This window comes from Macaca mulatta, chromosome 14 (assembly GCF_049350105.2).
Source record: "Macaca mulatta isolate MMU2019108-1 chromosome 14, T2T-MMU8v2.0, whole genome shotgun sequence".
In the NCBI taxonomy this organism is placed as follows: Eukaryota; Metazoa; Chordata; class Mammalia; order Primates; family Cercopithecidae; genus Macaca; species Macaca mulatta.
The window spans coordinates 109,214,839-109,336,734 of NC_133419.1; the positions used below are offsets into that span (position 1 = coordinate 109,214,839).

Below are 121,896 nucleotides of genomic sequence, written 5' to 3' on the forward strand. Positions count from 1 at the left end.
AAGTCCTTGCCCATGCCTATGTCCTGAATGGTACTGCCTAGGTTTTCTCCTAGGGTTTTTATGGTTTGGGGTTTTATATTTAAGTCTTTTTCTCCCCCCAACCAAGATGGAGTTTCGCTCTTACGCGCAGGCTGGAGTAAAGTGGCGAGATCTCGGCTCACTGCAACCTCCACCCCACAGGTTCAAGCGACTGTCCTGCCTCAGCCTCGTGAGTAGCTGGGATTACAGGCCCCCACCACCATGCCTGGCTAATTTTTGTATTTTTAGTAGAGACAGGGTTTCGCCATGTTGGCCAGGCTGGTCTTGAACTCCTGACCTCAGGTGATCCACCCACCTCAGCCTCCCAAAGTGCTAGGATTACAGGTATGAGCTACCGGGCCCAGCCACATTTAAGTCTTTAATCCATCTTGAGTTAATTTTTGTGTAAGGCGTGAGGAAAGGGTCCAGTTTCATTTTTCTGCATATGGCTAGCCAGTTTTCCCAGCACCATTTATTTAATAGGGAATCTTTTCCCCATTGCTTTTGTCAGGTTTGTCGAAGATCAGATGGTTGTACATGTGTGGTGTTATTTCTGAGGTCTCTGTTCTGATCCATGGGTCTATATGTCTGTTTTGGTACCAGTACCATGCTGTTTTGGCTACTCTAGCATTGTAGCACAGTTTGAAGTCAGGTAGCGTGATGCCTCCAGCTTCTAATATCCAGAATCTACAAGGAACTTAAATTTACAAGACAAAAACAACCCCATCAAAAAGTGGGCAAAGGATATGAACAGACACTTCTCAAAACAAGACATTTATGCAGCCAACAAATGTATGAAGAAAAGCTCAACATCACTGATGATTAGAGAAATGTAAATCAAAACCACAATGATACCATCTCAGAATGGCGATTATTAAAAAGTCAAGAAACAATAGATGCTGCTGAGGCTGTGGAGAAATAGGAATGCTTTTACACTATTGGTGGGAATGTAAATTAGTTCAACCATGGTGGAAGACAGTGTGGCAATTCCTCAAGAAGCTAGAACCAGAAATACCATTTGACCCAGCAATCCTACTACTGGGTATATACCCAAAGGGATATAAATTGTTCTACTATAAAGACACACACACATATGTTTATTGCAGCACTATTTACAATAGCTAAGACTTGGAACCAACCCAAATGCCCATCGACGATAAACTGGATAAAGAAAATGTGGCACATATACACCATGGAATACTATGCAGCCAGAAAAAAGAACAAGATCATGTCCTTTACAAGGGACATGGATGAAGCTTGAAGCCATCATCCTCAGCAAACTAACACAGGAACAGAAAACTAAACACCACATCTCACTCATAAGTGGGAGGTGAACAGTGAGAACACGTGGACACAGGGAGGCAAACAACACACACTGGGGCCGTGGGCAGGTGGATGGCAAGGGGAGGGAGAGCAGTAGGACAAATACCTAATGCCGCAGGGTTTAAAACCTAGATGATGGGTTGATAGGTACAGCAAACCACTATGGCACATGTATACCTATATAACAAAACTGCACGTTCTGCACATGTATCCTGGAACCCAAAGTAAAACAAAACAAACAGTTAAACATATACTTATTGTTCATCAGAGCAATCCCACTCTCAGGTATTTCCCAAGAGAAATTAAAACATGTCCCCATAAAGACTTGTGCATGAGGCCGGGAGTTATGGCTCACACCTGTAATCCCAGCACTTTGGGAGGCCGAGGTGGGTAGATCACCTGAGGTCAGGAGTTCGAGACCAACCTGACCAACATGAAGAAACCCTGTCTTTACTAAAAATACCAAAAAAAAAAAAAAAAAAAAAATAGCCGGGCATGGTGGCAGGTGCCTGTAATCTCAGCTACTTGGGAGGCTGAAGCAGGAGAATTGCTTGAACCCAGGAGGCGGAGGTTGTGGTGAGCCACGATTGCGCCATTGCAGTCCAGCCTGGCAAGAAGAGAAAAACTCCGTCTCAAAAAAAAAATTAGCTGAGCGTGTTGGCAGGTGCCTGTAATGCCAACTCCTTGGGAGACTGAGGCATGAGAATCGCTTGAACCCCACAGTTGCAGTGAGCCGAGACTGTGCCACTGCACTCCAGCCAGGGCAACAAAGTGAAACTGTGTCTCAAAAACAAACAAACAAAAACTTGTGTATGAATGTCGATAGCGGCTTTTTTTAATGGCCCCAACCTGGAAACAACCAAATGTCTATCAGCTGGTGAATGAATAAACATATTGTGATATGGAACACTAGTCATTAAACAAGGAATGAATTACTGATACAACATGGATGAATCTCAAAAGCATTATGCTAAATGAAAGAAGTGGGACAAAAAAATACCACATACTATATGATTTCATCTATATAACATTCTAGAAAAGGCAGAATTTTAGTGATGGAGAGATTAGTGGTTGACAGGGGCTTAAGTTGAAGTGAGTCAGTTAACTACAAAGATGCACAATTTGGGGGTCATGGAAATGTTTTACATATTGTGGAAATTACCGTAATGCATATATTTGTCAAAACTCATCAAGCTGAACACTCAAAATGGGTAAACTGTATGTAAATTTTATCTCAATAAATCAGATTTTTAAATTAAATCTATTATTAAATAATAGATTTTCTGGCTGATTTGTTTTTATACTTGAGGTATAAACATTGGTCTATTAGGATTATGGACAGTTTTTTAAAGATACAATGTGCTAAGTGTCATGATGGGTAAAAGTACAAGGTGCTTTGGGGAACATATAGTAATTCAGACTGGAGAGTGTGGTGAACTCTGTTCCTTTGACCCAGCAGTCATCTCCAGTCCTTTATTCCTTCCACTGTGCAGGCTGAAAGACAGATTTTTGCTTTTCTAGCTTCTTTTAGCCAAGGGTGCCCCTGTGACCCGGTTTTGTTCAGCGACGCCTAAGGTGACTTAGGCAGGGGCTTCTAGTAAGGCTTTTGCTTTTCTGATAAAAGGAGAACTTGCTATGGTGCCCCTTTTCTGTCTATCATGGACATGATGTCTGGAGTTTTCACAGCCATCTTACAACCATAAGAGAACATGCTCAAACACAACAAGCCACATATTAAAGATGGTAGAGCAAAAAGGTAGAAAGAGCCTTGCTATGTGATGGCATCGTTAAATAGCTGAACAAACGTGACTTGTGGAATAGCCTATTTGAGGAAAACAGTCCTCTTTGTTTAAATCACTATTAATCAGATTTTTTCTTTGTTAATTCCAGCCAAATAAACATGGTTGGCCCTCATATCTGAGGGTTCTGCATTCACAGACTCAACCAACTGCATATAAAAAATATCTGAAACATAAAAAATACCAATATAACAATTAAAATAACACAGATTTTAAAGCAATATAGTATAACAACTATTTATATAGCATTTACATTGTATCAGGTATTACAAGTCATCTGGAGATGCCTTAAACTAATATAGGAGGATGTGTATAGGTTATATGTAAACATGACACTGTTTTATGTAAGGGACTTGAGCATCCGCAGATTTTGGTGTCTGTGCGAGCCCGGAACAAATCCCCTGGGGATGCCAAGGGACAACCACACTCACCAATATTCCATAGAATATCAGAAAAATGGTATTGGAGGAACTGATGAGGGAGCATTTCATACAGGGCAATCAGCTGGTGGGAAGACAGAATCGTGCATTTACAAAACTGAAAACTTCAATATGGCTGGGTTATAGAGTGCAAATGAAGATGATGGAATATTAATAGTATGGGGATGGAAAGTAGAGAAAGGTGAGTCTGGAGAGGTAAAGAGGGGCAAGATCATTGTATTAGTCTGTTCTCTCATTGCTTATAAAGAACTACCTGAGACTGGGTAATCTATAAAGAAAAGAGATTAAGTTGGGTCTGGTTCCACAGGCTGCACAGGAAGCATGGCTGAGTGGCCTCAGGAAACTTACAATCATGACAGAAGGTGAAGGGGAAACAGGCAAGTCCTACATGGCTGGAGCAGGAGGAAGAGGGCAAAGGGGACACGCTACACACTTTTAAACAACCAGATCTCGTGAGAACTCACTATCATGAAAACAGGAAGGGGGAAACCCACCCCCATGATCCAATCACCTCCCACCAGACCCCTCCTCCAACACTGGGGATTACAATTACATGAGATTTGGGCGGGGACACAAATCCAAACCATATCACTCATCAAGGACATTGTAACTATATTTAAAAGTTTGGATTTAACCTGGCTGCCATGAGGTGGCACTGAAGTGTTTTAAGTGAAGAAAATTAAATACATTTGTATTTAGAAAGATCACTTTGGCTGTGGTGTGGAAAACAAGACCTGAGTCAAAGAAACCAGTTAGCAAAAGATGATGGTAGCATGGTCTATGTTTGTGACAGCACAGATGAAATACATGAATTCAGCAGGTATTTACTTGATGATATTAGTATGTGAACTAACAAAAGATTGGATTGTCATGTCAGATTCACATAAAGATTTCATTCAGTATGAAGTTTTACAAATAATTTCAATGATACAGGGAATCGAGGCTCAGAAAAGGCAGAGAAAGGTCTGGGACAGCTGGACTGTGGAGCTTCAGCCACACTGAACATGGGTTATCTGGCCTAGAATAACAGATTAGGTCTCCAGTAAAGGTTTTGTGGGTTTGCATTACACAGAGCAGGGATATTTAAATCACAAAACGTCTCAATTTGATACCCCATGGAATCGTATAGGTTAAATAACATTCTTCAGGAAGCCATGCCTCAGAAATCCATAGCTCCTGGGTTTATTTAAGTAACCCTTATTCAGGGTCAGCCTGCTAAGGAACTTCTATACAAGGACAAATAACATTAGATATACCTAGAAGTTCCCTTGACAAGGTGAAGGGAGCACAGGCCAGCTGCTTTACTTTCTTACTCCTTAAGCAGGGCTTGGTGATAAATGTTACATGGAATGTCTTGGAGAGTAAATAGTCATGGATATAGTTTCTCAAAAAGGGATAATATCTGACAGATTTCATGGGGGAAGCTTATTTGCTGTGAATGGTCAGATCTAGCAGACACAGTAGATACCCATTACATGAGACATGTGGGAATTATCTCCAGCAGATTTGAAAAGCACAAGTAAGTTACACAGCAAGAGCCCTCATCTCAACGTCACCTAATTCAGTTGCCCAAATGCTTCTCTCTCAGCCCACACTGATGATACTGACTATGGTATACTATGGTACGTCACTCAAGGTAGAGAAGTTCCCTATGAACTTGGGCCTTGTTCATGAATGAGTTGGCTCAAGCTAAAACTGGATTGATGCCTTACTACAGCCCCACTTAGGTATAGCCCTAAAGAACAGTGGTGGCCGGGCGCGGTGGCTCAAGCCTGTAATCCCAGCACTTTGGGAGGCCGAGATGGGTGGATCACGAGGTCAGAAAATCGAGACCATCCTGGCTAACACGGTGAAACCCCGTCTCTACTAAAAATACAAAAAACTAGCTGGGCGAGGTGGCGGGCGCCTGTAGTCCCAGCTACTCAGGAGGCTGAGGCAGGAGAATGGCGTGAACCCGTGAGGCAGAGCTTGCAGAGAGCTGAGATCCGGCCACTGCACTCCAGCCTGGGTGACAGAGCGAGACTCCGTCTCAAAAAAAAAAAAAAAAAAAAAAAAATAGTGGTAAGGGAAAATCCTAGTGGGCAAAGCTTTGAGCACTATACTTGGTCATTCACTTCTTATTGAGCAAGAAGTAGCCTTAAGGAGAGATATACATGGATTCTTGGGCAGTGGCCAATAGTTTGACTCATTGGTCAGGTACTTAACTCGGAAAGGGCAAAATCAGATCAGAGACAAGGAAATCTGGGAAATGTCATAACGATTGACTTATAAAGTGTGGATCTTCAGTTATCACTTTTATGCTTACCAGAGAGCATCCACTACAGAAGACACACTGAACCACCAGATGGATAAGGTGACTTTGGCACTGAGGGCCAGCCAACATGCTCTTGGCCACCCTAGTCCTTATGCAATTAGCTCATGTACAGAGGAGTCATGATGGCATGGATGGAAGCCAAGGGCCCAAAATCATGGGCCTTTTCTCAGAAAAACTAATCTAGCTGCTTCCACTGCTGAATGACACTTGGCCTTGATATGGCACCATCATTTGAAAAGACCAATCAGTTATTTGGTGGCAACATGATTATAACAGACCCATTCTTATTTGGACATTGCAGCAATTCATTCCTAACAGGGATTGCTACTTGGTCCAGGTATGGATTTGCCTTTCTTGACCATGGTGGCTCTATCAGAACCACTATCTAAGGACCTATAAAATGCATGATTTACTATTATGGGCTTTCTGACCAAGGGACCAATTTTACAGTAAAGAAATTTTTAAAATGAGTATATGACCATGGAAAACACTAGTCCTATCATATGCCACACAATCCAGAAACTATTAGAGTGTTAAATTGGCCTGTTAAAGAGTAACCTAAGGTTCTAGCTTGAGTAGGACATGCAGCTAGGTTGAAGCATTTTCCTCCAGGATGTGATATATACATTGAACCAAGGGCCATTATATGGTGCTCTGTCTAAATAACTTAAATAGGGTTATGACATACGGGTCCAAGAACCAAGGGATGGAAATAAGGTTGGCCCCTCTCACCACTACTCTCAGTGATCCTTTGGGAATTTGTGCTTCTTGTTCCTACAAGTTGAGACTCAGCAGAACTGAGTCCATGTAGCCACTGGTTACATGTTATCCTCCCTGTATCCAGTGAGGGAATGGCTCCCCTGGAGGTCACAATAAGGATTCCACTGAACCTAAAGCTATGATTGCTGCCTGGTCATGTTTGGCTCCTCATGCTGGTAGATAAATACCTGGTTTCTCCATCCACTAGCAGGACAATTCTGAAGTGCATTCTGTATGGTTCCTCAGAGCATTCCTAGCAAACTGAGGCCTGGATACCCACAGCAATAACCCGTTCTTAACACAAATGTTTTTTGGCTTTTCTCCCTTCCGTTTCTCTAATTTCTAATTTCTCTAATTTCTAATTTGTGTTTTCTGGGATCATCTCCTAAATAAACTATCTGTACCAATGTCTTATGGTTTCCTTTGAAAGGAACCACTAAGATTGTTCCTTTTCTCTTTGTGTTGATTTTAAATGTATTCACAAATTTTGTGATAGTTTTCCTTTTAAGAGATAGAGCTTAATTCCCCTCTCCATAAGTATAGGCTGGACTTGATGCATTTCTAATCAATAGAATAGGGCAGAAGGGATGGTGTGTGGCCTCTGAGTCTAGGTCTTAAAAGGCATTGTGGCTTCCTCCTTGCTCTCTCTCTCTCTCTCTCAGGTTGCTTGCTCAGCCATGTTATGAGGGCACTCAAGCTATCCTATGGGGAGGTCTATGTATCAAGGAATTGAGGCCTCCTGCCAACAACTGTTCACGTGTGCCATCTTGTAGGCAGACTCTCCAACCCAGTCAAGCTTTCAGCTGACTGCAGCCCTGGCCAAAATCTTTATTGCAACCTCCTGAGAGACTTCAAGCCAGAGCCACCCAACTAAACCACTCCCAGTTTCCTAACCCTCAGAAACTGAACGAGATAAAAACTTTTAGTGCTTTAAGCTGCTGTCTTGGGGTAATTTATTATGCAGTGATAAAAAACTAATTCATTGCTCTAACCTGGAAGAAAGGGAACGGGAATCCAAAGAATTGTATTGCATGCAGAGTAGTGAAGGCAAATCGTAGGCCCCAAAAAACTGAGATTAGGGGAATGATCTAGAAAGGAAAATGAAAAAAGGAAAGCGCAACATTGATGAAAGCAAGTAAAGAGAAAAATGTAAACAAGGAAAGATAAACAACATTACAAAAGAAACGAAAGAAATAACTATGACATAAAACAGGCAGTAACTAAGTATGAGAGAAACAGAATTGCAAAGACAACTATAATGAGTAAGCAGACAGAGAATCAAGAGGAAGAAAGAAAAAAGTTCAGTGAAGAAAAAAAACGGAGTAATGAGAGGATAAAAGTGGGAGATGGGGGAAGAAGCAAGGCACACTTGGATATGGGATAAAGGGACCGAAAGCTCTGCCTTCCGTGATTGCACTAAATGCCTCAAGTAAACATGCAAAATAATCAGTCTGAAGCTTCTTGCATCTAAATGTAGTCTCTTTACTTAAGTGTAACTGTTAGAATACTACAGTTTCTCAGAATACTAGGAACAATTTCTATATTTGCCATGATCATTGTAGTCAGTCCAGTGTTCTATTTCTGCTCAATTTTCCTTACTTAACTGAGCTAGATTCTGTGCCCAGAATATATACACAAGTTATTCCAGTCAGAATACACTATCCCTTGACTATAACTGATGGATGGAGGGCTCAAAGGTCTATAACTCAGAATAGAAATAAAGTACTTTATAGTCCATAAGTAGAATCAGGTGTTAATCTAGTTACATTTGGTTCTTGATAAACATTTTCACAATAAGTATGATCTGGTGTTCCCATTTGCATTTTTGATATATCTCCTCCATAGTCATATATGTTTTTCTGTGCTTCATCAAACCTGAATCCTAAAGAGAAGTGACAAATGATTAGAAAGATACCAGATATAATAAGATGTTCATTCAAAATGCTACTGTGTGTCAGTCTGTTTCACATTCCTTTTCATCACTCTTAAAGCAAATATCTTCACCTGAAACCAGAAATGCTCCAAATTTGAGTTCATCCCACTTTCACTCCCACATATCACTGTCCATCCCTACAAAAGGCTCTGCAGGACCTGGGTTTTAGGTCTGATCTACTAGTAACTAACTGTGTAATTTGGGACAAATTATTTAACCTAAGTCTTAGTGTTCTCATCTGTAAAATGGGGATAATAACTGCACCTGCTTCATCATATTCCTGCAAGAATTAAATGTGACAGTGCATGTAAAGAACTTAGAGCATCTGGCATTTAGTTGGTGCTCTGTAATTAACTATTAGCTAACTTCTTTATTCACAAAGGGAGAGATGCCCTTTTCCTCTCAAGAGCTCATGTTTCTAAATCTTCTCTTGCTTCTTGAAGAAGTGACACACATTCTCCTCTTCTCTAATGCCAACATCTTCAATGTATCACCTTCACTGACTGCAGTTATGTAAATCTCCACTACTTAAAATAATTTTCACTTGCTCTTGTGCTCCTTTCAACTACCATCCTGTATCTTTCCTTCTTTTCACAGTAATTTCTTTTAACTCAGTAATTTATATTGTTTCCTGGTTTTTTTTTTTTTTTTTTTTTTGAGACAGGGTCTCACTCTGTTGTCTAGGCTGGAGTGCAGTGGCACAATCACACAGCCTCCACCTCCTGGGCTCAAACAATTCTCCCGCCTCAGCTTCCCAAGTAGCAAGGACTACAGATGCATGCCACCATGCCCTGCTGACATTCTAGTTTTTGTAGCGTGAGAGTCTCTCTCTGTTGCCCAGGCTGGTCTTGAACTCTTTGCCTCAAGCAATCCTCCAAACCTGGCCTCCCAAAGTGCTGGGATTATAGGCATGAGCCACTGTGCTGGGTCTCTGTGCTGATTTAAATATGTAAAGGATCACTATCTACTGTGCAGGAAGGGAATGGAGAGGCACTGGTTTGGAGGCTATTGCAGAAGCCTGTAGAGGGATGAAGGCAACTTGGGCTGAGTGGGTGGCAATGAGCTGGAAATAGGTGGACTGGTAAATACTAAGGATAGCTCATAGTTATGGAGTATGCATTATGAGATAGGGACTATTCTAAGCTCTGAGCATGATTATCTCATTTTCTCACAACCTATGTGCCAGGTACTACTGTTATTATTTTACTGATGAGGAAACTGAGCTAGTAACTTGCCCAAGATCATATAGCCAGTAAAGAGTGGAGCCAAAAATCAAACCCAGGCACTCTGAATCAAGACTCCACAATCCTTTGGGAAGCCAAGATGAGCAGATCACATGAGTCCAAGAGTTCAAGACCAGCCTGGGCAACATGGCAAAATCCCATCTTGACAAAAATACAAAAATTAGCTGGGCATGGTGGTGTGTGCCTATGGTCCCAGCTACCCAGCAGGCTGCAGTGGGAGAATCGTTTGAGCCTGGGAGGCAGAGGCTGCAGTGAACTGGGATCTGGGCCACTGCACTCCAGCCTGGGCAACAGAGTGAGACCCTGTCTCAAAACAAAAACAAAAACAAACAAACAAACAAACAAAAAACTCCACAATCCTAACCTCTTTGCTTTACTGCTTCTCCTATCTGCTACTGGGACAGAACTCATACACCATCATTAGGCTTTGGCTATGTTAAAATTATTGGCGTTTCTGGGGTCTGATGACACTCTTCTTCAACATGCTGGCTTTCACTTTCAGCATTTCAGTACTACTAACTACTGGCAGAACAATAGTGGCCTAGAATCTAAAAACTATTTTCAACATTTTGAGGCATTTATTTTACCAAATGAAGTCTGCTCATGAAAAATCATTACTAAAACTATAAGTAACTGTTTTTTTTTTTTTCACTCTGTTACCCAGGCTGGAGTTTAGTGGTGCAATCTTGGCTCACCGCAACCTCCACCTCCCTGTTCAAACAATTCTCTTACCACAGCCTCCAGAGTATCTGAGATTACAGGCATCTGCCACCATGCCCAGCTAATTTTTGTATTTTTAGTAGAGTCAGGGTTTCACCATGTTGGCCAGGCTGGTCTCGAACTCCTGACCTCAAGTGAGTCGTCTGCCTCAGCCTCCCAAAGTGCTGGGATTACAGGTGTGAGCCACCGTGCCTGACTAGTAACTTTTAAAATAGTATTCATATTTTGGCCAGGTGCAGTGGCTCTCGCCTGTAATCCCAGCACTTTGGGAGGCCAAGGCAGTCAGATCACAAGGTCAGGAGATCAAGACTGTTCTAGCTAACATGGTGAAACCCCATCTCTACTAAAAATACAAAAAATTAGCTGGGCGTGATGGTGGGCACCTGCAGTCAGGCTGAGGCAGGAGAATGGCATGAACCCGGGAGGCGGAGCTTGCAGTGAGCCGAGATTGCACCACTGCACTCCAGCCTCGGCGACAGAGTGAGACTCCATCTCAAAAAAAAAAAAGGATTCATAGTTTTAAAATCATTTTATTCAACCTTAAATAATATAGGACATTTCCCTCTATTCCCAAATAGCAATCTTACATACAAAGGTAAAAATGACTTGACAAATGCATCTAAATTTATATACTATGCAGATTACTGAAAGGTTAAATGCCTAGAAATACGTGTGTGGAATGCATTTTTTGTTCACGAGAATTTCCTATAAGGTACTGCTAAAAATCACCTACCTTTGAAATTAGCCGAAGAGTTGCTTGTAGCAATTTCCTTCCAGCTGGCAATGTACCTAAGCACATTATGTGAGCATTCATTAAATTAAACCGATTCATTAGTACATACTTAGACTACGTCTAAAATTCCACTTTCTTTTGAGAAATCTTAGATTAATGATGGCATGTTCACTAGCCTCCATGTGTAATTCTCATGACTTTCCCACCTCCTAGTAGCTCACATCCAGCTAAGAACCTTCAGGACAAGGAGTTGAAGGAGGTATAAAAATGGTGCCCACCATCTGCCATACTTAGTGTTCTTTCACCTCCCTCTAGCATGCCTCCTCATTTTATCCTATGAATTCCTGCAAAATCATGTCCTCAGCTGAGTGTTTACTAAGATGTTAGTTAATAACATCTAAATTTAAAGCATGGGCAGAAGACTCTCCTGGAGACAACAACAAAAACTTTCTCCTTGGTTCTGGATTGCCAGATCCACTGTCTCTGATATATGAAGGGAAATTTAAAGTGTTTAGTTTCTGAGCTCATTAGAACAGCAGTGCTGTCTTTTCAGTGTCCAGAACACGTAAGAGATACATTCAGGTAGGGTAAATGCAGCTGTCACCTTAGCTCCTGAACAGAGACTGAAAATAGAGAGAACAGGGTTGCCTGAGAAGAGGTGGAATAGGGAAGAACAAGGTACGACCTTCTGTGAGGATGATGGAAAGCACCAAGAGGCAGGTTTCCTTACTTCACCTTAGGCTCCATATTCCACTTTCCTAAGCTGCCTTTACAACTGCACCCACTTTAATCAAAAAATCAGGTCAGGATTTGGTTACAGGAGGTGCTGAAAAGGAGCTAGCACAGAGAGGTGGAGAATTAGAATCGTCATGTAATTGGCCCAGTGCGGTGACTCACGCCTGTAATCCCAGCACTCTGGGAGGCCGAGGCAGGTGGATCACGAAGTCAGGATATTGAGACCACCCTGGCTAACATGGTAAAACCCCATCTCTACTAAAAATACAAAAAATTAGCCAGGCATGGTAGTGCACGCCTGTAGTTTCAGCTACTCGGGAGGCTGAGGCAGGAGAACGGCCTAAAACCTGGAAGGTGGAACTTGCAGTGAGCTGAGATGGCGCCACTGCACTCCAGCCTGGGTGACAGAGCGAGATCTCAAAAAAAGAAGCAAAAAAAGTTGTCATGTAATTCAGAAAACACTGTGATTTTCTTTTCTTTTTCTTTGTTTTTTTTTTTTTTTTTTGAGATGAAATCTCGCTCTTGTCCCCTAGGCTGGAGTGCGATGGCGTGATCTCGGCTCACTGCAACCTCCGCCTCCCGGGTTCAAGCAATTCTCCTGCCTCAGCCTCCCAATAGCTGGGATTACAGGCGCCTGCCACCACGCCCGGCTAATTTTTGTATTTTTAGTAGAGACCGGTTTTCAACATGTTGGCCAGGGTGGTCTCGAACTCCTGACCTCCGGTGATCTACCTGCCTTGGCCTCCCAAAGTGACACTGTGATTTTCTAATTATTTATTCCATTTGAATTCTTTTTACTTCTGTCAACCCTGGGCTCCTGAAGTTTTTTGCAGTAGGAAGGTATATACTTCCAACAGTATTTAATACTTCTTTTTATAGACACAAGGTCTCACTCTGTCTCCCAGGCTGCAGTGCACTGGTGCCATCATGGGTCACTGCAGTCTTAAACTCTTGGGCTCAAGTGATCCTCCTGCTTCAGCCTCCTGAATAGATGGGACCACAGGTGCATGCCACCACACCTGGCTAACTTTTTAATTTTTTGTAGAGATGGGGTCTCAGTATTTTGACCAGGCTGGTCTTGAACTCTTGGGCTCAAGTGATCCACCTACCTTGGCCTCTCAATGTGCTGGGATTATAGACGTGAGCCACTGCACCTGGCCTGTCCAACAGTATTTAATTACAATCAGATGTGTCTGAATTTGGCTCCTTCTCACTACTGCTACCCCTTGGTGCTCTGCGAACTTCCTTCAATGGCCTTAAATAGGATACTGCCGGGTGACTTAAATGAAAGGATGCAGGACAAGAGCAGGTGGTATAAACTCCTTCCACAATCTCTCAGTAGGCAATTCAGTTTGGTTTGACCTTAAATTTTAGCAGACTTTGAGCTTTCAGTGGTTGCTCAGGAGCACTATAAAGACTCACCCTGCTTGCTTGGATTTATACACAGAAAAGACTTTCATGCCACCACCTTCAAGAAACCAAGATAAAAGACCTTGATCGATAGTATGCTGAGCCCTGACAATCTGGGGCACAAACCATACCATAGCTAGGCCCATCACTGTCCCTGCTTTATTCAAGATTAGCACATGACTTTTATTCCATTATTTTAAAAAGAACTTCACATAAAGAACATACCAGCAGTAATTGATAAGAAATCTAAGTTTTACAAAAATCTAAGTTTTACAGACAGAGAAGCAAGTCTGATGATAGCATTACCACGCTGTTTATATCACACAGCTGATCTTTCTCACTAAGAAATTTGTAGAAATTTTTAGAAAATAGTTACAGAATCAAGTGTGTGTGAACTCTACAATGAATCCCTTTGTTAAATTACAAATTTAACACTTTAAGAGCTCAGAAAAAGTCCCTAGCCAGAGAGGTCACAAAACTACATATCTTAGAAATCAAAGGAGCAGCTTCAGATATAGATACTATCCATAACAGACATAGGCACAGAGCTCTCACCAACAGACTATCAGGAAATTACTTAGTATTTTCTAGCTGGTGATTGCTTAATAGGTATGTCACAATTCACTTGCTGTTTGAAAAACATGATGATCCTGGAAGAGGAACATCTGAATATCCATTAGGATGAATGCATGAATGCCAGCAAGAGCCACGGTAGCTGTCCTGTGGCATTGTGCATAACTCCGTGATGGTGATGTGAGGACTGTTCTAGTTTCTAAACATCTGCAGTAACATAGCTCTGGATACAGGAATTTGCAACAGTACTCATTAGTGTGTTTGAGTCCACAAGTGAAACTGGCTCTATCCATTCTTCCAAATGATAATAATAATGTTCGGTTAATAGTTGCAGTACACATCTGAAGATGGACATGGCTTCATCTCAGGAGAGCATCAGTCTGTCGTAACACACTAGCACAAAAGCCTTTGGGGAGAAACTGGCTGTTATCACTAAATATCAGTGTTCAAGGCATCTATGCCATTCTAATTGTCCAACTATAGAAAAATGTCCATAGACTTTAAAGGATACTTTCCAAGGAATTAGGGGTTACCAATTCTCTAGAAGGGACAAATGTCAGACTTTTAAATTTTCATCAAACAAGATGTCACCCCAAGCCAGTTACAACTATCTAGAGGTCTACAAAGGTCAAACGGGGAAGTAGACTGTGGAGACCATAAATGTGCTGGAAAGAAGGGGCTAATGCCTAATGTCTGCAGTTAGCTAGGGGAAGGCCTTTGCAAAGTTTAGTCTTACTGAGATAATCAGTGTTTGTGGCCAAGTAGTGCTACTGAAATATACCCAGATAATCACACTTGAAATTTCATCTGAAATGTTTGTTGTTCAAGGCTCAATGTAAAACTTTGCTAAGGTTCACATTGATGGTACAAAATTAGAAGTATCCTCAGCTTAGAAAATAAACTGATAGAAGTTATACATAACTTGGAAACAAGGTATTTGCATTTTTTTAAATGGAAATTTTCAGTTGCTCTTATCATCTGAAAGCTAGGTATATCCATCCCACTCCTACATGCTATGAAGAAATCGCTTCAAGTCTTACTGGTTTATTCTGTTTTTTGTTTGTTTTGTTTTTTGTTTTTGTTTTTGAGACGGAGTCTCGCTCTGAGATCCCCAGGCTTTAGTGCAGTGGCGCGAACTTGGCTCACTGCAAGCTCCGCCTCCTGGGTTCATGCCATTCTCCTGCCTCAGCCTCCCGAGTAGCTGGGACTACAGGCGACCACCACCTCGCCCGGCTAATTTTTTGTATTTTTAGTAGAAACGGGGTTTCACTGTGTTAGCCAGGATGGTCTCGATCTCCTGACCTCATGATCCACCCGCTTCGGCTTCCCAAAGTGCTGGGATTACAGGTGTGTGCCACCATGCCCAGCTGTTTTTCATTTTTTAAAGGGAAGCCATTAAGACTTCACCTATTATCACTTAGCAATGATGACGGGGAAAGTCTTACGTGGACCCAGATGCCTATTTTTTCTTTCCTTTGAACTCAGTGGTTTTATTCTTTTTATATTACAGTAATGACAGAATATAGAATATCTGGTATGAATTTTTTGTACTTGTTTGCCGGCCCTTAGCTTGAATCAGCCAAGGGAAAGGCAGAGCAGGATTTCAAAAGCTCACCTGAGAAAATTCTCTATCCAGTCCTGGGAAACTCATTCAAAATGGACCTCCCCTACCTCTCTTTCCCTTTCTTCCCTCTCTTCTCCATCCAGCAATTTTTACTCTTAGGAAGAAAAGTAAAAGCAAGGCATTCCAGGTCCTTTATTTGGCTGTCATTTCTTCCATCATTATTACCATCTGCAATTTGTTCAGTGTCCCAGAAACTACAGACGTGCTGTCTGTAGGGAATCTCAAGACTCAGGTCTGCACAAAATATTGGGGTTATTGAATCATAGCAATTTCTTCTTATTTAAAAATATTTTAAAGCATCTACTATGGATACTTAGTCCTTTATTTTTTATCTTGTCCTTATTATTTTCTGATCTATCCTTCTCATCAGTATCTTCTTTTTTCTTTTATTCTTGTTTTGATTTTCCTTTGTCCTTTATCATTCTTCCCCCTTTTTCTTTATTTATCTTTCCTTGCATCATTATTCTCTCCTCTGCTTCCTCTGGCTTCTTTTTTTCATGTTCTATTGTTCAATGACCATTACCTTGATTTTCCCTACCCCATTTTCCTATCTCATTTTTACTGATTTCTTCTGTTTTCTGACATTTCTTTATTTACACCATCTCCATTTAAATTTTTCTGCCTCTTCATTCATGCAGTATCCACATTCTTTATTGTAGTTGAGTAAATATTGAACATTTTAAGCAGCTTTATTGAGGTATAATTCATATACCATGCAATTCCCCCATTTGAAGTATACTATCCAGTGGCTTTTAGTATAATATTTGCAGAGTTGTGCATCCACCACCACAATGAATTTTCTTAATTTTCTTTTCTTGTCTTTTCTTTCTTTTCTTTTCTTTTTTTTTTTTGAGATGGAGTTTCACTCTTGTTGCCTAGGCTGGAGGGCAATGGAGCGATCTCAGCTCACTGCCACCTCCGCCTCCCAGGTTCAAGCGATTCTCCTGCCTCAGCCTCCCGAGTAGCTGGGATTACAGGCGCCCACCACCACGCCTGACCAATTTTTGTATTTTTAGTAGAGACAGCAGTTCACCATGTTGGTCAGGCTGGTCTTGAACTCCTGACCTCAAATTATCCACCCGCCTCGGCCTCCCAAAGTGCTGGGATTACAGGCATGAGCTACCACGCCTGGCCCACAATGAATTTTCAATCATTTTCATTGCCTCAAAAAGAAACCCTGCACCCCATAGCCACCACCTCCCCTTCCCCCTAGTTAATTCTCCAGCCCCAGGAAACCACTAATCTACTTTCTGTCTCTACAGATTTGCCTGTTCTGGACATTTCATATAAATAAAATAACGTGTGACCCTTTGTGATTGGCTTCTTTTACTTAGCAGACTCATCAATGTTATGGCAGATATCAGAACTTAATTTCTTTTTTCTGTTATTAATAGAGGCGCGGTTTCACTGTGTTTCCCAGGCTGGTCTCAAACTCCTGGGTTCAATCAATCCTCCCATCTCGGCCTCCAAAAGTGCTGGGATTACAGGCGTGAGCCATTACACTTGGCCTTTTTTTTTTTTTTTGACAGGGTCTCACTCTGTCACCCAGACTGGAGTGCAGTATTGTGATCATGACTCACTGCAGCATCTATCTCCTGGCTCAAGAGATCCTCCCACCTCAGCCTCCTGAGTAGTTGGGACTACAGTTGTGCACCACCAGGCCTGGATAATTATTTATTTTTTGTAGAGATGGAGTCTTGCTATGTTACCCAGGCTAGTCTCAAATGCTGGGCTCAAGCAATCTGCCCACCATGGTCTCCCAAAGTGCTGGGATTACAGGCATGAGCCACCACGCCCAGGCCACTTATTTTTTTTGTGGAATAATATTCTACTGTGTAGATCTACCATATTTCATTTAGCCATTCATCAGGTGATGGACATTTGGAGTATTTCTGCTTTTTTGCTATTTATGACTAATGCTGCTATGAACATTCATGCACAGGTTTTTGTGTGGACGTGTATTTCCCCTTCTCTTGGGTATATATCTAGGAGTGGAGCTGCTGGATCACATGGCAGCTCTGTGTTTAACCATTTGAGGAACTGCCAGATTGTTTTCCAAAGTGGCTGCACCATTGCACATTCCCATTAACAGTGTATAAGAGTTCCAATTTCTCCACATTCTTGCAAACACGTTTTATTATCTGTCTTTTTAATTATAGCTCTCCTAGTAGGTATGAAGTGGTATCTCATTATGGTTTTGATTGCATTTCCTTAATGGGGCTACATTAAATATTTCCACTACAAAAGTAATCTTTAAAATGTTTTCCAAGGGCCACAGTACATCGCTGAAAAATTATAACGTTTTAGTGTCTCATACAGAAAGGTTAGGGAATACAGATGAAAGAAAACCTTTGTATTATTAATTTCATGCTCTTAGCCTTTTTTCTAAATCCCAAAGTAAGAAGCAAAGCAGACTAAGGCATAAGAATAAAGTCTAGGAATAAAGAGCCCTAAGTCTAATTTTTTGTTTACTATTTTTGTATCAGTCATTTTTTACCCCTCATTTTTTCTTCTGTTCTTTCTAGACAAATTATACTCCGGATTTTTTTCTTTGAAGATTGTTTGTGGCCCCAAGATTCAACACGGAAATAGGAAATGTTAGAAAAATATATGATGACTGCCCTTGTTCCCCAAGAATAGCAACATGTACTTACTCATCAAAGTTCAGTGTGTTTGTCCAGTTCAGCACTTCATCCACTTCCCATTCCATCACAGAATCTATCCCACCATCTTCAAAAGCTCTTATCAGCCCCTTTGTTGCAGTGTGAATTAGTCCTAGAGTTTCCCGATGTGTTGACTTAGCCTCCAGACTTCCTGAGTAGTACCTACACAGAGGAAAGGGAAAGAGACATAAATCTTCTGAAATAGGAGATAACAAGTAGATACAGGCGATATATATTGTTGTTATTTACATATTAAAACTATTTGCATACTGAATAAAGTTTTCATCCTATATAATTCAGATGCATCTAAACCAAGATCTATGTGATGGGATCTTTTGGGGGAAAAAACACAACTTAATCAACCACACTAACTTCAAATCACCCCTCAATAAGTTGCATTTTTATGATACAAGGAAAAACTAAATTATTAAATTGTTGAATATTAGAATTATAGAGTGGAAAGGGTCTTAGAAACTAAATAACTAACCTACTCAGTTTATAGGTGAGGAAATAAATCTTAGAGGAGTTAAGGAAATTTTACAAAATCAAGGGGCTAATAGCAGATAAAGAAGGAAGGAAAGTGAAAAAAGGAAAGAGAGGAAGAGGTAAAGGGAAAACATATACTATTTTATTTGTGCCAGGTACTTTTCGTACATTCTTATTTAATTCTCTTTAAAAAGACACAGCCAGGCCCGGCGCAGTGGCTCACACCTATAATCCCAGAACTTTGGGAGGCCGAGGCAGGTGGATCACAAAGTCAGGAGTTGGAGACCAGCCTGGCCAACATGGCAAAACCCCGTCTCTACCAAAAATACAAAAATTAGCCGGGTGTGGTGACTGGCCCCTGTAATGCCAGCTACTTGGGAGGCTGAAGCAGGAGAATCGCTTGAACCTCAAAGGCAGAGGTTGCAGTGAGCTGAGATCGTGCCATTGCACTCCACCCTGGGCGACAAGAGCAAGACTCAGTCTCAAAAAAAAAAAAAAAAAAAAGAAAGAAGAAAAGACACAGCCATTTGTGGCAGCTATTTTTAGTCCCCTTTTAGAGATAAAGAAACTGAGACCTGAAGAAGTTAAAATATTGTTCAAGGCCGGGTACAGTGGCTCAAGCCTGTAATTCCAACATTTTGGGAGACTGAGGCAGGAGGATCATTTGAGGCCAGGAGTTTGAGACCAGCCTGGGCTACAGAGAGACCCTCATCTTGATTAATAATTTAAAAAATGTGTAAAGAAATTTTCAAGATCATGTAGCAGTAAATACTTGTGAGAGCCAGTATTCAGACCCTTAGTCTTAAGTTCAGCCTCCTTCTGCAGCACTGCCTGTCTTAAAAGAGCTGAACACATAAAATAACATATTCACTGATAATGAGCTGAGTAACTAGACAGAAGTTAGTAGTCCTTACCGAGAGCATCAAAACATTTTTTTGGTGTTTAAGATCTACATTGGTAGCCATTTTAAAGGGTCACCTATTATGAAGTTGTATTTGTGTATTAATTAAACACTCATTGATTAGGAAACAGCATAGTGGTGATATGGAGTAAGACTCTGGTATCAAATTATCTGGATGTGAATCTTGGTTCTGTGTTATATAATCTTTGCTAAATAACCTAGCCTTTCTGGGCCTCACTGACCTCTTCCTTAAAATGGTAATCAGAACCAGGTGTGGTGGCTCATGCCTATAATCCCAGCACTTTGGGAGGGTAAGGCGGAAGGATCACTTGAAGCCAGAAGTTTAAGAATATCCTGGACAACATAGTGAGACCCCATCTCTACAAACAATAAAAAAATTAGCCAGGCACAGTGGCACATGCCTGTAGTCCCAGCTACTGGGGAGGCTTAGGTGGGAGAATTGTTTGAGCCCCGAAGTTCAAGGCTGCAGTCAGCTATGATTGCACTACTGCACTCCAGCTGGGTAACAGAGCGAGGCCTTATCTCTTAAAAAAAAAAAAAAAAAGTAATCATAACACTACTTCCTCCTAGCATTCTTGAGAGGTTTAGGAGTATAAATCCATATGGGATGGGCACGGATGGTGGCTTATGGCCGCAATCCCAGCACTTCAGGAGACCAAAGCAGGACACTCCCTTGAGCCCAGGAGTTCAAGACCAACCTGGGCAAAATAGGGACAACCTGTCTCTACAATTTTTTTTTTTTTTTTTTTTTTTTTTTTTTTTTTTTTGAGATGGAGTCTCACTCTGTTACCCAGGCTGGAGTGCAGTGATGTGATCTCAGCTCACTGCAACCTCCGCCTCCTGGGTTCAAGCAATTCTCCTGCGTCAGGCTCCCAAGTAGCTGGGACTACAGGTGTGTGCCACCACGCCCAGCTAATTTTTGTATTTTTAGTAGAGACAGGGTTTTACCATATTGGCCAGGCTGGTCTCGAACTCCTGACCTTGTGATCTGCCCACCTCAGCCTCCCAAAGTGCTGTGATTACAGGTGTGAGTCACTGAGCCCAACCCCCCAAATTTTTTAAAATAATAAAAAAAAAGAAGTGTAAATCTATGTAAAGCATTTAGAACAATGACTGGTACACAGTAAGCTGTGTACCATAGGTTGACATTGTATTGGGTGGTAGGGCTATTAACAGTGAGAAGATACATCCTTGCCCTCATGAAATTTCGACTTCATCAGATTTTAAATGGATAATGATCCATAACAGCAAATGCTCTGTTGCTCAGGCTGGAGTGCAGTGGCAAGATCTTGGCTCACTGTTTCTGCCTCCTGGGTTCAAGCAGTTCTCCTGCCTCAGCCTTCCAAGTAGCTGGGATCACAGGAGCGCACCACCATGCCTGGCTAATTTTTGTATTTTTCATAGAGAGGGGTTTCACCATGTTAGCCAGGCTGGTCTCAAACTCCTGACTTCCAGTGATCTGCCCGCCTCTGCCTCCCAAAAGTGCTAGGATTACAGGCATGAGCCACTGTGCCTGGCCTCTTATTTTTCTTTTTTCAACAGTGATATATAACAATTCAGATATCTTTTTTCTCTTATTAGGGAAGAATAAAATGCACTCTGTTTTCAAGAGATTCATAATAATTGTTCAAATAATTTAATTCTCAGATTTTGAACTCTTCTAAAATTAGTTACTATTATAATTAAATGGTATATTGATAAAATAACAGGTTTGCAAGCAGCAACAGTGTTTCAAATAGAGTGATCAGAAATAAAAGATCACTTTATAAACATAATTTGTTTTATAAACAAACTAGTGATTTTTTTAAAAGACACAAAATTGGCTGGTGTGGTGGCTCATGCCTGTAATCCCAGAACTTTGAGAGCCCAAGGTGGCAGATCACTTGAGGTCAGGAGTTTGAGGCTGGCCTGGCCAACATGGTGAAACCCAGGCTCTACTAAAACTACAAAAGTTAGCTGGGTGTGGTGGCATGTAGCTGTAGCCCCAGGTCCTCAGGAGGCTGAGGCAGGAGAATGCTTGAACCCGGAGGTGGAGGTTGCAGTGAGATGGCATGGTGCCAGTGTACTCCAGCCTAGGCAACAGAGCAAGACTCTTTCTGGAAAAAAAAAAAAAAAAAGACATAAACTTTGTCTTCATGGGTAATTTTGCAATATATTTTTAGTTGTATTTACTTTAACACGATCTTATATTCTTTCCAAACTAGGAAATTTAGAGGGAAAAAACATTATAAGAAATGTTTGTCTAAATGTCACGACAGAGAGAGAAGTTAAAACAACAAAGACCTAGGAAGAATCAAAGCTTAAGTTGCAAAGGAGGTTGAGGAAAGCTAAGATCTATAGGACACAGGAAGGGACAAGATTTAAAAGCCAGAATTCTTTTAGTAAGATAGGGGGAAAAAAATCAAAATTTTGTTGATTTTGTTCATTACTGATTCTCAGCAACAGTCAGAATGAAGAGTGCTTAAATGCCATAAATGAACAAAGCACACAAAGCAAATTTCTTATTCACTCCCTGCAACTCTATGAAAAGGAAATGGAACATCCTGTCAAAAAAATCATTCATTCATTTATTTATTCTATAAGCAACATATATTCATTAAACATGAACTATGTCTGAGATCCTGTGCTAATAAATGGAACAGAGTCTCTGCTCTGTAGGGACTCAAAGTCTAGTGAAGGTGGCAGACAAATACACAGTTAATTGCAAAAATGTGACCAATGAGTATATAAAACATCCATGGGGCACATCAAAAGGAAGTACCTAATTGTGTCTAGGTGGGTAAGGGAAGGTTTCAGAAGGAGATACTTGGGCCAAGTATCAAAAGATGAAGATGTCGTTGTCATGCAGCTGAGCACTCTAGGGAGAGGAAATATCATGGGGGGTGTAGGTAATGGGGAGCCCTTAACATGTTTTAAGTAAGGAAATTATTTCTTAGAAACAGTGTTTCGGCCGGGCGCCGTGGCTCAAGCCTGTAATCCCAGCACTTTGGGAGGCCGAGATGGGGCGGATCACGAGGTCAGGAGATCGAGGTCATCCTGGCTAACACGGTGAAATCCCGTCTCTACTAAAAAAAAAAAATACAAAAAACTAGCTGAGCGTGGTGGCGGCGCCTGTAGTCCCAGCTACTCTGGAGGCTGAGGCAGGAGAATGGCGTGAACCCGGGAGGCGGAGCTTACAGTGAGCTGAGATCCGGCCACTGCCCTCCAGCCTGGGCAGCAGAGGGAGACTCCGTCTCAAAAAAAAAAAAAAAAAAAGAAACAGTGTTTCTACAGAGTTCAGTGTGTATACAGAGAAGACGAAGAGACTAGAGACTAGGAAACTAATCAGAAGTTAGATGAAAAATGAGATGTTACAGTGGAGAATGAAAGAAAAGATCAGATTTGGGAGATACTTTGGAAGTGGAATTAATAGGACTTGATGACAGATTACATGTAGGCACTAATAAGAGTGAGAAATCTAGGGTAAGCCCTCTGTTTCTGGGTTGGATGACTGGCTAAATGGTGGTGTCATAAGCTGAGACCAGAAGGAATACTGAGAATAAGCAACTTTTATGATGGGGAAGATCAGAAATTCAGTTTTGGAACTGTTGAGTTTGATACAGAAATGCCCATATAATTAGAAATACAGAGCTCAGCTACAGATGTGGATTGTGTTAAGGTAAACAAACACAGGAAAGAAGTAAAATGCATATTATTTTTCATGCGCACTGAAGAACAATATGCATTTTACTTCTTCTTTCCTGTGTTTATTTACCCAGATGCTGTCTCGCAGCTGGTACTGTAATGGCACTTCAGCAAGTCATACCACCACTCTGTCAAAGCCAGCTGTTTCTAGGTGATGGCACATATGGTAGGGGAATTTTGTTGCTCTCAGCCCATAACCACACTTCCTTTGCTGTTAATGGGTCCCCATTAGAGGCAATGTTGTATGAAATAAAATAATGACGGATAATGCATTATGTTATGAGAGGTATTATTGCCAGAAGTAATGCAGGCAGAGAAATAAAATTAATATCCAGAATATTTGTCTATCATTGTGAGGACAAATGGATGCCTCCTCTATTATGGGAATGGTCTAATATAATCATCCTGTCACCAACTAGCCAGCATATCTCATTACTGGGAGCAAAACAATAGCCTTTGATATATAGTCAGTGGTGACTGTAGCCAGAACAACTTTGGTGAGGGAAAGACCATGTTGTTGAGTCTATATAAAGCCTCCATCCCTGTAATCCTGGTCACTTTGGACAAGACTCCACAGTGCAACCACTGAGGTGCCAGGGGGAAAAGCTGACATTCACAAGATGGTTCATCTTGTCCATCTGATACTGAGAGCTGTCTGCCTCATATAAGCCCTTTGGAGAGCATTCACATGGACAGAAATATACTTTGTATCCATTCTGAGTATACCTCTACCCTGACCTACACTCACCAATTTTCCAATTTTATTCTTTGCAAATGTTGATCAGCTGGGAAACTACAAATGTTGGTCAGCACAGTCAATGAGATGCCTACCTCAGGCTGTTTCCTCTTCAAATGAAGTGGAAAACCAAACATACCACCTGAAGTTGTACTCACTGGAAGGATATATTTTGATCATTTTCTGGGCCAACTGAGGAATTGAAATTAGTAACTGTCCATTTTTAGATGGTACAGCATCCTGTACAGATCCAACTTATTTTCTCCAACATATTCCTCCCTGTTAACTTGTCATGGGGACTCTCTGTGAAGCCAAAGGTATGGAGACGATGTAGAGGTAATGCAGCTTAAGTAGTAGTTGCAGGAGTCTGAGCCACCTGCACATGCAGCTTACTTGGGCCTTCTGGACCTTCTCAGACTCATTCCCATATAGACCACATTATTTTATACTGAAACAGTGCTACATACTCTCAATTTTATGGTTTAATTGATTAGATAAATCCCAGGTCAGTTCATGATCATAGCACTTGGTACCCTATTATCAAGCATCCAGTCTCTACCAGGACCCAGCTGCAAATCTGGAACAGATTTTCAAATGGAATATAGCTTCTGGCAGAGGAAGGAATTCATTACCTTCTTCCTAAACCCTAGAGGTCTGTGCTGTGATTCTCCCATTAGGTCTCTTTAGAGACTCTACAGTTTTTCACTACCAAGGACATTTTTAATGCTGTTGGGACTGCTGGGCCATAAAGCCCAAGTTGTAGGGCAGCTTGACCACATTGTGGATCTGCTACACACCTCTTTCTTGCTCCATGTCCCACTGGAGCCAGTCTGCTTTATTAGATCACCTAGTAAAGAGGTTGGAGCAGCATCCCCAAAATATGTCATACGTTAGCTCTCAAATCGAGAGAGGGCCTCTAAGCGTTGTGTTTCTTCAAGATGGACAGTATAAGGTACAGTAACTTGTCTCTCATTTTTGAAAGAATAGCTCAAATGTCTTTAAGCTTCAATTATATGCCAGATCCTTAACTTTTTGCAAAGTTTATCTGCCTCCTTTTAGTGTGCATTTGTCCTACTAAGCCACCAAGGAGCTGTTATTTTCTGCTCACCACATCCAATCAAGGTAAGGTCATCAATGTAATGGACAGCCATAATGTTCTATGGAAACAGATGTACAAGCCCCTGGGGACAAGAGCAGGAAAGCTGATATATTTTCGGGAGCAAGATGTAAAAACACTCTGTTCTTTCCGTGAAAATGCAGACTGCATCTCCTATTGCTTAGTGATCAGGATGGGAAAGAACACATTTGCCAGGTCAGCTGCAGCATACCAGGTACCTGGCGCTGTGTTGATTTGCTCTGTTGAAGAAGCCATATCTGGAAGCCTCACTGCAATTGTGTCATCACCTGACCTCTACCACTTCAAAGTTCCATTAGTCCCAGTGAACTAAAGGGACCAGTTCCATCATAGCTTTCCCCACTGTCATCTCCAGCCTTGTAAAGGACAGCCACCACAGAGTTCATCAAGAAATATGCTGCTCCTGGGCCAGACATGGTGGCTCACGCCTGTAATCCCAGCACTTTGGGAGGCCCAGGCAGGCAGATCACAAGGTCAGGAGTTCGAGACCAGCCTGGCCAATATGGTGAAACCCTGTCTCTACTAAAAATACAAAAAAATTAGCCAGGCATGGTGGTGCATGCCTGTTATCCCAGCTTCTCGGGAGGCTGAGGCAGGAGAATTGCTTGAATCCAGGAGGCAGAGGTTGCAGTGAGCCGAGATTGCGCCACTGCACTCCAGTCTGGGTGACAGTTAGACTCCGTCTCAAAGAAAAAAAAAGAGAGAGAGAGAAAGAAATATGCTGCTCCCTTCACCAAGCTATTACTTCATAGCTTGATGAAAAAGGTATCTCCTGGGACTTCCTGAGGTGATGGCTAGATGGTGGGTTAGTAGATTGCACATAACAGAAACAAACACACAATTCCCTGAACTTTTAGAAATCTTTTTTCTAATGGAACAAGAATTTAAAAAAATTAAGAATGTATAAACAGAAACTCAGCTGTACATAAGAAAACCCAATTCCCTCTGAGAAGGAGTAAGAGCTGAAGTGCTTTAAAAATTAACTGCCTGTTTTTCTGTGGCTAGTGAGCCTTATCTCTCCTCCTTTCCTAGGCATTGTAAAGACCCTGTTTCTCTAGCTGTGCAGCTGCAAGGTCACTAGACAAATAAACTCAAGTCATAAAACATGTTTTCCTTTAAAAGTAAGAAATGATGTAATGCATGTCTCAATTAATTGAATTAACTGTGGTTTCTCGCTTCTGTAACATGCTTCCCCCTGCACAGATCTCCCCCAACTCCATGAAGTGCTTAAAAAGTAACTTAACTCTGTTCAGGGCTCAGTCCTTTGGATGTTAATCTGACTGGGCTGGTACACCTAAAATAATAAATATCCTCCTCAATCCCATCGGTCTCTCTGATTCCTTATCAATCCTGCTACACTATAGTATACCAGAGAAGTTCCAGCATTTTGCAAAGGTTGAGCTTTGGTTGGCTCTACCTAAATCAGGCTTTGATTAGCTAACTTAACAGACCATTAACATAATTTCTGGCCAAAATATTAAATCCACAATCCCAGGTGAGTATGGCCATATCAGTAAATTTGGCTCAGCCAACTCTTGATCTAACAGCCTTAGAATCCACCCTCACACAATGCTTCTGAGACTCCTGGCAATATAGATTAGTAATTTCTTGTAACTCTTCTGGTTTATAAACGATCTCCTCTTGGAGTGGACCCTGTACCTTTGTCTGGGCTGTCCTGAAATACAAATCTCCTTGTGAGCTAAAGGCAATGAGAAATAGTGGAGGAGGAATCCTGAGGAGAATCAGCATACGTGTGTGTGGCAACTGTGCCACTGCAGTCACTGAAAGGCTTTTATGCAGAAAAGGGCTGCGCTGCTTCCCTCAAAAGGGAGAGCAAGGGTTCCCTACACCAACAAGGCACTTTGGAAGTTCAAGATTCTTAGCCTTGTGTATGTTTGCCCAAATGTCCTAATCCCAGGGCTCAGGGTTCTACTTCTTCTCCCCTTATCTTAGTGCAAAAGACCTGGCAGGGTTAAGCATTTGGTAGTACTGTAGGCATTGTAATCCTGTGACCCTTGCAATGGAACCCAGGGTTGCCCTCAACCCATGCTGCGGCTATGAGATAAAGGACCACTCCAGAGCTGCCAGGGAAGTCTTCTGATTTTCTGCACAGATTTTTAAATTTTTTTACTATTTTATTGAGGTATGGTTGATGTACAATAAACTACACATATTTAAATTGTACAATGTACAGTTTTGATATGTCCATTATACCTGTAAATCCATCACTACCATAAAAAATGAATCTATCCATCACCCTCCAAAGTTTCCTCGTACTCCTTTGGAATCCCTCTCTCTTTCCTCTTTTCTATCTCCAGACAACTACTGATCTGCTTTATGTCACTTCAGATTTATGTCTTCTAGAACTGTATGTATATGAAATCATAGAGTATGTACTCTTTTTTGACAGATTTGTTTCATTCAGCATTATTTTGAGGTTTGCCCATGTCATTCTGTGTATCAGTAGTTCATTCTGTTGCACTGCTGAGTAGTATTCCTTTGTGCAGATATCCTACCACTTATTTATCCATTCACCTGCTGATGCACATTTGTGCTGTTTCTGGTTTTTCGCTATTACAATGACAAATAAACCAGCTATGAATATTCACATACAATCTTTCTGTGGACATGTTTTTATTTCAATTGGGTAAATATGTAGGGGTGGAATGACTAGGTAGAATAGTTGGTGTGTTTACTTGTTTAAAAAAACCTGCAAAACTGTTTTCTGAAGTACACACACTAATTGGCATTTGCTCCATATCCTTGCCAACAATTGGCATGACAGACTATTTCAGTCATTCTAGTGGGTGTGTAGTGGTATCTCATTATCGTTTTAGTTAGCACTTCTCTAATGATTAATGACAGTCACTGGTTGAGTTATGCTAATTTGCTATGTATATATCTTCACTGATGGAGTGTTTATTCAAATTTTTTGCCCACTTTAAAATGTGACTGAGAGGTGTTTTTTTTTTTTTTTTTTTAACATATTCTTGATTCAAGACCTTTGTCAGATATATATTTTGCAAATGTTTTATCCCTGTCTATGGCTTGTATTTTTATTTTTGTAACACGTCAAAGAACAAAAGCTTTTAATTTTGATGAAGTAAAATTTAAAATTGTTTCTTTTATAGTTCCTAGCTTCTGTTTCCTCTTTAAAAAATCTTGGCCAGAACAAAAGACACTAAGATTTTCTCCATCAATTACTTTTAGATGCTTTATGGTTTTTGTTCTTATATTTAGATCTATGATCTCCTTTCAGTTAATTTTACACATACTGTAAGATAACACTCAAGTTTCATTTTTCTGCATTTGAATATTCAATTTGTTGAAAAGACCATTTTTTCCCAATTAAGTTCCCTTGGCACCTCTGTTGAAAATTAATTAACACTATACATGGGGTTTATTTATTTATTTATTTTGAGACAGAGTCTCACTCTGTCATCCAGGCTGGATAGTGAAAGGATAGCAGTGGCTGCGGGGAAAGACTGATTCCAAGGAATGAGTCATCTTGCTCACCTGACTATTAAGATTCTCCTCTGCTGAGATTGTTCTTTGGTGAGCATTCACATAGGACACAAGCATCTTCTCACTTGGTGCCCATTTGGAGAAGTCTGCACATACCTCTTCCCCAGACCACTTGTCACCAATTTTCTAACCCATGTTCTTTCCAAATCCCTGACCATCCAGGCAAACCATCAGTCACCATCCATCTATAGATCTGTACTTCTGGCCATCTTTTCTTCCAGGCACAATATACAACCAGGTATGCTACTTGAGGTTCTATCCCGGCGGAAGGACTTCCCTTCCCCTCTGTACTGCAAGTGAAGCTGTAATGTATATGGAACTTCCTGTGAGTCCCACCTTTTACTTGACCCCCTTAGGACTGTTAGGACTTGAGTTTGACCAACGGAATGCAGAATAAATGTTGCTGTGACTTCCAAGATAAGGCCTTAAAAAGCCTTGTAACTTCCACTTTCTGTCTTTGATACTTTTGATTGTTTGTTCTGAGAGGGAGTCTCGCTCTGTCGCCCAGGCTGGAGTGCAGTGGCGTGATCTCGGCTCACTGAAAGCTCCGCCTCCCAGGTTCACGCCATTCTCCTGCCTCAGCCTCCCGAGTAGCTGGGACTACAGGCGCCCGCCACTACTCCCGGCTAATTTTTTTTTTTTCCTTTTAACTAGAGACGGGGTTTCACCGTGTTAGCCAGGATGGTCTCGATCTCCCGACCTCGCGATCCGCCCACCTCGGCCTCCTAAAGTGCTGGGGTTACAGACGTGAGCCACCATGCCCAGCCACATGGGGGTTTATTTCACAATTCCATATTCTGCTCCATTGACCTATATGTCTGTCTATATGCCAATACTACAATATCATGATTACAGTAGCTTTCTAAGTCTTGAAATCAGGCGGTATAGTTCTCCAATGTTGGGATTCAATCAGGCTGCTGGGAAAAATATTAGTTATGATGGCCACAAAACCTTTTTGGAAGGCCTAAGGGTTTTCACATGACTTCGGTAATAGACCGGGCCGAAGGCGGCCTGGTCCCATTACCTTTAGTTAAAAAGTTTAAAGTAGTAAACAACGGGATGTGGGGAAGTTTTATCTAGTTAGCTTGTTTACTCATGTGGTCTTAAGACAAGCCTTTGATGTGTGCTTTTTACTGGGGAAGTCCACAATGTCAGTTACCCTCTAATGGCGTTGACTCAAGCTTTTGTTAACTAATCTTAATGAATAAATATGAGTCTCCCTAGCTGACGGGGGCCAGCCGCAGTGACAAGCCTCTCTTGGTGTGTAGGTGGTCGGACACTCAGCAGGATGGGCAAAACAGAGTATCTGTGTGTCAGTGTGCATTTTATTCATTCGTTGTTTGGGTCAGGGTCTGCGGGCAGACCCCCTGCAGCTAATGCCCTCTTGTGAGGAGCAATACCTCATTTCAAATTTGTTTTTTTCCCCAAATACTACATATTTCCTTAGTAAGTGTTTCATCAACTTACATTTGCCTCATCCACTCTATTTTTCTAAGTTTTCTTTTCTTTTCCAAGTCTTGCCTTCTCTTCAGTTTAGAGAAATGGAATTCACTTTCCTTTTTGTCTTCTACCACTATACTGTCAGTAGATAGCCAAAACTATTGAGAAACAAAAATGAATATACAAACTGTTGAAATATTGATTGTGAGGTTATCTGGCAATAGAAAAGAACTTCTGTGTGTTCAGTAGGAATATGCCAAGATAGAAACAGAGGAAAGGATAGATACTTTCAAGGTATTTCTAATTAAGTGACGGGTGAGGAGTACACTCAGCCTTCAGAAGCACATGCTACAGATAGACCAACAAAGTACTAGTGTACTGAGGTACTTAATAAGTATTTGTTGAATGGATAAACAGATATATTCTAAGAGTGTCTCATCTTCTCTTATGAATAGACCTGACCTACTCTTAGTGCTGATGGCTTTTGATGACTCTAATTCTCAAGGAGTACAGCCACCCTTCAGGAATGCAGAAGTCCCTGTACCATGTCCTAAGACTTTGTGGTTTCCCCGTTATGACACTTTCTCCTAACTGGTTGTCTATATTCACCCTCCAGCTCATTCCCCCTGCTCTATCACACATACCCTAGATAATAAGGAGAGTTTGTTAATCCTTCCAAACACTATATATTTGCCCTTATTAAACCACTTAACATATTTACTACACTGTACTGAAATATCCTGTTTACTTGACTGTCTCCCTAATTGAAAGGCAAACTACTTAAGTCTATCCCCTGCATCCAAAACAATGTCTGGTATATGGTTGATATGCAATAGTTTATTAAACAAATGAATGAATTCATACCTTGATCATTTTTACTTTTCATACTTGGTATATTCTTTTGTTTGTTTTCGTTGTTGTTGTTTGTTTTTTTTTGAGACAGAGTCTCACTCTGTTGCCCAGGCTGGAGTGCAGTGGTGCCATCTCAGCTCAAAGTGCTGGGATTACAGGCATGAGCCACAGTGCCTGGTCATACTTAGTGTTAATATATTCAACAACCACATTCTACAATCCGCATACTGAGTATATAATCTGCTGAGTACCAGAGAGTATCTAAAGATGGCCTAGATTCAAAGTGGATAATTAAAAGTAAAATTAAATGTAATAAAAAGATAAATTGCTGTGCCTTGAAGTATTATTAGCAACCCCCGAGTAGCTAACTTAAGCAAAATGTATCAATTAAATTACTAGGATTTATTATTTTAAAAAATAATTTTAAAATTAATTTTAAAATTAAATACAAAAATACAAATGGGTTTCTAAATACATAAGATTAAAAATTAACATTTTTCTTACTGTATCAGAAACTGGCCTCCAGCCATTGTTTTCTATACGATGATACCAGCCACTATGATCCTCTTCCTGAAGATGATCATTTTTATTATGAGATGTATGCTTTGCTGGAAGTTTTGCATAATTTCTAGGGCTGTTAGCACACAGATCTTCAATAGGTCTGTGAGTAAAAATCTTATAGTATATATCAGGTGGAAATTTAACCTGTAGATGGAAAAGTTCAAAGAACCATTGTAATGTTAACTACAAAAATGTTTTACATTTAAAAAATTACATTGTTTTAATTTCATAAAAATGTGCCTTAAAACTACCAAATAAGCATTCATCCATACTTACTCCACCTAATCTGAATCGCACATGAATGCCAGCAGCAGCATCTAGAAGCTCTGCCTATAAGAAAATATATCATTCTTATATATTATTCTTCAGGATTCTGTATGTATCAATTCACTACTTCTCATTCTATTATTTTAAATAATTGCTAAATATTGACTATTTAGGAAATAGGTCAAGTGAACCAACCTCAGACAATCAATTTTAAATTAGAAAAATTGTTTAAAAAATTTTTTTGAGATGGAATTTCACTTTGTTGCCCAGGCTGGAGTGTGGTGGCACAATCTCAGCTCACTGCAGCCTTAACCTCTTGGGCTCAAGCAATGCTCCCATCTCGGCCTCCCAAATAGCTGAGACTACAGGTATGCACCACCATGCCTGGTTAATTCTGTATTTATTTATTTTTTTTCATGTAGAGACAAGAGTCTATGTTGCCAGGTTGGTCTCGAATTCTTGGCCTCAACTGATACTCCTGTCTTGGCCTCCCAAAGTGCTGAGATTACAGGCATGAGCCAAGGTGCTCAGCCATTTAAAAAAATTTTTTGTAATTAGTAAATATTTTATAAGCTAAGTACTTAATTTCTTATGGACATCAATAACTAATACAGCTTCTATGTTAAATGAAAAAATGATACCAAACTGTTTCCTCTTTATACAATATATAAACATAAAAGCCAAGTAATTTTTTACTCATAAAATTTAACTTTTAAATAAGTCGTCAAATATTACATATAAAATATTATCTTACAGGTAAATTCAAAGAAAAAATTATGACTGAGCAACCTAAATTCAACAGTAGATGACCTTTTCTAATTAGCTATTGTTAAATTTAAAAAGCCATGTTTAAAATTCTCGGCTAGGCGTGGTGGTTCATACCTGTAATCCCAACACTTTGGGAGGCTGAGGAGGGTGGATTGTTTAAGGTAAGGAGTTCTGAAGCCAGCCTGGCCAACATGGTAAAACCTCGTCTCTACTAAAAATACAAAATTTAGCTGGGTGTGGTATTGGGTGCCTGTTAATTCCAGCTACTCTCGAGGCTGAGGCAGGAGAATCGCTTGAACCGGGGAGGTGGAGGCTGCAGTGAGCAGAGATTGCACCACTGCACTCTAGCCTGGGTGACAGAGACTCCGTCTCAATAAATAAATATATAAAATAAAATAAAATAATGTAAGAATTATATATAATAGGTTTTCTAGATTTTAGTTTGGTATGCTGCACCAAATGGAAAGTAGAGAAAAAATTCTTTTTTTTTTTCTTTTTTTTTTTTTTTTTTGAGACGGAGTCTCGCTCTGTCACCCAGGCTGGAGTGCAGTGACCGGATCTCAGCTCACTGCAAGCTCCACCTCCCGGGTTCACGCCATTCTCCTGCCTCAGCCTCCCGAGTAGCTGGGACTACAGGCACCCGCCACCTCGCCCGGCTAGTTTTTTGTAGTTTTTAGTAGAGACGGGGTTTCTACCGTGTTAGCCAGGATGGTCTCGATCTCCTGACTTCGTGATCCACCAGTCTCGGCCTCCCAAAGCGCTGGGATTACAGGCTTGAGCCACCGGAGAAAAAAATTCTTGGTCCTTTATCGGAAGGCAGTTCAATCTGGTCTCCTGATCATATTAGGTTAGATCAGAAAATAGATGCTATTCAAACTGTAGAATCTTAAAGACAACATTAATTTTGCCAAATAATCTTCTCTTGACTAAAAATTTTATGAATTCAAATAAGAAGTGTGAGATCCTGTTATAAAACCTATTTTCTGTATTTGAACTGTAATAATATACATATATACATTTTTTCACTAAGGTGGACAGATCTTAAGTGTACAGCTCCATGAATTTTTACATATGTATTGTACTCTCTTGTGCTTGGCTTCTTTTGCTCAACATGCATCTGTGATAAATCTCTAAGATTCATGTATGTAGTTGTAGATAGCAGCAGTTAGTTCTTTTTCACTGCTATCTACCATTCCATCATATAATAGAATATATGACAATTTATATTATTGTTGGACATTTGATATGTCTCTAGTTTTGGGTTAAAATGAATAAAACTACTGTGAACATTCATTTTTATGTCTTCTGTGGGTTATAGCAATCATTTCTCTTTGTTACATACCCAGAAATGAAATATGAGAGGTCATGAGGTATATATGGTACGTAAGTATATAGATGGCCCTGACTTACAGTGGTTCAACTTACAATTTTGACTACAATGGTGTGAAAGTGATATGCATTCAGTAGAAATCACACTTCAAATTTTGAATTTTGATCTTTTCCCAGGCCAACAATATGTGGTATGATGCTCTTGTTGTGATGCTGGGCAGTGGCAGTAAGCCACAGCTTCCAGTCAGTCACATGATCATGAGGGTAAACAACTGATACTCTACAACAGGGGTCCCCAACCCCCAGGCCATGGACTGGTACCAGTCCGTGGCCTGTTAGGACTGAGCCGCACAGCAGGAGGTGAGCGTCAGGAGCATTACTGCCTGAGCTCCCCATCCTGTCAGATCAGCAGCAGCATCAGATTCTCACAGGCACACAAACCCGCTTGTGAACTGCACATGCACAGGATCTAGGTTGCACACGCCTTATGAGAATCTAATGCCTGGTGATCTGCAGTAGAACAATTTCATCCCAAAACCATCCTCCATATCCCAAGTCTGTGGTAAAATTATCTTCCACTAAACCAGTCCCTGGCACCAAAAAGTTAGGACTGCTGCTCTACAGTATAGACTAAGTTAAACTGGTAAGTTATGTTTGGCAGGTTAGGTGTATTTAATGCAGTTTTTACTTATGATATTTTCACTTTACGATGAGTTTATCTTAACATAACACTGCCATAAGCCAAGGAGCATCTGTAATTTGCTGTACTAGTGACTACCAAAGAGTTTTCCAAATTTTTGTAACAACCCCGTACCAGCAATATATGAGAGTTCTGGTTGCTCCGTCTCCTTATCAACATTTGGTACTGTCAATCCTTCTAATTTTAGCCATTCTGGTAGGGTTATAATGGTAGCTCACTGTAGTTTTTATTTGTATTTTCGTATGACTAACCATGCTGAGCACCTTGCATATGCTTATTGGCCATATGGATCTATCAGTCATGCTAGCGGTTTATCAATTTTATTAACCTATTCAGTGAACCAACTGGCTTTTACTTGCATAGTGGCACCATCATGGTTAAATGCAGCCTCAACCTCCCCAGTTCAACTGATCCTTCTACCTAACCATTCCAAGTAGCTGGGACTACAGGCATGCACCACCGTGACAGGCTAATTTTTTTTTTATTTTTTGTAGGTAAGGGGTTTCTCCATGTTGCCCAGGCTGGTCTCAAACTCCTGGGCTCAAGCGATCTGTGCACCTTGGCTTCCCAAAGTGCTGGGATTACAGGTGTAAACCACCCTGCCAGCCACTTCTACTTTCTATTCATTGATACCTGATTTTATCTTCACTATTTTCTTCCTTTCACTGTTTTTTTTTTTTTTTTTTTGAGACAGAGTCTTGCTCTGTCGCCCAGTCTGGGGTGCAGTGGCCCGATCTTGGCTCACTACAACCTCTGCCTCCTGAGTTCAAGCGATTCTCCTACCTCAGCCTCCTGAGTAGGTGGGATCAGAAGCGCGCACGACCACGACTAATTTTTTTGTAGTTTTAGTAGAGACGGGGTTTCACCATGTTGGTCAGGCTGGTCTCGAACTCCTAACCTCGTGGTCCCCCTGCTTCAGCCTCCCAAACTGCTGGGCTTACTGGCATGAGCCACCATGCCCGGCCCCCTTCCTTTTACTTTCTTTGGGATTAATTTGGTTATCTTTTTCTAGCTTGAAGTATAAACTTGGTAAACTGATTTTTAATTTTTCTTATTTTCTAATATTTGCATTTAGAGGCATAAATTTCTGTCTGAGCTCTACTTTAGATACATTCCACAAGTTTTGATGTCATATTTTCATTATGACTTAGTATAAAATATATTCTAATTTTCTCTTTTAATCCATAGATTATTTAATCTCATGTGCTTAATTCGCAAAAATGTGGTGGTTTTCTATTTCTGTACTCTCATTAATTTTTTGTTTAATTCCACTGAGACTAGAAAACATTCTCTGTGATTTCAAACCTTGGAAATTTGTTGACACTTTCATTAAATCCAAGCATGTGATCTATTATGGGAAACATTTTCTATGCACTTAAAAACAACATTACTTTTGCAGAACTTCAGACGTTTTGCAGTGTTGCAAAAGTAGTAACAGTGTTCTCTCTCTATATCAATCAGGTAAAGAATTTAAAATCTACAATATCTGTACTAAATTTTTTTGCATGCTTGTTTCTATCAGTTACCAAGAGAGTTGTGTTAAAATCTTTGACTATGCTTGATGATTACTATATTTCTTCTGGTAATTATGTAAATTTTTGTCTTATAAGTACAGAATTTTTATATTTTTCTGTTGAACTTACTCTATCATTATGAAACTGCCCTCTTTATAGCTCACAAACTTTATTCCTTAAAGCTTAATTTGTCCAATACTAACATAATGACACTGATTTTCTTTTTTTTTTTTTTTTTTTGAGATGGAGTCTCACTCTGTCATCCAGGCTGGAGTGCAGTGGTGTGATCTCAGCTCACTGCAACCTCCCCCTCCCGGGTTCAAGTGATTTTCCTGCCTCAGCTTCCCGAGTAGCTGGGACTAACTTTTGCCTGACTAAATTTTGTATTTTTAGTAGAAACGGGGTTTCACCATGTTGGCCAAGCTGGTCTCGAATGCCTGACCTCAAGTTATCCACCCACCTCGACCTCCCAAAGTGTTGGGATTATAGGCGTGAGCCACCGTGCCTGGTCTGACTTTCTTTTAATTAAAGTTTGCATGATGTATATTTTTCCATTGTCTTATTCTTATTGTTTTCTATTCTTATTGTTTAAAGTATGCCTGAAAAATAATAAATAGATAGGGTTTTTGTCAGTCTGACAACCTTTGCTTTCATTTGGGTTCTTTAGTCTATTTACATGTAAAACATACACATGAAATCATATAAAATGCTCACTTAAAACCAGAGAAGGCAGAAAAAGAAAGGAATATAGAAAAAAAAAATGGCAACAAACAGGAAACAATTACAAATAGAATAAATATCAATTGAACTATATCAACAACTTTAAATGTCAATGATCTACCTATACCAATTAAAAAGGGCATATCAGAGACTGTCAGAGTGAATAAAAAATCAAGACCCAACTATATGTTATCCACAAGCAACCCACTTTAAATATAAAGACACAGATTAATAACAAAGAAAAGAACAAAGACCAACCTGGGCAATATAGTGAGACTCTGACTCCACACAAAAAAATTTAAAATTAGCTGGGTGTGGTGGCATGCACTAGTAGTCCCAGCTACTTCAGAGGCTGGGGCGGGAGGATCACTTGAGCCTGGGAGGTCAAGGGCTGCAGTGACCCATTATGACACCACCGCACTCCAACCTGGACAACAGAGTGAGGCTTTATCGAAGAGGAAGAAAGAAGAAAGAAGAAGAAAGACATATGATACTAATAGAATGAAAACCAAACTGCTATACTAATTTCAGACAAGGCCAAATTCAGATCAAGGAAAATTGTCAGGACTAAATGGAGCATTACATGATGATAATGTAAGTACTTAACAACAAAGCAGCAAAATATGTGAAGCAAAAACTGATAAAACTGCAAGAAAAAATATAGTAATTTACTATTATAATTGGAGATTTCAATAACCCTCTATCGGTAATTGACAGATTCAGCAAGGCAGAAAACCAGTAAGGCCATAATTGAACTGAACAGCAGCATAAATTAACTGGATCCAATTGACATTTATAAAACACTTCTTCGAACAACAGAATACATATTCTTCTCAAGCACAGACAAATTATTTGGCAAGACAGACCACGTTTTGGGCCATAAAACACACCTTAACACATTTTTTTATTTGTACAAATTTATGCAGTACATGTGCAATTTTGTTACAAACATAGAATGCAGAGTGGTCAAGTCAGGACTTTTAGAGTATCCATCACCCAATTAATGTACATTGTATCCATTAACTAATTTCTCATCCTCCACTTCCCTCCAACCAGCTCATCATTCCAACTCTCCATTGTCTATCACTCCACTCTCTACATTCATGTGTATACATTTTTAGCACCCACTTCTATGTCAGAACATTTGATATATATATAAGATCATGTCATCAGTAAAAAAAAAGAGACTCTGACTTCTTATTTCCCCATTTGAATGCCTTTTATTTCCTTCTCTTGCCTGATTGCTCTGGCTAGGACTTCAATACTGTCCTGAATAGGAATGGTAATAATGAGCATCCTTGTCTTTTTCTAGTTCTTACAGGAAGTGCTTTCAACTTTTCCCTGTTCCAATATTAGCTGTGGATTTGTCATATATGGGCCTATCTTAACAAATTTAAAAGGAATAGAAATCATACAAAATATACTCTCATACCTCAATAGTATTAAACTAGAAATCAGTAACAGAGAGATAGCTGGAAAACTCCAAAACTTGAAAATTAAATAACACATTTCTAAATAACAAGTAGGTCAAATAAAGAGCCTGAAGAGAAGTTAAAAATACTTTGAAATAAATGAAAATGAAAATATAACTGACTAAAATTTAAGGGATTCAGCAAAAACAGAGCTTACAGGAAAATTTATAGTACTGAATGTGTGTATTAGAAAACAAAAAAGATCTGAATGAAATAATCTAATGTTCTGCCTTGAGGGACTAGAAAAGCAAGGCAAATTAAATTCAAAGCAAGCAGAAGAAAATAAATAATAAAGATTAGAGCAGAAATCAATGAAATGATAACAAGAAATCTAGAGAGAAGAGAAACAAAAAGCTGGTTTGAAAAGATCAATAAAATTGGTAAGCTCCTGGCTAGGGTAACTAAGAAAAAAAGACAGATATTACACATTACTAATATCAGAAATGGTCCTTGTCATTTCTGTCTAATTGAATACTTTATTGTCATGATGATGGGTTACTCTTCATGGACATCTTAATCTTCCACACACATCCCCTTTTTTTTGGAATAAAATTTGGCAAGAATGAAAATGGTGAAGAAAAAAAAGAAGAAAAATACAGGTCATCACTACTGATTGCATGGACACTAAAAAGGATAATAAACAAATTTTCGCACAAATCCAACACCCATTCATGATAAAAACTTTAGCAAACTATGACTAGAGGGGAACCTCCTCTACTTAATAATATCTATAAGAAATATACACTTGACATCATACTTAATGGTGAGAAACTAAATGTTTTCCTACAAAGATGTCCCCTCACCTTTTCTATTCAACATCACACTGGAAGTCCTAGCTAATGCAATAAAACAAGAAAGGAAAATGAAAAGTATACAGATTGAGAAGGGGGAAAAAGAACTGTCTTTGTTCACAGATGACATGATCGTCTATGTTAAAAAATCCCAATGAATCACAAGGTTAATACACTAATCAACGGCTTTATTATAAACCAGCAATAAGCAACCGGAATTTGAAATTTTAAAACACAATGTCATTTATATCAGCACCCAAAAAAGTAAAATACTTAGGTATAAATCTAACAAAATATATAAAAATCAATATGAGGGAAACTACAAGACTGTGATAAAGGAAATCAAAGAAGATTTAAATGAATGGAGAGAGATTCCATACACCCGAATAGGAAGACTCAATATTGTCGAGATGTCTGCTCTTCCCTTCTTTCTTGATCTATAGATTCGATGCAATCTCAATCAAAATCCCAGGAACTTATTTTATGTATAAAGACAAACTGATTATAAATTTTAAGTGGAAAGGCAAAAGACCCAGAATAGCCACTACAATATTGAAGGTGAACAACAAAGTTGGAGAATTGACACTACCCAACTTCAAGACCTGCCATGAAATAACAATAATCAAGACAGTGTGGTACTGGTAAAAGAATAGACAAATAAATCAACGGAACAGAACAGAGAGCCCAGAAACAGACCCACACAAACATAGTTAACTATTCTCCGACAAAGGAGCAAAGGCAATTTAGTGGAGAAAGAATAGTCTTCAACAAATGGTGCTGGAACACCATTTGGACATTGTGGGAATCCACGTTCAAGAAAAAAAAAAAATCTAGACAAAGATCTTACACCTTTCACGAAACAGTAACTGAAAATGGATGAAAACTTAAATATCAAATGCAAAACTGTATAACTCTTAGAAGATAACACAGGAGGAAATCTAGGTGAGCTTGGCTTTGGTAATGACTTTTTAGATATAACCCCAAAAGCATAATAGATAGGATGGACTTCATTAAAAAGTTGTACTCAATGAAGGGCATTAAGATAATGAAAAGACAAGTCATAAACTGGAAAGAAAATACTTGCAAAACACATATCTGATAAAGGGCTGGTATTTAAAATATACAAAGAACTCTTTAACCTTCACTATAAGAAAACAAACAATCTGAATTAAAAATGGGCAAAGGACCTGTAAAGCTATCTTACTAGAGAAGATATACAGACGACACATAAGCATATGAAAAGATGGTCAGCGTTGTATGTCATTAGGGAATTACAAATTAAAACAATGAGGGCCCTGGCATAGTGGCTCAAGCCTGCAATCACAGCACTTTGAGAGGCTGAGGCAGGTGGATCACTTGAGGTCAGGAGTTTGAGACCAGCCATGGCTAACATGGTGAAACCCTGTCTCTACTAAAAATGCAAAAATTAGACGGGTGTGATGGGGTGTGAATACCAGCTACTCAGGACACTGAGGCAGGAGAATCACTTGAATCTGGGAGGCAGAGGTTGCGATGAGCCGAGATTGTGCCACTGCACTCCAGCCTGGGAGACAGAGACTCCATCTCAAAACAACAACAACAACAAAACAAAAACAATGAGATACCTCTATACACCTGTTAGAAGGACCAAATTCAAATACTGACAACACTAGATGCTAGAAAGGATGTGGAGCGGTAATTCTTTGCTGGTGGGAATGCAAAATGGCACAGCAACTTTGGAAAAAGTTTGGCAGCTTCTTATTGAATTAAATGTACTCTTACCATAAGATCCATCAATAGCGAATTTAAAAGTATAACAGCCAGAGTATATAAGTCAAAGGGGATAATGAGAAATAAGTGCATTGTCTGGGAGAAGATAAAAATGCAAAACTATATATGATTTCATAAGTCAAATATGCATGTTGCAATCTCTTGAATAAGTGTAAAAGAATGATAATATATAGAGAAAAATATAAAACAAAAAAACTCATTCCCATAGAAGGCCATAACATGTTGAAAAAGAATGTAGAACGTCTGAGACACAAAGAGAGTAAATAGTAACAGGGTAGATTTAAATTCCCAAATATCAGTAATTACATTACATGTGAATGAAGTAAATGTTATGACAAAAGACAAAGAGTATCTTACTGGATAAAAAATGTTAGCTAACAACCTGCTGCCAGGCCAGGTACAGAGGCTCACGCCTGTGATCCTAGCACTTTGGGAGGCTGAGGTGGGAGGACTGCCTGAGTTCAGGAGTTTGAGACCAGCCTGGGCAGTATGGCAAAACCCCATCTCTACTAAAAATACAAAAAATTAGCTGGGCGTGGTGGCGCATGCCTGTAATTCCAACTGCTGGGGAGGCTGGGACACAAAAATGCTTGAACCCGGGAGGTGGAGGTTGCAGTGAGCTGAGATACATACTGCCACTTCACTCTAACCTGGGCAACAGAACAAGACTCTGTCTCAAACAAACAAACAAAACCCCTGCTGCCTACAAAAAGACACAGCAAAAATGTAAATATTCAGAATGTTGGAAGTAAAATAACAGGAAAGATATACCATGCAAATAAGAGACAGCTGGTATGCACATGTTCTCACTCATAATGGGAGTTGAACAGTGAGAACGAACACATGGACACAGGGAGGGGAAAATCACACTCCGGGGCCTGTCGGGGGGTGGAGGACTAGGGGAGGGATAGCATTAGGAGAAATACCTAATGTAGATGACAGGTTGATGGGTGCAGCAAACCACCATAGCATGTGTATACCTATGTAACAAACATGCACATTCTGCACATGTATTCCAAAACTTAAAGTATGGTAATAAAAAAAGGAAACACAATATTACAGCCAATAAAACTTTCTGATTTGTTAAAAAAAAAAAAAGAGACAGTTGGTGTGGTTGTATTAATACCAGAAATTTGAGACCTTAAGGGATACACTTTATAATGATAAAAGGTTCAATTCAAGAAAGATATGATAACCTTAAGTATTCACTTAATAACATGGTCTCAAATATATATAAACTACCAGAAAAATAGACATATATTCAGTCATAGTGCAAACTTTTAATACATATCTCTCAGTAACTGATAGTATAACTAGACAAAAATATTCAGTAAGGCTATAGAAGATTTGATCAACATAACTGAAAAACTTGATCTAACTGACATCCATGCAATACTATGCTCAATAACTAGAAAACATATATTCTTTTCAAGTACAGATAAAAATTTATTAAAAATAGACAATTAACAGAGGATTGAAAGTACAGCATAATCAAGATAAGGGCTGAGGACAAAAAGATAACTGGCTAATTTCCAAATGTCCAGGAATTTAAAAGTACAATTCTAAATAACTGAAATAAAGTAGAAATTTTAAAATATTTTAAATTGAATTTGATATGAAAATATGATATATCAAAACTTGTAAGCTGCAACTAAAACCATTCTTAGATAAAAATTTATGTCCTTAAATACATATACCAGAAAAGGCTACAAATCAGTAAATTCAGCATCCATTTCAAAAAGTTGGAAAAACAACAGCAAACAAGATTCAAAGAAAATATAAAGAAGGAAATAATAAACAGCAGAAAATGATGAGGTAGGACACAAGTGAACAATACAAAGAAACAACAAAGCTAAAAATTGTTTTTGGAAAAGACTAACAAAAGTAATAAACTCCAAAGAGACTGCTCAAGAATAAAAAGAGGAGACGCAAATAACCAATACTAGGAATAAAATAAAGATAACTATTACAGATTCTAAGACATTAGAAAGATCATAAGAGGTATTATGAATAATTTTAAGCTAATAAATTTGAAAATTTATATGAAAACTTCCTAGAAAAATATAACTTATGAAAGCTAGCACAAGAAGAAATACAAAATAGAAATAGAACTATAATTCTAAATTGTAATTTAAAATCTTTTCATGGAGAAAACTCCTGGCACAGATGGCTTTATTAGTAAATCCTTACAAAGTACATTTAAGGACAAAATAACAATGTGAAAAAGAAATTCAGAAAGTAAAAAGAGTAAAAACATTCCCAGTTTGTCTTAGGAGGCCAGTTAAATGTGATACCAAAATATGACAAAGACAGTAAATTACATGTGCTGCAGAAACACAGGTGCAAATATTTATACCAAATATTAGCAACCTAAATTCAGTGATATTTCAAAGGGATAAGATAATTATAACCAAAATGTACCTATTCTAGGAATGCTAAGAAGATTTAACATTCAAACAAAAAATAAGAACAAAAGAAAAATAGTATCTTAATTAAAGCAAAAAAGGTCTCATAAAATTTAGCATCTGTTCTTGGATTTCTAAAAAAACTCTTGTCTGGGCACGGTGGCTCACGTCTATAATGCTAGCACTTTCAAAGGCCAAGCAAGGCAGGAGGATTGCTTGAGGACAAGAATTTGAGACCAGTCTGGGCAACATAAGAAGACTCTGTCCCTACAAAAAAACTTTTAAAAAATTAGTTGGGCATGGTGGCCCACACCTGGGGTCCCAGCTACCTGGGAGGCTGAGGTGGAAGGACCACTTGAGCCCACGAGGTTGAGGCTGTAGTGAGCTATGATGGCACCACTGCACTCCAGTCTGGGTAACAGAGTGAGACCTGGCCTCTAAAAACAAAATTAAAAAATTATTTTAGCTCAACAGGAATACAAGGAAACTTCCTTAATCAGATAAAAGGATTCTATAACAAACAAACAAAAATAGCACACCTCATACTTAATGATGAAATATTGATCCTTCCCTCTGAAATCCAGAATAAGACAGTGGTTATAACTTCTATTCACCATTACTGAAGACTCCAGCCAGTGTATATTGGCAAGCAAAAGAAATAAAATGTATTGTGCTTGAAAAGGGAAAAACAAACTCATTGAGGATGTCATGATTGTTTATATTGAAAATCCAAAATAATCAATGTACACATTATGAGAATTAATAAATGAGGATTGCAAAGTTGTTGGGAACAAAGCTAATATACAAAAATTGATTGTCTTTCTACATAATAGCATCAAAAATAAGAAAACAAAAATTTTGTAATTACCATTTATAGGAGCATTAAAAAGCAAGTTATAAACCTAACAAAAGAGATGCAAGGCCTCTCTATAGAAAACTATAAAGCATTTGTTGAGAGAAAATTTAGAAGAACTAAATAATATTTTAAATTAGGTTTTCCAAAAGAAGATGCTTATATGAAGTTTGAGTGCCACAGGTTTATTAGGGCTCAATACCTATGGAAGAAAGGGGAGGGAAGAAGAACTAGGCAGAAAAAGAGTTTGAACTGCAATGTAAGCCACACAAAGCCTGGGCCAATCCTGCTGGGACCTCTAAAGTGAATACTGCCAAAAGAGTTGATGCACATCACAATGGCTTCTAGACCCATCTCCTCACCCACCACCCTCTGCTCAGTCACTGGATGTGGGATTCCCTGGAAAGGGTTGACCTAGCATCAGGCAGTTCTTTGCAGTTAGGGTAGACACTGAAGATTCTCACAGCTGGAGGCTGTCTGTGGACTGCAGTCCCTGAGATTGGGTAGTAAATCCTTCTTAAAGAGGGATCTAAGCAGCCTATCCCTATTTCCCACAAATGTTCATGAATTAGAGCTCTCAGTATTGTCGTATCAGTTTTCCTCAAAATGAGCTAAATATTCAATACAATCCCAATCAACATTTCAATAGACTTTTAATTTAATTTTTTATTTTTTTGTAGAGATGGGGTCTCACTATGTTGCCCTGGTCTCAAACTTCTGAGCTCAAGTGATCCTCCTGTCTCAGCCTCCCAAAGTGCTGGGATTACAGGTGTGAGCCGCCGCACCTGGTCAAAATTCCAACAGACTTTAAAAATATGTTTTATTTTGGTAAAAATCCACACAACATAAATTAACCAATGGTGACATTTAGTACTTTCGTATTGTACAGCCACTACTTCCACAATATTTTCATCACTGCAAAAGGAAACCCCATATCTATCAAGCAGTCACTTCCTCCACTCTACCCCCAACACCTGGCAAGCACTAGTCATCTTTCTCTTTTTTGATAATCTCTATTTGTTCAGACATCCCCATGTATCTTTCTCCTCAGCTTCATTCTACCTAGATTTTTAGGTTTGCCAGTCCTTGCCTTGTCTGCCATCTATTGCCTGAGGTGGCTGCAGGTTGTAAACGATTTTAAATCCCATAAGCTGGCCCATCCCTGTGATGGCATGGAGAGGGGTGAAATAAAGGCAAGCCTCTGTGCAGGTTCCTCAGGGAACTGACAGACAGATCAAAATGCACAACCAGGCCAGGTGCAATAGCTCACACCTGTAATCCCAGAACTTTGGGAGGCTGAGGTGAGTGGATCACCTGAGGTCAGGAGTTCGAGACCAGCCTGGCCAACATGGTGAAACCCTGTCTCTACTAAAAATACAAAAAAAAATTAGCTGAGTGTGGTGGTGGCGCCTGTAACCCCAGCTACTTGGGAGGCTGAGGCAGGAGAATCGCTTGAATCTGGGAGGCGAAGGTTGCAGTGAGCCGAGATCGCAACACTGCACTCCAGTCTGGGTGACAGAGCAAGACTCCATCTCAAAAACAAAGACACACACACACACACACACACACACACACACAAACAAATACACAAACAAAAAAACATAACCACAATTTTTGAGAACACGTTCTGTATTTTGCACTCTGGCCCCAGTAAGCCACACCAGGAATAGGGGCCTTTGTTTCTATGGCTGCTGCCAAGCTGGAGAACAAGGGATGTTTCATGGGTAGGCAAAAACACCACCCTGCTTTCTTAAAGTTTAGTAGCCTTTTTCTTCATTAAAAGCACTCCTCTGGTTGCTCTAAGTTTTTAATTAGACTCCAGAGTTACAATAAAGTTGATTCTGACAGTTATTCTTTTTTTTTTTTTTTTGAGATGAAGTCTCACACTGTCACCCAGGTTGGTGTGCAGTGGCACAATCTCGGCTCGCTGCAACCTCTGCCTCCCTGGTTCAAGCGATTCTCCTGCCTCAACCTCCCAAGTAGCTGGGACTACAGGCACATGCCACCATGCCCGGCTAATTTTTGTATTTTTAGTAGAGACAGGGTTCACTATGTTGGCCAGGCTGGTGTCGAACTCCTGGCCTCGTGATCCACCCGACTCAGCCGCCCAAAGTGCTGGGATTACAGGCGTGAACCATGGCACCGGCCGACAGTTATTCTTAGAACTCCTTACTCTACAATTTTCATTTCTCCAACAGATTTATTTTGGTGTGGAAATAGACAAGCTAATTCAAAGATTTATGTGGAAATAAAAAGCATTCAAGAATAGCCTGGAGTGTTTTCTTGAAGAAGAATTGTAAGACTGGGTGTCTTCTCTATCATTTAATAGGACTGCTATAAAGCTGTAATAGTTACGACAATAGTAGAAAAATAGACCAATGGAACAGACTAATACATAAATGGCCACCTGATTTAATTATTTTAAAGGTGGCACTGCAGAACAGTAGGGACAGGATAGCATTTTCAATAAATAGTGTTTAATCACTTGGATATCTGCATGGAAGAATGAGAATGTTGACTTGGGCCGGGCATGGTGGCTCACACCTGTAATCCCAGCACTTTGGGAGGCCAAGGTGGGCAGATCATGAGGTCAGGAGATGGAGACCATCCTGGCTAACACAGTGAAACCCTGTCTTTACTAAAAATACAAAAAATTAGCCGGGTGTGGTGCCGGGCACCTGTGGTTCCAGCTACTAGAGAGGCTGAGGTAGGAGAATCACTGAACGTGGGAGGTGGAGGTTACAGTGAGCCGAGATAGCACCACGGGACTCCACCCTGGGCAACACAGCAAGACTCTGTCTCAAAAAAAAAAAAAAATGTTGACCTGTACCTCACACCATACACAAAAGTCAATCCCAGGTGGACTGTAGATCTAAGTATAAACGGCAAATCAATAAATCTTGTATAATAGAATATTTTTATAACCTTTGAGTTGGAAAAGGTTATAAAAAGCACCAGCTGTGCATTCTGGCCAGATACTATGCTTTTCGCACAATACTCCCAACCCGCATACCAGGAGATTCCCTAGGGTGCCTATGCCAACAGGACCCTGGGTTTCAAGCACAAAATTGGGCAGCCCTTTGGGCAGACACCAAGCTAGCTGCAGTTTTTTTCATACCCCAGTGGTGCCTGGAATGCCAGCAAGACAGAACCATTCAGTCCCCAGGAAAGGGGGTTGAAGCCACAGAGCCAAGCGCTCTAGCTCAGCGGACCCCACCCAGACACAGCCTAGCAAACTAAGATCCACTGGCTTGAAATTCTCGCTGCCAGTCCAGCAGTCTGAAGTCGACCTGGGATGCTCAAGCTTGGTGAGGGAGTGGTGTCTGCCATTACTGATGCTTGAGTAGGTGGTTTTCCCCTCACAGTGTAAACAAAGCTGCCAGGAAGTCTGAATTGGACAGAGCTCACACTACAGTGCCAAAAAGCCACTGTAGCCAGACTGCCTCTAGATTCCTCCTCTCTGGGAAGGACATCTCTGAAAGATACGCAGCAGTCCCAGTCAGGGGCTTATAGATAAAACTCCCATCTCTCTGTGACAGAGCACCTGGGGAAAGGGATGGCTGTTGGTATAGCTTCAGCAGACTTAAACGTCCCCGCCTGCCAGCTCTGACGAGAGCAGAGGATCTCCCGGCACAGTGCTCAAGCTCTGCTAAAGGACAGACTGCCTCCTCAAGTGGGTCCCTGACCGCCGTGCCTCCTGACTGGGAGACACCTCCTTGCAGGGGTTGACAGACACCTCATACAGGAGAGCTCTGGATGGCATCTGGCAGGTGCCCCTCTGGGACAAAGCTTCCAGAGGAAGGAACAGGCAGCAATCTTTGCTGTTCTGCAGCCTCCACTGGTGATACCCAGGTAAACAGGGTCTGGAGTGGACCTCCAGCAAACTCCAGCAGACCTGCAGCAGAGAGGCCTGTTAGAAGGAAAACTAACAAACAGAAAGGAACAGCATCAACACCAACAAAAAGGATGTCCACACAGAAACCCCATTCGAAGGTCACCAACATCAAAGACCAGAGGTAGATAAATCCACAAAGATGAGGAAAAACCACCACAAAATGGCTGAAAATTTCAAAAACCAGAACACCTCTTCTCCTTCAAAGTATCACAACTCCTCACCAGCAAGGGAACAAAACTGGATGGAGAATGATTTTGACGAATTGACAGAAGTAGGCTTTGGAAGGTGGATAATAACAAACTCCTCCAAGCTAATGGAGCATGTTCTAACCCATGCAAGGAAGCTAAGCACTTTAAAAAAGGTTATAGGAATTGCTCTCTAGAATAACCAGTTTAGAGAAGAACATAAATGACCTGATGGAGCTGAAAAACACAGCACGAGAACTTCATGAAGCATACACAAGTATCAATAGCTGACTCGATCAAGCGGAAGAAACGGTATCAGAGATTGAAGATCAACTTAATGAAATAAAGCATGAAGACAAGATTAGAGAAAAAAGAACGAAAAGGAATGAATAAAGCCTCCAAGAAATATGGGACTATGTGAAAAGACCAAACCTACATTTGATTGATGTACCTGAAAGTGACGGGGAAAATGGAACCAAGCTGGAAAACACTCTTCAGGGTATTATTCAGGAGAACTTCCCCAACTTAGCAAGACAGGCCAACATTCAAATTCAGGAAATACAGAGAACACCACAAAGATACTCCTCAGGAAGAGCAACCCTAAACATATAAACATCAGATTCACCAAGGTTGAAATGAAGGAAAAAATGTTAAGGGCAGCCAGAGAGAAAGGTCGGGTTACCTAGAAAGGGAAGTTCATCAGACTAACAGCAGATCACTCTGCAGAAACCTTACAAACCAGAAGAGAGTGGGGGCCAATATTCAACACTCTTAAAGAAAAGAATTTTCCACCCAGAATTTCATATCCAGCCAAACTAAGCTTCATAACCAAAGGAGAAATAAAATCCTTTATAGATAAGCAAATGCTGAGAGATTTTGTCACCATCAGGCCTGCCTTACAAGAGCTCCTGAAGGAAACACTAAATATGGAAAGGAAAAGCTGGTACCAGCCACTGCAAAAACATACCAAATTGTAAAGACCATCAACACTATGAAGAAACTGCATCAACTAATGGGCAAAATAACTAGCTAGCATCATAATGACAGGATCAAATTCACACAGTAACAATATTAACCTTAAATGTAAATGGGCTAAATGCTCCAATTAAAAGACACAGACTCGCAAATTGGAGAGAGTCAAGACCCACTGGCGTGCTGTATTCAGAAGACCCATCTCACATGCAAAGACACAGGTAGGCTCAAAATAAAGGGATGGAGGAATATTTACCAAGCAAATGGAAACCAAAAAAAAAAAAAAAAAAAAAAAAGCAGAGGTTGCAATCCTAGTCTCTGATAAAACAGACTTTAAACCAACAAAGATCAAAAAAGACAAAGAAAGGCATTACATAATGGTAAAGGGATCAATGCAACAAGAACAGCTAACTATCCTAAATACATATGCACCCAATACAAGAGCACTCAGATTCATAAAGCAAGTTCTTAGAGACTTACGAAGAGACTTAGACTCCCACACAATAATAGTGGGAGACTTTAACACCCCACTGTCAATATTAGATCAACGAGACAGAAAATTAACAAGGATATTCAGGACTTGAACTCAGCTCTAGACCAAGCAGACGTAATAGACATCTACAGAACTCTCCACCCCAAAGCAACAAAAGATACATTCTTTTCCGCATCACGTCACACTTATTCTAAATCGACCACCTAATTGGAAGTAAAACACTCCTCAGCAAACGCAAAAGAACGGAAATCCTAACAGTCTCTCAGACCACGCTGCAATCAAATTAGACCTCAGGATTTTAAAACTCACTCAAAACTGCACAACTACATGGAAACTGAACAACCTGCTCCTGAATGACTACTGGATAAATAATGAAACAAAGGCAGAAATAAATAAGTTATTTGAAACCAATGAGAACAAAGACACAACATACCAGAATCCCTGGGACACAGCTAAAGCAGTGTTTAGAGGGAAATTTATAGCACTAAACAGCCACAGGAGAAAGCGGGAAAGATCTAAAATCGACACCCTAACATCGCAATTAAAAGTACTAGAGAAGCAAGAGCAAACATATTCAAAAGCTAGCAGAAGACAAGAAATAACTAAGATCAGAGCAGAACTGAAGGAGATAGAGACACAAGACTTCAAACAATCAGTGAATCCAGGAGCTGTTTTTTTTTTTTTTTTTTTTTTTGAAAAGATTAACAAAATAGACCATTAGCCAGACTAATAAAGAAGAGAGAAGAATCAAATAGATACAATAAAAAATGAAAAAAGGTGATATCACCACTGATCCCAGAGAAATACAAACTACCATCAGACAATACTATACACACCTCTTTGCAAATAAACTAGAAAATCTAGAAGAAATGGATAAATTCCTGGACACATACACCCTCCCAAGACTAAACCAGGAAGAAGTTGAATCCTTGAATAGACCAAAAACAAGTTCTGAAATTGAGGCAGTAATTAATAGGCTACCAACCAAAAAAATCGCAGGACCAGATGGATTCACAGCTGAATTCAACCAGAGATACAAAGAGGAGCTGGTACCACTCCTTCTGAAATTATTCCAAACAATAGAAAAAGGACTACTCCCTAACTCATTTTATGAGGCCAGCATCATCCTGATAACAAAACCTGGCAAAGACACAACAAAAAAAGAAAATTTCAGGCCAATATCCCTGATGAACATCGATGCAAAAATCCTCCATAAAATACTGGCAAACCGAATCCAGCAGCACATCAAAAAGATTATCCATCACAATCAAGTCGGCTTCTTCCCTGGGATGCAAGGCTGGTTCAACATACACAAATGAATAAATGTAATCCATCACATAAACAGAACCAATGACAAAAACCATGTGATTATCTCAATAGATGCAGAAAAGGCCTTTGATAAAATTCAACACCCCTTCATGCTAAAAACTTTCAATAAACTAGGTATTCATGGAACATATCTCAAAATAATAAGAGCTATTTATGACAAACCCACAGCCAATATCATACTGAATGGGCAAAATCTGGATGTATTCCCTTTGAAAACCGGTATAAGATAAGGATGCCCTCTCTCACCACTCCTTTTCAACACAGTATTGGAAGTTCTGGCCAGAGCAATCAGGCAAGAGAAAAAAATAAAGGGTATTCAAATAGGTAGAGAGGAAGTCAAATTGTCTCTGTTTGCAGATGACATGACTGTATATTAAGAAAACCCCATTGTCTCAGCCCCAAATCTCCTTAAGCTGATAAGCAACTTCAGCAAAGTCTTAGTATACAAAATCAATGTGCACTCCTATACACCAATAATAGCCAAACAGAGACCCAAATCATGAGTGAACTCCCATTCACAACTGCTACAAAAAGAATAAAATACCTAGGAATACAACTCACAAGGGATGTGAAGGACCTCTTCAAGGAGAACTACAAATCACTGCTCAAGGAAATAAGAGAAGACACAAACAAATGGAAAAACATCCCATGTTCATAGATAGGAAGAATCAATATCATGAAAATGGCCATACTGCCCAAGGTAATTTATAGATTCTATGCTATCCCCATCAAGCTACCATTGACTTTCTTCATAGAATTAGAAAAAACTACTTTAAATTTCATATGGAACCAAAAAAGAGCCCATATAGCCAAGACAATCCTAAGCAAAAAGAACAAAGTTAGAGGCATCATGCTACCTGACTTCAAACTATACTACAAGGCTACAGTAACCAAAACAGCATGGTACTGGTACCAAAACAGATATATAAACCAATGGAACAGAACAGAGGCCTCAGAAATACCACCACACATCTCATCCTTGACAAACTTGACCAAAACAAGCACACCTTTGACACCATCTCATCTTTCACAAACCTGACAAAAACAAGCAATGGGGAAAAGATTTCCTATTTAACAAATAGTGCTGGGAAAAATAGCTAGCCATATGCAGAAAACTAAAACTGGACCCCTTCCTTACACCTTATACAAAAATTAACTCTAGATGGATTAAAGACTTAAACGTAAGACATAAAACCATAAAAATCCTAGAAGAAAACCTAGGCAATACCATCAGGACCTAGGCATGGGCAAAGACTTCATGATTAAAACACTAAAAGCAATGGCAACAAAACCCAAAAGTGACAAATGGGATCTAATCAAACTAAAGAGCTTCTGCACAGCAAAAGAAACTACCGTCAGAATGAACAGGCAACCTACAGAATGGGAGAAAATTTTTGCAATCTATCCATCTGACAAAGGGCTAATATCCAGAATCTATAAGGAACTTAAACAAATTTACAAGAAAAAAACAACCTCATCAAAAAGGGGATGAAGGATATAAACAGATGCTTCTCAAAAGAAGACAATTATGTGGTCAACAAACATATTTTAAAAAGCTCAGCATCACTGCTCATTACAGAAATGCAAATCAAACCCAAAATGAGATACCATCTCACACCAGTTAGAATGGCAATCATTAAAAAGTCAGGAAAGAATAGATGCTGGAGAGGATGTGGAGAAACAGGAACACTTTTACACTGTTGATGGGAGTATAAATTAGTTCTACTATTGTGGAAGACAGTGTGACAATTCCTCAAGGATCTAGAACCAGAAGTACCATTTGACCCAGCAATCCCATTACTGGGAATATACCCAAAGGATTATAAATCATTCTACTATAAAGACACATGCACACGTATGTTTACTGGAGCACTGTTCACAATAGCAAAAACTTGGAACCAACCCAAGTGCCCATCAGTGATAGGCTGAATAAAGAAAATGTGCCACATATACACCATGGAATACATGCAGCCATAAAAAAGGATGTGTTCATGTCCTTTGCAGGGACATGGATGAAGCTGGAAACCATCATTCTCAGCAAACTAACACAGGAGCAGAAAACCAGACACCGCATGTTCTCACTCATAAGTGGGAGTTGAACAATGAGAACACATGGACACAGGGAGGGGAACATCACATACTAGGGCCTGTAGAGGGGTTGGGGGCTAGAGGAGGGATAGCATTAGGAGAAATACCTAATGTAGATGACGGGTTGATGGGTGCAGCAAATCACCATGATACATGTATACCTATGTAACAAACCTGCACATTCTGCACATGTATCCCAGAACTTAAAGTACTAAAAAATGAACAAACAAAAAACCAAAAAACAAAACAAAACAAAAAACACCAGCTTGCTGTAGTGGCTCACACCTGTTATCCCAGCACATTGGGAGGCCAAGGCATAAGGATTGCTTGAGCCCAGGAGTTTGAGACCAGCCTGAGCATCCTAGGGAGACCCCATCTCTACAAAAAATGAAAAAAATTAGCTGGGCATGGTGGCATATGCCTGTTGCCCCAGCTACTTGTGAGGCTGAGGTGGGAGGATCGCTTGGGCCCAGGAGGTTGAGGCTGCAGTGAACTGTGATCACACCACTGTGCTCCAGCCTGGGAGACAGAACGAGACCCTGTCTCAAAAAAAGAAAAAGAAAAAAGAAAAAAAAAAACAAATTAAAAAGGCACCAACCATATAGGAAAATATTGATAAACTGAACTACATTAAAATTGAGAACTTTGTTCATCAAAAGACACCACTGCTTCAAAATAACCTAGAGGTTGTAGAAAGTGGGTAGAGGTATAGATGAAACAAGATTGGTTATGAATCGCTAATTGTTTTTTGTTTTGTTTTGTTTTGTTTTTTTGAGACGGAGTCTCGCTCTGTCCCCAGGCTGGAGTGCAGTGGCCGGATCTCAGCTCACTGCAAGCTCCGCCTCCCGGGTTTAGGCCATTCTCCTGCCTCAGCCTCCCGAGTAGCTGGGACTACAGGCGCCCGCCACCTCGCCCGGCTAATTTTTTGTATTTTTTAGTAGAGACGGGGTTTCACCGTGTTAGCCAGGATGGTCTCGATCTCCTGACCTCGTGATCCGCCCGTCTCAGCCTCCCAAAGTGCTGGGATTACAGGCTTGAGCCACTGCACCCGGCCAATGAATCGCTAATTGTTGAAGCTAGATGATGGGTACAGGGTACATGGTGGCTTTTGACTTTACTCTTTCTCCTTTTGCATATATTTGACATTTTTAATAATAAAAAATCAAAGGAAAGACTCCATTAAGAGAGTGACAAGTCATAGAGTGAAAAAAAGATGCATGTAACACAGATAACGGACAAAGGGCTTCTATAAAGAATATATAACCCTTGTGCATTATTGGTGAGAGTACAAAATGGTACAGCCACTGTGGAAAACAGTTACTCCTAAAAAACTTTTTAGGTTGCTCCTAAAAAACTTAAAAATGGAATTATCATATGATCCAGCAATTCCACTTCTGGATATATACACAAACGAATTAAAAGAAGGGTCTCAAAGAGATAATTGTATAACCATTCATAGAAGCATTATTCATAATAGCTAAAACATGGAAGCAACCCAAGTGTCCATCAGTGGACGAGTACAATGTAGTATATACACACAATGGAATATTATTCAGCCTTAAGAAAAGAAAGAAATCCTGCAATAAACTATTACACGGGTGAATCTTGACACTGTGCTAAGTGACATAAGCCAATCACAAAAAGACAAGTACTGTATAATTCTACTCCTATAAGATAATTAGTCAAATTCATAGCGACAGAAGGTAGAATGGTAGTTGCTGGGAGATAGGTGGAAGGGAAAATTAGGAGTTACTGTTTAATGAAGATAGAGTTTTGTTTTATAAGATGAAAAGATTTATGGAGATGGGTGGTGGTGATGGTTAGTGATGGTTACACACATTATAAATGTGTTTAGTACCACTGAACTGTATTCTTAAAAATGGTTAAGATAGTAAATTTTATATTATGTGTACTTTACCACAAAAAATAAGTTGAGAAAAAAGAAGTAGTTAAAAAAAAAATACAAAGAACTGATTTTTAAAAGACCAATAAGGGGTACAGTGGCTTACGCCTGTAATCCCAGCACTTTGGGAGGCCAAGGTGGGCACATCACTTGAGTACAGGAGTTCGAGACCAGCTTGAGCAACATGGCAAAACCCTGTCTCTACTGAAAATACAAAAAATTAGCTGGACACGGTGGCATGCGCCTATAGTCCCAGTTATTCATGGGGCTGAAGCAGGAGGATTGCTTGAGTCCAGGAGGTTGAGGCTGCAGTGAGCCCTGATCGTGCCACTGCACTCCAGCCTGGGTGACAGAGTGAGACCCTGTCTTAAAAAACAAACAAACAAACAAAAAACCCCAAAACTCATAAGGATAGGGAATACACACACACACACACACACACACACAGAGGAGACTTGAATAAGCACTTTCCACATCACAAAAGTATCAGGGAAATACAAATTACAAACTGACAATATTATGTATTGGTGAGAATGTAAAGCACTAAGAATACCAAAAATTGCTAGTGCAAATATAAATTAGTACAATAGCTTTGGGAAATAATCTGGCATTATCTCCCAGAGTTGTGATAAGCATAATTTGTAGCTCAGCAATTCCATTTCTAGGTGTAGTATAAACAAACAAAAAAAAATGTGTACACTTATCCATGAGGAGACATGAAAATTCCCAGAAACAGTTATTATAATAGCCCCAAACTAGAAAAAATACAAAGGTCAATCAACTGTAGAATGAATAGCAATATATTCATAAAAGTGAATAATGCCTATTAATTAAAAATGAATGAATTTTAGCTATGTAAATGTATTGTTGGATGAACAAATATATACCCCAAGCATAGTATAGGATTCTATTTATATACAGTTCAAAAACAGAAAATGAAAGTATTATGTTAGAATATAAAATAGTGGTTACCTTTAGGAAGAAGGGAGTTGGCAGTGATTTGTAGGGTACCTGAAGGGAGTGATTTGGAGTATGAAAACATTGATCTGGGTGATGGTTACATAGGTGTTTGCTTTGTGATGATTCATTGAGCTATATATTTATGTTTTATGAACTTTCAACATATGTGTAATACTTATTAAAAACAGTTTTAAAAAGAAACAAATATGATGAGCACACTGAATTGATAAAGTAATCACATTTTAAGGAAAAATATAGGATGCAGTATCAACAAGTAATGTCCTTACCTCTTTGGGATTAATATATTTCACAATCTGACGTGGTTCTCCTTGTCTTCTTAAATCAATCAGACTTTTAAAGTGTTGAAATATAGCAACATTCTAAAGGTTCAAACATAAGATTTTATGATCAAAACTGGATTTTCTATTCCTACTTAGCTTTTTGTCTAATTAGGGCAAAAATGAATAAAGTACCATAAAATAGATTTTATGTATGCATACCAGATTTTAGAAATATTATGCACTCAGGGTTTGCTTTGATAACCCTAGTAATATTAGTATAATTCTCACAGAGTTTTATTCTTAAATTTGTAATAGAATCACTACCACCTATAAATGTAATGTCCCAAACTTTGGTAAAGTCATCTCAGTGTACTCTCCAGAGTAATCTAGAAAAAAAACAAAATACGGACTATGGATTAAGAACACTGAGTATGGGATACTCTTGTCTGGGTTCAGCTGTTAGTATTTAGCAGCTGTGACTCTCAACAAGTTGCTTAACCTCTTTGTACTCAGTTTCTTCAACTATAAAGTGGGAATCATAGTAGCCATCTCATACAGCTTTGGTGAGAAATAAATGAATTAATAGTTGTAGAGCACTTAAAGCTTTCTGACACAAGAAAACACTCAATAAATATTAGCCATTGTTACCATTGCAGAATCCTCCTTATTCCTATAGTAATTCCACTGATTTATTACTGGATTCTGTAATGGTAACAGCGATTAATATTTATTGAGTGTTTATCTATTTTTCACATTAGTGCAAATTTAGCTAAACAATCCCTACCAATTAATTAGTCCATCTTGGAAAATTATTTCTTTGGTAACCCTCCCCTCAAACCCTAGCTCCCTAAAAATGCTTTAATAACCCTTGGTAAATACCCCACTCCCAGTTTGTTTGTGTTAAATCAAATAAAATAAATTCAAATTTAAGTAATCCACAGTACCAATATAACAATCTAAAGCCCCACTACAACTGCCTATGGAAGATGGTACAGCCCATGTCTATACTAATAGTATTCTTTCTGAAAGGAAGATATAATTTTCCCCAAATAAAACTCCAAATTGGGTATCAAGAAATATTTATTATGGTTTAAAATCTGAACAGTATCTTCTAAATAGGTGGTTACTATATCAGTTGTCTACTAATACATAACAAACCACCCTAAAACTTAGGGGCTTAAAGCAAAAACCATTTCTTATTTCTCTCTTTCTGTGGGTTGACAGGGGAGTTCTGCTGGTCTTGGTTGGACTCATACATGTGGCCTTAGTCAGCTGCCAGATCAGCTGGAGTTGGATGATTTAATCAATATGGCCTCACACACATATCAGGGTCTTAAGCTGAAATTGTTGGAATATCTAGGATAGCTGGGCCTCTCTTTCCACACAGACCTTCAGTTTGAGCTTCTTCATAGTATGAAGATGTCTAGAATTCAGGAGAACTTTTGGGGTGCTTTTTAGTAATACCATATTCCGTAAGAAAAGTTAATTGGAAAATTATAACAACCCCACACAGGCAGAATTATTATAGGTCTAGCCCCTTTAGGAATGAAGTTTTGCATCATTCCCTTCCTCCACCCCTGAGCAAAGAACCACAACCAGCTGAAGTGCTTGCTGAAAAAAAGAGAGAATATGAAATAGCTAGTGGAAGAAAAAAGTTAAAAATACCAGCTATAATCCCATAATTAGTTGCAGAAACAGGTAGTATCTATGAGTATTTCTTCTATATATCTGCATATAAATATTAGCCTTTTTTTTCTTTTGTTTTCTCCTGCTCCCATTCCCCTAAAACAAATGTAAAGTGTGTTAATTACAGTGTGGTAGGCAGCATAATGCCCCCCAACAAAAGATGTTCACACCTAATCCCTGTAATCTGGAACTGTAAATATGCTGTTACATGGAGAGGGTGAATTAAGATTGTAGATAGAACTAAGGTTGCTAATCAGCTGACTTTGACACAGGGAAAGTATCCTGATTGGCCCAAGGTAATTGCAAGGGTCCATATAAAGGACATGTAAGAGTCAGCGACAGAGTGGTGTGATGTGAGAAAGACTTGACAGGTCATTGCTGGCTTTGAAAATAGGGGTTGCTCCAGGAAAGGATTTTAGGAGGAAAAAAAAAGAAAGGAAGGAAAGAAAGAAATGAAAAAAAAGAAAGAGAGAGAGAGAAAGAGAGAGAGAAAGAGAAGAAAGAAAGAAAGAAAGAAAGAAAGAAAGAAAGAAAGAAAGAAAGAAAGAAAGAAAGAAAGAAAGAAAGAAAGAAAGAAAGAAAGAAGGAAAGGAAGGAAGGAAGGAAGGAAGGAAGGAAGGAAGGAAGGAAGGAAGGAAGGAAGGAAGGAAGGAAGGAAGGGAGGGAGGGAGGGAGGGAGGGAGGGAGGGAGGGAGGGAGGAAGGGAGGGAGGACGCCATGAGCCAAGGACACGGGCAACTTCTAGAAGGAGGAAAAGGCAGGAAATTCTTCCCTAGAGCCTCCAGAGAGAACACAAGCCCTGCTGACCCTTGATTTTAGCCCAGTGAAGCCCATTTCAGACTTCTGACCTCCAGAACTGTAAGGTAATACATTTTTGTGGTTTAAAGACTAACTTTTTGGCAATTTTTACAGCAGCATTAGGAAATTAATACAAGTACTTAACCTTCCATCTGGTATTTAAAGTATAAGATATCATAGGTAGAGTATGGTTCAGCAAAGAGAGGAATAAAAATGATCCAAAAATGGATAAAGGTACTTTTGGGAAGGTTGTGAAGATGTTTTGGACCATATGAGGAATGTTAGGTGGAAGCACGGTTTTGATTCTATTTGGAAGTTAAATATGGTTAAAAAGGATGTGTATGGATGCCAACGTGACAAGGAGTAGACTCTGCTGGGTTATTCTATTGTCAACTTGACCAAACAAGGACAAATGTAAAGAAAATGACATACAGACACACCATAATCAAACGGCTAAAAACCAAAGACAAAGAGGCAATTTAAAAGCAGCCAGAAAATAAATACCACATTACTTTCAGAGTAGAAACAGTAACACTATTTATTGACTTATTAATAGAAACTATGGGAGACAGAATAGAATGGAATACCATCTGAATGCTGAGGGGGGAAAAAAATCCCAGTAACATGCCAGTCTAGATTTCTATGAAATGTGATAATATTCTTTGAAAATAAAAAGGAAATAAATATGTTTTTAGACAAACAAAAGCTGAAGGGATTTTTCACAAGAGGTCTGGTATCTAAGAAATCTTCTAAGAAATACTACAGAGTGTATAGGTGGCTCACATCTATAATTCCAGAACTTTGGGAGGCTGACATGGGAAGATCACTTGAGGCCAGGAGTTTGAGACCCACCAGGTCAAAATAGCAAGAAACCATTACTACCAAAAAAAAAAAAAAAGTGGGGGGAGGGGGACAAAATTTTAAAAATTATCTAGGTGTGGTGATGCACACCTGAAGTCCTAGCTACTCAGTAGGTTGAGGCAGGAGGATCACTTGAGCTCATGAATTCAAGGCTGCAGTGAGCTATGATTGCCCCAGTGCACTCCAGCCTGGGTGACAGAGCAAGAACCTGCCTCTCAAAAACAAAAACAAACTACAGAGAATTCTTGAGTTGGCAGAAAATTAATACCATAAGGAAGCAAAGAAGGCTGTAGGAAGAAATGAAGGGCTCTGGAAATGGTTTGTATCTGGATAGATAAAAATAGATACTGAAGGCCGGGCGCAGTGGCTCACGCCTGTAATCCCAGCACTTTGGGAGGGTGAGGCAGGCAGATCATGAGGTCAAAAGATTGAAACCATCCTGGCCAACATGGTGAAACCACATCCCTACTAAACATACAAAAATTAGCAGGGCATGATGGCACGTGTCTGTAATCCCAGCTACTTGGGAAGCTGAGGCAGGAGAATTGCTTGAATCTGGGAGGCAGAGGCGGAGGTTGTAGTGAGCTGAGATTGCACCACTGTACTCCAGCCTGGTGACACAGCGAGACTCAGTCTTAAAAAAAAAAAGGGATATTGAAATTAAAGAAAATATAAATAAAAATAAATGGAAAGACTCCCCACATTCATGGATTGGAAACCTTAGTATTGTTAAGATGACAGTATTACCCAAAGCAATGTACAGATTCAATGTTATCACTATCCAAAATCCCAATGGCATTTTTTTAAAAAATAGAAAAGCCCATCCTAAAATCTATGTGGAATGCAAGGGACCCTGAATAGCCAAACAGTCTTGAAAAAGAATAAAATAAGTGAAAAAGTGTGAGTTGGAAGAGGCATACTTTCTGATTTCAAAACTTACTAAAGCTACAATAATCAAAACAGTTTGGTACTGGCATAAGGACAGATATATAGGCCAACGGAATAGCACAGAGAGCCTCCAAATAGACTCATATATATGTCATCAACTCATTTTTGACAAGGGTTTCAAAACCATCAAATGAGGAGGACAGTATTTTCAACAAATGTATCTGCGAAAATTATATACCCACATGAAAAATAATGAAATTGGGTCCTTAATTTACACCATATGCAACATTAAGTCAAAATGGATCAAAGATCTAGGTGGCACGCAGTGGCTCACACCTATAATTTCAGCACTTTGGGAGGCCGAGATGGGCAGATCACTCAAGGTCAGTAGTTTGAGACCAGCCTGGCCAAAATGGTGAAACCCCGTCTCCACTAAAAATACAAAAATTAGCCAGGCATGTGGCGCATGCCTGTAGTACTGGCTACTCGGTAGGCTGAGGCAAAATAATCCCTTGAACCTGGGAGGCGGAGTTTGCACTGAGCTGAGATTGAGCAATTGCACTCCAGCTTGGGCAACAAAGCAAGACTCTGTCTGGGAAAAAAAAAAAAAAAAAAAAAACACAAAGATCCAAATATAAGAGTTAAAGTCATAAAACTCCTAGAAGAAAATATGGGGGAAAAGCTTCTTGACATTGGATTTGGTAACGATTTCTTGGATATAACACCAAAACAATAAACAAAATGAACAAAAAGATAAAATGGACCATATAAAAATTAGACTGGGTGCAGTGGCTCACGCTTGTAATCCCAGCACTTTGGGAGGCCAAGGTGGGCAGATCACTTGAGGTCAGGAGTCTGAGACCAGTCTGGCCAACATACTGAAACCTGTTTCTACTAAAATACAAAAATTAGTCAGGCATGGTGGTGGTTGCCTGTAGTCACAGCTACTTGGGAGGCTGAGGCAGAAGAATCATTTGAACCCAGGAAGCAGAAGTTGCAGTGAACTGAGACTGTGCTACTGCACTCCAGCCTGGGTGACAGAGTGAGACTCCATCTAAAAAAACAAAACAAAACAAAATTAAAACTTTTTGTTCATCAAAGGACACTATCAAGACAGTAAAAGGGCAATCCACAAAAATGGGAGAAAATATTTGCAAAGCAGATCTTTGAAAAATAAAGAACTCCTACATCTCAACAACAAAAGAACAACTCAATGTAAAAATGGGCAAAGGTCTTGAATATATATTTCTCCAAAGAAGACTTACGAGTGGTCAATAAGGACAGAAAAGATGCTCAATATCACTAGTCATAAGAGAAATGTAAATCAAAACCACAATGAGATATCACTTAACATCCATTAGGATGGCTATTATCAAAAAACTTGAAAATAACAAGTATTGGCAAGGATATAGAGAAATTGGAAACCTTGTGCATTGCTGGTGGGAATGTAAAATGGTACAGCCACTGTAGTAAACTTTGGCAGTTCCTCACAAAGTCAAACATAGAATTACAACATAATCCAGCAATTCCACTTCCAGACATATATCCAAAAGAAAGCAATGGCTCAAACAGATACCTTTACATCAATTTCTTTTTTTTTTTTGAGACGGAGTCTTCCTCTGTCACCCAGGATGGAGTGCAGTGGCGTGATCTCAGCTCACTGCAAGCTCTGCCTCCCGGATTCACGCCATTCTCCTGCCTCAGTCTCCCGAGGCGCCCACCACCACGCCCGGCTAATTTTTTGTATTTTCGGTAGAGACAGGGTTTCAGCATGTTAGCCAGGATGGTCTCGATCTTCTGACCTTGTGATCCACCCGCCTCAGCCTCCCAAAGTGCTGGGATTACAGGTGTGAGCCACCGTACCCGGCTACATCAATTTCTTAGCAGCATTATTCACAGTAACCAAAAAGTGGAAATAACCCAAATGTCCATTAACAGATGAATGGATAAATACAATGTAGCATATAGATATATAATGGAATATGATCCACCCTTAGGAAGGAATGAAATTCTGATACATGCTATAAGTTGGATGAACCTTGAAAATGTTATGTTGAGTAAAATAAGCCAGTACAAAAAAACAAATCCACTTAAATGAGGTACCTAAAATAGGACACAAGACACAGAGACACAAAGTAGAATAGAGATAAATGGGGTCTGGTGGTTAGGAAGTTTTTGGTTAATGGGTACACGAGGTTTTGTTTGGGATTATGAAAAAGCTGTGGAAATGGATAGTGGTGATGGGCGCACAACATTATGAATGTATTTCATGTAATTGAGTTATACACCTAAAAACAGTTAAACTGGTAAATTTTATGTTATTAACATTTTACTACAATAAAAAAGTGAATACTGGCTGTTTAAAACAAGAATGATAATGTCTTCTGGTATTTAAAACAGAAGTGTAAGTTAAATATCTGGAAATAATAGGAAAAAGGTGAAAGGGCTAACGTGAGTTAACATGTTACAAGATTCTTACATTGTTCTGAAAAGGGTAAAAGTACAAACTTAAGGTAGAGACTAACTAATCAAGGGCAAATATTGTAACTTTGTCCTTTCTAGCTTAACCCTCTAAAAGAAAATGTAGCTGTTCTAATCATCTACTATTGTGCATTAAAGTACCTCAAAACTTAGTAAAACCACCATTTTATTATGCTCACAATTATGGGTTATGAATTCTGGTAAGGAATAGCAGAGAAGTCTTTTCTCATCTCCACAATGACTGAGGCTTCAGCTGGGATGACCTGAATAGTAGAAATGGCTGAGATGGCTCAACTGGGGCCCAATGTCAGAGACCTCAATTCTAGCTGTCAGCTAGGTCTCTTATTACATTTATTGAGGATGGAATATAAAAAACAGCCTTTTCACTTATGTATCTGGTTAAGTGGGCTGGAGTATTACATGGTGGCTGTTCTCACTCAGAATGAACATTTTAGGACACAGACATGGACAATGCAATGCGTTTTATGACCTAGACTAAGAGGTCCCAGAATGTCATGTCCTATTTTATTGGTTTTAATGGTAAAGCAAGCTACTAAAATAGCCTAGATGAAAGGGAAAATATTGACTGATAGGAAGAGGAGGTTCCAAGATGGCCAAATAGGAACAGCTACAGTCTACAGCTCCCAGCGTGAGCGATGCAGAAGACAGGTGATATCTCCATTTCCAACTAAGGTACTGGGTTCATCTCACTGGGGCTTGTCGGAGAGTGGGTGCAGCCCACAGAGCATGAGCCAAAGCTCATGAGGGCAGGGCATCGCCTCACCCGGGAAGCACAAGGGGTCAGGAAATTCCCTTTCCTAGCCAAGGGAAGCCATAACAGACGGTACCTGGAAAATTGGGACACTCCCACCCTAATACTGCGCTGTTCCAACAGTCTTAGCAAACGGCACACCAGGAGGTTATATCCTGCACCTGGCTCGGAGGGTCACACACCCACGGAGCCTCACTCACTGCTAGCACAGCAGTCTGAGATTGAACTGCAAGGCGGCAGTGAGGCTGGGGGAGGGGAATCTGCCATTGCTGAGGCTTGAGTAGGTAAACAAAGTGGCGGGAAGCTTAAACTGGGTGGAGCCCATCACAGCTCAAGGAGGCCTGCCTGCCTTTTTAGACTCCACCTCTGGGGGCAGGGCATGGCTGAACAAAAGGCAGCAGAAACTTCTGCAGACTTAAACGTCCTTGTCTGACAGCTTTGAAGAGAGTAGTGGTTCTCTCAGCACGGAGTTTGAGATCTGAGAACGGACAGACTGCCTCCTCAAGTGGGTCCTTGACCCCTGAGGAGCCTAATTGGGAGGCACCTCCCAGTAGGAGCCCACTGACACCTCATACAGCCAGGTACCCCTCTGAGACGAAGCTTCTAGAGGAAGGATCAGGCAGCAACATTTGTCGTTCTGCAATATTTGCTGTTCTGCAGCCTCTGCTGGGGATACCCAGGAAAACAAGGTCTGGAGTGGACTTCCAGCAAACTCCAACAGACCTGCAGCTGAGGGTCCTGACTGTTAGAAGGAAAACTAACAAACAGAAGGGACATCCACACCAAAACCCCATCTGTACATCACCATCATCAAAGACCAAAGATGGAGAGAAACCAGAGGAGAAAAGCTGAAAATTCTAAAAATCAGAATGCCTCTTCTCCTCCAAAGGAACGCAGCTCCTTGCCAGCAATGGAACAAAGCTGGATGGAGAATGACTTTGATGAGTTGAGAGAAGGAGGCTTCAGATGATCAGTAATAACAAACTTCTCTGAGCTAAGGGAGGATGTTTGAGCCCATTGCAAAGAAGCTAAAAACCTTGAAAAAAGATTAGACGAATGACTAACTAGAATAAACAGTGTAGAGAAGACCTTAAATGACTTGATGGAGCTGAAAACCATGGCACGAGAACTACATGACACATGCACATGCTTCAGTAGCCGATTTGATCAAGTGGAAGAAAGGGTATCAGTGATTGAAGATCAAATGAATGAAATGAAGCAAGAAGAGAAGTTTAGAGAGAAAAGAGTAAAAAGAAATGAATAAAGCCTCCAAGAAATATGGGACTATGTGAAAAGACCAAATCTACGTCTGACTGGTGTACCTGAAAGTGAAAGGGAGAATGGAGTCAAGTTGGAAAACACTCGTCAGAATATTATCCAGGAGAACTTCCCCAACCCAGCAAGACAGGCTAACATTCGAATTCAGGAAAGTCACAAAGATACTCCTCGAGAAGAGCAACTCTAAGACGCATAATTGTCAGATTCATCAAAGTCGAAAGGCAGGAAAAAATATTAAGGGCAACCAGAGAGAAAGGTCAGGTTACCCACTAAGGGAAACCCATCAGACTAACAACAGATCTCTCGGCAGAAACTCTACAAGCCAGAAGAGAGTGGGGGCCAATATTCAACATTCTTAAAGAAAAGAATTTTCCACCCAGAATTTCATATCCAGTCAAACTAAGCTTCATAACCAAAGGAGAAATAAAATCCTTTACAGACAAGCAAATGCTAAGAGATTTTGTCACCACCAGGCCTGCCTTACAAGAGCTCCTGAAGGAAGCACTAAACATGGAAAGAACAACCGGTACCAGCCACTGCAAAAACAAGCCAAATTGTAAAGACCATCAATGCTAGGAAGAAAGTGCATCAACTAAGGATCAAAATAACCAGCTAACATCATAATGACAGGATCAAATTCACACATAACAATACTAACCTTAAATGTAAATGGGCTAAATGCTACAATTAAAAGACATAGACTGGCAAATTGGATGAAGAGTCAAGACCCATCAGTGTGCCGTATTCGGAAGACCCATCTCACCTGCAGAGACACACACAGGCTCAAAATAAAGGGTTGAAGGAAGATCTACCAAGCAAATGGAAAACAAACAAACAAACAAACAAAAAACAGCAGGGGTTGCAATCCTAGTCTCTGATAAAACAGACTTTAAACCAACAAAGGTCAAAACAGACAAAGAAGGCCATTACATAATGGTAAAGGGATCAATTCAACAAGAAGAGCTAACTATCCTAAATATATATGCACCCAATACAGGAGCACCCAGATTCATAAAGCAAGTCCTTAGAGACCTACAGAGACTACACTCCCACACAATCATAATGGGAGGCTTTAACACCCCACTGTCAACATTAGACAGATCAATGAGACAGAAAGTTAACAAGGATATCCAGGAACTGAACTTAGCTCTGCACCAAGTGGACCTAATAGACATCTACAGAACTCTCCACCCCAAATCAACAGAATATACATTCTTCTCAGCACCACATCACACTTATTCCAAAACTGATCACATAGTTGGAAGTAAAGCACTCCTCAGCAAATGTAAAAGAACAGAAATTATAACAAACTGTCTCTCACACCACAGTGCAATCAAAGTAGAACTCAGGATTAAGAAATTCCCTCAAAACCGCTCAACCACATGGAAACTGAACAACTTGCTCCTGAATGACTACTGGGTACATAACAAAATGAAGGCAGAAATAAAGATGTTCTTCGAAACCAGTGAGAACAAAGACACAACATACCAGAATTTCTGTGACACATTTAAAGCAGTGTGTAGAGGGAAATTTATAGCACTAAGTACCCATAAGAGAAAGCAGGAAAGATCTAAAATTGACATCCTAACATCACAATTAAAAGAACTAGAGAAGCAAGAGCAAACACATTCAAAAGCTAGCAGAAGGCAAGAAATAACCAAGATTGGAGCAGAACTGAAGGAGACAGAGACACAAAAAAAACCCTTCAAAGAAATCAATGAAGCCAGGAGCTGGTTTTTTGAAATGATCAACAAAATTGATAGACTGCTAGCAAGACTAATAAAGAAGAAAAGAGAGAAGAATTAAATAGATGCAATAAAAAATGATAAAGGGGATATCACCACCGATCCCACAGAAATACAGACTACCATCAGAGAATACTATAAACACCTCTATGCAAATAAACTAGAAAACCTAGAAGAAACAGATAAATTCCAGGACACATATACCCTCCCAAGACTAAACCATGAAGAAGATGAATCCCTGAATAGATCAATAACAGGCTCTGAATTTGAGGCAATAATTAATAGCCTACCAACCAAAAAAAGTCCAGGACCAGATGGATTCACAGCCGAATTCTACCAGAGGTACAAAGAGGAGCTGGTACCATTCCTTCTGAAACTATTCCAATCAATAGAAAAAGAGGGAATCCTCTCTAACTTATTTTTATGAGGCCAGCATCATTCTGATTCCAAAGCCTGGCAGAGACACAACAAAAAAAGAGAATTTTAGACCAATATCCCTGATGAACATTGATGCAAAAATCCTCAATAAAATACGGGCAAACAGAATCCAACAGTACATCAAAAAGCTTATCCACCACGATCAAGTCGGCTTCATCCCTGGGATGCAAGGCTAGTTCAATACACATAAATCAATAAACGTAATCCATCATATAAACAGAACCAAAGACAAAAACTACATGATTATCTCAATAGATGCAGAAAAGGCCTTCGACAAAATTCAACAGCCCTTCATGCTAACAACTCTCAATAAACTAGGTATTGATGGGACGTATTTCAAGATAATAAGAGCTATTTATGACAAACCCACAGCCAATATCATACTGAATGGGCAAAAACTGGAAGCATTCCCTATGAAAACTGGCACAAGACAGGGATGCCCTCTCTCACCACTCCTATTCAACAAAGTATTAGAAGTTCTGGCCAGGGCAATCAGCAGGAGAAAGAAATAAAGGGTATTCGATCAGGAAGAGAGGAAGTCACATTGTCTCTGTTTGCAGATGACATGATTGTATATTTAGAAAACCCCATTGTCTCAGCCTCAAATCTCCTTAAGCTGATAAGCAACTTCAGCAAAGTCTCAGGATACAAAATCAATGTGCAAAAATCACAAGCAGTCCTATACACCAATAACAGACAAACAGCCAAATCATGAGTGATCTCCCATTCACAACTGCTTCAAAGAGAATAAAATACCTAGGAATCCAACTTACAAGGGATGTGAAGGACCTCTTCAAGGAGAACTACAAACCACTGTTCAACTAAATAAAAGAGGACACAAACAAATAGAAGAACATTCCATGCTCATGGATAGGAAGAATCAATATCGTGAAAATGATCATACTGCCCAAGGTAATTTATAGATTCAATGCCATCCCCATTAAGCTTCCAAAGACTTTCTTCACAGAATTGGAAAAAACTACTTTAACGTTCACATGGAACCAAAAAAGAGCCCACATAGCCAAGACAATCCTAAGCCAAAAGAATAAAGCTGGAGGCATCATGCTACCTGACTTCAAACTATACTACAAGGCTACAGTAATCAAAACAGCATAGTACTGATACCAAAACAGAGATATAGACCAATGGAAAAGAAGAGTCCTCAGAAATAATACCACATATCTACAACCATCTGATCTTTGACAAACCTGACAAAAACAAGAAATGGGGAAAGGATTCCCTATTTAATAAATGGTGTTGGGAAAACTGGCTAGCCATATGTAGAAAGCTGAAATTGGATCCCTTCCTTACACCTTATACAAAAATTAATTCAAGATGGATTAGAGACTTAAATGTTAGACCTAAAACCATAAAAACCCTAGAAGAAAACCTAGGCAATACCATTCAGGACATAGGCATGGGCAAAGACTTCATGACTAAAACATCAAAAGCAATGGCAACAAAAGCCAAAATTGACAAATGGGATTAAACTAAAGAGCTTCTGCAGAGCAAAAGAAACTACCATCAGAGCGAACAGGCAACCTACAGAATGGGAGAAAATTTTTACAATCTACCCATCTGACAAAGGCTAATATCCAGAATCTACAAAGAACTTAAACAAATTTACAAGAAAAAAATCAAACAACCCCATCAAAAAGTGGGTGGAGGATATGAACAGATACTTATCAAAAGAAGACATTTATGCAGCCAACAGACACATGAAAAAATGCTCATCATCACTGGCCATCAGAGAAATGCAAATCAAAACCACAATGAGTTACCATCTCACACCAGTTAGAATGGCGATCATTAAAAAGTCAGAAAACAGGTGCTGGAAAGAATGTGGAGAAATAGGAACACTTTTACACTGTTGGTGGGACTGTAAACTAGTTCAACCATTGTGGAAGACAGTGTGGCGATTCCTCAAGGATCTAGAACTAGAAATACCATTTGACCCAGCAATCCCACTACTGGGTATATTTACTCAAAGGATTATAAATCATGCTGCTATAAAGACACATGCACACTTATGTTTACTGTGGCACTATTCACAGTAGCAAAGACTTGGAAGCAATCCAAATGTCCATGAATGGTAGACTGGATTAGGAAAATGTGGCACATATACACCATGGAATACTATGCAGCCATAAGAAAGGATGAGTTCATGTCCTTTGTAGGGACATGGATGAAGCTGGAAACCATCATTCTGAGCAAACTATCGCAAGGACAGGAAACCAAACACTGTATGTTCTCACTCACAGGTGGGAATTGAACAATGAGAACACTTGGACACAGGGTGGGGAACATCACACACCAGGGCCTGTCATGGGGTAGGGGGAGAGGGGAGGGAGAGCATTAGGAGACATACCTAACGTAAATTACGACTTAATGGGTGCAGCACACCAACATGGCACCTGTACACATATGTAACAAAAACCTGCACTTTGTGCCTAAGGACCCTAGAACTTAAAGTATAATTTAAAAAAAATTTTTTTTAATAAAATAATTTAAAAAAAGAAAAGGAAAATATTGCCACCTGCTGTCAATAGGAGAAATAGAAAACAACTTATGGCATCTTTAATCAAAATAACTACAAAGTTAATAGAGAAGAAAATAATGACTAACAATTTTTAATTACTACAAAGAAAGGGAAAAGGGAGGGGGAAATACAGGAAGAACAGATCAGACAAGTAGAAAACAAACAGCAAGATGGCAGCCTTAAGCCCAATGAATACAGTAATTACAATAAATACAAATGGTCTAAACATGCTAATTAAAAGACAAAGATTATTTAGAATTATGGAAAATTAAATCCAACTGTATTTTGTTTACAAGAGACACAATTTAAATATAAGGGCACAAAAAGCTGAAAAGTAAAAGAATAAGAAAAGATGTCATGTACTCACCAAAAGAACACTAGGGTAGCTATATCAATATAAAATAAAATGTTCTTTCAGACAAGAAGTGTTGTAAAATATACGAAATATCTATTGAAGTGATCATATGGTTTTTGTCCTTTATTTTGTTAATATGGTCATTGCATTTATTGATTTGTATATGTTGAACCACCTTGCACACAAAGAATAAGTCTCACTTGATCATTATTTTTATGTGCCGTTAAATTCAGTTTGCTAGTATTTTGTTAAAGATCCTATTCATCCATGTTCATCAGGGGTATTAGCCTGTAATTTTATTATAGCATCCTTGTCTGGCCTCAGTAGCCAAGTCATGTTGGCTTTGTAAATAAGGTTAGAAGTATGCTCTCCTCTTCAATTTTTTGAAAGAGTTTGAAAAGGGCAGGTTATTATTTCTTCTTTAAATGTTTAGTAGAATTCAATAGTAAGGCCATCAGTGAATTCAACAGTGAAGCCATCCTGGGCTTTTCTTTGATGGGAGGTTTTTTATTACTGATCCAATCTCCTTACTCATTATTGGTCTGTTCATATTTTCTATTTCTTCATGATTCCATCTTGGGAGGTTATATGTACCTAAGAATTTTCCCATTTCTTCTAAGTTATCCTATTTATTGGCTTATAATTGTTCATAGTAGTTTCTTACTATCCTTTGTATTTCTGTAGTATCAGTTGTAATGTCTCATCTTTCATTTCTGATTTTGAGTCTTTTTTTTTTTTTAACTTTTCCTTTTTTCGTTTTTGTTTGTTTGTTTGTTTTTAAGACAGATTCACTCTTGTTGCCCAGGCTGGGGTGCAATGGCACAATCTCAGCTCACTGCAACCTCCGCCTCCCAGGTTCAAGCGATTCTCCTGCCTCAGCCTCCCGAGTAGTTGGCATGACAGGCATGTGCCACCACACCCAGCTAATTTTGTGTTTTTAATTGAGACGAGGTTTCTCCATATTGGTCAGGCTTGTCTCAAACTCCCGACCTCAGGTGATCCGCCCAACTCAGCCTCCCAAAGTGCTGGGATTACAGGCGTGAGCCACTGCGCCAGGCCTACTTTTACATTTTTATTTATTTATTTATTTTTAGAGATGTAGTCTCACTGTGCTGCCAAGGCGGACTCAAACTCTTGGGCTAAAGTGATCTTTCTGCCTCAGCCTCCCAAGTAGCTGGGACTACAGACGTGTGCCACCACACCTGATTTTCTTTTTTTAAATTAGTTAGTCTAGTTAAAGATTTGCCAATTTTGTTTATCTTTTCAAAAACCCAACTCTTAGTTTTGTTGATCTTTCCTATTGTTTTTCAAGTTTTTATTTCAATTATTTCTGCTCTAATCTTTATTTCCTTCCTTCTGCTAACTTTGGTCTTAGTTTGTTCTTCTGTTTCTAGTTCCTTGAAGTGTAACATTAGGTTGTTTGAGATCTTTCTTGTTTTGTGATGTAGGCATTTATTGCTATGAAATTGCCTTTTAGAATTGCCTTTGCTGCATCCCATAAGTTTTGGTATGTCTCCAGTTTGTTTGTCTCAATATATTCCTTAATTTACCTTTAAAGGTCACATATGACAAGTCCACAGTTAACATCACACTCAACGGTGAAAAGTTAAAAGTTTCTTCTCTAAGATCAGGAACAAGGATGCCCCTGCTTACTACTTGTACTCAGCATGGCACTGGAAGTCTCAGCCAGAGAAATTAGGCAAGAGAAAGAAATGACATACAAATGGAAAAGGAAGATGTTAAATTGTCTCTGTTTGCAGATCACATGATCTTATATATAGAAGACTTAAAGACTCTATCAAAAAACTGTTAAAAATGATAAGCAAATTTAGTAAAGTTACAAACTCAACATACAAAAATCAGTGGTGTTTCTATAAACCAAAGGTATAATGTTCACAAAAGAAAAGTAAAACTGTCATCATTCAAAGATAACATGACTAAGAAAATCCAAAGGAATTTATAAAAAAGCAATTAGAGGCCAGGCACAGTGGCTCATGCCTGTAATCCCAGCACTTTGGGAGGTCAAGGCAGGCAGATCATGAGGTTAGGAGTTCAAGACCAGCCTGACCAACATAGTGAAACCCCATCTCCACTAAAAATACAAAAATTAGCCAGGTGTGGTGGCACATGCCTGTAATCCCAGCTACTCGGGAGGCTGAGGCAGGAGAATTGCTTGAACCTGGGAGGCAGTGGTTGCAGTGAGCTAAGATCATGCCCCTGCACTCCAGCCTGGGTGACAAAGCAAGACTCCGGCTCAAAAAAAAAAAAGAAAAAAAAAGAACCTCATGGAGAGAAATTTAAGATCCAAAGACATGGGCCAGGTATGGTGGCTCATGCCTGTAATACCAGCACTTTGGGAGGCCAAGGCGGGTAAATCACTTGAGCTCAGGACTTAGAGACCAGCCTGCGCAACACGGCAAGACATCCCATCTACAAAAAGTACGGAAAGTACCCAGGCATGGTGACGCATGCCTGTAGTCCCAGCTACTTGGCAGGCTGAGGCAGGAGAATTGCTTGAACCTGAGAGATGGAGATTTCAGTGAGCCGAGATTGTGCCACTATACTCCAGCCTAGGCAACAGGGTGAGACTCCGTCTTAAAAAATAAATAAATAAATATACACAAATAGACCAATGCAACAGAATAGACACTACAGAAACACTTTACATATATGACTACATGATTTAAACAATGGCACCACAGCAATTTATTGTGAAAAGGATGGTATTTTCAATCAAAGGTATTTGATCTGTTGGATATCCATAAGAAAAAAACGAACTTTGTACCTCTGAGTATACACAAAAATTAATTTGAGATGGATACTAGATCTCAATCTGAAACTAAAGCAATTAAGCCTCTAGGACAAACATAAGGAAAATATCTTCTGACTAGGTTAGACAACATTTCTTAAACAGGATGCAGAAAGCACTAACCATGAAGAAAAAGTGGTGGCTGGACATGGTGGCTGACATCTGTAATTTCAGCACTTTGGGAGGCCAAGGTGGGAGGATTGCTTGAGGCCAGGAGTTCAACAGCAGCCTTGGCAACATAGAGAGACCCTGTCTCTACAGAAAATTTAAAAATTAGCCAGGCGTGGTAGTGCACACCTGTAGTCCAAACAGGAGGCTGAGGCGGGAGGATTGCTTGAGCCCAGGAGTTCAAGGTTACAGTGACCTGTGATCACGCGACTGCACTCTAGCATGGGCAAAAGAGTTAAACCCTGTCAAAGAAAGAAAAAAAAAGAAAGAAAAGAAGGAAAGAAAGAGAAAAAGTCGCAAACTGGACTTTATTAAAATTAAAGACTTCTTTTCATTAAGAACTTCTTAGAGGAATGAGGCAAGCCTGGGAGAAGATATTCAACACATATAGTATTTAACAAAGGACTTGCATTGAGGATATACGAACTCCTCCAGAGAATACTTATAACGTAATAGTACAGGTAATAGATCTTGGCGGTTTGAAGATGGAGAGGAGAGGTAAAGAAAAGGGTAGGGATACTTATGTTCTCATCATATATAATGTGGAGTGAAGAGAGCCTATGTCAGCCTGATGGAACAAGATAACTAAGACTTAAATATTCTTTAAACCAATAAGGTAATAAAATAGAGGAATTTAAAAAATAACATTATGATATTGGGAGGGGAGATAGGCAGGGCTGTGGAGGGTAAGTAACCTAAGTTCTCAATTATCTTTGCAGAAAGCCAACGGATTACTTCTAAAGTTAATAAAAGATAATTGTACATGCATATTATTTAGAAGCATGGAAGTAACTACTAGAAGATCTACAATAAAAATAGTTAAAAATGGGCCAGGTGAGGTGGCTCATGCCTGTAATCCCAGCACTTTGGGAGGCTGAGGTGGGTGGATCGTGAGGTCAGGAGTTCAAGACCAGCCTGGTCAAGATGGTGAAACCTCATCTCTATTAAAAATACAAAAAATTAGCTGGGCATGGTAGTGGGCACCTGTAATCCCAGGTACTCAGTAGGCTGAGGCAGAGAACTGATTGAACCCAGTAGGCGGAGGTTGCAGTGAGCCAAGATTGAGCCACTGCACTCCAGCCTGGGCAGCAGAGCAAGACTCCATCTCAAAAAAAAAAAAAAAAAAAGTTAAAAATGGTTGCTTTTAGGGTATGAGGATGAAAGAAAGTAGAATGGTGTTAAATATTTATTTTTCATCATAAATTCTTCTATATTACTTATTAAAGAAGTACATGTTAGATTAAAATATTTAATTTTTTAAAATTCCTACATTTACATTACTATAACTATGCAAATAATTCACTTCTACGGCCAAGCAACGTGCTAAAACTATGCATCCTTTTTTAGAAGTCACCCACTTGACTCTATCTAGAATCAAGATGCTGTGTCTAGAATCAAAAGCAAATGTATTCTCTTCACATCTTAGAACAATTTTAATCTGTCATATCTGAACCATGACTTTCACGGTTAGCTCTTTTTCAGAGTTTCTAATCTCTTTTTTCTAAATCCAGACTCTGTCATACTTTCTATTGCATGGGGTACCATTTTCCTCCCGGATATAACCCTCTTAGAGGCATTCAATATCCTGATCTAACTTAAATTTATTACTATTTTTATTTTCTTTGGGTTCTATCTCTTTTTTCTTTCTTTCTGTTTTGATATTATTGGTTTTCCTTAAAAGTGAACCTTGGTTGTCCATTAATACTTAAGAATGAAGGTCTGTGTCAATTTTTCTAGGAGCTAGTACGAGTATCTTTTGTTAGTATTCTGTCTCCCCAGTGTTCTCACTCAGGAGTGGGAAAATTGCCTGGGGGCTTCATGATGTGAGTGGAATAAGCAATTAGCAGGCTTTCTTTAATGGGTAGCCAGCTATTAAGCAGGGTGTCTCTCAAATACCAAAATTAACAGGCAACAGGGCATAATTAAGAGGGTTTCACTGAGGAATGCCAAATCCATGCTAGAACTAGCTTTTCCAGATAGTTCATTTGATTTTTCATTTTTCTTTTTTTTTTTTAAAAAGAGATAAGCCTCCAGGGTTTGTGTCTTTTTTGCCTAATAGTATATATCTGTCTACAAGCAGATTTGTGACTAGCAGTAAACATCCACCTACCTGCAGCTCTTGGTCTACAAAAGACTGGAGACAACTGGCACAGCTGCTCCATGTACAGACCTTCAATTAAACCCCCTGTCTTCAGTCCTTCTCCTTCCAGCTCTTTTAAATTGTTAACTCCAAATTCATATCCTCTCTGGGGTTCCAATGGCAAACCAATTCCCTCATTGGAACCCCTATGAAATGTGACTAGGCAAGTGTTTCTACAGTTTTTCCAAAGGATGCTATCATCTATTTTTAGTTTTCCGAAAATTAGATAAAATTTTTCTGTGCTCATGAACCCCCTCTCTTTGTTATGGATTAACCTTCTATACAGTGTCATTTCAATGGGGTTCTGGAGGGACACAAGGTGAAATGTGTCCTCAGTCTATACACACACACACACACACACACACACACCTATTTACATGGCTTCTCTGCCAAAGCTCCTTTAAGGGCAAGGATATATTGTAAAATGCCTAGCACAATGTCAGGAACACAACAGTTAGTCAAAGGTGTGTGGCTGGTTGAATGTGAGAGAAAATAGCTGCAAACAATAGAAAAGCTTAAGCCTAGATAATGTATATGTCAATCAAAACCAACTAAGGAAGAATAAGTTTTAAAAGAAGATTAGCTGGGTATAATGGTGCTCGGCTATAGGGCAAGTTACTTGGGAAGCTGAGGTGGGAGGATCACTTGAGCCCGGGAGTTTGAGACCATCCTGGGCAATGTAGTGAGATTCCTGTATCTTTAAAAAATACATATTATTTTAGTGTTAGAAATCAACATAGTTACACCCCAGCATAGGTTTTATGGCCTTGGTATAGGCAAATAATGAAGCAACTTTACAAAATGTGATTAACTGATACAAAGGTGGTCTTGTAAGCCATAAAACCTTTGTATCAGTGTGTGTTACAAACAGAGCCATATTTCTTCAGTTAAAATTACCAGGCATAGGCCGGGCGCGGTGGCTCAAGCCTGTAATTCCAGCACTTTAGGAGGCCGAGACAGGCGGATCACGAGATCAGGAGATCGAGACCAGCCTGGTTAACACGCTGAAACCCCGTCTCTACCAAAAAAATACAAAAACACTAGCTGGGCGAGGTGGTGGGAGCCTGTAGTCCCAGCTACTCGGGAGGCTGAGGCAGGAGAATGGCGTGAACCCGTGAGGCGGAGCTTGCAGTGAGCTGAGATCCGGCCACTGCACTCCAGCCTGGGCAACAGAGTCAGACTCTGTCTCAAAAAAATAAAATTACCAGGCACAGAGTCCTGCTACTATCAGAGAGAAAAGAGTGAGGTCATTCTAGTTCTTGGCTCTCACTCAACCAGATAATTCAACTTGGAATATTCCTTACACCTATAAGACCAGCTCTACCCTTACAAAAGCACAACAAGTGACCACAACATTAACCCGGATATAGTGTATTATTAACAAACTTTAAGCTCCTCGAGAATAAGTACTCAATAAATATTTAATGAGTGGCTATATTCCTAACATCTGCTCACAATGCTGGTTCCTCAGTCAAGAAATAAAGTGTTTAGAGGTGAAAGGCAAATAATCTTCTTAATGATACTTTCATTGATAACCATTATAAAAGTGCCTAGCCCAGATCAGGAACTCAATAAACATTTGTGCAGCTAATGAAATAATTGTAACTTTTTGAAACGTTAAAAAAGTCTGCTTTTTTGTTGTTTTTGTTGCCCAGGCTGAAGTGCGATGGCATGATCTAGGCTCACCACAACCTCCACCTCCCAGGTTCAAGCGATTCTCCTGCCTCAGCCTCCCGAGTAGTTGGGATTACAGGCATGCGCCACCATGCCCAGCTAATTTTGTATTTTTAGCAGAGACAGGGTATCTCCATGTTGGTCAGGCTGGTCTCGAACTCCTGACCTCTGATGATCCACCCGCCTCAGCCTCTCAAAGTGCTGGGATTATAGGTGTGAGCCACCACGCCCAGTCAAAAAGTCTGCTTTTTAAAGTGAAGAGTGGCACACAATTCTGCAAGTATTCTAAAAGCTACTGAATTGTACACTTTATATAAAAAGTATTGAACATTGAACTGGCCGGATGCAGTGGCGCATGCCTGTAATCCCAGCACTTTGGGAGGCCGAGAAGGGTGGATCACCTGAAGTCAGGAGTTCAGGACCAGCCTGGCCAACATGGTGAAACCCCATCTCTACTAAAAATACAAAAATTAGCCGGGCATGGTGGTGCGCCTATAATCCCAGCTACTGGGGAGGCTGAGGTGGGAGAATTGCTTGAACCTGGGAGGCAGAAGCTGCAGTGAGCCGAGATCATGCCACTGCACTCCAGCCTAGGCAACAGAGTGAGATTCTGTCTCAAAAAAAAAAAAAAAAAAAAGTATCGAACTGTACATTTTGAATTTCATGACATAAAAATTATATCTCAATAAAACTTCTAAATAAACTCACAAGGAAACTTTTCCAGGCCTGCTGAATGACTCTGGCAGCTTTATCCTGCTTTAAAACTTCTAATTCCTCTTCCCAAGGCATTTGAAATTCCTAAAAGAAAAGGAGCAAAACAAAAAGGGTACATTTAAAATAATTTTAATTTATTTTCATTTTTATTTGTTTTTTTTTTAGAGACATTTTTATTTATTTATCTATTTTAGATTCTTGTTCTGTCACCCAGGCTGGAGTGCAGTGCTGTGACGATAGCTCACTGCAGCCTCAAACTGGTGGGCTCAGTGATCCTCTCACCTTAACTTCCTAAGTAGCTGGGACTGTAGGCGTGCACCACCACACCTGGCCTTCTTTTTTTAATTATTATGTTTTTGTAGAGATGGGGTCTTGCTATGTTGTCCAGGCTGGTGTCAAACACCTCCTGGCTTGGCCTCCCAAAGTGTTGCGATTGTAAGTGTGAGCCACTGTGCCCAGCCTAAAATTATTTTATATGCTCCATTATAAAACTACCACTAGAACTCAATGAAAATTAAAGAGTTGTACAAATAAAACAATTAAGATTTCATATCAAAATAATAAAAATAAAAATAGTCACCTTTTTATTTTTTAAGAGACAGAGTCTTTCTCTATTGCCTCGGCTAGAATGCCATGGCAGGATCATAGGTCACTGTAGCCTTGATCTCTTATGCTCAATCGCTCCTCCTGCCTCACTGTCCTGAGTAGCTGGGACTACAGGCACATACTACAATGCCTAGCTAATTTTTAAAATTTTTTGTAGAGACAGGTTCTTGCTATGTTTCCCAGGCTGGTCTTGAATTCTTGTACTCAAGTGATCCTCCCACCTCTGCCTCTGAAAGTGCTTGGATTACAGGCATGAGCCACTGCGCCCAGCCAAAAGTGGTCAGCAATTATTGGTGATTTAATATGTTCTAATTTGTATATTTTTTCTAATTCCAGCAATAATCCTGCATAGCAGATTTCACTAATATGCTTGTGTTAGAGATGAGGAGCCTAAGCTTTAAGGCCTAAAGTCAAATAGTGAATAACTAAGCCAGTTACTGAATTCAAGTTTATCTTCAAAGTCCATGACTTTTACATGCACTGTTGTATGACTTCAAATAAACCTTTCTTAAAGTGCATAGAGACAGAGTTGCATCCACAAAATTGTACAGGTCCCTAACCTAAAATTAGACCTTATATGGTCAAATATAAAAGGAAAAAAAAGGTTATGCACTGAATACAGGGAGAAACATGGATTTTTACTTAGTGTTATTACACTTCACAGAATAATGTCACTCGTTACATTTACAGTAGCAATATAGTTCTGAGATGCTTTATCATAGTCCAAAGTGAATAAATTTTGCTTAAAAGCTTAAAATTCTGGGCTGAATACAGTGACTCATGCCTGTAATTCCATGGTTTTAGGAGGCCAAGGCAGGAGGATTGCTTGAGGCTAGGAGTTTAACACCAGCCTGGGCAATATAGCAAGACCCCTGTCTCTACAACAACAACAAAAAGCTGGGTAGGGTGGCACATACTGTAGTCCTAGCTACTTGGGAGGCTGAAACAGGAGGATGGCTTGAGCCCAGGAGTTCAAAGCTGCAGTGAGCTATGACTGCACCACTGCACGCCAGCCTGGGCCACAAAATGAGAACATGTCTCTAAAAATAATAAAAATTTAAATTCTGAATTGGTGCATGTAAAATGCAAAACATGTAAGGATTTACAAATCCCAAAGCCCGGACCTATTTAAACACATAACATACATCTACTAATATGTTTAGAAAGACAGAGGCTAAACAGAAAGCTGTCAAAAAGGATATGCCATTCATAAGAAAAATGAAAGAAAAATATATTTATATATTTCTCAATTTGTCATTTTTCCCTTTTGATGTTTAAAGTTATTCAGATGCTTAAAACTAACGGTGTTTTCTTCCTAATTTGGTAAATTGTTTTTTAAATTGACATTTTTAAGAGTTAGGAGAAGGTTCTCTATGAAAAAAACTTATGTCTTTTTTGCTTTCCCTACAAATAGCCTTAACAATATAGGAGGCAATGGGAAGAGAGGTTAAGTCTTTGGGCTCTGAGGCAAGATAGACCAGGGTTTAAATCTTAACAAATTCTACCTCATCCTTAGCTGTGTGATTTTGCAAAAGTTACTTAACTCACTCAAACTTCAAGTTACTCATCTGTAAAATATGGGGACTCATTGTACCTAACTCATAGAATGGTCAGGATTAAGTCAGGTAACACAGGTAAAGCATTTAATATAGTTTCTGACCCATCACAATAAATCATATCTATTATTATAACAAACTTTTCCAGAATAAAAACTATTCATGTGCAGTATTCCAGTTAGAAAACTGAGATAGCATTTTAAGTACAATTATTCTCTTAATTGACAAATAACTGTTGGCATAAATGAAATTAAGGAAATTTCACGCCTAAAAGATTTGTTAATTTTTTTTTTTTTGAGACAGAGTCTTGCTCTGTCACACAGGCTGGAGTGCAGAGACATCATCTCAGCTCACTGCAACCTCCACCTCCCGGGTTCAAGTGATTCTCATGTCTTAGCCTCCTGAGTAGCTGGGATTATAGGTATGTACCACCATGCCCAGCTAATGTTTGTATTTTTAGTAGAGACAAGAGTTTCACCCTGTTGGCCAGGCTGGTCTCGAAATGCTGGCCTCAGGCAATCCACCCGCCTTGGCCTCCCAAAGTGCTGGGATTACAGGCATAAGCCATTGCACTCAGCAGCAACAATTTTTGTAGGATAGTTTTTACAAGTGGAATTGCTATGACAAAAGGTAGGCACATATATATTTCTGTTTTTTGTTTGTTTGTTTTCTGAGACGGAGTCTCGCTCTGTTGCCAGGCTGGAATGCAGTGGTGCGATTTTGGCTCCCTGCAACCTCCGCCTCCCGGGGTCACGTGATTCTCCCGCCTTAGCCTCTGGAGTACCTGGCACTACAGGTGTGTGCCACCGTGCCCAGTTAATTTTTGTATTTTAAGTAGAGATGGGGTTTCACCATGTTGGCCAGAATGGTCTCGATCTCTTGACCTCATGATCCACCCACCTCCCAAAGTGCTGGGATTACAGGTGTGAGCCACTGCGCCTGGCACACATATACATTTGAATTGACTGTCTCTGGAAGGGGATATGAGAAATTACTAAGAATGACTGTCTCTAGGAAGGGACCTGTGGACTGAGCAGCCTGGGTTCAGAAAGGGAAGAGATGTTTTTGTTCCAGTATACTCTTTTACACTGTTGTTTTTTTCCCACAATGTGCATTTAGTTCAGAGATACACAATATAACTTCATAAAAAATAAAACAGTATGCATATTAAAACCTAACACTGACAAACTGTCCTCAAAAATGGTGTCCAATTTATACCCATAAACATTCCACGGGAACGCTTGACTCTAAATTTTAGAAAAGTAAAAAACTAAACGTAAATTAGATATTAGGACAATAACAGGTCTTTTAATATTCTTTCCAAGAACTAAATTGTATGATTTTTACCTGTCATCAATGTAGTGTGTTATTTAACATGATAGCATTAGCATTAATCCATCACAATTTTGTCATTTTCCCAAATACATTCTCAATTTTGTAGGTGAAAATTTAACACTGGATCTTAAAAATTCTGACCCAGTTTATTGAACACTTTGATCTAAATAATTTCACACAGGCTTTCTGCATACACCTGCTTCCTGCTTCTCTAGTGACATAGGCTAAAAGGTGTTTAGAGGCTGCCAAAAAAACTATGTCATAAATGCCACCATTATATGTTTATGAATACACAAAATATTGAGAAAATATATTCCAGCATTCAAAATTATGATTCAGAAATTAACAATGAAGTTCCACAATTTCCAGAAAGAAAATATTCAATTGTGTCAAATATTGTTGCAAGGACAAGTAAATACAGAGGAAAGAAAGGGAGATTTGGCCAGATAAAGTCACTAGTGACAGTACAGGCACTGTTTCAGTAGAGTAAGCAGGGAATGAAGTTTGGGGTGGGTTGAGGAAGTGGGAAAGTTGAGACAGTAAGTACAGTAGTAATTCTTTGGGGTGCTGTAAGGGAGCAGAAAAATGGGGTGTAGCTAGAGAGTGAGAATGGATTAAAGCTTTTTTTAAAAAAAAAGAAAAAAAAGGCCGGGCACGGTGACTCAAGCCTGTAATCCCAGCACTTTGGGAGGCCGAGGCCGGCGGATCATCTGAGGTCGGGAGTTTGAGACCAGCCTGACCAACATGGAGAAACCCCGTCTCTATTAAAAATACAAAATTAGCTGGGCATGGTGGCGCATGCCTGTAATCCCAGCTACTCAGGAAGGCTTAGGCAGGAGAATCGCTTGAACCCCGGAGGCGGAGGTTGTGGTGAGTCGAGATCATGCCACTCTTCCAGCCTGGGCAACAAGAGTGCAACTCGCTCTAAAAACAAAACAAAACAAAACAAAAAAATAAAACAAACAAAAAAACCACGAGAGATTCTAAAGCATGTTAAAATGTACCATCCAGTAGTTAGGGACGGAGAACTTAAAGGGGCAAAGAAAGGGATAAGTTAAAGGGTAAAACCTTTCAGTAGGTGTAAGAGGACACCATCTGGAGCAGAAAGGAGGGTGGGACCGTTGCTGGCTTTAGATAAGAAATAAGATCGACTTTATATGGCTATTATGATGCTCCAAATAAATTAACCATTGTGAAAACCCTTCGTAAGTTTCAAGATACTAAAATGTACTACCAGGCTGGGTCTGGTGGCTCACGCCTGTAATCCTAACACTTTGGGAGGCCGAGGTGGGCGGATCACCTAAAGTACGGGGTTCGAGACCAGCCTGGCCAATATGGTGAAACCCTGTCCCTACTAAAAATACAAAAATTAGCCGGGTGTGGTGGCGCACGCCTGTAGTCACAGCTACTTGGGAGGCTGAGGCAGGAGAATAGCCTGAACCGGGAGGCAGAGGTTGCAGTGAACTGAGATTGTGCCACTGCACTCAGCCTGGGCAACAGAGCAGCATGCCTTCTCAAAAACAGAAACAACAAAAAAAACCTAACCAAATAAAATGTACTATCAAACAACTGCTCAGGCAATGAAGTATTTTATTACACCCACGTAGCACTTGTAGATTCAGAGATAAAGATCTTCCAAGCTTATTATATCCCTAATCAATACAAATTTTTATCATAATAGATGTTTTCACTTATTTATTTTTACGCTTCACGGATAAAAGCCCACAAGATGTGTTTGGATTCTTAGTTTTACTTTTAAAGCAGCAAACAATCTTCACTTTGCTTGGATTCGAACCTATATACTTCCTATTTTGTTTCCTCTACTAAATTTATTGAATACACAAATGATTCTCGTGGCCTTTATAAGTTTCGTAATTTTGCTTTTCCTTTTCACATGTGGTCCTTGATACCGGGGGCAGAAGAAAAACAATTAACCTCTTCTTTAAAAACGCGTTTCCCTTTTCCATCTCTAAAAAAAAACGAAAAGACGTAAAACCAATGGGAGGGGGGAAGGGAAAGAAATGAGGAAAAATCTAAGGAAGATTAACGTGTACTTCCCGGGCAGCGGGAAGGTGGACCGAGCAGTATCTTTGCGGCGGATTGGGGTGTGGGGGGTCTGTGAACGCGCAGAATGAGCGGTAAGGGCTGGTCAACCAGCCCGACGCAACTTCACCGAGGACGAGGAAAGGAAGCTCTGAGGAAGGGGTTACTCCCAGGCAGGATGTAAACTAGCTGAAGGCCTCGCTGAGGGGCTTTAGAGGCATGAAACATCTTTAAGGGGGGCGGGTGGGGAAGGGATATCAAGGGTGTGGATTCTTTAGGGCCTTGAAACAACGAAGGCTCAAAACAAAAGCCACAAAGGCTAGCGGAATAGTAGTACAGGCTGAGAGGGAAGGGACACTTCCCTTGACCTACCAATCGCTGCTGGCCCTGGAGCCGCTGGACTCCTAGGTAACGTCGCAGACGGAAATGACGTAACTCAATCCGTTCTATCCCGCCCCATTGCCCTCCTAGCCCCGCCTTCTAGGCCCAGCCACTCCTCCCCGGCCTTTCCTCTACTGGCGCTCTGACCAAGTCCGGGGCATCTAGACCAAAAGCCTATGAAGACTGCTGGTTCTATTAGAAGCCTACTTTCGATTGTCAATGGCTTTCAGGCAAAGGATTTTGCAAGGGAAAGCAAAGTGATTGTCTACGAAGTTGGGCTTGGTATATAATGAAGCCCAGTCATTTCAACCAAGAACCTTAAAGATGTTGAGAAATATAATGAAATATTTTCTATTTAATTAATTTTTGTAAAATTTTTTTTGAGATACTGTCTCAATCTGTGGCCGAGGCTGGAGTGCAGTGGCGTGATCTCGGCTCACTGCAGCCTGGAACTCCTTGGGCTCAGGTGATTCTCCCACGTCAGCCTCCCGAGTAGCTGGGACCACAGGAGTGCACCACCACGCCAGGCTCATTTTTTCTATTTTTATTAATAGTGGCGACAGGGTTTCTCCATGTTGCCCAGGCTGGTCTTGAACTCCTGAGCTCAAGCGATCCTCCCAACCCCACCTCCCGCCTTGGCCTCCCAAAGTGCTGGGATTGCAGGTGTGAACCACCGCGCCCGGCCTATTTAATTAGCCTATTTAAGGTCTTGCTCAAGGTCAAAGAATACGTGACTTGCAGTCCAATGTTATTTCTAAATGTAAGCTCTTCAGCTGGTGAAGCTAAACTGGTTTTAAGTGAAAACAGACGACCTCTTGAATGAGTTTTCAAATGACCTTAAATAATGCAAGCACTGCTTATCTAAAGCAAGTCTGACTTGCTTGAATTCGGATTCTGACACTCCGGCAGTGCTTTAGTTGGTCACAGATTATTGCAATGTGAAAAAAATCTTGTTCAGAACTGCCCAGTTTTGCTACGTTCCTCCTATGTTCAGGCATGGAATATAATTAGTTTGTAAGGAAGATAAACTTTTTTTTTTTTTTTTTTTTTTGAGACAGAGTCTCGCTGTCTCCCAGGCTGGAGTGCAGTGGCGCCATCTCGGCTAACTGCAAGCTCCACCTCCCGGGTTTACGCCATTCTTCTCCTGCCTCAGCCTCCCAAGTAGCTGGGACTACAGGCGCCCGCTGGCACGCCAGGCTAATTTTTTGTATTTTTAGTAGAGACGGGGTTTCACTGTGTTAGCCAGGATGGTCTCAATCTCCTGACCTCGTGATCCACCCTCCTCGGCCTCCCAAAGTGCTGGGATTACAGGCGTGAGCCACCGCGCCTGGCCAAGGAAGATAAACTTTTAAGGGGGAAAAGAAACACCTGAAGAGAAATTTCCCTGTATTATGAAAACATTTGTACAGAAAAAATTCTTGGTAGGTTAATTCAGTGACTCACTGAGCTTCCAGAGTTCTTTAAAATAATCACAATCATAAGCAAGGGGTGAGCTTCAGTTCCCCTTCATGTAGTTACCTTGATGCACTAATACACAGTAGTTATGAACAATAAACTGTAAAAATATAGTCATGGAAACATTAAGTATATCTTAATTTTCAATCTAATAGAAACTGGGTTAAAATTTTTAAATTCAGGCCAGGTGTGGTGGCTTACACCTGTAATCCCAGCACTTTGGGAGGCTGAGATGGGCGAATCACTTGAGGTCCGGAGTTCGAGACTAGCCTGGACAATATGGTGAAACCCCCTCTCTACTAAAAATACAAAAATTAGCCAGGCATGCTGGCGCGCCGCCTGTAGTCCCAGCTACTCAGGAAGCTGAGGCAAGAGAATCGATAGAACCCCGGAGGCGGAGGTTGCAATGAGCAGAGATGGCGCCATTGCACTTCAGCCTGGGCAAGAGCAAGATTCCCTCTTAAAAGAAAAAAGAAAATTAAATTCAAAATTACACAACAATGTGAATATACTTAAGGCCACTGAGTTGTACAATTAAAAGTAGTTAGAATGATAAATTTATATTTTACCACAATTTAAAAATTTTCAATTAAAAAACTACAAAACTAAGCCAGTAGATAATTTAGAACAAAAATTCCTAAATGTACAGGATGAAATATAAAAATAAATTTAAGGTATACTGCTGTTTATATATTATTTTTATTAGGTGGGTGCAAAAGTAATTGCGATTTTTGCCATTAAACATACAACATAATGGCGAAAACCGTGATTACTTTGGCATCAACCTAATAAACTCTACATATTTTTAATGTAGTGCTTATCTGAATTATTTTAAAAAGTGTTTACAGTAGTTACTATCGAATACTTACGTTACCTCTAACCTGATCCAGAAGAATTCAGCAATTTCTAGGTAATAGGGTCGAACATTTTCTTATTGCTCTAATACATGTAAAAATTGTTCAGTTCTTTAAAAGTATCTTTCTTTAAAGTAGCCACAAGGGATCATTAAGACTAGAAACTCTCAAATGTAAGGTTTATTCATTTATATGTACCTGCTTAAATCTAGGAACAGTTTACTAAGAAGCAGAATTCAGAATAACTTCTGGGTGGTATCACAGAAATCGTTCCTTCCTTCCTTCTCTCTTCTGCACTCCACTCATTCTCTTCCTCTTCTTTTTCTCTCTGTCTTACTACTATTATACAATATATCATATTTATGAAATTCATATTCTTGCTTTCCACTTACAAGGCAAAGATTTTTCTTTATAAACTATGCAAAGACAAGAGATAAAGAAACAAAAATGAATTGGCATGAGGAAAGGGGAAATATTTGTAGTGCCGAGGGAGAAGAGTCACAATTATATGCCATTTCTTTCCTGTCTGCTTTGGCACTGGAACAAACTCCAACAACAGGGGACTCCAAGGCTGTCCCCTGGGTGTGAGCATGGAATCTTTTATAATTGTGGAAAATATGTCATGTAGTAGAAAACCACAATGTCACACATGAGGAGTGGGTGCAGGCACAGGTCCTGCAGTGGTCCTAAAGGAGGCCAGAGGGACGTCCAAACAGGCATCCATCCTTTTGTTGAGGCTTAGCAGTTTGAAGAGGCTAGGGGAAGGGAGTTGGCACCTTTAGCGAATTATTGGCTGAGAAATCTGTCCTCTTCACTACAATGACTCTTGTTATGCCAGGGGACTGTTTGTCTTCTGTGTACCCTTGTTGTATTTTCTTTTTCTTTCTTTTATTTTTTTGGGATGGCGTCTGGTTCTGTTGCCCAGGCTGAAGTATGGTGGCGGGATCTCGGCTCACTGTACGCTCCGCCTCCCGGGTTTACGCCCTTCGCCTGCCCCAGCCTCCCAAGTAGCAGGGACTACCGGTGTCCTCCATGATGCCTGGCTAATTTTTTTGTATTTTTAGCAGAGACGGGGTTTCACTGTGTTAGTCAGTATGGTCTTGATCTCCTGACCTCGTGATCCGCCCGCCTCAGCCTCCCCAAGTGCTGGGATTACAGGCGTGAGCCACCGTGCCCTGCCCCTTGTTGTATTTTCCCCATCAACAAAAATAATGGTGCTAAGCTTAAATGTTTTTTCCTTTTTTTTTTTTTTTTTTTTTGAGACTGTAACCATCCAATGAGTTCTCCTTGCCTGCTGCCTAGACAGAGCCAATTTACCAAGACAGGGGAATTGCAATAGAGAGTTTAATTCTTGCAGAGTTGGCTGTGTGGGAGACCAGAGTTTTATTACTCGAATCAGTTTCCCCGAAATGTCAGGGAGTGTGGTTTTTAAGGATAATTTGGTGGGTAGAGGATCAGAAAGTGGGGAGGTGCTGATTAGTTCGGTTAGAGTTGAAATCAAAGGGAGTCGAAGCTGTCCTCCTATGCTGTCAGTTCCTGGGTTGGGGCCACAAGACCAGATGAGCCAGTTTATTGATCTGAGTGATGCTAGTGGAATCATCGAGTACAGGGTCTGCAAAATATCTCAAGCACTGATTTTAGGTTTTACAATAGTGATGTTATCCCCAGGAGCAATTTGAGGAGGTTCAGAATCTGGCAGCCTTCAGATGCATGACTCCTAAATCATGATTTCTATGTTGTAGCTAATTTGTTAGTCCTGCAAAGGCAGTCTAATCCCCAGGCATGAAGGGGGATTCTTTTGGGAAAGTGCTGTTATCATCTTTGTTTCAAAGTTAAACTATAAACTAAGGTCCTCCCAAGGTTAGATTGGCCTATGCCCAGGAATAAACAAGGACAGCTTGGAGGTTAAAAGCAAGATGGAGTTGGTTAGGTTAGATCTCTTTCACTGCAATGATTTTCTCTTTAAAATTTTTGCAGAGGTGGTTTCAAGACAGGATCTTGCTCTGTTGCCCAGGCTGGAGTGCAGTGGCATGATCATAGCTCACTGTAATCTCAAACTCCTGGGCTCAAGCAGTCATCCCACCCCAGCCTCCCAAGTAGCTGGGACTACAGGTGTTCACTACCGTGTCCAACTAATTTTTAAATTTTTTCTTTTGTAGAGCTGAAGGTCTCACTGTGTTGCCAGGGCTAGTCTTAAACTCCCGGGTTCAAATGATCCTCCTGCCTTAGCCTCCCAAAGTGCTGAGGTATGAGCCACTGTGACTGGCCTTTTCTTTCTTCTAATGTTATTACAGATTTCTGCCCTCTAGGGACTGAGTGGTGATTTTGGTTCATTTATTCATGAAGACATAATAGAATCAAAATTAGACCAATGCAGTTATAGAAATACCAGGGCTATAAGTGGTTACAACCTCTTTCTTAAAAAGCAGAAGGTATCCTTTTCAAATTTTTATTTAGAAAATTTATTTTATTTAAAAAGTATACATATATGTCCCAAGATAAAAAGTTCTAAACATAGATTTAAAAAGAGCATAATGGAAAAAAATATAAATATTTTCTGTTCCTATTTATATCTTTTGTGCATTTATTGTCTTTTCTAAGGTTGGTATTTTTCTTTGTTTTGCAATTTGATCCATACTTAAAGTAAAAAAAATTTAAATATTATAGAAAGGTATAAAGCAAAAAGTAAAAATTCCCTTCACTCCATCTTCTCCTCAGATATTGGTGAATCTCCTCTCAAACTTTCAACCACATAGATACATTTTTGTTTACAAACCAGAAAGCCATTAACACTAACTCTTTAAAGGCTGCAGCTGAGTTGGTGAGATGAAGAATTATGTAGATTAAGGCTGCTGTCTTCCTGTAGAATTTTTTGAGGGATTCCACTTTTTTTTAAAGCACATCCTTCCTGTTCCACTCACTGAAGCTGCCCCATTTGTCTCATCTTGCTTTTAACTATTAGGCCTGTTTGGCAGAGGCAATATACATTTTTAAAAATTTAAGATGTTTAAAATGCCATTAGCCATTAGCACCTGGAATTCGAGGCAGAATGGCATGAGGCAGGCAGCCTTTCTTGCCACAATCCCAGTTTTGACAAGCCTCAAAAACACTGTGTACAATATTTGAGACACAAATTCATTAGGTATGGTCTCAGGACAGCCTGCTCTTATTTAATACTTGTGCGCTTGTGGTTTTGCACAATGGATGGGTACTAGAGTTTGCCTTGGATACTTGGTGTTGATTAGATTGTTCTGAAATTTGGTTATGCTTAGTCAAAAAATTCTGTTTATTGTTCTTCAGCAAGAATAGATGTAACCACTTTAAAAATAGTTACATTGTTTTCCAGATTAAGTAAATATCTCAATTAGGAGAGTACATAATTTTATTTTTAGTTGTAGTTTTTGAGATGGAGTCTCACTGTCGCCCAGGCTGGAGTGCAGTGGTGTGATGTCGGCTCACTGCAATCTCCGCCTCCCAGGTTCAAGCGATTCTCCTGCCTCAGCCTCCCGAGTAGCTGGGATTACAGGCAAATGCCACCATGCCCAGCTAATTTTTGTATTTTTAGTAGAGATGGGGTTTCACCATGTTGGCCAGGCTGATCTCAAACTCCTGACCTCAAAAGATCCATCCACCTCGGCCTGCCAAAGTGCTGGGATTACAGGCATGAGCCACTGCAACTGGCATATTTTTAAATTGGGATATGAGTACATATTTTTAAATTGGGAATGAGGATAACTCTTGTTTTAGAGCATGTGCTTTAGTGAACTGAACCTTGGACTGATGGTTACAAGGAGTATGTAATGAACTTTCAGGCTATGAGTCCTAAATCCTGACCCTGTCCTAAAAGAAAGAGGGAATTTCCAAAGTCTTTATCTTAGCAATGACACCCACTGAAATAGAAAAGTGGTGGAGTGAGGAATGGATGCTTGCCTTTGTTCTTGGCCTGTTATTAGTGAATCCCAAGATAGCAGGCTTCCTGAAGATTGTTGTAGAGGTTTTCAGTGTTTTCAAGGATCCCCTTTTCAGCTTGAAAATAATGAACACCCTTCACCTGACTACAGTTATCTTTTACCTATTCGATATAGAGATAATGAATGATGCCTAAAGCATACATTCATCTATGTTAATAACTCTATTGTCTTTGATGGGTATACAACTCAGATAGATTTGGAATTACTACCTTAAGGCACAATTTCTCCTTAATGTTGTCTCAGGCTTTGGCAAAATTTAGTTTAAAGGATATGAGTAGTGCTTTAAAAAATATTCCCTCCACAGTCTCCATGCCACCTTTAATAACAGAGTCATTCTCTTCTTCCTTAAATATCCTTATCAGACCTTCTAAAAGGAAGCTGTTATTAATGAAAGCGAAAAGCAGCTTGTAAGAGGAGAAATTATGCAGTGACGGGTGGAAAAATCCCTGAACAAATATTTTCTCTTCATAATTGGAAGTGGAAGAGAAAAAGTGAACGGGGATAGAAATAAACCAATAAAATATGTAAACTAATAAATATGTAAACAGTTTTGCAGAGGCTGATTTATATTTTAGCAAGCCTCTCTATTTGCTATGATCCCCAAGTTTTCTTTTCAGAGAAACTATAATGCTGATAATACCAGTTTTTACTCACAAGATATTAATATCCAATGATATTTGGTAATGCTTGTTCAAATACAGGTCAAACATCCCTCATTCAAAAATCCAAAATCTGAAATACTCCAAAATCCAAAACTTTTTGAGTGCTGACAACACCACATGGGTCGCTAAGATAGTGACACCTTTGCTTTCTGACAGTTCAATGTATACAAACTTTGTTTCATGCACAAATTGTTAAAAATATTATATAAAATTCCCTTCAGGGTATGTGAACAAGGTATATATGAAACATAAATGCCTTTTGTGTTTAGACTTGGATCTCATCCCCAAGATATCTCATTATGTATATGCAAATATCCCCAAATCTGAAAAAATCTGAAACCTGGAACACTCCTGGTCCTAAGCATTTCAGATAAGGGATACTCAACCAGTAGTGCTACATCCATCTATATATACAAAGCCACCAGGAGAACCAGTCCACTTGGTAAAGTCTTCTGTACTGTCCTTCACAGCTTAGATTCGATCTTTCCTTAAAGATGTACCCAGGATACACAGGAGTGTGAATCTGGGCTGACTCAAAGCTCTTCTCTCGAAGGCTTTATCCTGTGGCACTGGCAGATGGCTGTGTTATCTTCTGGCTGAGGAACAAGTTCCATTCCATCACGTACTTCAGGTTTGCTGGACTGGCGCTCGGCATATTTCTGAAATGTGGGTTTAAAGGGAACTGAAAGGTTAGTTCACACTTCATTCTGTTGACTCCCCCACCCACTCCCATCCGCAGTCACGCCATCTTTTCTAGTTGCTCTGTGTCTTCAGACTAAAACCAAAGGTCTGGTTTATTCCAGTCCTAAAGTTACATTTTAACTTTAGCTATCACAGGCACTAGTGATAATTCATAATCTAGCAAGAAACCCCAGTCCACAATTTCATGTGTTGGTTGGAAGCCTCTACAAAAGGGCTTAACAACAGACCTTATAAAAGGCCTGAAACAAACAGCAGCTTGCATTTATCTTACACTTGTTAATGAATAATTAACTTTGTTGAATACTCAAGCCAGCAAACAAACAAGATAACCATCTGAAAAGTTGGCAGTCTCACACATCCTTTCCTTTAGGCCTATAGTCACACACATTTTTGAATGGCAACAGGTCTGTGGAGTGTTCCTCCACTGTGGCCCTGAGTGAAATATTTCTATAAATTAAGTTGGGTGTTTTGTTTTGTTTTTTTTTTTGAGACACCGTCTCACTCTGTCACCGAGGCTGGAGTGCAGTGCCGTGATCTTGGCTCACTGCAGCCTCCGACATCCTACGCTCAAGTGATCCTTACACCTTGGTCTCCTGAGTAGCTGGGACTAGAGGTGCATACTAACATACCCGGCTAATTTTTTAATTTTTTGTAGAGATGGGGTTTCACTATGTTGCACAGGCTGAAGACTCCTGGACTCAAGCAATCTGCCTACCTTGGCCTCCCAAAGTGCTGGGACTACAGGCATGAGCCACCCTGCCTGGACATAAATTGGATGTTTCAGTTCAATGATACCATGTCCATTTCACTGTACATTCCTGGTACTGGACCAAATGCAACAAAACGCTGACATAAGTAGATGAGCCTAATTAATATTTTAGAGAGAGAAATTCCTACCATTAAAATTGAAACTATTTGGGAGGCTGAGGTTGGAAGATCACTTGAGGAACCAGGGCAACATGGCGAGAGCTTGTTTCTTAAAAAAGCTAAATAAATTAGCTGAGTATGGTGGTGTAGTCCCAGCTACTAGTGGGAGGCTGAGGTGGGAGGGTGGAAGAATCGCTTGATCCCAGGAGGTTGAGGCTGCAGTAAGCTGTGATCATGCCACTGCATTCCAGCCTGGGTGACAGAGTAAGAAATATATATATATGTATTTTTCTTTTTTTTGAGATGCGTTTTGCTCTTGTTGCCCAGGCTGGAATGCAATGGTGCAATCTTGGCTCACTGCAACCTCCACCTCACAGGTTCAAGCGATTCTCCTGCCTCAGCCTCTTGAGCAGTTGAGATTACAGGCATGTGCCACCACACCTGGCTAATTTTGTATTTTTAGTAGAGACGGGGTTTCACCATGATGGCCAGGCTGGTCTCGAACTCCTGACCTGAGGTGATCCGCCCTCCTTGACCTCCGAAAGTGCTGGGATTACAGGTGTGAGCCACTGCGCCCGGCCAAGAAATTGTTAAAAAAAAAACCTGTTTAACAATTAAAGCTAGACCAACAGAGGGGACAGACCAATTTAAGGGAAGGAAGGGCTGCTTCTAGTAAATAGTGTAACTTATCATTTTTATTTTTCTATGAAAATGAAAATATGAGAGGGTAGTATCCACAAGCATCTAGGGAAATTTACTTTTATTATGCCTACAGGAAAATAAATTTAGGTTAAAAACAAGAACATAATTTCCTTTTTTTAATCCTTCCTGTCTAGATTTTTCTAAGTAAAACTTAAGGTAGTTACTCAAAAGACCAATCCTCGGATTCCCAGTAAACACTGTAATTCAGGATTCAGCCCTAAGGTGTTAGAACTGTTATACATATTTTTCATTAGTTTGTTTGCTATAGCAAGCTAAATATTTGCATTCTGCCTTGTACTGTAAAAGGCATGAATCTTAAGTATCACGGAGAATAAGGAGGCCACATTTTAACTAAAAAGGGATGTTAATGATCTCCAGTCCAACCGTCTTGTTTTCCAGATAAAGAAAAATGTTTTTCTCTGAGGTTCCAGAACACCTACACTAGGAATTCAATAAAGCATTTAATAAAAGAGAGCACTGAGAAGATGGGAGGAGCTGCTAATCTATATTTGTGAGGGCTCCCAGCATCATTTTTCATAATATGGAATAAAGATGAAAATATGGAGGCCACATCTGGGCATGGTGGCTCACACCTGTATCCCAGCACTTCAGGAGGCCAAGACAGGCAGATCACCTGAGGTCAGGAGTTCAAAACCAGTCTGGTCAACATGGCGAAACTCTGTTTCTACTAAAAATACAAAAATTAGCTGGGCATGGAGTCACATGCCTGTAATTCCAGCTACTTGGGAGTCTGAGGCTCCCAAGAATTGCTTGAACCTGGAAGGCAGAGGCTGCAGTGAGCTGAGATTGAGACACCGCACTCCAGCCTGGGTGACAGAGTGAGACTTTGTCTCAAAAAAACCAAAAAATATATAAACAAAAAACAAAAAAAGGGGGCCACCAAATGAAGACTTAGCACTATCTTTCCCTAGGCAAGAGACTTGGCTTAGCCAGCCGGTCCATAGGCTGACTCTGAGCCCTTCAGGAAGCCAGGCAGGAAGTGTACAGGCCAAGCGGGTAGTCTGAGGACACCTGACCCAGCAGTGTGGACGGACACTCTGAACTGACCTGCAGTACTTGGTAATAGTAGCAGTAAAGCCTGTGTGGCTGTAGTAGGTCCCTAGCCATCAACTGTCCTTCTTTTGCAATCTTCTTGGCTTCTTCATCATTTTCCTGAAAGGTTAAAAAAAAAAAAAATGAATGAAAATTACTACTAAGACCCACAAAGAGAGGGTTAAGTGTGAGGTGGGACAGATGTGGGGTTGAAAGTGAACAGCATGGGAAAGACAGAACATAATGGAATTATAACTTAAGAATGAGGCTACAGGGGCCGGGTGCAGTGGCTCATGCCTGTAATCCCAGTACTTTGGGGGCCTGAAGCTAGAGGATCACTTAAAGTCAGGAGTTCGAGATCAGTCTGGCCAACATGGTGAAACCCCATCTCTACTAAAAATACAAAAATTAGCTGGGTGTGGTGGCAGGCACCTGTAATCCTAGCTACTCAGGAGGCTGAGGCACGAGATTCCTTGAACCCGGGAGGCGGAGGTTGCAGTGAGTGGAGATTGTGCCACTGCATACCAGTCTGGGTGACAGAGTGAGACTCTGTCTCAAAAATAAATAAACAAACTAATAAATAAATAAAGAATGAGGCTACGGGAAGAGAGTATTTTCCTAGACATCTCTGTTAAAAGAAATGATCACATGTTTGGCCCCTTTTCCACAGTACGAGGAAACCACTCCTCCCCACAGTGCAACAACCCACGTGCAGCCCCTATTGTGACCATCTTGGTACTTTCCTGGCCACCCAGGAAGTACTCTTCAGCTTCCTCATCTGTCCCACCAGCCTATTTCCTTTCTGCATGATAGTAGAATGAATACGTTTTCATGTTATAATATCTTTTAAAAGCTCCATGCAAATATGCAGTCAAAGCCAAAAAGTTCTGTTATAAAATGGCAGCTATAAAAGACTGTATTGCTTTTGTAACCGAAAAATTCAGTCATTAGTACCCACAGGCTGTTCATTCAGTACCAGAAATAGTCAGCATTCCTAATTATACTTTTGGAAAATAGTTAATCTTCTACCATGCTGTCCGCAGGTAAGCCATTTGCGAGCAACTGAGGCTTTTACGAAGGGTCACAAAAGTGATTCTGCCTCAGGCATCCGATTATTTCCATAACCATATATTGTTTCTTAGAAACTTAGTATAAAATCTCATAATGGAAGGGTACATTTTTGTAGTTTTATAATAAAATGCAACAGTTTTTTTAATACTTTTACTTTTAAAAAAGGAATTCCTATTTTATGGGAAACGTGATTCTTGCGTTATATAACACACATTCATTAAGAATTTGTGCCTTTTTTCTAACTGGGGATCAGAAAAGAGTACTGTAATTGCCTGAAATGTTTTCTTGTTCATAAAGCACCTTAACTCTGGTCTTTCAATCAGTAATTTGCATTTTGTATGTTCTTGTTTGTATGTGTAAACATAGCATTTAGAAAATCTGTATTTTATATAAGGCTGGACTTCAAATCTTCTGAAAATCTTCAAAAATGTTGATAGAGGGTATGCAAAATGATTCTGATGCTGATTCTTTAGATATTTCAAGGGAACGCAATTTCAGAAAATAATATTTCTTTTCATTCCATTATGTCAAATCTAATTGTGTTGTGATGGAACTCATCTAACTAACACTGGTAAATTTGTTATTGCTTAAAGAAATAAAAATTGCTGGAAGCATACCTTAGCCCATTTAACTTTCTCTAATAAATCACTCAGATTTCTTTTAATTGGAACGTAATGCTTCCAAGGTTCTAGTGCCATGTAGAAATGTTCATAATATGGCGAGTCCTGCTTTAAAACCAGACTGTCGCCCAGCATGAGATATGGATATCTGTAAGCAGCCACGGTCCCATCCACATTTACTTGATACTTGTACTGGAAGATGAAAAACAAACATAAACAAACTTTCAGTAGTCATTTGCTTCACTTCTGCTTCTCATCAACACCGTAATACCAACTACAGATGAATTATTTTCCAACTTTGGTGTTTAAAAGTTTTATTTTATAACTTACATCTTCTCTTTGTATAAAAATCACAAGCAGTCTTTCTCAGATTAATTTTAAGAAATATATTGTTTAAAGCTAAGATGCAAAATTTTTGGAAAAGGAGTGAAGACCTATTTCAATCATGTCTCTGTAATATGGAATCCAGATTTCCAGATTTCAGGTAGGAAAACTATTTTTTCTTTTTAAATTTTAATTAGTTGTTTTTTTTTTTTTTTTTTGAGACAGTGTATTGCTCTGTCACCCAGGCTGGAGTGTAGTGGTGTGATCTTGGCTCACTGCAACCTCTGCCTCCTGGGTTTACACAATTCTGGTGCCTCAGCCTCCTGAGTAGCTGGGATTACAGGCACCCACCATTGCAGCCAGCTAATTTTTTTCCTATTTTTAGTAGAGACAGGGTTTCCCCATGTTGGCCAGGCTGGTCTCAAACTCGTGACCTCAGATGATCCGCCCGCCTCAGCATCCCAAAGTGCTGGGATTATAGCCATGAGCCACTACGCCCAGCCGGGAAAACTATTTACAAAATTCTTAAAGCTGAATACTGATAACAACGAACACTTTCATTTATTCATTATTTCCTCTGTTCCTTATATGCAGTCTGTGAAACAGGCAGGCATTGTCTTTACTTTACAGTTTTAGAACTGAGGAGACAGAAACTTGGAGACGTTTAAGGACTTGGGCAATGCTGGCAACACAGTAGGAAAGCTGTCTGCATATTTGTTGGGTTAATATACTTTGTTTTCCATTTCAAATGCAGTTTTCATAGGCATTAAACCTCATTCAATTATAATAATCTGAAGCAGGTATTATTAACCCCTTCTTTTTGTTTTTACAATTGAGAAAACTGGTATTCAGAGACATGTATAAAACTCATTCTCTGAGTCCAAATCCCCTGTTCTACTCATTATCTGGGATGAAGAGGACACACTCCCAGATTTGGTAAATAATTTTTTCTCAGATAATTGGTACAAGGAGTTTTTGAGCCCATCAGGTTTTGTCACATTGTTCACATCTCTCCTCTGGGCCTCGTGATAATGTTCTGAAGGAGTAGGTAGGCATCACATGGGTTTAAAGACCAAGGTGCCAAGACAGGAAGGTCCCATAGTTGGTAGCAGAGGCAGGATAGAAGCAGGCCTTGAACCCTAATCCCAACTCCCACTTTACATATATGGAATTTATACTTTTTCTATTTACAAAAGACATTTGAGATCACTTTATGTAAAAGGTATATAAATTCCCAGTTTATTAAAGCAAATACAAAAAAAAAAAAAGAAAAAAAATGACATAAATACACCAAAATCCCAGGTTAATCCTTGTACTATATTTTGAGAATTAAGTACAGTTCTGAGTTATTTGGTAAACTTAACAATGAAAGAAGGAAACCACAATGAATTTTGTAATTCCTGATATCTATTAAGAAAGTGTGAACATGTGTGTCAGTTCACAAGACAGGAGAAATTTGCTGAAGCTCACCTATTTTGGTAGACTTTTAATACAAAATTTTATCACTTCATATCCATAGAAGAAGACTCAAATGCATACCTTAAAGAAATCAAAGAAGCCCATCAACTTGGCTTTTCCAAGCTCCTTTTCTTTCTCTTGGAAAAAGAAATATCCTGTAATTCCTGCATCTAGTAGCTGAGGATTTTCTTTGGACAGCTGTACCAACTGAAGCCTCTCCTCTCGGCTGTCTCTACCTCTGAAGAAAGCTCTCTCTGTTTTGTTGATCCAGGAAGGCCCTACAAGTTTGAAGCCATTAAAAAATTATGATTATGAATTTGACATTTTAATACGGTAAGCATAATCCTCTTTAATCTACTGTTGTCATTTAAGATGTTAAAGCTCTTTTATCATCAACTCATCTTCTAAAGTAGATGCTATTTCAAATAAAATATGGGATTGAGTCTCAATTTGCCAGAAGAACTTTCAAGTTTAGATTTTCAAAAAAATAGTCCTTTTATTTGCTGTATTATATAAAAGAAGGCTCTAATTTCATCTATTTGTCTGCTAGTGAAAGCTCATGCAAGTATTGGTATATTCTGTTATATAATACTAGGAAATACCTGAAATAATGTCGGACCATGTTCAAAGCAAAAAGAGATTCAGTGACTTGGCCCACTCACAAAGGCATTAGCTTCTTCCATTTTCTGTGTTTCACAATAAAACGTGAGCTAGGTCTTTGTTCTTACATAGGGTAACCAGAAAAAACTAAATAACTGAGTAACATCCACAAATCTTTAATCCCTAGGTTGGTCAGAATTTTGAATACAAGAAAGACTTTTTCTAATATGCTACTGAATGCAAACATATATGTATAACCCACTCTCTAAGCTTTTTCTTCATTAATTAGCCTTGCATTTCCCTGAATACCTGTATTTCCCTGAATAGAGAGGAGATCATTTGTAACACCCCGCATGGCTTCAAGCGTGGAGTGGGTGATGTCATAGGTTGGGAGGACAACATCTCTTGAATCCAGAGAGCCACACCATGAAATGATAGGTATGGGGCTGGGGGTTCCATTGACTTTTCGATGCTCCAAGGGCCAATCTCCAAGATTAACATAAAATTCTAAATCTGGGAGAAGGACCTAAATAAATATATAAACAAACATCAGTGCTGGGAAGATCTCAGTCTTTGGTACTAAATACAATAGTTCTTTGGTTTTCTTACATATTCTGACCAGGCTAACCATTCAAAAACAGCAAGAGAAGAGAGAAGAATGCCTGTCAATTTGTCATCTGTGAGGATCCTACATGGCAAATTCACTTAACCAGGAGTCAGCTACCTCTGTCCAGAGGTGTATTTAAAATTCGGTGTTTGAGGCCAGGCGTGGTGGCTCACATCTGCAATCCCAGCACTTTGGGAGGTCGAGGCAGGTGGATCACTTGAGATCAGCAGTCTGAGAACAGTCTGGCCAACATGGTGAAATCCCATCTCTACTAAAATTACAAAAATTAGCCAGACTGGTGGCAGACACCTGTAATCCCAGCTACTTGGGAGGCTGAGGCAGGAGAATCGCTTGAACCTGGGAGGTAGAGGTTGCAGTGAGTCGAGATCATGTCACTGCACTCCAGCCTTGGCAACAGAGTGAGACTCCCTCTCAAAATGACAACAAAAACAACAACAAAAAAACAACAAACAAAAAAATGAAATAAAATAAAATGTAGTATTAGAGAAGTGGAAATTGTGTAGAAAGGTATGAATGAGTAGCTTTGAGAACCCTCTCTGCCAGTTGCCTAAGAGAATCTACAAAGTTATAACCAAACCTTGTTTTCCTTCACTGTTCTCCCTCTTTACCTCATATGCGCTTGCCTCTGGAACCTGCCACTCCGTTTCCATCTCCACGATCAATGTCTCAGTTTAGGCCCTCATTTCTTGCCTACCTAGATCGTTGCAACAGCTTCCTTACTAGGTGTTCTGATTCTGGGCTTTTCATACTGTAATCTGCTCTCCACAGGGCTGCTCAGATTTCCAGAACTAAAATTAATTCCAAAACTAACATTTCTAAAATAACTTGGTTAATGTCACTACCAAGCTCAACAGAACCTTAAGCCTATGGCACGAGATCTCAACTCTCTGGCTGGCATTCAAGGCCTCACTATCTTGTTCCAGCTTGGCTATAAGCCTCATGTTTCATCTGCCCACATACCAGGAAACCTCAGGCTACTCTCTGAAAATGCCATCCACCTCAACATGTAATTCCCTTCATTTGGAATGTTTTACTTATTTAACTTGGCAGTCTCCTTTCTAATCCTTCAAGCCCAGATCTAACACCACCTCTTCTAAGACTCACCCTCCTCCGGCACTTAAACCCGAGGTACTTACTTTTCTTGAGGCCTATCATCATATTGGGATATGATCATTTGTTTGTATTCACATCCCACTCCCACTTTCAAACAACAACAAAAAATTTCCACTAGAGTGGGCTACTCAAAGACTAGGACTGAGTCTCATTTATCTTAGATTTATGTCTTCCCCAGCCACTGGGCAAAGAACAAAAGGAAAGGGTGAGAGATGTGAATATTCACCCTCTTGCTTCCCTGTCATTATTATTATTATTATTATTATTATTTTGAGACAGGGTTTCGCTCTGCCACCCAGGCTGGAGTGCAGTGGTGCGATCTCGGCTCACCACAACCTCTGCCTCTCAGGTTCAAGTGATTCTCGTGCCTCAGCCTCCGGAGTAGCTGGGATTATAGGCATGCGCCACCACGCCTGGCTAATTTTTGTATTTTTAGTAGAGATGGGGTTTCACCATGTTGGCCAGGCTGGTCTCAAACTCCTGACCTCAAATGATTCACCTGCCTCGGCCTCCCAGAATGCTAGGATGACAGGTGTGAGCCACCGTGCCCAGCCTCCCTGCTATTATTTACAAACTCATTAATAAACTCCACATTGGAAGTACTCACTGTGGAGTAGGGTTTCTCAAGTTCACATTATTGACATTTGGGGTTAGATGATTCTTTGCTATGGAGTTGGGGGGTGCTATCCTTTGCATTGTAGGATGCTTATCCACTAGATGATAATAGCAATCCCTGAGCTGTGACAACCAAAAATGTCTCTAGACATTGGCAAATGTCCTCTGAGGGGCAAAATCATCCCTGGTTAAAATCTACTGCTATGAAACCAGCAACATGGGTTAAAGAGGCAAGAATACAGGGCACAGTTGACTAGTTGTAGCCCAGGAAGAGAGCACTACCTTTAGGAGCAGATGCCCATCATATGCTTGTATCCTCACATTGTGGGCTGGTGGCAGAGGGGTTGGGGACTGCTATTTAAAGTAAGAACTGACTGCAGGCACACAGTCAGCATACTTGGGGAACTGTATAACATATCAGGAAAACTGTGCTTTGGTTTTTGGTTTATAAAAATCCCTTGGCCGGGCGCAGTGGCTCACGCCTAGCACTTTGGGAGGCCAAGGTGGGCGGACCACGAGGTCAAGAGTTCGAGACCAGCCTGACCAACATGGTGAAACCCCACCTTTACTAAAAATACAAAAATTAGCCAGGAGTGGCGGTGCACGCCTATAATCCCAGCTACTCAGGAGGCTGAGGCAGGAGAATTGCTTGAACCCAGGAGGCAGAGGTTGCAGTGAGCCGAGATCATGCCACTGCACTCCAGCCTGGGTGACAGAGAGAGACTCCGTCTCAAAACAAACAAACAAACAAACAAACAAACTCCCTTGATGGTCTCTCTGAGTAAGAAAGATAAATATTGCCCACCTCCATCCCTCACCCTGTATGATCAGAAACAAGGACAAAAGGTAGTTTAAGTTGCTCTGCTTAAGAGGAATTTAGAGTTCTGCAAATGTGGAAAGAGAGGTTGAATAGTAAGATAAGGGGGTGCTATTGGGGGATGTGGAGAGTCTGAAAGACAGGGGGCCTAACCACATTAGTGAGAGGCTAAGACCTTAAGGTCAAGGACAGCCACGAGAAATTCCCAGAGGCAAGCATGACTGAGAGTCTGATGAGTACAGAGACGTCTGTTTTTAAATATCAGGATTTTTGTTTGTTTTTTAGTATGTACTGGTGGAAAAAAAAACAACCTGTTGCTGGTACCCCAAGCTTTGACACAATGTTCCATGCACGCTATCTTCTAGGTATGCTTAGGGTAAAACCAGGAAAATGTGTTCTAAGTTCAAGTCATTTTGAGGTGAAGAGAAGAAAACAGCTGCAGAAGGTGAAATCTAAACAGGAGTGGTATTCAGCAGGAACAGAGAATTTAAAGCGACCTCTTGGTATGGTTGTACATGCCTATAGTCCCAGCTAGGACCAAGGCTGAGGCAGGAGGATGGCTTCAGCCCAAGAATTTGAGACCAGCCTGCACAACACAGCAAGACCCCATCCCTATTTTAAAAAATAAATAAATAAATAAGAGACAGTTCTGTTTGGATACTGTAAATATAGACTATTAAAAAAAAGAAGAAGAAGTAACCTTTTTATAAATGTCTGGAAGCTCAAAGAAACCTTGGGAGTGTCCTGTACGGCATACCTACCTGGAATGGGGGCTCAAGCCACTTTAGTTTATTATATTATATTTATTTATTCGAGATGGAGTCTCACTCTGTCACGCAGGTGGGAGTGCTGTGGCGCAATCTTGACCCACTGCAGCCTCCACCTCCTAGGTTCAAATGATTCTCCTACCTCAGCCTCCTGAGTAGCTGGGATTACAGGTGCCCACCACCACGCCCAGCTAATTTTTGTATTTTTAGTAGAGATGGGGTTTTGCCATGTTGGCCAGGCTGGTCTTGAACTCCTGACCTCCAGTGATCCACCCGCCTCAGCCTCCCAAAGTGCTGTGATTGCAGGTATGAGCCACCATGTCCAGCCTCGAGCCACTTAATTTTAAATCTTACAGGAAAGTGAGATCCACAAAGGTGGAGAACATACGAACACTCAGGTTGCAAATATCTTAGATGCCCATTTCTCAGCCTAAAATCTGTTTCATCCTTTGTCATTATAATTCTAAACATTTAAATGTGTATACCCAAATAATTAAACTGTATTATCAATTCATTCATTCTCCTACCTTTCTTGTCAATGATAACAAAATCTCATCAGAGAACATCTTGAAGTCTGTGTATTTCCCTAAAGATCTCCGGTAAATATGGTTATCAAGAATTGTGTAATGAACAATGGCACCTCTCTCATCCCCAAACCTTTTGGGGACTTCGTTTAGCATTTGCTGGAGATTGATGCTGGGAAAGGAAGCAAAATCTTTTGCGATCTGTGGTTCCTTAGTTGGACAAGAAAGAGTTTTCTGCCAGGCCTGAGGATCTTCCGGACACTCACAGTACTCATGGTACACTGGTCCTAGGGAAGGAAAACATGAACAAGGCCGCACTCCATTAGCAAGCACCACAGCACAGGGAGTCGCTTCTGTCTCTGCTTCTTGGTGAATTCTAAGAATATCCAGAGATAATCTGCCCTAGTCAAATCAGTGGTGTACGTGATTATGTTAGAGTCCTATACTTTTACTTTCCTTTTCACACCACCTTGGATAACACAATTTAGTATATGCCCTCTCCCAATCTAACCTACTCTCGGTCACTTAGCTGATAAATTCATTTCTAGTAAGGTATAAATGGCTGGCAAACATAAAACAACTTACCTTTTAGGAAGGAGAAAAAGAATGTATTAATTTTTAGACATTATGTAGACCAAAAATAAAATTCTAAGCCTCCTAGATCATCCAAATGGATCCCTCCTTTTGGCCAAGGGCATTCCAAAGTTAACCTGAAAAACTAGTTCGGCCATGAAGGGAAAGGGGAGACAGGCATGCCTCATTATACCCTCCTCCCTTTTGGAATTCAGGCCCAGCTGACCAGCATTAACATCAACACAGACCTTGGTGAACTGACTCTTTAAGTCTAATAAGAAACATTTGCAATCTCTTCTCTGTAGCCTGCTACCTGGAAGCCTCATCTGCATGATAAAATCTTGGTTTCCACAAACCCTTATCATAAGCCCAGACATTCCTTTCTATTGATTCTAAGTCTTTAGACAATAACTTAATTTTTTCAACCAACTGCCAATCAGAAAACCTTTGAATCTACCTGTGACCTGGAAGCTACCGTCAACCACTCCCAACCACACACACCCCTTCCAGTTGTCTCTCCTTTCCAGACCAAACCAATGTACATCTTACATGTATTGATTAATGTCTTATGTCTCCCTAAAATGTATAAAACCAAGTTGTAGCCTGACCACCTTAAGCACATATTCTCAGGATGTCCTGAGGGTTGTGTCATGGGCCATTGGTCACTGAGTCTGAGAGGTGGGGAACAATAAGGTAAGCCCTACAGTTCCTACAGCCTATTGCTTAAGGGAGCTTCGAGGCTGTAGTGCAGGGTGGGAGACTGTAGGCAAAACCAGGTAGTCTCACTGAGTTGAATATTTGGCTCAGAATAAATCTCTTCAAATATTTTAGAGTTGGACTCTTTTCTTTCTCTCTTTCTTTCTTTCTTCCTTTCTTTCTTTCCTTCCTCCCCTCCTTCCTCCCTCCTTTCTTTCTTTCTCTCTCTCTCCCTCCCTCCCTCTCTTTCTTTCTTTTTCTTTTTTTTGTGGCAGGGGGACACAGTCCACTCTGGCTGAGACTGGCAGAGTCGCCCAGGCTGGAGTGTAGTGGTGTGATCTCAGCTCACTGCAACCTCCACCTCCCAGGCTCAAGTGATTCTCCTGCCTCAGCCTCCCGAGTAACTGGGATTACAGGTGCACACCACCATGTTTGGCTACTTTTTGTATTTTTACTAGAGATAGGGTTTCACCATGTTGGCCAGGCTGGTCTCAAACTTCTGACCTCAAGTGATCCACCTGCCTCAGCCTCCCAAAGTGCTGGGATTACAGGCATGAGCCACTGTGCCTGGCCATAAATTTGACTCTTTGCATTGACAACAAGTAACAGGGACTGATGTACCATCCCACCTGAAACAACCAGAAAATACCCCCACAAAACATATGAAACAATAATTTTTTGTTGTTTTTGTTATTGTTTTTTTGAGATGGAGTCTCACTGTGGTGCCTAGGCTGGAGTGCCGTGGTGTGATCTCGGCTCACTGTAACCTCTGCCTCCTGGGTTCAAGTAATTCTCCTGCCTCGGCCTCCTGAATAGCTAGGACTACAAGCACTCACCAACACACCCAGCTAATTTTTTGTATTTTTAGTAGAGATGGGGTTTTGCCATATTGGCCAGGTTGGTCTTGAACTCCTGATATCAAGTGATCTGCCTGCCTCGGCCTCCCAAAGTGCTGGGATTACAGGTGTGAGTCACCACACTTGGCCTTAAACAATAGTTTTTAAGGCACTAGGTATTAGGCAATGAAGGACAGTGAGTCTGAGAGATGGGGAACAAATAAGGTAAGCCCTATAATTCCTACAGCCTACTGCTTAAGGGAGCTTTGAGGTTGTAGTGCAGGGAGGGGGCCTGTAGGCAAAGGCAGGCAGCCTCCCGGAGTTGAAGAGACAGTGCTGACAGTCCAGGAAGACCAAGGCAGCTCTAGACTTTGTAGGACAGAGTATCTAAAAAGGACGCACTGCACAGAGAGAACATTAGAGATCTATAGGAGGTCCTCTTCACATATGAAGCAGAACATATGATCAGTGCATATGATCAGTGCATGTTGGATGAGTTCTTCCCCTGTACTGGTTCCAAAAATAATACAGTTTAATTATTTAGGTATAACATCTAAACGTTTAGAATGATAATGACAAAGGATGAAAACAGATTTCAGGCTGAGAAATGGACATCTAAGATATTTGCCACCTGAGTGTTCATATGTTCTTGGGGAAGACAGGGGAGAACCCATCCAAAATGATCAGAGGGAACAGTACTTACCAGTGGGTACCAGCCAGACTGGAAAGCCTTCTAATTCATAGGGCTTGGGTAAAGTATGCAGAAGGGTATTGCCTCAGTAGCCGGGAATAATTAGCCCTAGACTAAACATGGCAATAGCACCACCTAACAAATTGTAAAAGCAAAGCTTGGAAGGATTAAATTATTTCCCAGTAATGTAACTGCACCCCAGAAACGAGTTCAAGAAGATGAAAAAGCATCAAGAGGTGAAAACTAGACTGTATAGGATTGACAACAGATTGTACATTGCAGAAGAGAATATAATAGAATTTAGAGACAGTAATAGAAACTATACAAAATGAAACAAAGAGAAAAAATAATTTAAAAAATGAAAAGAGTATCGATGAAACATAGGATAGTTTCAAGCCCAATATATGGGTAATTAGTATCCTTGAAGGTAAGGTGGAATGGAACAGAAAACATATTTGAAGCAATCATGGCCATAATTTTTCTAAATTTGATGAAATTTAAATCACTTGGATGACTTAAATTCCAAGAAGTTCCACAAATCCAAAACACAGGAAACATTAAGGAAACTGCACCAAGGCACATAATAATCAAACTTCTCAAAAGAACTGATAAAGAAAAAACCTTAAAAGCAACACAGATGAACAAAGATAAGGAAAATGCTAGATTTATTGTTAGAAGCAATGCAAGTGAGAAGACAGTGGAACCGCATCTTTAAAGTCTCAAAAGAAAAAAAACCCCTCAACCTATAACTATAACTAGAGACAATGTCTTTTAAAAACAAAGGCAAACTAGGCCGGGCATGGTGGCTCATGCCTGTAATCCCAGCACTTTGGGGAGCTGAGGCAGGAGGATCACTTGAGCACAGGAGTTGGAGATCAGCCTAGGTAACATAACAAGACCCTGCAGAAACAAAAAAATGTTTTGGAGAAACAAAAAAATATTTTTTTAATTAGCTGGGCATGGTGGTGTGTGTCTGCAGTCCTAGCTACTCGAGAGGCTGAGGTAGGAGGTTTGCTTTAAGCAGTTTTTGTTTCTGTTTTATATTTTTTTGAGACAGGGGGTCTCACTCTGTCCCCCAGGCGGGAGTGCAGTGGCACGATCACAGCTTACCGCAGCCTCAACCTCCCTGGGCTCCGGTGATCCTCTTACCTCAGCCCCCTTGAGTAGCTGGGACTACAGGTATGTACCACCACACCCAGCTAATTTTTTGTAGAGACAGGTTTTTGCCATGTGGCCTAGCCTGGTCTTGAATTCCTGGGCTCAAGTGATCCCCTGGCCTTGGCCTCCTAAAGTGCTGGGATTATAGGTGTGAGCCACTGCACATAGCCTAGCCCAGCAGTCTGAGGTTGCAGTGAGCTTTTTTTTGAGATGGGAGTCTCGCTCTGTTGCCCAGGCTGGAGTGCAATGACGTGATCTTGGCTCACTGCAACCTCCACCTCCCAGGTTCAAGCGATTCTCCAGCCTCAGCCTCCCGAGTAGCTGGGACTTCAGCATCTGCCACCATTATGCCTGGCTAATTTTTGTATTTGCGGTAGAGACGGGGTTTCACCATGTTGCCCAGGCTGGTCTTGAACTCCTAAGCTCAAGCCATCCACCCGCCTCTGCCTCCCAAAGTGTTGGGATTACAGGTGGGAGCCACTGCGCCCAGCCTGCAGTGAGCTTTGACTGTGCCACTGTACTCCAGCCTGTGCCATAGAGCAAGACCCTGTCTCAAAGTAAACAAAAAACAAATCAAACAAACAAAAGGCAAAATAAAGTTTTTTTAGACATTCAAAAGCCAGAAGAATTCATCACCAGCATTCTCACAGTAAAATAAGTATTAATAAAAATTCTTTAGGCAGAAGGCAAATGTTACTAGATGGAAATACGGATCTACACAACGGAATGAAGAGTTTTGCAAATAGTAACTACGTGGGTGTTAATACACAAGATTTCTTATCATTTAAATCTCTTTACTTAATTTTCTTTCCCTTAAAATTTAAATTGAGCTCCAGGAGGTATGGATACAATGTTTACTCCAATGCACATGACTTTGAGGTCATCAGGTTTAGGCCATTCTGAAAGGCATGGGACCTATACATAAGGCTGACTTTGCAGTATATAATAATCCTTACCTTTCAAAATATAGGGAGACTGAGCCACATGTTCATCACCATAAAGAACCTCTATCTTCAGCCCTTCATTGACAGTTTCATACATCCGATATCTCATCAAAAATGTTCCATCGTTCCTGTCCAAAGGTTTAGGGACATGTATCCGGACCAACTCTTTGGGTGAAAGAGATTTGACTACTACTTTGAATGGTGTTTGACCTAAAAGGAAAAGAAATATAAACCACTCTACCATGTCATGATTATGATTTACAATTTTATTGGATAGGTGTTATTGGATAACTTAAATACGTTGCTTATTCCTGCAGCATTGGTGGTTTAAAAAAAATCATTTACTTTTGGAAGATCTTTGAGGCCAGGAACTATCATGTCTGGTTCATGCATTCTTTTTTTTTTTTTTTTTTTTTTTCTTTTTTGAGACAGGGTCTTGCTCTGTCACCCAGGCTGGAGTGCAGAGGTGCAATCCTAGCTCATTACAGCTCCAGCCTCCTGGGCTCATGAACCTCCTGCCTCAACCTGCACCAGCCCCATGCATAGGTGGGACTACAGGAGTGTGCCACCATGCCTAGCTAATTTGTTTAATTTTTTGTAGAGATGGTGGGGGGCGAGATGGGTTGGAGGGGGTCTTGCTATGTTGCCCAGGCTGATCTCAAACTCCTGACCTCAAGCAATTCCCACTGCCTCAGCCTCCCAAAGTGTTGGGATTACAGGCTTGAGCCACAGTGCTTGGTCTGGTTCATGTATTCAAACCACGGATCAGACTCAACATTGATTTACTGCATGAACAAAAGCAATTCATTTTTTGAAAGCAAATAAAAAATAAACTTTTTGCTTGTTTAGTCTTTCCTCCTTTGGGTAGGATTAAAGCCCAGATAATTAAAAACCCATGGACTCTAAGCATGACAGATTTCTATAGTAATCGAACTTTCTCCTTGTAAAATAAACACAAGCTTTCTTTGTATACCATTTCAGTGTCTAATAACCTTCATTTCTGTGAAAATTTCCCCATTTATTAAGCCCAAATTTCAAGTGGTACTTCTAAGCCCATTTCCTTAGGTAGAGAGAGATTATAGCTAGTTACCAGACTCTTGTACAAGTTCACACACATACACACACACAAACACACACATACACATCTTTGTAAATACTAGAGATTACTTCTGAGTCTGTCTGCTCAGCTTGAAATGAAACAGCTACACTGTAATAATCCATTCCACCTTTAAAGTTTTGTGGGGTTTCTGTTCTAGGTAAATAATACCTATTTAACAAACTTTCCCTTTCCTATTTGCTGACATTTTGGCTTTGAAATGATACTGCTGTGATTAATGCTATTGTGGCCAGGAATAAACTTTGAAACTTCTTCCTTCAGAGAGTGCAGTGGATATACCATTTAGATCACCATATCAAAGGGAAATGCTAAAAAAAGTAATGAATCCTCTGAAATCCCCAGTCCTAGCAAACAGAAAATTGTGACCAAAGTTGTTTTTCACTTCACATCTATCATATTATAAAATTTAGAATATTTAAAATATATCTTTTGAGATTACTAAACAAGTTTGTGAAATTCTTAGTTTCTAAATCTAGTAAGTATAAGATCTACTTTCTTTTGCTCTTTAAGGGTTTTTCTTGTGAGTTTGCAGAAATGTTTCTCAGTCTCTTCAATTTAGTAATAACAATGTGGTATCTGACATCTTGCTATTAAATATTAATAATTGAGTACCAAACATAAACATTTTAGGATCCATGAAACAAGTATGATAAAATTATGAAAGAAATCTGCTAACCTAAATGAAGTATAATAAACATGGAAGATGCTATAAAGTGGTAATCATTTAATATGAAATTATTAGAAATGTTGGCCAATTACCTGAACTGAATAAATGAAACACATAAATTATTGCTTTGCATTATTTCCCACATGGTTTCAGAAAGGCAACATGGCGCAGCAGATTGAAATCTGGACAGGAAAGTCTGGGAATTGGAAAGCCATTTCCATTGCTCCCTCCCCAAACTGGAAATGTACAAAAAGGTTTTCTTATTTCCTGATCAAACAGTCTTATTCGCCATACATTATTATTTTAAATAAACAAAACAGATATAAGACAAGAATATTATTGACTGTGACTTTTGGGAAAGACATACAGAAAAAAACAACTAGCTCCAAAATGCATCAATTATTTGTAAATTGAAAGTATTAGATAAATAATTATGGTCGCTTCCAGTTGTAATATTTTTTGTCGCTGAAATACCATTTAAAAGTCACATTTCAAAATGTATGTATACAACTATAATATAGCCATTGGAAATATATATTTTAAATATTCAGTTATTTTTTATAGTAATCTTTCATGCCTGTGTCATTGTTGACACGAAATTAATGTTAGAATTAATGCAAGATAATACTGATCAGGACTGAAATAGAAATAAGGAATCCTAACCTCACAAAAGAGAAAATGAGAAGAGTGAAATTTCTAATTGCTTCAAATGGAAGGAATGAAAATTCTCATTAGCTCTGGGGACTAATATAGTGGGATAGAATTGAGGCTCAGTGGCTGGGCGTGGTGGCTCACGCCTGTAATTCCAGCACTTTGGGAGGCCAAAGTGGGCAGATCACGAGGTCAGGAGTTTGAGACCAGCCTTACCAACATGGTGAAACCCCTTCTCTACTAAAAATGCAAAAATTAGGCGGGCATGGTGGCACACACCTGTAATCCCAGCTACTCAGGAGGCTGAGGCAGGAGACTCACTTGAACCCAGGAGGCGGAGGTTGCAGTGAGCCGAGATTGCACCATGGCACTCCAGCCTGGACAACAGAGCTAGACTCTGTCTCAAAAAAAAAAAAAAGAATTGAGGCTCAGCTTGAGTTTTCTACTCAATAAATTCAAACTTAAGAAAAATAGCTGACTGGATGAGAATGCAGTGACTATGTAGACAAAAGGAGGCTGGTAGTATCAAAGTGTTACATCATTAGAATCCGAAATCTTGAACATGTTTGATTTGGTAAGAAATCAAATGCATATTTAGAAATTAACTTAGTATTTTTATGGGCTTGAGACTTTCATACGTATTTTCTGTGTCATTTATTTCCTACAAGAAATTTGAGGTAGGTATCTGTCACTCCCATTTTATAAATCAAGAAACCAATGCTCCAAGAAGTAAAGTAACTTGCCCAAGGTCACATACATAATGAGCAGAGGAGCCAATATTTGAATGTAGCTTTGCAGCAGTCACAGTTGGAGGAATACTTCTGGCACTTTGGATACATTGGAGTCATCTCCTCCTCTGTTGTTTAGGAAGTTCATTAAGGCTCTCTACAGCTGCAACAAAACTGTTGACCCCACATGGTCAAGGGAAACAAAATCCCAGAAGGCCAAGGTATTGCACTATGAGGCTAAATGGAAATCCTCCTAAAATATCTGGCTAGCTGCCAACGATGAACACCCTCCAACATCTTATTGTAAACTGACGCACGACAATCATATTAAGGATGATGTGATAAAACAGAAAAAGCAATGAAGTAGAAGTTCAAAGGGCTGTTCCTCCGTTGGCTCTGACACATTCGCTGTGGAGCCCACCAGGCAAGGCATTTTAGCTTCACTGAGCCCAGTTTCTTATGTGTAAAGACAGTAATATCTATCCTTCCTACCTTACAAGACTATTTTAGAGGACAAATTAAGCAAGGCATAGTACAAAACACTAAAGTGCTACACAACCAGGAGGTAAGATTGTTTTATGACGATATTATTACTGATGAAGACAGAAGACTGAGTAGAAAATAACTATTTATATCCTTCCATCTTGACATATTTCAATCATTCCTCCCTCCACCCCTTCCTTCTTTTCATCTATAATACTCAGCATCTCTGCCAGGCATTGTGCTAGAGGCTGGGAATATAACAGTATCAACAGGTACTGCCTACATTCATAATTGAAGGAAATGTTCAATTTAAGTAAGAGTTTACTGAAAATAAAGATACAGGTTTTTTTCTTCCCCCATCCAAGGGCAAAGACCTTGTAATTTCAGTCTGTGAACCCCAGTTTGAGATGTCCTGCTTGAGATCACTGAAGTTCACAATATTTTTGTTATCTGGGTACTTGGATATATGTAGCATAATAGTGGCATTCAGATAAATTCTACACTTTGAATGGGAGTGATAATAAGGAAAACTCTCTAGTTGTGTACAACAGGCTATAGCTTGAGAAGATTTTTCCTCTTTTCCAATTCATTCTTTTTAGTTCTTTTGTGTGTGTGTGTATGTGTGTGTGTGTATGTGTGTGTGTGTGTGAGACAGAGAGAGAGAGAGAGAGAGAGAGATGGGGTCTCACTCCGTCACCCAGGTTGGAGTGCAGTGGTGCAATCTCAGCTCAATGCAACCTCGGCCTCCCAGGCTCAAGACATCCTCCCACCTCAGCCTCCCCAGTAGCTGGGACCACAGCTGGGCACCACCACGCCTGGCTGATATTTTGGATGTTTTTGGTTGCCCAGGCTGGTCTCAAACTTCTGAGTTCAGGCAATCTACCTGCCTTGGCCTCCCAAAGTGCTGAGATTACAAGGCATTCAATTGGTTCTTGAAGAGGGAAAGACCTCAGGAATTGGAAGTGAATGTTGGTGGCAGAAATGTAAGAAACTAGTTGGGTGAGTTTTCAAAACTATAGGGCAGCTTTTTAATTGGAAGCCAGAAATCAAGAGGCCTGAAAGGAAACAAAGGGAATCCAAAGGAATGAAAGTAAGGTTGTCCGAAAAGTCTTCATTTTATTTATTTATTTAGAGAAAGGGTCTTGCTCTGTCGCCCAGGCTGGAGTGCAGCGGCACAATCATAATGCTCTGAAACCTTGAGCTCCTGGGCTCAACTGATTCTCCTGCCTCAGCCTCCCAAGTAGGTAATTTCTTAAATTTTTATTTTCAGTAGAGATGGAATCTTGCTATGTTGCCCTGGCTGGGAAGTCTTTCTAAGACTAAAAAAAGGAAAAGTCATAGATCGCAGGGGTAAACCAAGCAGAAACATAAATGTAACTTTCCTTCTGTTAAGATATTTAATAGAAACTGTTTGTAAACTGTTTTTCATTTGTTTAAAGAATATATTTATGTGTATATATAATATATATGTATATATAAATGTACACACAACTTTTAAGTCATGTATCATTTGGATCTTAATTGAGTCTTTATATCAGAGGTTGGCAAACTATAGCTAATCCAGCTCACTGCCTGTTTTTGTAAATCCTGTAAGCTGACAATGATTCTTATGTTTTTAAAATGGGGACGGGCACGGTGGATTATGCCTGTAATCCCAGCATCTGGGGAGACTGAGGCAAGAGGATCCCTTGAGCCCAGGAATTTGAGGCTGCAGTAGCTATGACTGTACCACTGCACTCCATCCTGGGTGACAGAGACCCTATCTCTTAAAAAAAAAAGAGGGGGGGCAGGTGTGGTGGCTCACTCCTGTAATCCCAGCACTTTGGGAGGCTGAGGCGGGTGGATCACGAGGTCAGGTTGAGACCATCCTGGCTAACACGGTGAAACCCCGTCTTTACTAAAAATACAAAAAATTAGCCAGGTGTGGTGGCGGGCGCCTGTAGTCCCAGCTACTGGGGAGGCTGAGGCAGGAGAATGGCATGAATCCAGGAGGCGGAGCTTGCAGTGAGCAGAGATCACGCCACTGCACTCCAGCCTGGGCGATAGAGCGAGACTTCGTCTCCAAAAAAAAAAAAAAAAAAAAAAAAAAAAAAAAAAAAAAACGGCAGGGGGAGGGTTGGAGAAAAATCAAAAGAATAATATTCTGTAACTTATGGAAAATTATATGAAATTGAAATTTCAGTAGCCATAAAAAGTTTTATTGTAACATAAACGGGTTTGTTATAGGTCCATGGCTACAAAGCAGAGCTGAATAAATGTGAGAGATGATATCACCTACAAAGCCTAAATTATTTACTATTTGGCCCTTTAAAGAAAAAGTTTGCGAAACCCTGATATACACACATGCGTTTCAGTCAATACAGTCGGAATTATTTTCCCTAAATGCGTATCATGCATATGAAACCAGATGTCTGAGTCTTTAGGGTCTAACTGGTAGACACGTTATCAAAGCAATGCTCAAAGACAACTTCAGGAGTGGTGTTCTGAATCAAATGTAGGACACAAGCCACTGAGTTGGTTAAGGGAGAGGCAGATTCTCGCCTCGGCGCAGATTTCTCCAGTGGCTCTCTTTTATCCAGTTATAAAGTCATTTGCTTGGCATTCAAGACGCTTGAAGACCAGTGGCTACAATGAACTAGCCTTTTCTGCTCAGTATCATTAAATTACAGTACTTATTTTCCCGAACACCACGGTCTCTTACGTCTGTGTGCTTTTGCACATGCCGGGGCGTCCACCCACATGCCTGCCCACAGCAAACCTTCTCATCCTTCAAGTCTCTGCTCCTGAAACCTTCCTGGACTTCTCCAGTCTCTGGCAGTGCTTCAGTGTTGCCCCTGCACTCTGTACATACCTTCAATTATCTTGTACAGTGATCAGTTATTTGCATGTCTTTTGCCAACAGACTGTAAGTTCCCTGATGGGCAGGCATTTTCATCCTTAAATCCCCAGTGGAATTACCAAACGCAGAAGTAGACATCAAAGAAGTATTTCTTGAATGAATGAAATTTTAAAAATCATTAAATCTAAAAGTGAATTATGTTTGGCTCCTAAATTCTCTGCTTTGCCCAACTGTCAAGACCCCCTTACCCCTTTCACAAGCTGGGACACACTTCTGGCAGCTGTGTTCCCAGCAGGACTAGCAGGGGCAGAGGCACTGGGTTATTCTAATTGTCTCTTCGCTGATAAAACAAGGAGCTAGTTGGCCAGAGCCCTAAACTTAGGCATACATTAGCAAATCCTGACTGGCAACAGCGTGAAACCAGCAGGACAAGTTTTAAGAAGTTGCAAAGGTAAGACGTGAAGGACAACATGGGAGGAGGACCGGGCAGAAAGGGATTCAGGACGAGATCCATCTCACCCTCGGTGGAGGGAAAACCGAATGATTTCTACTGAGTTTCCCTAGTTTCTGTAATCTGCTTTCAAGAACTCAGAACTAAAAAGGAAACAAAAAACCAACACTTAAACCCCTCCTCCTTCCTACGGCTCTGACATTTCCTCTGCGTAAGAGTTCGTTGCTCCAAACCCATCAGGCCTAAACCGTGTAATCCGACGCGATCCGTGGGCTTGATGACTCACCACTGGAAAGCGCTCCCTGCAATCCCTCACAGTTCAGACAGCTAAGTCAGAGATGAAAGCCAACGTGTGACTCACGGCACACTCCTCGTAACGCCCGGGCGCCGTCCATTCGCAACATCAACCCCTGCACATCAAATGCGGAAGCGCCCTTGAAGTTCATTCATTCATTCCATAAACTTTTGTGGTGATTTTTGCCCGCTTTGATTACGGGCGGGAGAAGGGAAGAGGAGCTGACCAGACCCAAAAAGGGGCGACACACGCCGAGGAGGGACGCCACGCAGGCCGCGGGCGGACTCCCGGGCGGCGGGGACGCGCGGGGACCCGGCCGCGGGACGAGGGAGGCCGGCGGCCGGACACTACCTGGGGGCGAGCGAGTGAGGTTCTGGCCCTCCGAGTTGACCGCCTGCAGGTAGAAATAGCGGACCGGCAGGACGACGGCCGCCTGCAGCCCGGGCCCCCACACCAGGCTCCGCGGCGCGCTGACCAGCACCTCCGGGGCCCCCGCGGCCACCAGCAGGGCGAGGCGCAGCTGCAGCAGCAGGGCCCAAGGGAGGCTGCGCATGGTCGGCGGGGCACAACTGTGGTCCAGCTCCGCGGCGGCGAGGAGGGGCCGGGAGGGCCGCGGGCCGGGCGGGGACTGGGGCCCACCGAGGGGCGGGTCTTTCGGGCAGGAAAGATTGCGGCGCAGGCTCCCTTTCCCGCCCTCTGTCCGGCCCCGGCTCCAATCACCCACTGCGCGCCCTGCAGGGGTCGGCGATGGGCGCGCCCCTTCCTCCCCGCAGCCCCATAGGCCCGGTGGAGGAAAGGGGTGGAGAGGCCCGCACAGAGACCGAGCTGCGAGTGTGCGCTGTTGATTGCCAAGGCCTCGGGCACGCCTGGCCTCGACCTCCGGTGGTCTTTCTCCTTATTTTTCTTCCTTCTTTTCCTTCTCTTTTCTTTCTTTGTTTTTGTACAGACAAGCGGGCTGGCTCTGTCGCCTAGGCTGGAGTGCAGTGGCGCGATCACAGCTCACTGCAGCCTGGAACTTCTGGGCTCAAGAGATTCTCCCGCCTCAGCCTCCCGGGTAGCTGGGACCAACTATAGGCACACGACACCACGCTGGCTAATTTAATTTATTATTATTATTATTATTATTATTACTATTACTATTATGGGTAGAGACGGGGGTCTCACTATGTTGCCCAGGTGGTCTTGAACTCCTGGTTTCAAGCAATCCGCCCGCCTCGGCCGCCCAAAGTACCGGGATTACAGGTCTGAGCCACCGGGTCCGCCGCTCTGGTGTTTTTAAAGGACCCGGTGGTGATTGTTGTGGGACGATGAAAGGGTCCCGCCCCGAGATCGATGTAGTTTAGGGAAATGCCTTTTCCCAAGGAATGAGTTTACAAGATGAGAGCCAAGGTCAGATCCCCCCGCTCCGCCCTCCCTCACAGCCGTCTGTTCACAGCAGCACCGTTCTCTTGTGGCCTGTTTTGTTGCTTTTCTGCTCAGCAGCCTTCCTCACAGAACTGTGATCCCCACCACTCCTCCCTTTCCCCGCTTCCTCCCGCACTCCCCTTCTTCCAGCAGGTGTTTACATAACATCCACGGAGTTTGGGCCAAGCCCAGAGTGAGGAGCTGGCCATTGGGGTGGCAGAAGACCAGGCCTTGCCTTGAGCCTGTGTGTGAGCTTTACCTCAAAGCCAGAAACCTCCTGTTCCTCTGTAATCCACGTGGGAGAAGGGGTGGTGGTCTCAGCCACCTCCACCACTCCTCAGAAGATGAACGCTGGATCCAGGAAGAGATTGTCAAGGCCACTGTCTGCCTCTCTTTTTTGATCATTTGATCCAATTTGTTAACGATTTTTCCTCCTTTTTGCCCGCTTATGGTCTGAATCTATTTAAAGACAATAAAGATTTTCCTCTGGATGAATGAGCCAGAAGGAACTCACACCCCAGAATGGACACAGGGTTTCTGCACCCTCTTGGGGGTCCTTAATCCCCAAAACATCAGAGCCAGGCACTAGGCAAGCCTTTGTCCACCTCACAGCTTTAATTGTGCTACTCAGCATTCTTGGTATGACCAAGTTTTACCAGGGCAAAATCTTTCCCACATTTTCACAGTTCTCTTGACCTATTTTAGTAATGCTAAGCAGTGGTTGTGGATGGTGTTCTTTGTACTTTGGAAAGATTTTCAGGAACTGGTAGTCAGTTGCTGATAAATTTTAGGGCTAAAGTGTAACAACACTCGGTATTACTTTCATTGATAAATTTTATTTTGTGGGGGTGTCTGCTTGCTTTAAATAGCTTTGCTCTGTTCCAGCTATCACTTAAAAAAATTGTATGGAACACATTTTGCTCACACTCTTTCAAAATCTGACTTAAAACAGTTTCCAGAGAAATAATCTGAGGTTTGCTGGTACTGGATGATAGTAAAACATGGCCTAATAAATTACATAACACTTGCGTTAACACCTAGTGTTTTTTTTGTTTTTTTTTTTTTTTTTTTTTGAGAACACGTCAGGGAAGCCATATAATTGTACCTGAACACACTCGTGTTTAGCAATACTAAGCCTGCACCAACCTGTTTACTTTCTCATCTTAACCTGTCTCCAAAGAGTATATCTCTTCAGAGCAACCAGTGCCTTGACCAGACTCTTTATCATTAATCAAATTTCATTCATTCAACACATATTTATTAAATGCCTACCGTATTTTAGATACTGTATTTTGACTTCAAAGTGCCTGTAGTTTAGTGGAGAAGAAAGGCAAAGAGGCAATGTAAATAGCCTATAGGTGCTAAAATATGGGCCTCAAGAACTGCATGGTCTAGGATTTTATCCCACTTAAAAACTAACAAGTTGGCCTGTTACTGTTTCATGGATGCTGTCAAAAGATACAACACTCCTGTATCAAAGAACTTTATTATTCACTGCAAAAGCAGTAGCCAGAGCTTTATGTCGGTTTGCGTTTTGTTCCTAAGCCTCCCAAGCCTTGTGGGGACAATGCACACAGACTCTGATGGATGCCTAAAGTGGGCTGCATTACAGGACAGGAGCACTGAGCTAAAGGAATTTGCCTCTTTTAGGCTACACGGAATTAAGCCTGCTCTTTGTGGGTGGGGAGATGTTATCTCATCCCTCAAAGTTGCTTGCTACAAACACTGCCCAGAGAAATGGCCTGATAAAGAGCTGGACATTAGAGTGGCAGACCAGCAAGAATGACCAGAGAAGTTCAAGGTCCATGCAGAAAGCCTGGCATACCAAGCAAGAATGATCAGAAAAGTTCAAGTGCCACGGCAGACAGCCTTTTCCAATATAGTACAGTGTACTTATACACTACATATGAAGGCCAGCTAGCCTAGTCTTGGGAGAACCAAGAGAGGCTTCTGAAAGAGATGACATCTATGCCAAACCTTGAAGGTCAAATAGGAATCAGCCACATAAAGAGAAGGAGGAGAGCATTCTGGATAGGAGGAACATCATGTATAAAACTTTGAAGTAAATGATACACTCCGAGAAGTTTTTCATTCCCTTTCACATTCATCTCCATATTGAACTCTAATCTCAAACACATAGAATTACAGTCAGTGTGTAACTCTGGAAGGTCTAGATTCAATACACTTCTGTGAATTGCACTGGCCCCTGGAATCTTTACATTAATGTCACATAAAATTCACAGCTAATTATTGTCGACTCAGTTTATAACATTTCCATCTTTTCTGGTAACTCCTCTTTCTTTACTCCACAGTCTACCTGGTTAACAGTGAGGCTTTGTAACAGCATAACTTTAACTATGGCTACAGTTCATTGGCTCCTCGTTTGGAAACTGACTCATGCTGAACTAATCCCCTTTCCCTGAGAGTTTAAAATCAAGGTTAGGAGATTTTTAATATACTGACTGCTCTCCAACAGAAGCATTATAACCTTTGCTACTTTTTTCCCTCGTATTCTGAAAACAGAAGAGAAATACAGAAAGCTTTCTGGATTATGTGTGGTGCACTAGAGTCTGGTACAGTTCATGAGTAGCGTCTCTGTTTCTGGTTTCTGAGACATCCTTGCATCTTTATAATAAATTCCTCTTTCACTTTAGAAATTGTGTGATTTTCTTCCTTTAATTTTTATTTATTCATTTATTGTATTTTGACAGACTGTCGCTCTGTCACGCAGGCTGGAGTACAATGGTGCGATCTTGGCTCATTGAACTTCTGTCTCCCAGGTTCAAGCGATTCTCCTGCCTCAGCCTCCTGAGTAGCTGGGCCTACAGGTGCAAGCCACCAAGCCTGGCTAATTTTTGTGGAAATTGTCTAATTTTCAATGTCACTAATGAATAAAAAAACTTACATAGGGTTAGACAAGATTAGATCCCATAAAATGCACAAAACTTTAACAATATCAACAATATTTATTCAACACACACTTTATATCATGACTTTATGTCATGCATTATGCAAGGTGCTAGGGATATAAACTCAGTCCCTGCCCTTCCATGTATTACAGTCTATAGGGTACATTTTAGATGGTGAGACAATTGGTTTAAATATTAACTTCCATCCAGAACCAATTTCCTTCAAAACATTCCACCTTGAAACAGTCAATTGTGCCCAGATTCTTAGGGTTGAATAAGAACATTGAGTCTTCCACAGTCAACATATGGCCTGAAGGGAGGGGATGTCAGTTTCCAGAGCAAAGAAAAAGGATCTACTGGGCAATCATATTAGTACTACCACATCTCTCCAAAACATTTCTAGAATGGAATTGTAATTCCCAGACCGGAAAGATGACATAATCTAGAAAGGATGATTGGGGAGAAGAACATGGGCCTAGAGGGAAACTTAGTGCTAGCATTTATATTATTAAAACACAATGTTTTGTAGAATCGAGTATGATCATCGATTTTTTTTTTTTTTTTTTTGAGACAGAGTCTCACCCTGTAACCCAGGTTAGAGTGCAGTGGCACAATCTCAGCTCACTGCAACCTCCGCCTCCTGGGTTTAACGCCTTCTGAGTTCAAGCAATTCTCCTGCCTCAGCCTCTCCCGAGTAGCTGGGACTATAAGCGTGTGCCATGATGCCACGTAATTTTTTATTTTTAGTAGAGATGGGTTTTCACCATGTTGGCTAGGCTGGTCTCGAACTCCTGACCTCAAGTGATCCACCTGCCTTGGGCTTCCAAAATGCTGGGATTACGGGCATGAGCCTCTGTGCCTAGCTGATGATCACTTTTTTTAAGAAAGAAAAGTAATTTATTAAATACTCTCCTGTACAGAAATCCTTTAAAAACTTATGCTTAGTTTTCAATCTGTATACCCCCGATAAATCATTGCACTTAAGTACATGAATAATAACTATTCTCATTTATTTATATACTCTATATATATTCATATATGTGTGTATATTTACAGTTTCTTCTTTGGAGGAAAGAAACTTCTCTCTCTTTTCTCCTGTTCTTGAACGTCCTCTCCCCCAACACCTGTCTACAAAACAACCAATGTTAATAACCAGTGTGTCCCTCCATGTGTACACATGCATATGCAGGTTTCTTGGTAAATGCTTTACAAACATGGAATTTTACTTTTCTCCCTCAACAGTACCTCATGGAAATTCTTCTAAGTCAACTTAGTGACATTGAAAATTAGACAGTTTCTGAAGTCAGAGAGGAATTTTCAATGGTTTTACAATATTACATATGTAAGTGTTCTACGTCAGTCATTTCTCAATCAGGTATTAACTTTGTTTCCAGGTTTTGCCACAACAAACCTTGTAGCAATAAAAATCCTACATGCAAGTCTATACATACTGGTGTTTTTATTTCTATAGGAGTAATTTCTGGACCAAATGAAGGTGGTGATTCAGGACATTGGCCCACTCGATGTCCTGATTCGGCGTCTTCCTGGTCATAACAGAGACAGCAGCTCCCTTGGCAGGTCCAATTCTGTGGCATGGATTTTAGAATTGGTCCTGGAATTTCCGCTCAAAATCTATCTCCTTATCTCTATTAATGAGTTTGTGAGCAAAATTTACAATTTAATAGAACTTTTCCTTTTCTTTCTTGCTTTTTTTTTTTTTTTTGAGATGGAGTCTCACTCTGTCATCCAGGCTGGAGTGCAGTGGCGTGATCTCTGCTCACTGCAGCCTCTGCCTCCTGGTTTCAAGCCATTCTCGTACCTCAACTTCCCCAGTAGCTAGGACTACAGGTACCCACTACCACACCTGGTTAATTTTTGTATTTTTAGTAGAGATGGGGTTTTGCCGTGTTGGCCAGTCCCTGGTCTTGAACTCCTAACCTCGAGTGATCTGCCTGCGTTGGCCTCTGAAAGTGCTGGGATTACAGGCATGAGCCACTGCGCCCAGCCTCCAATAGATGTTTTTCTATTTGAACCAGCTAGAGAGGATTCTATTGTCTATCACTAAAAGTCCTAGCTGATCCAGTGTATTTTAAATTTTAATAAAAGACAGCAAAAATTTTTTGAATAAAATGCTGTCCATATTCAAGATGATGACACTCTCCTGTCCCTGATAGAAAAAGGGTTTTGGGTTGCTTTTCCAGAAAAGGTAAAAGATTAGTACAAATTTATTAATTTGCTCGGGAGGAATTCACATTGCATGACTTACATCAACTAGAGAGACCTGCTTATCTTTCATCAGTGCTACTGGACAGTGGATGACCCAACTCCACGTAGCTCCCTCTTCCCGAGACAGAGTCTTGTTCTGTTGCCTAGGCTGGAGTGCAGCCACGCGATCTTGGCTCACTGCAACCTCCGCCATACAGGTTCAAGTGATTCTCCTGCCTCGGCGTCTGAGTAGCTGGGACTACAGGTGCATGCCACCATGCCCGGCTAATTTTTGTATTTTAGTAGAGGCGGGGTTTCACCATGTTGGCCAGGCTAGGCTGGTCTCAAACTCCTGAGCTCAGGTGATTTACCCACCTCGGTCTCCCAAAGTGCTGGGATTACAGGTGTGAGCCATAACACCCGGCCCCTCTTCCTTTATAAATGTGAGAATCTCCAGAAAGAAACCTCAGACTTTCTTCATTCCTCTCCTATTATGCAACAAGGCACATTGATTTCCTGCTGTTGGTTGTTACTTTTTGGGTACAAATAAGAAAGAAGCAAGCCACTGTTTTTTAAAAACTACCTATATGGCAGATCTCATTCAATAGCCATAAGAAAGACTGGTTTGAAAACATGCCTCCCTCAAGCCCCTCACCTTTTATACTTTTCCTGAAACGTTCACACTTAAAAATAATCATTTGGGCCAGGTGTGGTGGCTCATGCCTGTAATCCCAGCACTTTGGGAGGCCAAGGTGGGTGGATCACAAGGTCAGGAGTTCAAGACCAGCCTGACCAACATGGTGAAACCCCATCTCTACTAAAAATCCAAAAATTAGCTCGGAATGGTGGTGCATG

At 40.4% G+C, this 121,896-nt stretch overlaps 2 protein-coding genes across 5 annotated transcripts; both read right to left on the reverse strand.

Annotated features, from left to right (window-relative positions):
* Positions 1–8,359: 8,359 nt before the first annotated feature.
* Positions 8,360–83,637, reverse strand: C14H11orf65 (chromosome 14 C11orf65 homolog). The gene is made up of 9 exons (NM_001194273.2): positions 83,583–83,637; positions 77,665–77,754; positions 56,331–56,423; positions 31,906–31,959; positions 31,573–31,773; positions 30,244–30,374; positions 18,280–18,450; positions 11,284–11,339; positions 8,360–8,535 (listed from the first exon to the last, which is right to left on the reverse strand). The coding sequence occupies exons 2-9, from the start codon at positions 77,743–77,745 to the stop codon at positions 8,381–8,383; spliced, it is 942 nt and encodes a 313-aa protein (NP_001181202.1). The 5' UTR covers positions 77,746–77,754; positions 83,583–83,637; the 3' UTR covers positions 8,360–8,380.
* A 4,709-nt stretch (positions 83,638–88,346) lies between these two features.
* On the reverse strand, positions 88,347–115,125 carry POGLUT3 (protein O-glucosyltransferase 3). Of its 4 annotated transcripts, none has more exons than XM_001104429.5 (8): positions 114,875–115,125; positions 107,305–107,502; positions 102,398–102,681; positions 98,240–98,456; positions 97,412–97,608; positions 95,546–95,740; positions 93,873–93,977; positions 88,347–91,192 (listed from the first exon to the last, which is right to left on the reverse strand). In XM_001104429.5, the coding sequence occupies exons 1-8, from the start codon at positions 115,074–115,076 to the stop codon at positions 91,067–91,069; spliced, it is 1,524 nt and encodes a 507-aa protein (XP_001104429.2). In that variant the 5' UTR covers positions 115,077–115,125; the 3' UTR covers positions 88,347–91,066. The 4 variants fall into 4 exon arrangements, with proteins under 4 accessions (XP_001104429.2, XP_028689777.2, XP_014971104.2 ...); XM_028833944.2 differs by having other exon boundaries at positions 114,590–114,992; XM_015115618.3 differs by having other exon boundaries at positions 114,515–114,992.
* Between the last annotated feature and the right edge of the window lie 6,771 nt (positions 115,126–121,896).

Excerpts from the sequence above, each read along its gene's own strand:
- C14H11orf65 (NM_001194273.2), bottom strand. The coding sequence starts at position 77,745 with ATGCCTTGGGAAGAGGAATTAGAAGTTTTAAAGCAGGATAAAGCTGCC. Across the intron at positions 56,424-77,664 it reads AGGCCTGGAAAAGTTTCCTT|AATGTTGCTATATTTCAACA; the intron begins GTGAGTTTATTT and ends TTGAACCTTTAG. Across the intron at positions 18,451-30,243 it reads ATAGAGTGGATGAGGCAAAT|GTACTACTCAGGAAGTCTGG; the intron begins GTAAGTTGATGA and ends TCCTCTGTGTAG.
- POGLUT3 (XM_001104429.5), bottom strand. The coding sequence starts at position 115,076 with ATGCGCAGCCTCCCTTGGGCCCTGCTGCTGCAGCTGCGCCTCGCCCTG. Across the intron at positions 107,503-114,874 it reads CCTCACTCGCTCGCCCCCAG|GTCAAACACCATTCAAAGTA; the intron begins GTAGTGTCCGGC and ends TTTTCCTTTTAG. Across the intron at positions 98,457-102,397 it reads TGTTATCATTGACAAGAAAG|GTCCTTCTCCCAGATTTAGA; the intron begins GTAGGAGAATGA and ends ATATTTATTTAG.